Below are 144,179 nucleotides of genomic sequence, written 5' to 3' on the forward strand. Positions count from 1 at the left end.
TGAACAGATGATCACAACTGCAGTGTACTGAGGCCTAACCCACCAGCCCCAAAATTGGAATTGCATTTCATGTCCGGGGCCTTTTTGCACCCACTCCGTTTGCAGCAGTGGGTGTGATCCTCCCTCGGCCTCAGCATAACAGTTTGCTTTCTTTATACACCCCCCCCTACCCCCCCCCCTCTGTACTTCAGCTGACAATCATCAGAATAATGAGGTCATTTCCATCAATGGACACCAGACAGCCAGACCCGACTCCGAGTGTCAGGGTATTATATGACACACGCCGCATCATTAGAGGCACAAATCACTTAATGCACCGCTAATTACATGCAATGGGCCCCAGGAGAGTACACACACACACACACACACTTTATACATAGAACACACACACACACACACACACACACACACATACACTTTATACATAGAACACACACACACACACACACACACACATACACTTTATACATAGAACACTATGGAGGAGAGAGCGGTTGAGGCAGCATCTCATTAGAGCCCCATACAGATGGAGCAAACACACACACACACACACACACACACACACACACACACACACACACACTCTAATCATATGTCGGCCACAGACACGATGATGCATAATGTATTTGGAGCGTGTTGCCCTGCCATACCGGGTGATCCGACACCCTGCTCTAGAAGGGTGTGCGAGAATCTGTGTGTGTGTGTGTATATGTGTGTGTGTGTGTCCATGAAATGCAGACCGAGGAAGCAATCTCTGAAACTCGCACGCCGACAGAGACACCGACGTTTCACCTGCAGCGTAGAAAGGTGCAGGCTGTGTGTGTGTACGGCTTTGACAGCAGGCCTGTGGCCGTCATTATCCACAGTCTCCGGGGCCTTGAATGTCTCGTGCTACTTCACAGGCATCCGTCAGTCATGCAACAATGCATTCTGGGCCTGAAGAGCCTGCAGACCCCCCCCCCCCACACACACACACACACACACACACACACACACACACACACACACACACACAGGTCTGGCTGGAATCTGAACAGGTAGAATGTCATGGGTCAAAAGGAGATCCGCAGATACCAACCGATTAATTTATCATTCATGAGCCATCCAGACAGATTTCTGTCACTGGAGTGAATGAAACAAGGTTTTAAACAAAAGAAGGTCGAAATCAACCAGCAGACTTTGCTCCAAGCGCTTTTTCAAGCGGTACTCCAGCAATCCCATCAGTATTGATCTTATAAGACAGGGCGGCTTGCAAGAAACTGTCTTTGAGGGCGCTCTGTGTCACTTTGTAGTTATTTTGTGTCTCTTTGTGTTATTATTATGCAATTTTGAAGAGGTTTCGTGCCTTTTGGTCATTTTCCATCTCTTTGGGGTTGCTTTAGTTCCCTTTATAGTTGTTTTGTGCCTCTTTGTGGTAGTTTGGGATCTTTTTGTTTGTTTGTCAAAAAGCACCTATAAAATATATGAATAGTTTAATAGTAGTATGTTCGCTTTCAAAATAAGGTTTGCGTTGATCCTCTGGAGCAACGGTCCCTCACTGTTTTCACTGTCCCTGTTCAGCAGCAGTTAAGGAAAGGCTTTTCTTCTTCCTGTCCAAAGCCTCACTACAGATCAGCAGGAGTTGATCTACTGCTCCATCACATTCCACCACACAGTGCACCAGCAGCACCTGCTGCAACTGGGCAAGCAGCCTGCCCCCCCCCCTCACACACACACACACACACACACACACACACACACACACACACACACACACACACACACACACACACACACACACACACACACACACACACAGCTAGCTACATGAAGCTGGGCTGCCAATTCTTGGCACTGGGCGAGATCAGCACCCATCCGTCTCCCTGACAACCGGGCAACTAAAGATGGGGTGGGGGTTGTTGTTGTTGTGGCGATGGGGAGGTAGCGGTTAACACCTTCTAATCACTTAATCATTATGAGTTACCCATACATAATGTGCAAATGAGAACGCAGAGCAAGTGTGTGTGTGTGTGTGTGTCTCTCTCTCTCTCTCTCCCTCTCAATGGTCTAGTGTCCCAGTGCCAGGGCTAAACTGGCTCTATTCAGGACACTGCTGTGGTGATGTCACCCCGCTGTCATGCTGTCAAACACAGCTTTGTTCCATTTTCCACTTTAAGGCGGCGAGGAGGAGGACAGAGAAGAAAAGAGAGAGGAGGAGTTTTCATTCAGGCAAATGCTCTGGTTGCTCCCCTGGGTCCGTCCATCACTTCACGACTCACTGTCACCTGACTGTCTTAGCAGCTGCTGTTGATTCACTTCTTGTTCAGACCTCAGAAAACTGGCTGATGAAAGCCGAAAAGATAACCCTAACCTGGATATGCAGTGATGAAGGATGATGGCACTTTGTTGCACCGATGGATTTGGAGAGGAAAACGTCCCCCTCCCCCCAGTTAATCTGCGGACGCCACAGTGGCAGCAGACCAGCATTCTTTACTCATGACACAACCGTGTCAGCAGGCTGTCTGCCGGTCAGAGACGAGCTCTGCTGCAGCTTCACACCAAGCCATGAGACGTAAAACCAGCAACGGCCTTTAACCTGCAACGTCCCCATAAAGATATCAAAACGTACTGGTCAAACAATTCAATAAGGCCTTTTTTTTGTATACATGCAAGTTGGAAATGGAAACACACTTGGTGATGCAGCTGATGCATGATAAAGACGTGCACATTGAATGGCACCAGATAAACAAGCCTGTGACCATTTAAAATGTTAAATATTCTCATGTAAACGGAACAGTATTCAACGGGTTCAAGCGACTGTGGACGATAAAGTGACAGATACTACAGGCTCTTTCAAAAAGGGATGAATTTACTACATTTGGAACGTGTACATTGTTCTGTTCCAATAACCCGGTTTATCCTTCATACTGTCTTCCTGCTGGTCCTTTCTCTGTTAGCAGGCTGTTGCAGTAAAAGAGTCTCATCCACCTGTCCTGTGTGATTATATGTTAAAGACATGTTTATTTTATTATGACGAAGAACTAAGACTGGCAGGAAGTAGCTGTCTGAGCTGCTGCGTGTGCGTGTGTGTGTGTGTGTGTGCATGCGCGCGCTTGTGTGTGTGCAAACAGCAGCTGTTCCTGCAGCAGCTGCAGGCGTATGAGGAGGTGGTGATGGAGATGTCTCTTTGCAAAGAGCATATTTATAGAAGTTCATTATTAAGGCAGGTGTGCATGTCCAGGTCAGGTCTCACCTGGCTTCCCTGCATTTCTCAATTAAGGTTCACGTCAGGAAAACTTAAAAATTTCACAAAGGGCAAAGCGCATAATGCTTCCTGAGATGTGTTTTAATAGTTGTACTCCATGTAGCTTAGTAACTGATAGAATGTAGTAATTCTGTCAAAAAATGAACATAACACACCATTATTTGAATGCTGGCTTCTATTTGAGGATATGTGACAATAGTACTTCTGAAATTAGGGCTGCAACAACGAATCGATAAAATCGATAAAAATCGATTATCAAAAGTGTTGGCAACGAATTTCATTATCGATTCGTTGTGTCGCGCGATTATTACGCCGGGCAATAAGTCGCGGAGAAGAAAAAAAAAGAGCGGAGCAGAGCAACTGGCCGGCCAGCGTTTCTGAGATTGGAGTGAGACACGAGAAAAGCTGAGGTCGTGATGTTCTCAAAAATAGAAGATCTTTGACAAGTCGAGTCTTGGCCAATCAGCGTCTTCATGTTCCTCAAACTTGTTTTTAATGGAAGCTAGTCAGCTTGCTATCGCGTTAGCTAACGTGTTTGGGTTGTGTATTGTCGTTAAAGTTCCGTTATGTTCCGTTACAGTTCAGTCTTGCTTGTAAAAAACCGTAACGTGATGAAACATGCCGTCACCCCCCGGGTCTGGTTCAGTTCACGCTGTCACTCGTTAACGTTAAACCGGCGGATCTGGCTGCAGGTTTTTTTTTTTTTTAAGTAGAATGAAGCAAATCACGTAGTTGGGCTTAGCCAACAACGTGACGTCGTGGTCATAAGAGACCCAGAATGAAAGAGTTTAAGGAAGAGGACGCTCTATATGGAGCAGTACAGCTTCCCTCTGTCCCAGTATTTCATACATATTGATAAAGCAGGGTATGCTAAATGCAGCCTCTGGAGGGATCAATTACAGTAAAAAGGGCTCACATTTGGCAGATGTAAAGCATAGATTTGTATGTTTTTAGTGTTAGTCCATTTTGTTGTTTTAATTAACAGCTCAGGGATGTTCAAGGAGCAACCTGTTTGTGCACTTTCTGAAGATGTTTTGCACTGTCACTTCTGTTTTTGAATAAAGGGTTGGAAATTAACACTTTTTTGATAAAAACATTTTTTTATCCGATTAATCGAAAAAATAATCAACCGATTAATCGATTATTAAAATAATTGTTAGTTGCAGCCCTATCTGAAATGTTGACTTTCCCAGCAGCACATGGATGTCGATTCAAGGCTGAAGTCCTCTGGAACTTTCTGAGACTTTCTGATACAGACAGACGGGGGAGTGAGAGCATCATCTCTGTTGGCAGAGGTGACAGAAAGCATCATCTCTGTTGGCAGGTGACATAAAGCATCATCTCTGTTGGCAGGTGACATAAAGCATCATCTCTGTTGGCAGAGGTGACATAAAGCATCATCTCTGTTGGCAGAGGTGACATAAAGCATCATCTCTGTTGGCAGAGGTGACATAAAGCATCATCTCTGTTGGCAGAGGTGACATAAAGCAGTATCTCTGTTGGCAGAGGTGACATAAAGCAGTATCTCTGTTGGCAGAGGTGACATAAAGCATCATCTCTGTTGGCAGGTGACATAAAGCATCATCTCTGTTGGCAGGTGACATAAAGCATCATCTCTGTTGGCAGAGGTGACATAAAGCATCATCTCTGTTGGCAGGTGACATAAAGCATCATCTCTGTTGGCAGAGGTGACATAAAGCATCATCTCTGTTGGCAGAGGTGACATAAAGCAGCATCTCTGTTGGCAGAGGTGACATAAAGCAGCATAGTGTGTCGTCTGAATGACTACAGAAGGAGTTTAACAGAGGCATCGCACGAAAACACGTCGTGATCCACAGCCAGCCTCGTGGCGGCGAGGCGTGTGGGAGACGAGTGAAGTAAAAAGGGCACGAGCAAAAGAGAACAAATCAAGTGGAGCACAGGACTGGCAGGATGAGGGACGACTGAATCGCCCCGACTGAATATTAAACAGATATTACAGGGGAATAACGACCCATTTAACTTCCCAACACAAGCTCTAAGCAGTGTAGAAGACATCATTTAAACTACTAAAGCCAAGTGAATACACCATCAAATCATGTATTTCCATATTATTTCAATTTAGTGTAAATTTTTCTTCTGGAGCTTCAAAACTCAGAATGTAATATGGCCCTTAAATGCACTGAAGGGTTTACTTTTGGCGGATCATATGAATGCAATAAAAATGTACTACTTCGTAGTTTCGTTTCATTATCTCTTTTGTACATTTGTGATTGCTCCTTACCGAAGCTAAAGCATTCCTGTGTGATCAGTCGCAGCTCTAACTACAACAAATACTCTCCGAAATACGGTCATCATTCATTTATCATTGATCAAGTGATCTGGAATTAGTGCAGTGGAATCTACATTATGCTGAATTTACACATTCCATTGACTGAGTCACTTGATATCAGGGGTAATTCTTCACTTGGAGAAGGACATGTTTCACTCATAACGGGCTCTTTAGAGCTCAAGTCCTGGTTCTAACCAACTCTCTCAGGTCATGCTACAGAAAGTAAGTGAAGGTCAGATCATGTATTTGAATGCAAATGTATTCTCAAATAAATCGGTGCACTACGATATGGTTTTTGGACTGTGCTTGCAGGAGCACTAAATGAGTCAAAGGAGAGAGACGGGAGGTCTGACTCGGCCTCCTTTGATATCCTGGCCGTACGCTCGGCTTAGCAAAGCGAGAGGGTTTTACAGCTGCGCTCAGCAAGGTGCACACGCACCGTCTACAAAGAAGTACACATATCCCGTTTTACGAATCTGGCTCTAAAACACACATTCACAGCCAGACGGCCCTAAAGAGTTTGAGGGGAGCCGTCTGTGACTTTCCATAATTAGTCTGCGTGTTTACACACCAGAAGAGGATTTCCACCCACTGTGTTCATGACACTACAACTTACAGCTTAGATATTGATGTTACGACTGTACCTAACCCTTATTTTCATAATCAATTTGCTGATAATTTGAGCAGTGGATTCGTATACAAATGCCCATCACAACGACTAAAACGTCCACGCATCGGACCGCTGTTCATGTCCCGTGTGAAACCGAGACGTTACGGACTCATTTAGTGCCGTATCTTCCATACACTGCTTCTGTAGTTAAGTATACCCAGACTGTCCCAGGAGGACACATCAAGTACTAGTGTGTGTGTGTGTGTGTAAACAACTCACTGGTGCATTTCATGCAAATATCCAATCTGCTCGAGTCTCATCTGTCGAAGCAGCTAGAAGCATGTGTCCACCTCCATCTGATGATGTTGTGCTTTACATGCAGCAGATCAACGCTCAGATAAGACAGCTGTGAGCACTGGACCGGTGCATCAGGAACAGTATCCGTTCGATGCTGACATGGTTCATTGCATGTTGGTTTAGCTTACAAGAATGCAGACACATTTTCTTTTACATTTCATTTAGCTGACGCTTTTATCCAAAGTGACTTACATTAATGCTCTATACACCGTAGACACAGCAACAGGGAGCAATTCAGGGTTAAGTGTCTTGCTCAAGGACACATCAACATGGACTAGCAGAGCCGGGGCTCGAACCACCGATCCTCTGATTGAAAGACAGGCATGCTAACCACTGAGCCACAGTCTTATAAAGGGGAACTCTTCTGTAGCTCTGGAGGAGCTTTGAAAATAACCCTGATGATGTCACCTGGGTCATCTCTGTTTAGACCTGTAGGCACAAAGCCAGCTCTCTAAATTGGGGTGTGGCGTTTGAGAGATGCCAGCGACTGCAAGGCACCGATAGTTTGACAAAACCGATTCCATTTGTTGCATTATGGGAAATGTAGGATCCAGTGGTTTTGGACTAAATGTCTGACAATCTTAACCATTCTTTTCCGTCACATGCACTTTATGGAAGGGAAGTCCCAAACAATTGGAATGCAGATTTGATAGCAAAATACATTTTCTTTCACCAGATGTTCAGTTGTAGTCATACTCTTCCCGTCCGTCTGAGCTCCTCTCAAGAGTTATAATATCGGCCGTCCCTTCACTCCGCTGAGATAAACAACCAAAGGCCCTGGTTCAGGAATAGCTGCAGAGTCTGTCTAAGCCCACCAATTACATAACCTAGTGTTACATTCAGAGGAGGAGAGAGGGCTCGACTGAAGAGGGAACAGGAAACACACACAGTCAGCTAATTGGTGAAGATGTAGGGCTGTTTGTTAAACCCATTCTGGGGGATTTACATTGAGCCGCCGTGTGCTGGGACAATCACACTGACTGGATCCCACTAATAATACTAATTGATTTCATCTGTAACTCATTATTTAGTCATTTCAATGTAATGCAGTTAGTTGTTGGGTTTGTAGAAAGGGTTTAAATAAGTAAATTGGAACAATATTGGAACAATATTTTTTCTCTTCCAATGTACTGTTTGTTTGTTTGTGTGCGGTCACTCAGGACCTGGTAGCCTCTGCTGCTCTGCCTCCAGCCTGGATGTTTCTGTGAGGTCATGACTAGGTGGCTTCATTACACACATCACTAGTTTCATTCACTATATCACTGTACAGGGTGCTCAGCTTAATGGAGTGTTCTGCCGGGGGGGAGGAGCGGGACCAAAATCAAAGAGTAGCCAAATAGATCCGTTCTCTGGGTTAAAACAAACACAACAAGTTAGTAAAGTGGCGATGAGGGAGAGCATGACATGCACCAGCTTATCTGATAGCGGTCATGCTTTGTTGACACAGCCTTATCAGACCAGCAGATGAGTTGGAGCGTAGATCAAAGTCTAATGAACTAGCCATCAAAAGCACAAACACACACACGTATGTTCTTTCTTCTAGAACAAGTCGACATGACCGGCCAACCAAACGTCCTTCATTCCTGATATTTATTCTCTGTAACTTGGTTGCTACTGTGACAAACAAATCCCCTCTTGGGGATGAATAAAGTAAACATCTATCCATCTATCTATCACAGACGGACACATGTCTTCCCTGTCCTCAGGTGCAATCCGACCTAGAAAGAGACCTAACTGATGTGTGCATGAGAGGAGGCGGCTCAATCGGCTCAGTTCGTATGTTTGCAAGGCTTCATGTGCCAAACACACACTGTGTTGAGAAGCAATTGTAAAATAAATGAATACTCGGTAATGCTCTCTGTAATCCGGTGTGTGTGTCCAGCATGTCTCTCAGTGAGGGGCCTGTCAGCGGGCAGCAGGGCCCCGGCTCCACAGTGGCTCTAATCCGTCATAAGGGGCCCTAGTTACCGGCGGGCAGCCTATCGCGGTTATGTAAGGAGATTTACAGCCCGCCTGACATCACAGCGCACTGTGACAGAGATGAGGCTTCGTTTGAGCGGGTCATGAATCCCAGCGCTTTCAGTTAGAATCCGTCCAGCTTCTTTTCCCCAGTCCTCGCTGGAACAAGGCTGTGTAGTTTGCTTGAACAATTATTCAATTTTCAAAAATAGTCACAGGTTGTTTTTTCTGTCGCTCAACGAATCACTTAAAATCAACTCATTATTTTAGCTCGAGCTTTGGCATTACTGCCCAAACTCAGGAACTGCACTGTTGGCTCTACGGAAAAGGGGTTTGAAAAGAGAATCATAATGGTTATAGATTAGAATAATGCACAAGAATTGTAACTTCATACAGACTGTAATATTCACAACGCTGGTGCTCGTTGAGGAGTATATCCATTCTGAAGGCCTGCTGTCCCTCGTCCACTGAGGAGGAGGAAGCAGGGGAGGCCACAGTGTGCTCTGGCTCTACAGGTAACAGACCTCGGGCCAAAGAATTCTTGATGAAAGACCATTATGTCCCATGAATGGCTGCCCTTCAATACATCGCCACGGTTACTGTGTGCACTCCAAGTGATGCACGAGCACGACATATATGAAGTGTTGGCCAAGGAAACCGCAGAGCTGAAATCTGTGGAACTGCCCGACGGTCTACGAGAGACGCATCAAATGAGCAGCCCAGTGGGTTCAAGCGCTCAAAAGGGAACATAATGGAATGTCTTCTACGGTTCATCCCTTTGCTCACTAGGATCCTTTACGATGAAGCATTATCATATAAGGATTCCATTGGAAATGTCTTGTCTGGGAATTAAAGATGGGCAAACGCCTCAGCAGGAACCAATCTTGTGCATGTCGGCGTCGGCTCTAACAAAGCTCGATACTAGAGTTGTCTGGGATTTTGGTCCACGGAATATAGTGACACAATTTAAATGTAGATGTATTTTCCGGTGTCGTAGGCCAACCGCTTCAGTTATGGAATAGACATTTCTGAGCTTAGTGCACGGTTTTAGCTGAGAAACAGCAAATAAAAGAAGCTACAAGGAAAAAGCCAGTGACATTTTCATATCAACCCTTGAGTTCCTGGAGGACATGATTTGACATTCAGAGCTAGCGCCGCCGGGAAACAAGAGGCCTGGTTTCCGGGACTGGGTTGACGACCTTTTACAACTGATAGACCTTCAGAATGCATGAGGACGCAAGAACACTGGGAGATGCTCGATGCGAGGCATCCATTATGCTTTTGGGTGTGTTATAGTGTGTGCAGTCTGCAATCAATGCACACATGGTCAACCGACAAAATCTCCATCATGCAGCTTTTGATCTTTTTTTCCATTTGAAAAGTTAAAAAGATGGGTTAAATCAGGGGCTCATTATGCTTCAAATTGACTTTCACCCCTCAGAAGTCTTAATTTGGGAGCTCATCCGACAGTTCTTGAAACTTTCCGAAGCTAACTAACAATCGGGCCCACTTCACGAGTTTGGCCAGGTGTACGGAGGTGAGAACTTGTTCATTTCAACCAAAACCCAACCTTTAGAGATTTCCAATAAGCTCAATAAAGAACACTAAAAACCTCCTCTTGATATAAAATGGACCAAAGAAGAGGCAAGTTGAGTGTCTATGTCCAAGTCCAGCTCCAACCAAGTTGTGGGTCCCTCTCATAAGCAAAACAACCCCCAAACTCCCCTTGGTTCTTTTGTCTAGAGACAGACCATATGGAGCTCGGGGTCAGAGGTCGCTCTGAGGGAGGGGCCGGGAAATGTCTCTCAAGATCAACTGCTCACTTTGCCGTTGGAGACGGAGAGGCGGTGGCAGATGGAAGCGACCAGTCGGCAACGGCATCCTCAGAGGTCGTCAGGTCCCGCTGACTCCCAGAGGCCGACCATCCATCATTATGCTTGAACTTTGTCTAGCAGCATATGACAGCCTCTCCTTCTCTCGGATGAGACCACATGACCCTAAAATCAACATGTAAAGGCAGATGAAGGGCTCTTCAACGTAAACCTACAAAATGCAGTTGAGGCAACAAATGTCTCTTTTTAGTCTTGCGTTCCCACCACACAGTTGGATGAGTTCCTGCCCAGAAACTACACACTACATGGAAACTGCTTCTGTGCTGTGGCTGAGTTTACCGGAGTAAAAGCTACCACAGACATTGAAGAAGCATGCAGCGAATGTTCACTGCTGTAGGATTGCTGCATTTCTAGCCCAGAGCTAATGGGACACAGACTACAAACCCCTGAACACCACTAATTTCTTCTTCCTGAAATTGGTCACAAAATCATTACATGTCCAGTGAGGCCCAAACATCAAGAGCCATTAAAGCTGAGCAACAGTGAGTCTCTTTATAAAGACCGACAGGAGGATGCCTCTGGTCAAACAATGCAGGAGGAGCAGAGTCACTGTTATGACCATGTATCTGTGTGTGTGTGTGTGTGTGTGTGTGTGTGTGTGTGTGTGTGTGTGTGTGTGTGTGTGTGTGTGTGTGTGTGTGTGTGTGTGTGTGTGTCTTTACAGCGATGCGTTCAGTGTAGCCTGGAGGAGCTGTCTGAATGGATTACTCTAACAGGCTTAACAGCAGCCCGGCCGGGCTAACGGAGCACGGGGCAATGAGCTGAGGACAAGACGCAGAGAGATGAAAGGAATCACTACAGGGTGAAGAGAGGAGGAACAAACCGATGAGCCGTGAGAGATAAAGAAGAGTACAAGAGGAAGACGAGAGAATCCCTAGCAAAAGCAGAACATGGCAAAAGTGGATTCATAAGTGACAATATTGTCCTAATGTTGTCGTTGTAAAGCTCGAGACAAACAGGAGATTCCTCCTTTACAATAGTGGACAGAGGTTTGCATTTTGTTTTATGGCGCTATAGCAAATTATTATTAATTATTACCTGCCCATTACCCAGGCATGCTTGTGTTGGCATAAGTCAACGGGGGCGTTGTTTAGCCCCAGTCACCATTAGCATACGTCAGTGGGCAGTGTCTGCGTGCTGCCTTTGTGCTGCCTGGCTCCCAGGCCAGTCTCTGTGTGGACAGATGGTCCAGGCCAGAGGGGAGCTTTAGCTGCTCAAATCCCTTTGTGTCCCGCTAAGGAAAACTCCCACCTCCACCCCGGCCTGCACACCTCTGTGCTCCGGTCGTATTTGAAGCCGCACCGACCGGCTTCGTAGCGCCCAATGGCAGCATGGGAGCTCTCTGTAAACGGAGTACTAATAGCCAGATAAGCCCACTGTAGCTGTAAATTGTCCCAGATGAGGATCAAGCGTCCCAGACTGCTTACACTAAACTGGCTGGCCAGGTCTTCACAGGTGTGGTTTAGCTGTTTATCACATTCATCTCATGGGATCCAGTCAAGTGCAGTCATGTTTAGGAAAGTCCTTCCACCTCATTACAGCAAGTCGTTACATGCCAAGTCTCATGCCCGAAATAAGCACCAGAGTCACTTTTGCATGAAAGCCACAGCTGCAATCCCACTAGATTACATTTGGTTATACTTCTGTATCACTTTCAACATGACTCCGGACAGAATTAAGTGCCGTAGGACTAACGTAGAGGCTGCTGCAGAGTTTAAAATATAGGATAAAATATAGGATATCCAATCTTTCTATGGACGGTTAGTGCATGACGCTGCTATTGGTAGAACATGGACATTAACTGTATAATTAAAAGACCGATCAGTAAACTTTGAAGCTCTTATGAAAGATAGGTTGAAGCTTGGAAACATTATTGGCACCAGGCTAGGATCTAAAGCTGGTTATAAATGTGCTTTAACTAGCCGGTTCTCCCTGAGGTGATATTAACTCATTTACGTCGCAGTTATGGCCGTCGTCCAATGAAAGGATCCCATCTAACAGACCACAGAAGGGCTGCTACAGGGGAGCGGTGGGTGACACTCGGGTGTGAGGTGTGATGAGGTGTTAATGATGGAGATACAGAGGAGGACATGAAAGGAGAACAGAGGGAGCATGCGGTGGAGGAGGAAGACGATGAAGAGGAGGAGGAGAAGGTCTGGTGCTGCCGGACAGTGAAGAACACCTAACGGACCAGATCATGTGAGAACTGAAAGTGAGAATCACCAACGAGCCTCCACACACGCGTGTGTGTTCATGCATATCGGTAACGACACATGCAATCAAGCATGCCGGTTGTCCCCTCCATCAGCATCAGGGCTGGACATTTCCGTGGGAAGATCACATTCAAACACATCACAATAAAGTTATAATTTATACTGAATAGATTTTGCTTTGAACGCATCGTAGAGTTACTCAATGCAACCTCCGTTAGCGCCAGCTGTTAGCTCTGTTATTAAGCCAGCAGGACTTTGTTTCCCACCGGCTGCTAGCAGCTAACGTTAACTAGCTCGCCTGCCGATTGTAACACTGATTTGTTGTTCACAATGTAGCATTAAACAGGGGATAAAAGGGCTTCTTCCCTTGGACGTGTTGATGGTAACTTAACTGCACTATCTAGGATTTTAGTGCGTTAGCACTTAAGTTTGTAGCTTTGCTAGGCGATAATTAGATTTGACATTTTCCCCAGGGCGCCGTTAGCCTGAAGCTCTGCCTCGGTACCTACGTTATTGCAGGAAAACATATGGGGTCTCATGACATCTCTACAGCAGATGAAACATCAACAAGTGAAATGGTCACTTTGGACTGTGGGAAATTGTGACACCCATTTCTCAAGATGTTCTCAAATTTTGCAGCCTATAAAATAAGTCAGAAAAATGTACATATTAATCCATAATAAAAACATGTTAGTTGCTTGATTTTGAATTCCTAAAAACAGTAATATCTCATCTATACTCAGACATCCATTAAAGTGAAACCCGAGGAAAAGAAGAAAAAAAATGAAATATTTAGAAACAGGTTTGTTGTTGGCCTTAAAGTGGAACACACCTCATACTGTGGCAGCATACCTTCGCCAACAACTGGCACGCCAAACGAATCACCCACATTAGCTCCTCTTGCCCTTCCACTCCACAATGCTGCTGACCCTAAATTGCATCTGGTGTTAGAATGCAGGGACTATTTGTGGCTCTGAATGCCAGCCAGGCTGTATTTATACCACGGAGGCCCGATGGCATGGTGAGGGGCGGGTGGGTGCTTGGGATGACCACATGGCTAGTTACTAGAGGAAACAAACCAGCGGATTAGCATTTCAGCCTGGGACCAAAGAGCCTCAGGATCTACAACAGGGCACGAGTTGAAATCAATGAGTTAAATATCCTGTCGAGAGTAAACTCACACCGAGACGGAGAGAGACGGTAACGCACACCACGGAGAAGCCTGAGGCCGGTCTACAGGAAGTCTGGCCCTCTGACTAGAACAATGGAGGGAAACAAGGCCACGGTGCCATACAAAGAGCAGGGAGGAGGGGAACTACAGCCTAAAATAAGTGAAGGCATAGAACGTTGCTTAATGTGGGTCACTGCCATTATGGCTGCTTGAAACTTGGGGTCCTAGAATATGTGGGGGGCTGGGATGCAGCCTTGACAAAAGAACGGAGGTTTACGGAGCGCCAAAGGCAACGTGTTGCTATCAATCATGGCAGCATTAGTGTTGCCGGTATGATAGGGCATCGTGGGGGAGGAGACCAACAGGCCTCATCAGAATTGTAAATGATCTTGGATGATACAGAAATGGGGGTGGGCAGCTTTGGGGATGACTGAAGAGGAGGCTGCTATCATGCTCTACTCAGGCTTGATTCATTCATTACTTCTCTCTTGATGTATTCTCACAGTAAACATTGTAAACATGAGTGCATGTTATCAATCTCTAGTTTCAAGTCTTCTTCAATGCATGATATTCATTTAGCAAATTATGGTCCATTTATACTCAAATAGACCATAAACCAGGGGATGCTTTGGGGCAGAGCTTACTTTGATTGACAGGTTGCTACCAGAGCCGTATAGAGCATCTCTCCTCAACAGCCCAAATATGGTCACATCGTTCACTGGTTGCAAAATACTAAGATGGCAACACCAAAATGCCCAACTCAAGGCTTAAAAACCACAGTCCACAAACGTCCCCTTCTTATATACAGTCTATGGCTTTCACAAGTAAAGAGTTGTAAAGGTCACAGGTAGCAGCGTCGCAATAAAACCATATTAGCAGCTAATCACATCTGGCAAGAACAGCCATCTTAAAGATGTGTCACTTCACCTGATCTCATCAGCTACACAACCATTTGTTTATACGTCGCTGTATGTTATGAGGACAATTGGTCAGTAGACCCCTCGATCACCAGCAGCTCTGGATGTACGCCACAGAAATGCTCAACTATAAGGATTGCTTGCAAGTAAAACACCAAGCTAGTAAATCTAGCAACGCACTAGTTCTTCTTTTCCGGCTGTGATGGAACTAGCTATGGAGGGAGCCACCTCCGTGCCTTCTCATCGCGTTGAGAGCTGCACATGCTTAGGACCGATTGGGAGAAAATGGCGGCGGGTAAAGACAAAGTTTATGATCTGTGCCAGAAAGCATTTCAGTTATCCTGTAAACCGGAGTTCAGGGAGGTGGTGTTAGAGGATGTGGGCAAAACTCCAGATTAATTTACTTAAAGGAAAATGTGGTCTTTGTTGTTGTTTTAGAACTGCTAATGAATCAAATTATTTATTGGGGCAACTACAAAATAGATTGGGGCAAGTAGATTTCTAACTCAGTTGCCTGACAGGGAAAGTGAAATGTAGTTTACGTTGAACCCAGAGTCGCCGGCATCCGCTTCAAAACGTTGGTACTTGCCTACCGTGCTCCGAACAGACCTTGACCAAGGAAAGTAGCACATAGTAGCACTTTAGTAGTACTTAAATGTTACTTCCTGAAAGCACTTTGTGGTTTAACTTTATTGAAGAAATTGTACTTTCTTGATTCTTGTTGTTCTCAGTTTGTCCTCATGGTTGAATCACTTATTGTAAGTCTCTTTGGATAAAAGCGTCAGCTAAAAGAAATGTAATGTAATGACTGGTGTTAGCAGAGCATACAGCGGGGCACATGGCTTATCAGTGTCACACACACACACACACGTACATTTTGGAACACATTGATGACAAGGCAAAAAAGTGCAATCACAGCTCACTTTCGACACACACACACACACACACACACACACACACACACACACACACACACACACACACACACACACACAAACACTTTACTATTGTGAACTTTGGCTTTGATTGCACAGACATAAGCAACTGATCTGACTGTGGTGCAACACCTCAGGCGGCTCTGAGCTGCTAGAACCGCATCCAGAAGAGAAAGCGAATATATATATATATATATATATATATATATATATATATATATATATATATATATAAATAAAGATGATATCTTACAGAGTAAAACAAACGACAGCACAGTTATGAAAGGTAGTTTCACCTCGACGGGCTCAGAGCAGTACAAGGGGAGCTTGAATCCCCTCATAACGTCCAGGAGACACCGGGAGAATGACGGTAATGACGGAGGCACCGAGCACTGTCGACCCGCAGGTACGGACCTCCATGTCACAATGTTGTTCAGCATTGTTGAACTAAAACTATCCCCCACGGCTGTGAAGCTTTTTACTTTTAGTTCAACAATTCTTCGAAACTGTGTGGAACCGAAGGGCTGCTGCTGTGGTTCTATTTGTTTCTGTTCTTTCTTCAAAACCAACCGCACAGAACGGAGAAGTCATACCTGCTAATTGGTCCGGTTCCAGTCCGGTTTCCGTGTCTATCCCACAGATAGCAAAGTAGTGGGCGAAGCGGCAGGGCGCCGCGCCGGACCCTGCGGAGCTGCCACTCATCCCGGCTACGTGTGCGGCGCTAGTCCGCTCCTAGTGCTCCGAGCGACACATCTTCAGGGGGGAGAACAACCCGAGATAAAAAAGCTCGAGTCCCGGTTCTGCGTCGGGTCCCGAGCAGATAGACTAACGCCAGTAGTATTCCGAAGTTCGTGTTGAACGTTGTCGCGGTGCGAGTTCGCTTTCAGCGCGCTCGTGTCGCACACAACCGCCTGCGCTGGACGGGGGAGCGGTGTGTGTGTTGTTGTTGTGTGTGTGTGTGTGTGTGTGTGTGTGTGTGTGTGTGTGTGTGTGTGTGTGTGTGTGTGTGTGTGTGTGTGTGTGTGTGTGTGTGTGTGTCTCAGGCTCGGAGGAGGCGGGATTTTCAAATGTAGTGCGCCGGTCAGTCAGTCAGTCAGTCAGTCAGTTCCCTGGAACACAGGCCGAACGGAACAACGTTTCAATCTGATTTCATCAAAGCAGCCGCGGCCACATATTAATGCGCATTATTACGCAATGTATAAGTCATTTCTGCGTCATGGATCGTGGTCCATGCCTACTACTCATTATATGAATCATTTATGTCATATTGATGTAATGTGCTGTAACTCTGTTACGTTGTTCATTCTGGTCACGTGACATCTGTTGCTTCTGTCCATCCATGAGATGGATCCTCCTCTGTTGCTCTATGAAGGCTTCTTCCTGTTTTCCCTGTGAAAGGGTTTTTACTATCTTTATTTGGGGAGTTTTTCCTGATTATGTTTTATCATTATAACTTCATTGTGTACGGTTATGTATCTTGTTTTTAATGCTATTCGCATGTATTACGGGATTGTTGTTGTTTTCATGATCAACCAAAACTTTACCAAGATGGACATGGATTCCTTTAAAAATATATATATATTCATATAATGACCAACAAAAATCCGTCAGATTTTGTGACGAACAATGGTCAAGTATTGTCAGACCCAACGTCAGGGTTAAGCTCCACTGATGAGGCTCCAGCTGTTCATACGTGTGACACTATCTTAATAAATGGAGCCAAAATTGTACAGCTGCCTAACATGTGACCATTTCGAAAGGATCAGTATATCTAGTGTCCCCAATCAGAGGATAGCATGTGTATTTTTATTACATGGCATTCTCACCTGTGGGATAATAATGAAAGAAATCCACAATACTGTTGTTACTCGTGGAAATTGTATTTCAAGATATCTACAACTTTGAGTGTGCTAGTCAAAACTAAATTTAAGATATCTTTAAATCCTTATAAAGTGGTCGTTTTGTAATTAAATAGGTGTGTGTGTGTATGTGTATATCTATATATATCTATATATCTATATCTATATATATATATATATATATATATATATATATATATAAAAAAAAAATTAAATTCCCTCAATCACAAAGAACTGTGTGAACTGTGTTCTGCAGTATATATTCCAATGCTTCCCTCTAGTGGTGAAACCGAAGAAACACACGAGACTTGAGACAGACTGAGACTTTTATGCATTTTCACATTAACGCTTTAATAAAAAGTGATACAACACTGCCCATAGGAATACTGCAATAAGCGCAGTTTTCGAAGTAAAAAAAAAAAAAAAAAGTAAAATGTGATATATACATATAGATCAAAATACCTTTTAAAGTTTCATGTTTTGACTGAATTCAGATCAAAGAGATTTAACAACTTGAATGTATATACATTGAGGTAGCTGGTTAAAAAGATTGATTCAAACATTTAGAAGCATGACCATTAACACAAATAGATGGTGTAACACATTTAAAGAATGTAACAGGAACAGTTAAAACACAGAACATGTTTTGGCAATTCAAAAGTCCTAAACGACAGCACCAGCTTTCCCTTTGGACATGAAACAAACTTGACTCGGTTCGGCGACACAGGCACCCTTTTCTCACAGATAAGGTCTTGGAGGGGATCTACCAATCTTCTTCTCTCTGCTGGAACCTATGATGCCAAACTGCCGGGAACAGAAAAAAAAAAAAAGATTACACCCGTATCTGAGAAATCCAGATGAAACTGCATAGTGTGGTGTGGTGGCTTTAAAAAGTATTTCATGCATGCATGGGACAAACCATGTTAGAGAAAATGTGAAGCGTCACCTTTTGTTGACTTTGCCACTGTTGGCTTCTCTGACCACTTGTAACCTTCACCCACAGAGTCTCCTATAGTAGGAATACAGGTTAACATGCATTCTAATTAGATTAAAATAACCTGACGACCATGTGAATTTATTAAGGACAATTAAAACACAGTCAAGAGACTTCAAAAAGGTACACACTTCTTTCTTTGTGGGAAACCCGGTTTATGGCCTTTGTCCACCGTTTGGCATCCTTAGTGGCTCTCTTCATCAGCATTGTAGCAGGCTTATGGTGGTTGTGCCTCTTTCTGGGTGCCCTTCCATCACTGGCCCCGTCATGGTGACTATGCTCTGATCTGACGTTATCCTTCCTCAATTTTCTGTCTCCCCTGATTGGAGGAGAGCTAGTCACTTGTTCCTTTGCATTGCCTGTTGCATTTAATTGCATGGTAGATGCTGGGCCTTTTGAGAGAGGATGGTTTAATGTTGAGGAGCTAACAAACTGCCGTTTGTTAAGTGGAAACGAAAGTTCTCTGGGATTATATGGCGGACGAGAGGAGGCCTCTGAAGGATACACACCGCTTGAGGAGACTGAGCTTCGTCTGGCCTGGACAGGAAGTGGTCTACTTGTGGAAGACGAGCTACTGAAGGAAGTGGATGGGCCTTCCTGCACAGGTAAGGAAAGCTGTCTTGACACCCTTGCAGGCTTTCGTGCATTGGTGTGAACGTCATTCTTTATTGCTTGGTTTTTATCATTTGCAGGTACGGGTGGGAAGAAAGGTACTTTTTTATTTCTGTTCGAAGGTGCTTCATTCTTTTCGCAGGACTCTGTCTTTTTGCTGGAATCCGTGGAGGCCTCTGGAGACAGAGTACCATCGCTACCCTGCATGTGGACTATAGGTTCTTCAATAAGTGTCAAGACTCCTTTGCGTCCAGAATGCTTCACAGCACAGCGAGGAATCACACAATTATTAGACAAATGGGAGTTTGCATCCTTCATCATAGGCTGCTTCTCTGGCAAGTCTTCAGATAATACATTCTTTTTTTTAGGCTTTGTTTTAGCATTTTCCAAAAGACTGTCCACAGACGCAGTTTGTCTGCTTTTTGGGGCAAATACATTATCACCAGCACTGTCCTCTGATCCTGATGAACCGATTCCTTTTGTAACGGCCTTCCTTTTGCTGAAATGGCCTTTTTTACGCACTCTCTCAGAATCAGGTATCACTCTTTTTGACGTTGTTTGTCTCTTGGCCTTGTGTGGTACATGTTCAGAGCCACCTCTTGCTTCAATCAGCTGTTCACTGTGCAACAGATCAGAGCAGGCATCCTCTGTCGCTTCTCTGAACTGTGTGTCACGAAGTTTAGACTGGCACTGTGGTGAGTCTGCCAAAGACGGTCTGGTTTCTTGGAGCTTTTCCTCAGCAGGTCCACACTCACCGTCCACACTTTCAGGTCGAACACATGGGTCATCGCCATTGTGCAACCCGGAAGAGAGAAATATTGGCATTTCGTAGTTTTCGGCAGGCTCATCCTCAGAGTCGATGATTATTACACTTTGTTCCGGGGAAATCTTGTGTGTGTTGGTCTTGTGTTGAACATGCTCAGAGGCAGCTTTGTTGTCAACCCACTGCTCACTCTTTTCTGTACACTCTGACGAGTCAGAGGATACATCCTGCACCATGACTTGAAATGGTGGATCATGTTTGGATTGGTGCAATGGTGCTGGTGAGTATACAGATGGTGGTCTGTTCTTTGGAATCTTGTCTTTAAAGGTTTCAGGCGAATGTCTCTTTTGTTGACTGGCTAGGGCATCGCCACGGTCCCCTGAAGAGCGTGACCGCTTCCGCTTTCTTTTTACCCTTTTTTTGCATTTTTGATCACTTTCATCTTCCGTGTCAGAATCCAAGTTTATTACATCATCCTGTAAATGCTTAGAGCAGCCGGGTTTGGCTTCAATCGGCATAATTATAACGTCATTGCCCTCGCTCTCTTCTTCAGACAAATAATCATTGGTCTTAGACGGCACAGGTGCTAAGCTTTTCCTCATCTTCTTGGACACTGTCATATGGTTGGATTCTGATGCAGATGAGTAATCACAACTATCTTCAGTTTCACCGCTGTCTGAAGACCCTCTTCTCTTCATAATTGTCTCTACATCTCCCTCAGAGTCCATTTCATGTTCATCGGGGCTACTGTCCATTGCCACAATTGTAATCTCAGAAAGGAGAAATGACTCTGGTGTGTCAAACACCGGCACTGGGGGGAAAGCAGTAGCTTCAACCGGGGGGAAAACAGTAGCTTGCACAAGATTTGGAGATGGCCAGCGTTTTGGACTTGGGACATTTGTTTCTGGGATATCCTGGTCTTCATCTTCTGGTTCAAATGTAAGGGTGACCATGGTTACAGGTATGACTACATGCTCATCATCCGTCTCATTATCAGTCGTATCGTCATCAGAACTCATAGAACTGGTAGCACAATATTGTTCTGTGACAAGTAGTGACTGCCTAACGTTTGGAGCAGCTACTAGAGTGGGTATAGTCGTCTCCGAAGCCATAGACTCAGTCTGACTTTCTGCTTCACTTATATCTTCATACTGTGGGTCTTCAAGATATGCAGGAGAGCTAAATTTGCAATGCTCTTTGTTTGGTAGTTCTGTGGCCAGCTGCAACGCATCATTGTCTGAAATGTCTTCATGCAGTGGATGTGCTTCCTCGACCTTGCTTTCACATCGCAGGGCATGTTTCTGTAACTGGTTTTCAGGTACCACCATGCTTATAGTTTGTGAACGCGCAAAACCCGCATCTTCCCTCGCATATTGTTGATCCTCAATGCTTTTCTTTTCTTTTGCATTTCTATTTAGGAGTAATGAGAATCCAAATGTTCCATTTCCAGACACCACTGAACTTGACTTAGTTTGAGGATCCTCTGCGACATCAACCATACGTTGAACACTGTCCAACCCTACTGTCCCCACAGGTTTAAGGGCTGCATCTCTTTTCTTCCTCTCTGTCATGTGGTTGAGAGCCCACGAAACACCAGGCACTTTGTCTATGTCATCCAAATTCTTGTTGCTATTTAACGAAGGAGACTTGTATTCTTCTTGTGACGAGCTGCGGTTGAGCACTATAGTGGGTTGTTGCTCCCTCCTGTCATCCCAGGTCATTCCAGGCACTGCAGTAAGAACCACTGGACTCTCCTCTTCATTCTTTGTGCAAGTGGCACCAACTTTCAGCATTATATGTGGATATTCTGTGGATGCAAAGAGATTAACGTTATCCATTTTCCCATTCCAATATTGTTGTAGAATGACTTTAGAAACGTTCTCCGTCTCGGCAATGCTGTCTACACTCTCCAGACTGGCAATGAGCTCCTTCAGTGCAGTTGATGAATAATTAAGAGTGGTCATGCCATTCTCTAAGTACTTATCGCACCATTTACTATGGAAACTTTCATCGTTACCAATACATGCATCTTCACAGTCATCTGAATAAACAAGTTTGCAATCGCTATTTGCAGGCATAGATACATCCAAATGTTTTTTTACCGACAGATCAAAAACTACCAATGCACTCTTCTCGACAGATTTATTTTTAAGAACATGTTTTGAGTTTTCTACAGCAGTGACTAGTATACCTGTTGAATGTTTCTCTGTTGCAGATGTAGCACAATCACACGTCTCGTTAAACTGGTGCATTAACTCAGCATTCGCTTTGTTGCCTTTTGAATTGTCCGCTTCAAGTGCTAAACAGTTATATTGTCCAACTGCAGCGGAGCACTCGTCAATCATGGCATCTTCTCCTTTAAAGGCAGAGGTTGTGGGGAGCTGGGACTGCAGTATGGAGTTCCTGCCCAACTCCTTATTGGAATGTCCATCACAAGTTAAATAGTTGCAAAAATAGGCAAGCTTTTTTGAAATAATGGCATGTATTTCATCATTTGTAGGCGGCTTCGTTTCACCAACTGACAAGACTTGCTGCTGATGGGGGGTGGAAAGAGTTCCTCCTGAATGATGTAGGTGTTGCGTTCTAGTCTGTCCACAGTTGAGAGCAGCTAGTGAACCAGCTTGCTGACCTTTATGGTGTATTTTGTCTGAAACATGAGCAACAGTGTTGAATGCCATGTTGGCATTAGTTTCCTCTGACTCTGAAGACTTGGTGGTAAAAGATTCAGACCGATTTTCAGAAAGCAAGTCAAACAGCAGTGGACAAGTTTTATGCAAAGTCTCAGAAGAATGCTGAACCTTTAGAGGAACAGTCTGTGCTACTTTAAGGCCGTCTCCCTGGAGTGTTGCAGAATTGGTACCAGCGGAAAAGGCACAATTCAAATGTTTTCTTTGCTGCAGTCCAGTATTCTGGTTCAAATTTGACCCTTTCAGAAAACGTCTAAGATTTCCCTTAGAACATTCCCTTTGTTGTCCACCGTTATTAACCAATTGTCTTACAGAGTAACCAACTGATGTCCCAAAATAACTGCGGTGCTGTACAGAGACGTGCGCTGATGAATGAGTGTCAGCTGATGTAAGAAAGTTAATTGTAGTATTAGTTAATATGGAGGGCTGGGATCCAGTGCTTACTGTACTTGCAGGTGACTCCTGTTGTTGGTGAAGTCCCTGTGACCGTTGTTGCAATTGTGCATAGCTTTTCTGCATCCGAGCAGGGCCGTATGCCACTTCAGGGTCCTCGGGACTTTGAGAGGCTACCATGTTTTGTATTTCATTCTCAGGATGAACCATTGGTACATTGATGGCCTGAGGTGATGACCGAGCACCAACGTTACTCCAGTGTTGGAATGCAGAATAGAATCCTCCTTGGCTTGACATCCAGATCAAGTCGCATGTAGAGCAATCTTAAAGTGATGACTTCAGTTTGAATCTCAAATCTAGGAAACAAACACAAGGACAAATAGGGATTGGTTGGAGTCCCATCACTACAATATAGGCCTTTTCCAATGTGAGAACCCAACAACACAGCCAAATGCTACATCGCAATATTTTTTCTTTTGAGGAATAACAAAAGGCTTTAAATGATCTATCTGGCGTGGTTCTTTACCACATTCTTCACAGTTCCCTAACCGTCTTTGCATTCAGAACAAATCAAGCAGTGAGATTTTTTTTTTAACGGCATGATGCAGTTAGTCCAGCATCAAACCTGTCCCGAGGAGAAAACTTAGCTCTCGAGAGCTGGTCGGTGATGTGGGAAACTAATCTGGTGCCGGTCTTGTGTACTCTTTGCGCCATTCTGTCAACCTCCTACAGCCGGTGGGGCCCATGTGAGAGTCCCATCCCATGTAAATGCATCCATCTGTAACTGCTCATCCTTTGCAGGATCACAGGGGCCTGAATCTATCCCAGCTGACTGTACAGGTCTCCAGTCAATAACAGGGCTAACAAAGACAACATTAACGATCACAAAAATGGGCCTTTCGCTGAAAAGACCCTGCCTGGGTCCAGACCTTTGAATCCACCCCTTCCACTGTAAATTGCAATCGAATTGTGAAGCCAGTTTAAGATTCACACCTCTACTTATGAGAGCTCCAGGTTCCCGTGCAGGAAGGTTACTTGGGTATCACTACATTCAAAACAGGCAAGAAGCAAGTGATCAGACAATCAGAAAGACTACAAACTAAATTGATTATCTCACCATTCAATTTTGAGTCAATACAGAATCGTTTCACAATTCCAGCAATATTAAAACAAATGGCAGTTAGGCTGAAAAGGAGTTAGGGTGCAGTTTTTTCATTTGGGAAAGTCAACTAGTCAATACAGTTATGATTAGTTAGTCCTATACAAGTAAAAATCCCTTTACAATTTAACTCTTCAGCATGACAACATAAACTTAACTGGTTACTACCCTTACAGGCTAAATGTCTAGGTTATCACGGTAGGTTCTGGAGTAATGCTGCGTTCACACCGGACGCGGCGCGAATTTGACGCGCCGCATATATCGCTGCATTTTACTCGCTCGACAATAAAAGGGTGTTCACACTGAAGGTGGCGCGAATATTCGCCCCGCGTCAAAGGAGGCGTGGCTTATCTCCGTCGCTCCAGTGCCATAAAAAGAGCTTTAATTTCCGCTATCGACCATGGAATAAATAACCACTAGTTCAGCTTTATACTTCTGGAAGTCCCAAACATGTCGGAACATGAAACGCCCTCGTGTTTGGGTTCATAACAACATCCGTAGCCACACACAGCTCTGTGAATTTCACCGACTCCTCCAGGAACTGCGTCTGCTTATGTCCGTAAAACGGATACAGATTCCTTCATCCACCATGGAAATAACCACTAGTTCTGCTTTATACTTGTGTAAATTCCACATACGTGGGAAAATCAAACTCCATGATGTCTGGGTTCATAATATTATCCGTAGTCCCACAACGATCAACAATCAATGACGGCCGCTGCCAGCGCTGGTTCAGGCGGCGCAGCAGCAGTTTCATTCAGGAACGGCAAGACGGTGGTGATTGGTTGACGCTGATTGGCTGACGCAACTTTGCGTCATGCAATTTCTCCACTGGAGTTGGAATAATTCAACTCGCGCGAATTCGTGCCGCGTCCTTCGCTCTGTTCGCCCCGCGTCAAACGTTCTGTTCGTGCCGCCTCAAACGCATCCATCACGCCGCCCGGTGAAAAAACGCTTTTTCGCGGGGCGGCGCGTCTGTGCATTGACTTTGCATGTAATGTGGTCGCGCGTCAAATTCGCGCCGCGTCCGGTGTGAATGCAGCATAAGGCTCTACTCTCCTGTTACTAACATTATGTCCACAGCAAGGAGAATATTGTCTTGACTTAGGGCTGTGCGGTATACCGGTTTCCGATTTCCATACGGTATGAATTTTTCATATACCGTCATGCCGGTGATTACACGAAACAACTGTTGTTGCGCTACGCGGTGCCGTCAGCGACCAGCGCAGTCAACAAGCCGTGCATATCCGCAAAAACAGCAGGCGGGAACATTTATTTTTTACAGTTTAATACCGGGAGCGCAGTGGAGCTACTTAGCTGTCAGGGTAACTTGGTTCACTTATGATCGCGGCCAAAATTACACGGCCAAATTGAATGCTGGGAAGTTGGGCGGCGAACAGCTGTTTGTGTGGCGTGTCTTCCGGTCTGTCTCTTCCTGTTTTTTTTGTGCGCGAACTCTACCCAGCATGCAATTCGGCGCTGTAATTTTATAACAAGTGTGACTCCACTGCGCTCCCAGTATTAAACTGTAAAAAGTCAATGTTGCTACCTGCTGTGGCTATGGACAGCTCGCTGACAGTACTGCTGGCTAGTTGACTGGTGCTGTTAATGGAATCAATGTGTTTACTTGTTTAAAAAAAAATATATACACCGTGATACTGCCAGAATCTTACAAAATACCGTGATATGAATTTTTGCCCATACCGCACAGCCCTATCTTGACTCCATAGAAAGTCACAGAAATGGTGTCCTTTTTCTCCTGCAGGTTGGAAGCTCAGTCAGCCAACTCCTGCTCGCAATCGGTGTCCTCTTTGCCGTGGGCAGAGACAAAGTCCTCGGATGATGTCCTCAGCTGAGTTCCAAACGGTGTCCCAAGCCAAATCCCTACTCAGTGCTTTGGTCATAAGAGGTCACATTCAACAGTTTATCTTTCAGTGCTTTCTGTCACCAGAATACTTATTACAATAACTGTTTAGTTGTTATCAGATATGACTATGTATTATTCATAATACACAAATCAACTCTTAGGTTATACCATTTTTATAATTATACAAGCTGTGTTCTCAACTCTACGATCTCCAATACCAAGAAACCCCATTGTTATCCACAATATTGTGCAGGCACAACCAAAATAATCTGGTCCATAAACTACCAATTCAATGTTAATATGATCCTGAACATAACTTTCAAATTGCTATGTTATCTGGTTTAGAGAGCCATGATAGATAGCCTGATAGTTCATTCTCATGCGTTTTCAATGTCAACCGTTTTTCCACGTTTTTTTTTTTTTCAGGATGCATGGGATACTGCGTTTAGACCGAACAGTCGCGCGAATGAAACGAGGGCGTTCACACCAAACACGACAAAGGGGGCGTGGCTTATCACCGTCACTTCTCTGTGAAAGGAGCTTTCATTTCGGCTATCGATCATGCAATAAATAACCATCATTTCTGCTTTATACTTGTTGTGAAAGTCTCAAACATGTCAGAACATGAAAAGCCTTCGTGTTTGGGTTCATAACTAGGGTTGGGTACCGAGAACAGGTGCCATATTGGCACCGGTTCCAACACATGCTCGAGGGGGCGGGGCTTCCAGCGCTCACAGCGCGCGCACAAAGGGATCGCTGCAGACACGAGCACGAGCTTTTGAACGTCCGTCCTCTGCTTTCTGTAACAAATCTCTCCCGGTTGATATTAATGATGACGTGTAGTCCAGTAAAGCAGCACACGGTCCCATCAGGCCACCTGACGCTTGTATCTGTTCTTTTTTTTTTTAAATATATATTGTTTATAGTTTAAAGTTAAAAGGTTTGAAGCTGCATTTTGAAGACAAGTGTTTTGTATGTATTTATATTCATAGTACACTTTAAAAGGTTAATATATTGTTCAATTTAAAGAAAAAAAATTGCCTTGGCAATAAAAAAAGTATCGGTTTAGGCACCGGTATCATTTTAAAAGTATCGGTTTAGCACCGGTATTGGAAAAAACCCAAACGATACCCATCCCTATTCATAACACCATCCGTAGCCGCACACAGCACGGTGAATTTCATTGACTCCTCCAGGAACTGCGTCTGCTTATCTCCGTAAAACGGATACAGATTCCTTCATCCACCATGGAAATAATCACCAGTTCTGCTTTATACTTGTGTAAACTCCACATACGCCGGAACATCAAACTCCGTGGTGTCTGGGTTCATAATATTATCCCACAACAGTGTCTGAATGAAGAGCTACTTCAGACGGCGCAGCAGCAGTTTGAGTCAGACAGCAACGGCAAGACGGCGGTGATGACGGGCAGAGCTTCTCAACGCTGATTCTCAACGCTGATTGGCTGACGCAACTATGACTCACGCGTTTTTGTCGCCAGAGTTGGGATATTTCAACTCGCGGGGCGAAGTCGCGCGCCAAGCGCTCCGTTCACGTCGCCCGGCCAAATGTCGCGCCTTCGCGACCTGTTGCGTCCGTGCATTGACTTTGCATGTAATCTGGTCGCGCGACAAAATCATGTCGCGTTCGGTGTGAACACAGCATAACATTGTGCCCCATAGTATATTCATCATTAGAAACGATTGAACTCTGACAATAAATCAAAACTCACACCCTGGTATCGTTAACTTTTTGCATCAATAAGTCCATCTTAATACCACTGTGGGCCTAGGGCAGTTGTTTGCTTACTCCATGGCAGTAGCTACTACGCAGAGTACACTACTACAAGTAGAAATTCTGGATCTCTGCAAAGGTGAGCCAGAACATATAACATCAGGGTAGGAAATTTACATATTTTTTTGGGTGCAATTTTGAAATAACATTTAACAGTCATTCAAAAATAATAAATGTACCTATTTAGGCTTAAAGTATGAGCAATTGTCATCAAATGGCAATAATAAGACTATTAGGCAGTAGTCTACAGATTCAAAGTGTTTTCTTAGATTTTTTGAACAAAAGAACAAACAGAAAACATAAATCAGACAATCATATTAAATTGTATTCTTATTTCTTTGTGGTCATTTATTGTTATTACATTTTTTTAAACAACTATTAACAATTAACTTTTTTCTTTATAATTCAAAATTATATTTATTGATTTTTGTTACCTCAATCACGTTGTACCTACTATGGGTGGGAATCACCAGGGCCCCCACGATTCTATACCATCATTTATTCCCTTTTTTCTGGCTGCAGGTTTTTTATTTTTTTTACTCAAAGTAGAATTAATCAAATAATGGGCTTAGCCAACAACGTGCTTTTGTGGTCATAAGAGGCCAAGATATTGATCAGATGATGTGAATGAAATAGTTTAAGGAAGAGGACGCTCTATGTGTAGCGCAGCTTGATGCAGGCTGAGATGAGGTGGAGCTGTGCCTAAAGGTGCAGGTCAAAACAGACGTGAGAGGAGCAGTACAGCTTCCCTCTGTCCCAGTATTTCATACATATTGATAAAAGTAGGGTATGTAAAAGCAGCCTCTGCTCCAAGGAGATCAATACAGTAAAAAGGGCTCACATGCCTATATATTTGGTAGATGTAAAGCATACATGCATGTATGGTTTTTGTGTTAGTCCATTTTTTTTTTTAATTAACAGCTCAGTGATGTTCAAGGAGCAACCCGTTTGTGCACTTTCTGAAGATGTTTTGCACTGTCACTTCTGTTTTTGAATAAAGGGTTGGAAATTAATGCTTTTGTTTTTTATCTGATTCATCGGAAAAAAAAAAAATCAACCAATTAATTGATTATTAAAATAATCGTTAGTTGCAGCCTAGTTGTCATATCGTAGCTGATGGGTTCCGTGATTGCGGTGAACATAAACTCTAGCTTTAAGGCTACAGCCACAATAATACGAAAATGTTCTGTCCATTTGGACGTTTCAGCATTGTTTTCGAAATTCTCAGTCCACACAGCAACCTTTGAAAACGCAAAAAAAAAATAATCACATGATCATTCACGTACACGGTGCAAACAGAAAGCAAATTGTCTACACACTGCAGTTGGTTTAGTTGTAGATTCAGAAAATACTGCGGAGGAAGAACGACAATGACGAAAAAAGGGACCAGATTGTTTCTCAGAGTCATGTGATCGGGGCGTGACCAATTTAGGAGAGTACACATCCCGACTTAACGAACGCGGGTGTCTTAGTCATCGTTTCCAAACTTCGCCGTTTGCGGCAGTCCACACTGGACGTAACCCCAGAGTTTTCAAACGTATGGTGCTCTAAAACTCTGGCGTAGTGTGGGCGCTCAAGTCTCCCGTCTTAAAACCTCTGAAGCTACACTCTCTTGAGGGGTAAAGATTAGCACTTCTAACATTATAGAATACTAGGGGTATGCAAAGCATTGTAATGGAAATTCTGCCAAAAAACTAGAACCAAACACAAAAGCAAAGCTCAATGGATTTGAGGTCGTTGATTAACATTAAGAGTGTAGTAGTTGGATTATATGTGTGTGGAGCTACTAACCAAAAAATACGAAGCCAATTTCAGAAGGTGAAAGGAGTTTAGGAGGAGAACCACGCTGGTCCGGAGCCGCAGAAGACGGTCCATCCAGGTCGTGGGCGCCATCTCAAAACCTACAGGAGGAATGAGACGAGCCGAGGCGAACGGGACCCTACATGGTGGTGCTGATCACACCCACCGCAGTGAAGGATGACGGGAAACAACACTGGTACCACAGCAAGACCAGCCGAGCCAACCGCTGCGGCGACCTGAAGAGACACCAGGAGCAACACCGGAGGGTGCGAAGGGAGAGGAGATCATCAAGGCCAAGCTGAGCCGACCAGACGCGATCAGGAGCATCAACACCAGGAGCCCAGGAGACCAGCCGTGGAGGAGTAACCCACGTGGGACAGATCCCTGTGTGATCTACTCATCCTTTAAGGCGAATTATGGAGACTACAAGCCCTGGCCATGAAATGCATTGCCCCAATCACCCTACAGGACCTGCTGCGAATATGCACTACACCCTTTGTTGGGGTGCACCCAAGGAGACCCCCAAGAGGAGGACATGGACCCTAGCAATAGGATGTAATAGCCATAGACATTAACTATAGGGAGAGGTTTTATCCACAGGGGTGTAGAAGAAGGGTTAAAATCTCAGAGAACAGCCGAGCCACAGCTGCAATAACACTCAGGCCCACTTACGTAAGCGTAATGTTCCTCTCTGTACACAGTACATGGTTTTGGCGAAAGTTTATCTGGAAAGTCACTATGACCGGGCTGCGGCCTAGCTCCAAGTAAGGAGACAAGGGGGGGTTGCAGGCCTCGATAACATCACGCAGTAGCATCTGGGAGTTGAGTGGAGGAATATGGTCAACAACACTCCAAGTGAGGTTAAGGGGTCACAATAACAACACTTTCCAAGAAACGGAGGGCTAGAGGGAGGGGGGCCACGGGTCACGTTGCAAGAAAACGTTAGTTAGTAGTGATCAGGCACTGGTCACGTTGTAAGAGGAAGGGCAGTTAGTTCTGGCTCGAGTGACAAGGAGGGACTGATGACGCACAGTTTCATGCACTATTACTAGAGTCAGTTGGGGCATTACAGAACGAGGGGGAACCTATACTCTTTGGTCTGTTGCCAGCCGGAACCAACCGTTTGTTCATGAACTTGCTGTTTGTGAATAAATTGACGTGGAACACTTCATCAACCCGTCTCTGTTCGTCTTTGAGTCCAGCAGACTATAGTACCTTACAATATTGTTGAAGATTTTAAACTTGTCTCACAATTCAAGAGAGCCTTTCTGTTGCCGACCTGCTCAACCACTGGTGGTCAGCAACATTAACTTTACGACCACTAGCCTTCAAAACATAAGCAGGATTGTGTGGCTAAGGGTGTCAAGATGTAAATTCATGACTTAAACAATCCTCAAAAAGATAAAAATAAATGTAAACTGATTCGTGACAACAAAAAAGCCGTATGCTGCGTTCACACCAAACGCTACGTTACTTGCACTTGAAAGGGGCGTGGCTTATCTCCGTAAAACCAGGTACCGTTTCCGCCATGGAAATAACCACTAGTTCTGCTTTGTACTAGTGTAAATTCCACATACGCCAGAACATCAAACTCAATCGTGTCTGGGTTCATAATATTATCCGTAGTCCCACAACAGCGTCTGAATGACGGCCGCTATCAGCGCTACTTTAGCAGCAGACCAGCAGCAAGTTGATTCAGCAGCGGCAGGACGGCGGTGATGACGGGCGGAGCTTCTCAACGCTGATTGCCTTGAGTGCATTGACTTTGCACGTAATCTACTCTCACGTGAACGCAGCATTACAGACTGCAGCAACCAAGGCAGCAATTTTCTGCCGCGTCATCTCTTTGTATTCAACAAATTATTTCAATGTGACCAAATAGTATAGGTACAGTTGCTTCTCTTTTATGAAGAATTTGAAAGAGATGAATTATGGCAGTTTAACTTCCTAATGCCGTGTTCACACCGGATGTGGCGCGAATTTGCGGCGCGACCAGTTTACATGTTAAGTCAATCCACAGACGCGCTGCGGCACGAATTTGCGGCGAGATAGACGCGTTGGAGGCGGCGCGAACAGAACGTTTGACCTGGGGCGAACAAAGCGAAGGACGCGGCGCGAATTCGCGTGAGTTGAATTCTCCCAACTCTGGCGGAGGAATCACGTGACGCAAAGTTGCGGCAGCCAATCAGTGTTGAGAATCAGCGTTGAGAAGCTCCGCCCGTCACCACCGCCGTCTCCCCGTTTCTGAATGAAACTGCTGCTGCTCCACCTGAACCAGTGCTGACAGCGGCTTCATTGAGACGCTGTTGTGGGACTACGGGTAATATTATGAACCCAGACACCATGGAGTTTGATGTTCCGACATATGTGGAGTTTACACAAAGTATAAAGCAGAACCAGTGGTTATTTCCATGGTGGATGGCATAGTCGGTATCGTTTTTACGGAGATACGCGAGACGCAGTTCCTGGAGGAGTCGGTGAAATTCACCGAGCTGTGTGCGGCTACGGATGATGTTATGAACCCAAATACGAGGGCGTTTCATGTTCCGACATGTTTGGGACTTCCACAACAAGTATAAAGCAGAACTAGTGGTTATTTATTCCATGGTCGATAGCGGAAATGAAAGCTTCGTCGCTTGTCTCTCACAGAGGCAAGCAACAGAGCTAAGCCACGCCTCTTTGGTCGCGCCGCGAATTCGCGTTTGGTGTGAACACCCTCTTTCTACTCGCGCGAGTAAACTTCCGTGGTGGACGCGGCGTCGCAAATTCGCGTTGCGTCCGGTGTGAACACGGCATAAGGGTCGAACTTGTCATCACACATGTTTGGGCAGGTGTTGAAGTTGTTATCTGCTTATCATGTGCAAAGCCAGGGAACCTTGGAAAGGTTCCACCAGACCCTTAAGTCTCTCCTATGTGGATTTGGTACCGAGCTGGATAGAGACTGGGAAGAGGGGCTTCCATGGTTGATGTTGGCTAAGAGAAAAGAAAGCTTCGTCGCTTGTCTCTCACAGAGGCAAGCAACAGAACTAAGCCACGCCCCCTTCGCGCCGCGATTTTTCGCGTTTGGTGTGAACACCCTCGTTTCACTCACGCAAGTAAACTTCCGTCCGGTGTGAACACGGCATAACACTAGCTCTAAATAGATTATATTAAATCTAGTGACAATCTTGTCATTAGATTTAATCCACAAAATTAGAAGTTTTAATTTCGCTATCATTTTAATTGTGTTTTATGAAGAAAAAAAGAAAAGAGACTATAGGTGACTATTATAGTAAAATAATAGCATTTAGAATGTATTATGGTTTACAGACTTCAGAGCAGTTTTTGGGACAGTTTCCAAAAATAAAAATAAGTCTCCTATAATCAGACAAAGCGATCTATAGCTGCCAATATTGAGCATCAGTAATTAGTAACGGCAGCAAAAAAAAAAAAAAAGAATCAGGCATCTCTAAAAGTTGTATTTGCTCCATTCGTCCTGATCCGAGCCGACTATTAAGTATCATACATACAGAGACATTAGGTTTGTTCGAGAGGAGCCAGTTCTGCGCAGAATGGATCGGCGCGACTTGATCCCGACGTAGGGCTGTGCGGTTTCAAATGTCCATACAGTATGCTCTTCGGCAGGCAGCAACATTTATTTTTCACGGCTGAGGGCGCAGCGGTCTTACTTTAGTCATGGTTAAAACCATTAATGACTAACGCTGGTTAAAACCATTAATAACTAATGCTCCGGGTACGCTCAGACACACTTTCTCGCGTGAAATCCACATAACTGTGTGCGGCTACTGATAATATTATAAACCCAGACACAAGGGCGTTTCACAGTCTGACGTTTTGGGGATTTCCGCAACAAGTATGACGCAGAACTAGTGGTTAGTTTCATGGTGGAAATGAAAACAGTTTGCACATGAGATAAGCCCCACCCCCTCTCTGGCCTGTCCAGCCTGAATGACACGACTATGTAGACTGTAAAAAGCGTTGCGAATAGTCGCCTTTTCGCCAGAGTTGAAATACTTCAGCCCTGGTGAAAAACCTTTGCCTTTAGAAACTACGGTCTAGCCATATATGGCGTTTCGTACGCCGCTACTTACACTCGCTCCCGGAGAATACAGCGACGAACAACGCGGGTTTACGGCGGGACACAGTTAAAGAAAAGCTTCAGAGAAAATGCATTAACAGTACAACACGCTCACGCGCAACACTACTTACCGTCTGACCGCATTTCACGTAACGGAATGCAACGCACTCCTCCGCGCGCCCTCAAACCCGACCCGTAAGGTCGTTCACGTGAAACTAGTAAGGCCCTCAGCTGAATAAACCCCCATGTCTGCTGTCCAGAAACGTTCACGGGTCCCGAGTAGAAAAGCTGGGGGATGAATTTCCTCGCGCTTAGTCCCACTGAACTCGCAGTCTGCGCGCGCAGCAGTGCTCCACTGAGCTAGGTTCCGACAGGAGGAGTGGCAGCAGACCTGACTGTTTATATGCCGCTCTGTAGGCTCTGATTGGTGGGTTGAAAGGGGGAGGAGCGTATCATTGTGTGAAAGAAAAAAGAAAGAAACTTGTGGCACAAAAAATGTTGCAGGAAACAGAAACCATAAATCAGATACTTTTGATTAAAGTGACTTAAGCCGAGTCAGTATATGAAGCAGCTGAAAAATACACTGAAATGGATGCATGAAGTATAATTAATTTGCCATTGTTCACGTTGTATAATAAACAATGTCAGTTTTAGGGGTCTAGATGTGTCAATGCAAATGTTTTCTGCTATGTGTCAGTTCATTGTTCGATAGGCGATGCTGCCTAAACGCGGTTAAGGCTTTGTCTGTGTTATTGCCGCGTGCAATGCAATTGTGTAAACCAAAACACTCATTACATTTGCTATTGGGCTCCAACACTGAAATGATCTGTCTGTAATGATTCATTTTATTATCTATTTATTTCTTTATGGAATGCTTTGTAACGTAACGGAGGTTTAGTTTATTTTAGTTTATTAACTGGATTGTGACGGCCCTCTGGTTTTAGGTTGGGCCTGCTGTGTGTGTGTGTGTGTGTGTGTGTGTGTGTGTGTGTGTGTGCGTGTGTGTGTGTGTGCTTGTGTGTTGCAGGTCCCTGGTAGGCGGAGCTAATCAGCCCAACTGGGAGCACCTGGCCATTCTCCCAGGAGCTGAATGATGTGTTTGACGCAGGGCAAACAGAGTGTTTGACGGCGCAAATTCGTGCAAGTTGAAATTTTTCGACTCCGGCGAAAAAATCGCGTGGCGCAAAGTTGCATCAGCATTGAGAAGCTCCGCCCGTCATCACCGCCGTCTTGCAGTTGCTGAATCAAACTGCTGCTAGTCCGCCTGAAGCAGCGCTGGTAGCGGCCGCCATTCAGGCGCTGTTGTGGGACTACGGATAATATTATGAATCCTCATCCGATATTGGTATGACGCCTTCGATCTGTTGTTTATTTTTCAAAACAAGTTATAGGTTTTATCGAAGAACCAGAATAGTTCGTTTGGTTTCATTCACTTATGAATGATGAGGCAGAGTTTTATTTAAAGTTTATCTTACATACAAAAAATTCAATTCAATCAAACAGTTCCAGTGTCACAAGTAACTAAGAGAAATGGTAAAGTTCAGAGCTGGTGAATAAGCACCTTCTCTCCTCCTGTACAGAATTGCCAGGCACCCCAAAAACATACATTCCTACTCTTTTAAACACCAGAATACATAAGTCATGCTGTCACCAGAGGAGGTTTTACTGCCTTATTTGGCAATATGGCCAATGAACGCTCTTAACAAAGGAGAGAACACATAACACATCACATTCAAAAAGAGTATATAACATAGCAACTTATAGCGTCCGATGCATTTTATGTGGTCTAATCACAAACTATAATTGAAATAAAAACCAAACAGTATACATGTTCAATGGTTATACTGAAAAAAGAAAATGATTATACGTTTATAATAGTTAGACTTTTTTATTCTTCCACAATCACTCAACAACGGACATAAGCAACAGAGATAAGCCACGCCCCCTTTGACGCGTTTGGTGTGAACACATTTTTATTGTCGAGTGAATAAACTGTGAATGCAGCTAACAGCTCCTTCTCGATGGCCATGGACCAGAGGACGGTCAAGCCTCCCGATTTAGGGCTGAAAATGTCCGCTCGATAGTGGCAGTCGATATTAGGATCGTCACCACCAAACATGCCCGTAACCCTCCGTGAGAAAGACGTTGTCAGTAAATCTGGCACCAAGTCTGTTTCTACTCCTCTTTCAGTCATTGAGTGTTAAAAAAAACAATACCAAGCAAAACACAAAAAATGTGTTGACTTAACTCATGTTTCAGCCTGAATTCTTCTTACTCTTACTGAGTTCTGCTAGCAGCTAGGTAGCTTTTTGTTGACAAAAGTCGACCAATCAAAGGGCATGTTAATGCTCACGCTGGCCCACTGACCAATCATACGTCCAGGACCATCTTGCGGGCGCTGGCACGTCAAAGAATACGCCCACATGTCAAACTAAAGATCTGATTGGTTGAAGACTATGACAATCACGACAACCTCCCCTGTACTCTTCTGTACAGCCTCCCTCTTAGCCAACATCAACCATGGAAGCCCCTCTTCCCAGTCTCTATCCAGCTCGGTACCAAATCCACGTAGGAGAGACTTAAGGGTCTGGTGGAACCTTTCCAAGGTTCCCTGGCTTTGCACATGATAAGCAGATAACAACATGATAAGCAGATAACAACTTCAACACCTGCCCAAACATGTGTGATGACAAGTTCGACCCTTATGCCGTGTTCACACCGGACGCAACGCGAATTTGCGACGCCGCGTCCACCGCAGAAGTTTACTCGCGCGAGTAGAAAGAGGGTGTTCACACCAAACGCGAATTCGCGGCGCGACCAAAGAGGCGTGGCTTAGCTCTGTTGCTTGCCTCTGTGAGAGACAAGCGACGAAGCTTTCATTTCCGCTATCGACCATGGAATAAATAACCACTAGTTCTGCTTTATACTTGTTGTGGAAGTCCCAAACATGTCGGAACATGAAACGCCCTCGTATTTGGGTTCATAACATCATCCGTAGCCGCACACAGCTCGGTGAATTTCACCGACTCCTCCAGGAACTGCGTCTCGCGTATCTCCGTAAAACGATACCGACTATGCCATCCACCATGGAAATAACCACCAGTTCTGCTTTATACTTTTTGTGTAAACTCCACATATGTCAGAACATCAAACTCCATGGTGTCTGGGTTCATAATATTACCCGTAGTCCCACAACAGCGTCTCAATGAAGCCGCTGTCAGCACTGGTTCAGGCGGAGCAGCAGCAGTTTCATTCAGAAACGGGGAGACGGCGGTGGTGACGGGCGGAGCTTCTCAACGCTGATTCTCAACGCTGATTGGCTGCCGCAACTTTTTCTCCGCCAGAGTTGGGATAATTCAACTCACGCGAATTCGCGCCGCGTCCTTCGCTTTGTTCGCCCCAGGTCAAACGTTCTGTTCGCGCCGCCTCCAACGCGTCTATCTCGCCGCAAATTCGCGCCGCAACGCGTCTGTGGATTGACTTAACATGTAAACTGGTCGCGCCGCAAATTCGCGCCGCAAATTCGCGTCGCGTCCGGTGTGAACACGGCATTAGTCAATCCGGACCACCTTAGGAATGCCAAATATAGACATTTATTGTGACAATGCCTTAACCACAGCCTTAGTTGTGATTGACCTCAAAGGATAAGCAGCCGGGTACCTGGTGGTTTAACACATCGCTGTGAGCAAATATTTACAACCAGACCACAATGAGGTGATTAAATGGCTCACTCAGAGCTGGGATAGTGGCGCAAGCTTGATCTTCTGATTTGGTTTTCCCGTTAGCTGGCATACATGACATGTTTTAATGTATGTGGCCACATCCCTTTTGACACACGGCCGAAAGAAATGTTTCAAAATGTTAAGGTATGTTTTCTGGACCCCAAGTAGCCATTCGCTGCACTATCTATATCAGAAACAGGCAAAACTCGCTCAAATGTCTCTTTCAAAGAAGAATCCCCACGTTGCTCCTCCACTACCTCGCTGTGTGACACAGGAAGCCCAGACAGAGATGGAGCCTCCAAAACTATCTCAACCGTGTCGTCAGGTGACAAGTCAGGGTCTGATTTGCTCATAGCGCAGGATGAAAAACCTCAGGCAATACTCTGGAGCTCTCGTCAGACGCAGAATCAATTGGACAACATGAGTGTCAGCCAAGCCGTAGCCCAAAACAAAATGTATACCTTCAATAGGCAACGCCGGACACACACCAACAGCTATCTCACCCTTAACCAGCTCACACTCCAACAAGTTATGTCCAGGGTAAGAGGGGTCGGCTACAATCTCTCTTGCCCGCTTCAGAGTCCTTGAAGCGAACAAGTTCTGGAGGGACGGCAGATTGCAGCCAATCACCTCTTAGAAGAACGGATGATGCGCTGCGTTCTTCCTGAAGTCCACAACCATCTCCACTGTCATCAGAGCGTTGAGCTCCAGGTGGTTTTGGCTGCACCAGGTCTTCAGGTGGTCAGTCTCCCACCTGTAGGCGGACTCGTCCCCACCAGAGATGAGTATAGGCACCTGTATCTAGCATTAGCTACACGTTCAAACAGCAAGAAGAAAGTGTCTGGATCCCTTTCATTAAACGGTGGCAGCCAGCGGAAATAAATAACATCAAAGCGATTCCCCGCAGGCCGGGGCACCTGTGATCCCCAGACAACTTGCCATCTTTGACCAGAGACAAACAATATCTCTCCAGCTCTATCATTGCAGTCTCTGATTCTTGGCGGATTCTCTCCATTTTTATCTGTTTTTTAATTTCCAATGCATGTTTACTTATGTCATCTTCCATCTGCAACAGCAAAATCTCCCTGTGTTGCTCAACGACAGTCCATGAGTTTGAAAAGATACAGCAGTAGGAATTGACAAAGACTCTTGTTTACCCCCAGACAAAATTCCTATCTTGATCAATTTTGACTTAATGTTCTCCTTGATGATACGTTTATCTCCTTCAACCACCACTAAATAACGGTCTGCAATCATGAGCAACTGCTCTCTTGTGCATGTATCTAGGGACCCCTGCAATGGAGCGTCCATGAACGCCTCAGCCGCTGACATTTCAGCTATTTACTACAACCGCCCATCGAAACAGACAGACAACACAAAGTGTACACTTATGCACAAGAGGTATAATCCTCGACTCGGCTTGAAGTCTCCCCGCTATCTAAAGAGTAACACAGCTAACTAAGCTCATCCCCAATCTTCATGCAGCTACTGGTGGTGGGTATTTACGCACTGGAGACCGCTGGGTTAGCAGAGCGGCTAGCAAGCTAGCAACTCTCCTGAGACCACGAACATGCTCCTAAGCAAGCTTCCACCACGTTCGCCACAGCACTACACCAAGCCAGCTCAACAAGCCCAAACAGTCTGTGGTGGAAATGAATAGTTTCCTTGTGAGAAATCAACCGTACTTTGAGCAAGTTAGTCTTTGAACAATTTATTACAAGATAAGATATAAAAGAATATAACGAGGTTACAAGTCATCACACATGAGCCCATAGTACAGACAGGAGTTATTAAACATTCAGCTGAATGGTGACAAAGTGTAATAGCAAGCTGAAGATTTAATATACTATCAGAACCCCCCCTCTCCCTGTGCTGTGTCCATCTGTGTAAACAGGCAGGGGTAGAGATGCAAGGGAAAGAGAAAGGTCAATGCGTAGCTCAACAGGAGGTCATGTTTAAATAACACACTCTGGTGTAGACATGATAAGTCATGATTAGACTTGTGTGAGATAATGTAATTAATGGATACACAGGTATTCAGTTGCACATCTGGAAAACATATCGCACCAGAATGCATAGAATTCATTTCCCCCCCGACACAGTCTACCAGGGAAAACTCTGCACCACTTTGATGAAATTACGCACAGAGCAACCTGCAAGAGTCATCCGGACCCGCTGCGGCATAAACATAACAACAAACCTCCATTCTTTCTACAGTCAGACTCATCACACGTTTTAACACTATAGCCTCTCATAGGAATATGCCGGCTGTACAGTGTTTTCAACACAGTGCGGCTTGACTCACACACATGCACACCAGGTAACCAGGTTTTAATAATAAGACGATCATCATTGAGCCAAAAGACCCTGTATACCCCCCCCACACCTTTACTGGGGTCTCCACGGGGTTCCCTTGATGGGATTCTGTCAACAGTTTCTGGCGTTAGGTCAATTAAATGGTTGCATCATGCTGGTTGATAGATAAACCACTAAAGTATGCTTATTTTGCCCTGGACAGCTATTGTGAAGTGTGATGGTAATGTTCCACTGTGCTCTACTCAATAACAAGACCCTTTCTGATACTACTGCTTAGCTTCCATATAAGAAAGTGGCTGAATATGTAAACAGATAACCAGACTCAACCTGACCCACCAGTGCTCTGCTCCTTTATGAGCAGCAGTCTTCTTCCTCCTTCAGACTGCATTGCAGTCCGTATGATGAATGAACCTTCTCTAGAAGAAACACTCCAAAGACAAACTTATTTTCTCAATTTTCTTTATTTCAGCATTGTAGGACTCACTCTGTATTATTAAATTGTTTTCCCCCCACAGAAGTTCAGATAGAACAGATAACGAGGATTTCGAGGAAACTAGTAAGAGACGTGTGTTGATCTAATTTATTGAGCCAAAATAAAAGGATATCTGACGTGTGTGTGTGTGTGTGTGTTGTTGAAGAAAATCATCCTATTTAACATAGTTTGAACACCTTACATTTGGAATCGTAAGAAAACATATTATGGAACTTGTTATGATGAACACATTTGGTTTTATAACAAATAGTTCAGAGAAATTAGGAATTTGGCGATTCGTTGAATGACTGAGGTCAACATGAATCGTGTGTTCTGCCAAAATGTTATCTTGACCCAGCCAAAGTAAAACAAATGAGTGGCCAATTTTTCCTTTAAACTGGGCGCCAAAGGACTCACCAAAACAACATTCCATACTTGGAAAAAGCCTTTGGTTCAAAAAGCCTTTGGTTTTCAACCGACTGGTTTGATTGGTGGAAAGTGATCCAGGAGGGCTGAATTTACACTATAAGAATACACTGAAAGTTCTAAAACACTTCCCGCTGGGTTGCAACTCAAAATCAACGTCTCTTCTCGTCCTTGTGTGTGTTGCATTGCATAGTGTTATATTTTCATTTTCTTCAACACATAGCAGCTCAGTAGCTGAACTGCAAAACTGAGAAGAACAATGCTATACAGGCTCATCATGTTTTGCAGTGTTTCATTTATAATGTAATTCCTGTCTGTCCTCAGAATCAGCAGTACTTTCTCCACACAAGGGTTGTTTTTATCGCCTAAGTTTGGTAAGTTGCTGAGTCTCTATTATTTTCACTTCATGTTAAAAACACAATAAATACAATGTTAAAAAAGTAGATCATAAAGGTCAAATTTGAGTTAAAACTATTTCAGGTAAAAAAACAAAAAAGGAGTTCTGAGGTTCACCAAGGTCACTGTGAACAAAGAGGTTGGAACTGGATACATTAGTGTTTTCTTTTAGAGAAAGACTCCTCACAGCTCTGACCTTCACACTGAAGGGAGGGCATGATAAGGAAATGCAAGCTCTCAGTTATGGGGAGAGGTTTGGAATACAACATATTTGCTACAATGCAGCTGTGTATTGAAATACACATGACAAATGCTGTGTGTTAGTTCTGGGCTTTTAAGGTTAAACATGCATTTATTATTTGGACACACACGCACGACATCTTTCATTTGATCAGATTAACACACAATTATTTCCCCCAAGAGGATGAACTTCCTCTAGTAAAATGACTCATAATGACTATCAGGTCACGTTCAACAGTTTATCTTTCAGTGCTTTCTGTCAACAGAATCATTATTACAATAATTTCATGTTTATTAAATCACTTCGTATTGATTCACAATACATGAATGCATGAATCAACTCTTTTCTAATCATATAAACTCTGTGTTCTTTGGCCTGATCTTTTTAGTCCCGTCATGACTATTACTCAGGGCAGCTCTTCTGATCAACACCAACAAACAATTAAAAACCACTGGTCAGTCATCTTTAACCAAATAATAACAGTAAAATAGAAACAAAGACAAACTGAAACTCAAATGAACAGCTTTCACCTCCTGCACATTACTTCTTCATCTCGAGCCACTTGCTTACACTCACTTCCCTTTTTACAATTCAGCAGTTGTTCTATTTCTGTCTGAACGTTCTCTTCATTCTGACACATTTCTATTGCAGCAAACCACCGGTCGCACCACGACCTTCTCGCCTCCTAACACTCCTCAGCAGGATAGACGACTGACAGTGAAGCCACAAGGAAGGAAGAAGTGACGAACAGGAAGAGTTAATACAATAGAATACAAGTCCAGTTTATCCAAACATCGTTTTATTGCTTTTCATTTTGAACAGCAGTGTTTAGGTTTTAATCACCACCCCCAGGTTCATAACACCATCAGGTCAGAGGAAACCCTTATGATAACTATATAAAAAAAAGACAATGATTTAGAGATTAACGAGGAACTGAGTTACAGAGGCAAAGGTGTTCAAAAGCTCTTAATATCAACTGTAAAGAAGATGGTGAACCGGTTACAAAGAAACACAAAGTGGTGTCTTTGAGGTGTTGAATCATGCGATTTGTGTGACCGGACAGTGCTCAGGCTGATCCAGGAACAGCGTCTGGAACATGTGGTTGTAGAAGGAGGGGTGGTAGAGGCAGGCCCTGGCGCAGTCTGGGCTGAAGTTTAACTCCAGGATCTGAGGCTGCATGACTCGCTCACCTGGGCCAGGGTCAGAGCGCACACACATTAGACGACTACACAGCACAGAACCCAGTGTTGTAAACGGTTAGCATCCTGAACAAAGACATCCCCAGGGGAAACAACTGTAAATCTAAATACACATTAGAATTCATTTAAATATTTGACAAATTGTTTACTCTGTAAGATGTGAGAATATAATGTATTGGTTCCATGTAAGGTTAAGCCCCTTTGCGTCTCTCTGTTAGTTTTAGGTAACCCGACTTGGCAAATGCTAACGATTGGTCAGTGCTTAGTCTCCTTCAACCAACTTCAATGTAAACCCACCTGGGTCAAAAAAAGGCGCTAAGAGCAACTGATGTGGCAGTGCGAGTTAGTTCACACAGGGTGGGCGGGGCCAACGATGGGCCGATCAAACAAACTCAGGACTTTTTGACATGCCGTTTCTGACACGTCCAAAAGAAGCCAGAAGCTAGACGCTACCCGGAGCGGCAAAGTTTGAAGCACAGGACTGCTGACCAAGCGCCGGTATTTGATGAGTTGAGAGTGAGAATGTGTGGCTTAGTATTATCATGCAGGTCCAAACTGGTTTGAATGAACTCAAGAGAATTATATTAGATCGACAGAACACAAACCCAGCACAGACTCTTCTCGCTCCTGCCATCAGGCGGTCGCTACAGGAGACTGACCAACTGTCTCTACCCGCCATCAGGCTGGTGAACAGGTCCCTCAACAACCATCTCCGCACCCCTAAATTTACATTTGATATAGTATTAGCATTTACCTCCTTTCTTAGTATTTTAATTTGACCGTAATTTTAAGTTATTGTAATTCGGTGAGAAAAGAGGACATAGCAAAGTAAGAATTTCATTGTACGGAGTAAAAATATCTTGATCTTAATCTTGATATTAGATGTAAATGCATGATTTTGAAGATAATATGTTGATTCAGCATCAAATGTGGTTTATTCCTAATATTAGAAATCCCTACATTAATCTGACATCAACAACACATCAGACATGCAGAGATTCAATGTCTGCACCACCTTCTCAAGTAAGGACTCCATCGTCCCAGAGAAAGAGTGTGTTAGCTCTATATGCAAAAGAGAAATGGTCTCGCTTCAAGTAGTTAGTGTGTGTGTGTGTGTGTGTGTGTGTGGTCTTTGAGCACACGGAATCATATCATAGAGGCAGTGTGTGCCTGTTTGAATGTCAGCCATTGTACAATCATGATGTGAAAATTTTATTTTTTAAAAGCTTAATATGTTCAGCCGTTTTCATTATTTAAACTGACAAACAAGAACACTATTGTGGTGTTTCCTCTTCCATTGCATATCTAGTTGTTTATGTTCCTCTTCCATGGTGGAGCTGATGCAAATGCTCCAAAATGCAAATGTTGAGTTTCGAAAACCTAAATTTACAACATGAAAAGCAGTGTGTGCTTCGACATTGGGGCTGTGGCGCACTGGTTAGTGACCTAACCAGGCGCTTGGCTAATGAGACGTGAAACGGAGTGAAATTATGTTGCAAACTATTTTCATTATAATAAATAAGGAAATCGAAAGTTGGATCGGTGCGTCCCTAGTTTGGGATCCAGAGGCTCAATCAGCAACGTTTGGAGATGATTTCTTATCACGCTGATGAATCAAGTGAAAAACAGACGCTCACCATTTGGCCCCGTACTCCACTTCAGCATGAGGTCCACGGCATAGATGGCCCGGGACGACGGGTAGGGACACACGCCACACGGAGCCGGTCGACACGAGGCGGCCTGGAAGAACTGCCTGAACGCTTTAAACACCTCCGCCTGAGGGGAAGGAAGAGGAAGGAGGTGTTCAAATGCTGACGTGCATGGAACGGTGACATGTACTGAAATAAGATCAAAGAGTGATTGATGTGAAACACAGATATTATCCATGGAAAGGTGTAAGCCTGGAGAGGTATTCCTGTGTGTCTGTATGAAGTCAACCTCACACCAACTGCAACCAAAACAAACTCAACGGACTTCGTGTTCTTGATATGTTTTGAACCTATGTTTGACTTATTATACCCAGATCTGGACGCTCTATATTTATAAAATCCACATTCAACTTGTGGAACTGTATGAGTAAATTTAAGCAATAAGGTACGAGAGGCAGTACTATGTCGTCAATAATGTACTGTTCAAGGGAGTTGTTAGGGCAAACCCTAGTCTCTCTCAGAGCGTTAACTAGTCTCTCTCTCAGAGCGTTAACTAGTCGCTCTCTCAGAGCGTGAACTTGTCTCTCTCAGAGCGTGAACTTGTCTCTCTCTCTCTCTCTCTCTCTCAGAGCGTTAACTAGTTGCTCTCAGTGTTAACTAGTCTGCTCTCAGCGTTAAACTAGTCTGCTCTCAGAGCGTTAACTAGTCTCTCTCTCTCTCAGAGCGTTAACTAGTCGGCTCTCAGAGCGTTAACTAGTCTCTCTCTCTCTCAGAGCGTTAACTAGTCGGCTCTCAGTTAACTAGTCGGCTCTCAGAGCGCTAACTAGTCGGCTCTCAGAGCGCTAACTAGTCTCAGAGCATTAACTAGTCTCAGAGCATTAACTAGTCTCAGAGCATTAACTAGTCTCTCAGAGCATTAACTAGTCTCTCTCAGAGTGCTAACTAGTCTCTCTCAGAGCGCTAACTAGTCTCTCTCAGAGCGCTAACTAGTCTCTCAAAGCATTAACTAGTCCCTAAGAGTGCTAACTAGTCTCTCAGAGCACTAACTAGTCTCAGAGCGCTAACTAGTCTCAGAGCGCTAACTAGTCTCTCAGATTGCTAACTAGTCTCAGAGCGCTAACTAGTCTCTCTCAGAGCGCTAACTAGTCTCAGAGCGCTAACTAGTCTCTCAGAGCGCTAACTAGTCTCTCTCAGAGCGCTAACTAGTCTCTCTCAGAGTGCTAACTAGTCTCTCTCAGAGCGCTAACTAGTCTCTCAAAGCATTAACTAGTCCCTAAGAGTGCTAACTAGTCTCTCAGAGCGCTAACTAGTCTCAGAGCGCTAACTAGTCTCAGAGCGCTAACTAGTCTCTCAGATTGCTAACTAGTCTCAGAGCGCTAACTAGTCTCTCTCAGAGCGCTAACTAGTCTCAGAGCGCTAACTAGTCTCTCAGAGCGCTAACTAGTCTCTCTCAGAGCGCTAACTAGTGTCTCTCAGAGCGTGAACTTGTCTCTCTCTCTCAGAGCGTTAACTAGTTGCTCTCAGCGTTAACTAGTCTGCTCTCAGAGCGTTAACTAGTCTGCTCTCAGAGCGTTAACTAGTCGGTTCTCAGAGCGTTAACTAGTCGGCTCTCAGCTAACTAGTCTCTCTCAGAGCGCTAACTAGTCTCAGAGCGCTAACTAGTCTCAGAGCGCTAACAAGTCTCTCTCAGAGCATTAACTAGTCTCTCTCAGAGCGCTAACTAGTCTCTCAGAGCATTAACTAGTCTCTCAGAGTGCTAACTAGTGTCTCTCAGAGTGTTAACTAGTCTCTCAGAGTGTTAACTAGTCTCTCTCAGAGCGTTAACTAGTCTCTATCAGAGCGTTAACTAGTCTCTCAGAGTGCTAACTAGTCTCTCTCAGAGCGCTAACTAGTCTCTCTCAGAGCGTTAACTAGTCTCTCTCAGAGCGTTAACTAGTCTCTCTCAGAGCGTTATCTGCGTGGATCAATGGTTCTGCAGGATGTGCCGGATCTTTGAGATGTTCCGTAGGTGAAAAAAGGCGGTCCTTGAGATCTGTTTCACGTGGGAGCCAAAGGACAGGTGTAATGGGAAAATATGTATATGCTGTATTTTAATATACATTCATTGATTGAACATGGTTTTAAAAATGTGTATGTTCAGATAATGACTAACTACAGGACATGGAGAAACTGATAACATAGGGGTTGAAGGTACGCAAGTTCAAACCAGCTGATAAGAACTCTGGTTATCTGGTAAAAGGACGTTCAAAGGTATATATATATAATCATTGAGATATATGCTGATGTAAGGACGCCATTATCTTTCTATACGTGATCTGATGTATATGGAGACAGTGGATTGGTTGAAAAAATACTATAGATGGGTCAAAGTACAAGATACGTGGAACACACAGTTCAATGTATAACTGAGGTGGTATAGTGGGAACCAATGAGAGATGAGATGGGTTCTGAAAGGATGGCCATTTATAGACAGATATAGTTGAGTATCATCGGCATAACAGTGAAAGTTTATGGCGTGTTTTCTGATAATATTGCCTAAAGGAAGCATATATAAAGGTGAATAAAATTGGTCCAAGCACAGAACCCTGTGGAACTCCATGGCGAACAGCAGTGGTAACCGAGGCCTCATTGTTTACAAATACAAACTGAGATCGATCTGATAAATACGATTTAAACCAGCTTAGTGCTGTACCTTTAATACCAATTAACTGGTCTAGTCTCTGTAATAAGATGTCATGGTCAATGGTGTCAAACGCTGCACTAAGGTCTAACAAGACCAGTACAGAGACAAGTCCCCTATCTGATGCAACTAGAAGGTCATTAGTAATTGTCACCAGTGCTGTCTCTGTGCTATGATGTTTTCTAAATCCTGACTGAAACTTCTCAAATAAACTATTGTTATGTAAAAAGTCACACAACTGGTTTGCCACTACCTTCTCCAGTATCTTAGAGAGGAAGGGAAGGTTAGAGATAGGTCTGTAGTTAGCCAACACATCTGGATCCAGAGTGGGCTTCTTAAGAAGAGGTTTAATTACAGCTACTTTAAAAGACTGTGGTACATGACCCGTTAGTAAAGACCCATTGATAATATCTAGTAGAGAGGCACTAACTAAAGGTAAAACTTCCTTAAACAGCTTAGTCGGAACAGGGTCCAGGAGACAGGTAGACGATTTAGAAGTAGAAACCATTGAAGACAGTTGATCGAGGTTGATGGTAAAAAATCCATCCAGACACAGAGCAGGGCCCACAGCCTCCTCCATGGCCTTCCCACCTGAGGATGGACCGGCAGTAGTCGAGGGCAGGAGATTACCGATCCTGTCTCTAATAGCCAGAATCTTACCATTGAAGAAGTTCATGAAGTCATTACTACTGAGGTCTCTAGGAATACACGGATCCACCGAGCTATGACTCTCAGCCAGCCTGGCCACAGTGCTAAAGAGAAACCTAGGGTTGCTCTTGTTTTTCTCTATTAGTGATGAGTAGTAGGCTCCTCTGGCATTACGGAGGGCCTTCTTATATGTTCTCAGACTATCCCGCCAAACCAACCGGGACTCCTCCAGACCGTTGGAACGCCATATGCCCTCAAGCTTCCGGGATGCTTGCTTTAATATACGGGTCTTAGGGTTGTACCATGGAGCGAGCCTCCTTTGCTTAATGATCCTCTTTTAAATCTACCTGTTATTTTAAGTGCCACTAATATCGAACGCTCTAAATGTAAACAGGCTGTACAGTACTTTATGGCTAAATAAACTACACCCCATGACTCACTCTCAACCAATCAGAATGCTTGTTTTGATCTACCTGTATTATAAAAGTGTTTATGGAATAGGTATGGCTCACGAGTACAAACAAGGCTGCTGGTTTGACTGTTTATGATAAAGAGTAACGTGTGATATGAAGTAAAATTATACGTGTACACATTTCATTTCTAGTCACCAATTCACCATCCGCATCACCATCCGATTTCCCTGTGTCTCCAAAAGGTTTGTACGCATGAGTCAGACCTGTTCTACCCACAGATGTGGTCACATTCTACCCAGATGTGGTCCTGTTTTCAAAGGTTAGACTTACTTCCACCCCCTTCCATGGATACAGTGGGTACTGCTTCTCAAACATGGGGATGAAGTCATCGTAGTGCACCTGGAGACAGAGGTAACAGTTATGACATCGTCATGTGGTACTCACTGTATGTTGCTAAAGCAGAGGATATTTATTATTCATCCCTGACCGAACAGGCTAAGCCTCGTTTTATTTGTTTGGATTTTGTGAGACTGTGGTGGGATAAAATCAGACCCTCTAAGGAGGGGGGGGAGGCGGTGCTCCCTTGGAAGAAAACTTTGTCCACAGGGGGCTCAAAGCTAGAGCGGGTTGTCTTCCAATCAGAAGATCGGCGGTTCGGTCCCGGGCTCATCCACACTGGACCCCAAATTGAACCCGCAATTAAATGTAAATGTGGATTCCTCTGGCATCAGTATATGGATGTGTGTGAATGGGTGAATGACATCATGTAGTGTACGGCACTGATTTGGTCGGAAGCCGTGAAAGTTTATTCTAAAGTTAACGGCATCAATCAGGTGCACTTTGAGAGCAAAATTAGGAGGCTAGATTGATGAAGAACTTTGTGCTCTTGTAAACAATTTAACCATAAACACAGTGGTTGTGTATGAATGAATGGCTATGTCATACCCACAAAGCATGGGGCGCAGACTGAGTGGACTGGCGCCACAGTGTCTGTCACTAAGGGGAAGTCCTGAGGCCTCCTCTTTCTCCCTCTCGCTCACAGTGAGAAGACCACAGGGACCAGACCATGTTCTTGTGACCACAGACTGATTTCACTAAATAGTGTGAGGAAGAGCTAAGAAGAAGAACAGTACCTGCTTAAGCTCCACAGCATCTGCGTAGTTCATGACGGTGAAGTGCTTTTGGTAATCATCGAAATGGTCCAAGGAGAAAGGTCTAGATAGAAGGAACAAACGTCAGGCGTCAGAGTTCTCTCTCTATTAAGAGTTGCACAGACACACTGATCTACAGACGGTCCTGATTGAAACACCGGCCATGACATTTGGTCCAGAAGTCCACGGCTCCCAGAGGATCCATCCTCATCACTACTCTTGTAGCACCACCACCAAGTCCAAAACTACCAAATTAATTATTCATCAGGTCGTTTTTTTTCAGTTTCAGACTTTTTGGCCTGGATCTGGCATCCCCTACAGGGGCGTGGTCTCATGAGTGACATCATAACAAAGAAGGTTAAGGACCGGCCTCAACCACGTTGCCTTCAGGAAACGTACCACGAGAATTATGACTTATTACTTTCATACAGCATATTCATGTGATTGGCAGTAAACAACACTGACGCCAGTGGCACAGTTATGTTTAGCAAGCTGTTTCAGACCATACTTGGCATGAATCGCAGTATAAGAGCAATAAACTATGGCGGGTTGTGCCGTTGAAAAACCACACTATGCAAAAAAAAACAGTTTGAAACCGAGTCTTCTGAACTAAGGCACGGAGGCATGAGGCCGACTGAAAGCACAAAACATATAACATTCACATTACTAAATGCTTTGCAATAATAACATGTGAAACTGAGTAAATTAGGTATGTAATATAGCAAGCGTGCAATAAGTAATATTTCTACAATATATTCCGACACCGGCTGCCTTTTCTTCTTAATTTACCGAAATCACAAACGTGGTGAGCTACGTGCATTAACGATGTGACAAAAGAAAAGGCAGTTAATGAAGGTTATTAGTGATATATTTTCTAATGTGCGTGTTAAATTAATAGCACTCTATTAATCCTCAAGTTTCTTCCTTAGCTCAGATAGTACAGGAGACTCTAAAGGGTTAGGGGCCGATCACGCCGCACGCGACCTTTAAACGCGGCGGGCAAAACAGCGCTTGTGGAGCAACCAGACGATACACACTGACATTGATGAGCTGTGCGACTCCGCGCAAGGCGCTTAAAAGTAGCAGTTCGACCCTCAGTGGGAACCGTGTGTTCTATCGTATTGTTTCAAAAGACACATCAACTCCTGTGTAGGATTCACTGCAGGTCCTTTAGTACACAATGAGTTAACAGTCATGTTTAATCCGGATGAATCGTGCTGCACAGGGTAGATTATCGTTATGATAGAGATGAAAGTCCGTATTCTTTAATAAAAAACATTAGCGATGTGAAACAGCACACAGTTACGAGTTAATCTATGCGATCACAGTTTCCACAGCTGACCGTCTTTCTCTTACAGGTGCATAGACAGGCATCAACTTGACATCAGATTAATAAATATATATTGTTGGATGACCTGCAAATTATGTGAATCTCTCATCAACGCAGGAGCCTGGATGGTCACTGACGGCCTCGAAGAGAGGAAGCTAATACCATTATTGGGCGTAGGAAGAGGCACCATATCTTACAGTCGGTTTGCAAGTCAGCAAAAGAGCTTTACATAGAAAAAGGCGAAGTACGGACGTCTGCAGAGAGGCCCACCTAGGAAAGAGGAACTACCTTAGGGGGAAGAGGGGCAGACGACAGCCAGATAGATCCTGCTGTATGTTCAGTATAGGAGCTGACAGGAAGTTAAATATGCCTACGTGACTAGGAGCTGACAGGAAGTTAAATATGCCTACGTGACTAGGAGCTGACAGGAAGTTAAATATGCCTACGTGACTAGGAGCTGACAGGAAGTTAAATATGCCTACGTGACTAGGAGCTGACAGGAAGTTAAATATGCCTACGTGACTAGGAGCTGACAGGAAGTTAAATATGCCTACGTGACTAGAGATGCAGAGGATCCAGACCAGTCTCAATTGCGAAATCAAAATCAGCAGATGAGTTTGGGAGATTCTGCTAGGTCCAAGGTCAATTTTTACGTATGTGTTTATTTTAATATGACATAGTAATGCTCAGGTTTTGGGATAAAAGTGTTCATTAAAGATCTTTGATCCACCTTGCATGAGAGTATAACATGCTTAAATTACGCTCTTAACATATAATCATTGCTTGGCAAAAGTATTATGACTCTGATTTGTGAATTTCATGTCTTTATTAAGTTCAACTAGACAATAAGGAAGTCTGGGGTTCATTCATTTTATGTGGAATTATGTGGTTTTGAATAAATGTATCAAACTGAGAACTATGGCAAGTGTCCTGGAGTGTCAAAAAGGAGAAGTTGAGAAAGGAGGAAGGAGGAGTTGGGGCATGGAGAAAGTGGATTTGCCCGCAGCATCTTGCAAAGGAGGGTTAAGAGGTTAGATATAGGACAGAAGAGATGCGTTTTGGACGTGTTAGGTGAAGGTCGTAGCAATACTTAGGTGTAGTTGAGTTCATTACTTTCTCCGCACTTACAGTAGAGCCTCTATTCTCCTAAATTCTCAGTTTTCCTTCTAAGTACTGTTGAGGATTGGGTTACGTAAAGCACGAGTTCTTCTCTTTGCTTTGCTTTTCTAAGTACTTTTCATTCTATTGCTCCCCATTACTGCAATTCAAGTATGGTCTAAAACAGCTTGCTAATAAACTTAACTGTGCCACTGGCGTCCATTTTGTTTACTGCCAATCATGTGAAAGTAATGAGTCATAATTCTCGGGATTCCCACGTTTCCTGAAGGCAACGTGGTTGAGGCCGGTCCTCAGCCTTCTCTGTTAAGCTGTCACTCATGAAACCACCCCCTGTATAGGCCACGCCCATGTAGTTGAGACCACGCCCCCCACACCAAAAGTCTGAAACTGAAAAAACTATTTGAACCCAAAGAAGTAAGATTAGTTCGATACAGTGAAACTGTGAATGTTGCATAACTGATTTAATGAGACAATGTAGTTGAACTTTTCAAAGTTCAAGACCAAAACTTGAATTTTCAGGTTCAAATCTTTTTTCCCAAATGAACAAAACTATTGACCTGGATTTGGCTCCATCCCTGTTCTAGTATGCATGCTTGTGTGTGCACATGTAGGCGTACCTATTAGCAAAGCGCAGCCAGAAGACGTCGTAGACATAGAGGCGCAGAGGCTGCACAGAGCGCACCATCAGCATGTAGCGGATGTCAAACTTCACCATTCCCACCTCCTCTCTGTCGAACAGCACTGGATCTTCAAGGTACTTACACACCACCTTGAGAACACAGACAGAGTTACAGGGGACCACATAGTCAAACATCCGTCAGTAATCATTTATTTAACCACACAGGATTGGCTACATTTACATGAGCACAATGCAACTTTTGCAATCTGAGCACACGGGTGGGTGTCTACAGACCCCTGTAGTACCGAGGCAGGCTTGCTGCAGCCCATCATAGGTTTCATCCCACGACACTGTTATATTGTTCTGTCCCACTCTGACCTAAATGTTCTCCTCCGATCGGCTCTATTATCTCCAGGGTGAGTTTAACCCAGTTTCCTGTTTGACAGACTGTGTTCATGCCAGAAGGTTCTTGGATCACAGCTCTGGCAACAAGGCCAGCTGAACGTCCTGTCCTCGAATACTATGAGTAAATGACACACGTATAGTATAAGAGCATATGGAAATTACTAATTCTAACATGAGGAGAATATGTAAAACAATACGTCTAATATGAAAATATATGGAAAACACTATTTAACTATCATTTTTGAGGTAGAGCCTCCACCAATAAAGCATTAACATTGGGTTGTATTATCCCTCGCTGTACAGTTCACATATTATTGGAAGTTTTTTCGGACAGGAGAGCGAGACATGATAGAATTTCTCACTGATTATTTAGCGGGCGCTGCAAGCTGCACTGCCCTCAGACCAGAGAACAGGGCTCTGGTTGGTGGAAGCATGAACAGTGAATTACTTTGGTCACTAAATCCTTTCCCTCCAGAATTTAGTGAACATTTCTTAATCATTGCTTCAAACTCATCAAATGTTTTGTGTCTTTAACTTCTGTTTGCTTTCAGATAAATGTCCACAACAAGGTGTAAAGCTAAGTACTGGGTGCCGACGGTACAAGTGAATCATGGTTTCAATGTAATGGTGAACGCTACAAACTCTAGATGCGTTCAAAATGCTTTTATAATCAGATTAATATGTACATGGTGTTGGATAACCTGCAATTCATGTGAATTCATTCTCAACGCAGGAGCCTGGATGGTCACTGTATGCTTCGCAGGAGGAAGTGAATACCGTTCTTGGGAAGAGGAAGAGGCCCCATATCCCAGTCCAGTCAGCAAAAGGGCTTTACATAGAAAAAAGTGAAGGAAGAGCAGCTGGAGAGGCTCACCTCAGAAAGCAGAACTACCTCAGGAGAAGGGGCAGAGGACAGATGAAGCCGACTGGCAGTCCTGGTGGAAGCTGGCAGGAAGTTAAATAATCCTACGCGGTAGATATTGAAGAGAATTTAATGATTTATATAGTATTGACTAAATAATCTGTTTATAAGATAAAGCTTGCTTCATCCTGAAGAGTGCGTGTCTCAGGGCTGAGAAACCGCACAACTCTAACTTCCCACTCTGTGGTTTCGGTTCCACAGACCAGACATAGCATTGGCACTAGCATAGCTCTTTAGCCCCTCTGTTGTGGCACCCTGAAGACGTTTTTATTTTATTCTTTTTTTTGCTCAGTGGAAAACCTTTCAAAAGGGAATTCCTCTTATCTTGGAGTTTTAGGTGATATTGGGTCACTGAAAATACAAATAAATGTTTAAATATTTCTTTAACTAAAATGTGCATCACATCCTGCCACGTCGCTGTCGAGCCTCTTTCCCTGCAGGCGGCTCATTGTGATTTCGCCCCGCCCCGACACCCGAGGTGAGTTGAGGTGATTCCATCACGGCTACACTCACTGATAAATATACAGGACACACTTACATAACAGACGCATATTTGGTGTAACTATTATAGAGAGAGAGCACTGAGCCTGGATGACCTCTGGCTCCCACGCCAGGCACCGCTGTGTGCTTCCTGGCTGGAAGAGGGGTTTATAAGTTTTCTTGCAGGACTAACACTTACACTGCAGATACAACGCACCAGCCTGGCTGTTTAACAATGGTCTTAGGAGAGCTGGCTTCATGGCGTTTGTGTGTTGGGGGCAACTGTTGCCGTCTACTGTGTGGGTCAGAATCGTCAATCACAATGGTGGCTTGTCTCATGATGTATTCTCTTCCTAAAGAATGAAGGACCCACAGCCCTAGACAAACACCTCCTCCGGTGATAAAATCCCCATGGCTAACTTCTCTGGCTATGAGGCGCTCCAGACGTAATGAGGGGATCTGAGAAGAATACAAGAGATTCTCATTCCTCCCTTCCTAAAATGAGTAAAGAAGACCCCTGTTCTTCCCTGTGACCTGGTAGGGAGCCAAGTGGAGCGCAGATGGTGCTTCTTTTCCCTCGGCAGGCGGCAGCTGAGGACAACATGACATCGTTCGGGACGAGTCGAAGAACTTTGTCTCAGCTCATGGACAGACCCTGTCTGTTAGTCAGTTCACTAAACAGACCCTCAGACAGGGCTCATTCCTAGCGCTATAAACCTATCTTGGCACCTTACCAAGAGCCACCGTCCATTAAAGGAAAGCTGCCATTAACTGACGCGACTGATAGCTGCATTCAACCAAGAGGGCCTCCGGGTTGTGAGTGAAAGCAGGAAGACGTCAGGACGGACGGCCAGGTGAGTTTCCTCGACAACAGCTTCAACAGATCTGGACCCATTGATTCGATAGCCCTGTGGGAGGGGCTTATCCACCGGGTCTAACACAGTGTGTGTGTCTGTGCGTGTGTACCTTTGGTGTACTCTCTCTTTGTCTGATTATGTAGTCCAGGTTGTTGGTGATGTGTGTGTCCAGGCCACGTGCCAAGTTCCAGGGCTTACAGATCCAGTGGTTATCCTCTCCCCTGAAACACATCTCGTTTAGTGCTGATCACAGCGTCATCATCAGCAACACGCTCTTGGTTTTGTGAAGATATAGAAAAATACAACATTCCAACCTTTGTTGCCTCTGTTGATAGCGCTTGACGAACTGCGGCAGCTCTGACTGGAGGTTGAAGGTCTCTGGTAACCAATCGGGATGGGAGCCGCCTTCCACTCTGCGGGCCACGGCAGCCATGCAGTCCTTCACCGTGACGATGCTCTCACTGGGAAACTGGTTAAGCATCACATGGGGCCGGTCCTTGCTCAGTTTCCTGCCAGAGAAGAAGAAGTCGTGACGATTGTATGAAAAAACTAAAAACTAGCGTCTCTTTTACAAGGGTGGGGTTGTTTGCCGTCAAAAATTTGAGTTTGGTTTTAAGCAATGACTTTAAGCGTAATGGAGTAAAATACTTGATCCACTCCCAAAGGCCAAAGCAGCAGAACTTTAGACCAGTGGTTTAACTGGTGTGGCTGCTGACCACCATCACCATGAATGACAAGCCACGACCCAAATGGATTTAATGAAAAGATGGTGCAGTTTGAACCTGAGATAGTACAGAATATCACATTATGCACAGGGGAAACATTTAAGGAGCAGCTTTTATCTACAAACTCAAAATAAATTAAACAAAAAGTGCAATGAAAAAAGATTCAAGTGTACATGCGGCGTGAATGGCGGAAAATATTATGAACCCAGACACGAGGGCGCTTGATGTTCAGACGTTTGTGGGACTTCCACGACATGTAGCAAAAATAATGGTTAATTACTTCCATGGTGGATTGCGGAAATGAACAGATTTCATTAGGGGTTTGGGAAAAAAATCGATTCAGCATAGTATCGCGATAGTTTGCCTGGCGATATTGTATCGATACACGGAAGTATCGATCTTTTTTTTATGTAAGCAATTATGGGAGGCATCGGAGAAAGAAATGAGAAATGCGCCCTCCGCGTGTAAATCAAACGTCTGGACTTCCTGTCACTGTAGCGGCGCTGCTGCACAGCCGCTGCACGGCGCACAGGACAACAGGCGCGACACGGCGCTGGTCAAAGACGTTAACTCAGCATGAATCAAACTGGCTGCTGGTACTCTCGTAGCGCTGGAAGCGGCCGGTGTTACGGATTAACAGGCGGCCGTGTTAACTGGTGACTTCCGTCCGAAAGTCGCCAGTTAACACGCCCGCCTGTTAATCCGTAACACCGTCATCCCGACGCAGTTCCTGGAGAAGTAATAATATGAACCCAGACACGACGGCGTTTGATGCTCCGACCTCTTTGGGATTTCCACAACAAGTATAATGCAGAAATAGTAGTTATTTTCATGGTGGAGGCAGAAATGAAGACTCTTTGCCTCGGAGATAAACCACAGAGATAAGCCCCGCCCCCTCCCTGGCGCGTCCAGCTCGAATGATGCGACTATGCAGACTGTAACACAAGCAGTTCAGTTTGTCAGGTGCAACATTTATGAAAGTGTTGGTCAGTTTGTCTGCTTGACAGTCACATTTTGCTGCAATAAAAATTATTGAATTGAGATGAACAGAATGAAAACGTTATCTTCTTAGATACAATATGTTGACAATGTTTTCCTTTGGGAACAATTTGCAGTGAAAAAAAGGGAATAAAATCGCAATACTGAATATATCGCAGATAGTATCAGTCGTGATAGTATCGTGATAGTATCGAATCGGGGGACCTCTGGTGATTCCCACCCCTAGTTTTCATGGCGATAAACCACTCCCCCTCTCCGACGCGAAAGTAGCCAATGATCACAAAAAGTCCGGCGAGTAAAGCGACGCAAAGATTTGCTTTGCTTTTGTGTGAACGCAGCATTAAGGAGCGTGAATAGACGGCACTTTTTTTCGTGCAGTGCTCATTGTTTACAGTCCGATTAACAACTTAAATAAGCCACTAGAGTTGGAGTTAATCACAAACTAGATACAAACAAAAAACTCTGCATCATTTCCTGCAACTCATCATGTGAGCTACACCAGACACTGGCTTACTTGCTGCCCCACCTTAGGCGACTTTGCCTTACTATTTTTTTAACAAACAATTTAATCAAATTAGTTGTTGCCGCCATACAATCATCCTGTATGACCTGTATTTTCTTATTATGCTTTCGTTCAGGACGTTTGTCCATCCGACTTTCCAAATATGGTGTGTTCTTTTGGTGTGTTCCCCTCAGTTTACAGAAGAACTTGGCAGAACACATGAATACTCGATCCAAGTTTCATGACGCAATCATTCTCCTTTCTACGAATTACCAACTTTCTAATTTCTAGGAGCTATCTCTTATAAAAACCAAATGTGTTCATCGTTCAACAGAAGAAAGTAACTTTAAACAATAATGATGTCAGAATTTTTTAAACATTTCTGAGAAGAAAAGCATCTAAATTGTTATGTTTCAGTTTAAAAAGGTTAACAATATGGATTGTAAGTTAACACACATTTTCATTTCAGATACTTCAGCATGTTTTGAACTGTGAGGGTTCTTTCCACAGGATGCGTGTCGAGGAAGGAAGGCATCTGCAAGAATGTGATCCGTAGTCTTGAGTTGACATCGGCTACAGCGAGGGCCAAACGCTTCTACTGAGGCGAGAGGGAGGAAGAGCGTGCTCTGTCGAATATGGACAGCTCTGCTTTACTACATGCGAGTAGGTTTCTGGAAGATGTGTGATGATTGGTTCACTAAGCTCAGAGACAAAGACGAGAGGCAGACATGTCCTCCTCCTCCACGCATGGATCACATTACAAACAACTAAGGCAGTCAGACGATGGAGCGGCGGAAGAACACAATCAAATACATTGGTCATTGAATTACAGCCTCCCAAAATGTAATTACAAAGCAGCGCAACAGTTCAGCGACACACGCACACACACACAGTTTAATAAGCAGCCATCTGTAGGTACCGGTCTATAGGCCGTCTGTCTGGGTTATATTCTTATCTCACACTCTGTGTCTCTCTCCGCCTTCCTCTCTCTTCTCTGCCATGTCATCATTCCCCCCTGTTTCTTACACCCCTCCCCGTTTTCATCTTGTCCTCCCTCCGTTGTGCCAGGAGGCTCTGGACTGCCTGCACAATCTCAAAACCGTCTGTTAGAGACAGCACACACACACACATCAGCGCTGGCAGTGGAGCGACTTACCCCCCCTCGACACACACACACACACACACACACACACACACACACACACACACACACACAGTTTAGCGCCTCGCCACTCTGCTGATGATCAGACCGATCCACTCACATCTGCAAGTGTGCTGGGAACTGGGCAGAGAGCATTTCCCAGCAAAGAGCCGTAGGGAACATTGGATGAGCTGCTGAAAGGTCGACCTGACCCTGCTCAATGAATGCATTATTGTTAACTTGAGCTTTGTTTTCCGAAGTTCCCTGAGTACTTGCAGAGATCATGAAGTTCACGCCGTTGGCTCATGTTCACGAGCTTCACGTGACATCCGTGGAGGCTTGTTGCCTTGCAGCTGGAAATAGAGGCTTTCAGAGCATCAGGAGCTTTTTGTGGCACCCGCTTCCTGTTCTTCTCTAATTTCTTACTACCTATCCACTGGTATCTGACTACTGATGAGACACCACAAGATCTCACCTCTGTATTCAGTAAAAAGAGATAAATATCTCAATATCCAAATAAAGGTTTGGCCAGAGGATGCAGCATTTACCTCCTCGACTGCGTAAATAGCAGATTAATCTTTCAAGTTTATAAACTCTTTTGCAAGTTTATCAGCATTAATACTCGAGTAAAACCACAAGACAAATGTTATGTAATGCTGGATATATTTCAGCAAGTAAAAGTAATATAAGAAAAGCATAACATAAGAGTGATCTGTGTATGTGTAGTTTGGGGTGTGTGTCTTCTGTTTATATGTGAAGAAAAGCGTCATATAAGAAAGCAGATTATGTAATGTGGTAAAATGAACACATCTGAATTTATAACAAATAGTTCCTAGAAATTAGGAAATTGGCAATTCGTATAATGACCGTCATGAAACTTGAGTATTCACATTTCATGAACATGAATCTCGTTTGGTGAGGACTGTGGAAGACTTCAGGCGGTCATTGACTGCAAAGGGTTTTCTTTCAAGTATTACAAATTATTATTATATTCACTATCATGTTAGTTTGTTCAATTACTTCTGAACCTTTGAAAAAGTGGAGGAATTCCTAAACAGTTAATGCCATATGTGAGTTATATCCATTGAAATAAAGTTAAAGTCTACACTTCAACCACATAGTGACTGCTTTATTTAAAATACATTGCAGTCGTGTAAATAGGAACAATTTGAAAAATTGTGTCACAGTCCAAATACTTCTGGCCTTGACTGTATCTTCACTGCTTTTTGTGGCAGAAGTTGACCGGATAAAGGAAGACCTTCAAAGATAAATGTGTCTTGTATATTTAATAGGCTTCTGCGCAGAAGGACCAAAATCAACAAGTGACAATCAAGCTGCCGAGTGCATCCTCACCAGGGTTTTATGCACTTAAGGACACAGAATCACTACTTACATTCATGACAGGATTAGATATGTCTAATCATACAAACAAAGAGGCTTTACTTTTCAAAATAAAAAAGGCACATTCTTGGCTTGGACAGACGGGGAAAGGTCAATGTGCAGACTAGGTTATATTCCACTCATACATCAGTGTGGTATACAGACAAAACAGTTCAAACGCAAAATCAGAAGTTATAAGTCCCTCGGCAGAAAGGGAGTCAGTGGCTGACCTGTAGTCTTTGATGTGATTATAGCTCCAAACGATATCAGCCTCCTCCTCCTCCTCCGTTAGCTGGAACCGAGGGTGAGTCAGGTTGTTTGTTACTTGTGACAAGTCGGAGTAAACCCTGAATAGAAAAGCACAGAACGATGGAGAGAAGTGGGAAACACTAAAGAAGCACACAGCAACACGCTCATATTAAATCTGGTCCCTTTCCGTTACTTTTGGACGACCTCAATACCAAAACCCCAAGAGAAGAGAAAAGAAATGTCAATAAGACAATGTGTTTCAGGCTGCGGTCGTATTTTTAAGCAGCAGTGATTTTTGGGGATGCGAGTGAGTAGCGAGATAAAAAGCAGGAGTTGGTTTTTACTTTTAATTAGACGTCTCCTTCATCACTGTCTGCCTGACAGACCAGTTTGTGAGAAACGGTGGTCAGCAGTACTGGACCCCTTCCTGTGCACCACTGACCAGTAAATAAATAACTGTTTTTGGCATGAGGCTCATATGCAGAGTGAGGCCAAAACATCTTCATTTAGATGTGCAAATACCACATGTGGCAACGCAGCGAGCGCAGGTGAACCATTAACCGACTGTGATCCACAAAGTGGTCTTTCATTTCTGCACTGAGGACCAACATAATCTGACACGGGGAGACCCTTACTTGAGGATTTTGTCCTGGGGCACAGTGTAGGGTTGGATGTCCACAGGAAGCTGCTCCTTGTTCTCCAAAGCAATGGCCTGGAGAAGCAGACACAGGGGACAGTGATGACCTCACAGCATGGAGAGTGACGAGTGAGATGGGGGATGGTTATGCGGCGCTGCAGACTACTCCATATGATCGTCCTCCTACTAGAAAGAGTACAATGGAACTACACAAAGTCTTGGGAATCTGTCGGCCACAACTTCACGAAGCCAAGGAAAATGTTTGTGTGTGTTTTGAATATAGGTTAGGGGAAGGAGACGGGTAATATAATATGTACATAGGTACTGTGAAGGAAAAAGGACATCTAGACTTGTTAAGCACTACTCTGAGTGGTACACTATTGTATCTGACTCAAGAGCATCATTGAACCATTCTACTGTCCAACTGCAGCTGGACCGACAAACATCACGTCTGGTTTGGCTGCACTTTGTACGAACTGTTCCCTTTGGCCTTCACACGATTAACCTTCATGCCTTTGATGGGAATTATGAATTAACAATGCCTGTATTCACTTAAAACAATGCCTGTATTGACTTACATGTTTACTATTTTCACTAGACAATGCCTATATTCACTTACATGTTACTATATTTGATTAATACAATGCATATATTCAATGATGCTCTACGTCAGGGGTGTCAAACTCATTTTCACCCCGGGCCACATCAGCATCATGGTCGTCCTCAAAGGGCCGGTTGTAACTGTAACACCATATACATTTAACTCCTCCCGAACATAATGTTAACTGTCTTTGTATTAGATTATTGTTTATTCAAGTGTAAAAATATTGTACATGCATTTATATAAATATATATGGAAGCAAATTTCTCTGTTACTATGACAGAAGTCCATTTAATTTAGGGTTAAGAAACCCACATTGCTAAAGATCAAACTTAAAAACAGAAGAAAATAACAAAGACAAAGATCAAACGCACAGTATTATATTAACTTTCTTCAAAGCTTTTTTGTCACAGTTGAGAAGGACATAACTGGTCCAACAAATAATTGTGAACAAATAAAGACATGCATGTGGTCTGGGGCAGTGGTTCAACTGGTCCAGGGCAGTGGTTCAACTGGTCCGGGGCAGTGGTTCAACTGGTCCGGGGCAGTGGTTCAACTGGTCCAGGGCAGTGGTTTAACTGGTCCGGGGCAGTGGTTCAACTGGTCCGGGGCAGTGGTTCAACTGGTCCGGGGCAGTGGTTTAACTGGTCCGGGGCAGTGGTTTAACTGGTCCGGGGCAGTGGTTTAACTGGTCCGGGGCAGTGGTTTAACTGGTCCGGGGCAGTGGTTTAACTGGTCCAGGGCAGTGGTTTAACTGGTCCGGGGCAGTGGGTTAACTGGTCTGGGGCAGTGGTTCAACTGGTCTGGGGCAGTGGTTCTGAACTGGTCTGGGGCAGTGGTTCTGAACTGGTCTGGGGCAGTGGTTCTGAACTGGTCTGGGGCAGTGATTCTGAACTGGTCTGGGGCAGTGATTCTGAACTGGTCTGGCTGCAGGACCCACCTTGACCACTTAATGACAAGCTGAGATCCAATGCGAGGAACATTTTCAACTTCTCAAATTGATTTAATGATATGGTGCAGTTTAAACTTGAGAAAGTACACAATATCAGTATGCCAACACAAAAAAATGTTTGAAATATTCCCTTTTACACTCAATTAAAAACCAAAAAGTGCACACAACACACATAATATTTGTATAACTTCAGTCTTTTTTAACAGACTCAGTGTTTTCATGCATAAACATGGAATAAAAAAGTCGATAATGAAGCTTAACTATCACAAATAGTCCAACGTGTAAACTCATGCAAGTAAAGCGTGTTGTGAACGCAGCATTGAGGAGTGTGAATAGATGGTGCTCCTTCAAAATAAAAGCACATACAAAATCCCCTTCAAAATAAAAGCCCATGCAAAGGTCCGCGATTCACTGAAAAGGGGTCCGTGAAGCCGTCGCGGGCCACATAAAATGACGCGGCGGGCCGGATTCGGCCCGCGGGCCTTGAGTTTGACATATGTGCTCTACGTTCTCTACGTTCTTATCTTCTTGAGCCCAAATAGGCCCCCTGTCCCGAGGCTGGTCAAGACCCTTTTAGCGCATGATCTGACTGCATGGTATCATGTGCATCTACATCTTCTACTGATGCTTCTGATGTAAAGGCCTATAAGACCTAAGAGACCCTGGAGAGGAGCCACACGTCTCCGGTCTCAGGGCAGCTGCATCTTTGTCTGTATACTGTTTGACTTCGGTCATTCTGCGCAGTATATTAAACCACAAAGACAAAGTATTCTGTGTAAGACTCCCTTTTATTCCAATTAAACTTCCACCACAGGTACGAAGAGAGCAAAGTTTAACCGGAGTCAAATTCCATGTAAGTGTACACACACATTGCCAATAAAGCTGATTCTGAGTAATCAAATCCCCACGGTCCTTGTGTAGAAACAAAGTAACAGGGAAAGAGGAGCCAGAGTTACCAAGCCAAGGGCACAGTTAGGGTATAAACTAAGGCAGGGTTCATACACTGACTGACCAATGGGGTTCCAGGACTTTAAACCAAATGTCCATGACCAAACATTTAGTGAAATCTGGGTTTAAACAGTGAAAAGTGAGTAAATGTAGTATTTAAACTAACAATGAGAATACAAAGCATACAGTAAACCTTAAATGACACAAATGAATGAGACAATAGTTTGATTAAAAGAATGAACATTTATATAGATGCCTGTATGTATGCCTGCTTATATGTTGAGTCTTTCTTTTAAAAGCATATTAATTATTTCAAACTCAGCGTAAATGAACGTCATAAACACATGAATATAACACATTTAAATGACTTTTACTAAACCTTTGGGATTTTTTTTTTTTTTTCAAGGACTTTTTTCAGGCCTGGAAATAACCATTTTAAAACTCCATGACTGTTCCAGGTTTTCTACAACTGTAAGAACCCTGTAAGGTTTACATTAGTCAGATAGCAGATAGTCACCAGGTTTTAATAATAAAACACGAAGAATACGAACAATCCACAACAATATTCATTCAAAAATAAAGTCGCTCTTTTCCCACCAAAATATGCATTTATTCATGGAGGGGTAGAAAATTACTTGAGGGTTGTCCCTTTTTTATTTTTTATTTATTAAGTTATTCCTTTAATTATTAGTACCATCTAATTATATTATTATTACGTATAACATATTTTTTATATAAAATAAATAAATGTATATTAAGATGTTATTATTAGAACGATGATGACTATTATTTCAGCTTTTCTGTGGTCTGTTATGTACCATGTCGACCTCTTTTCTTGGACATTTCTCTGGTTGAGTCCCAGAACCTCATCATTGAAGACCAGCTCTGGTCTATAATATATATAACAATATAAAAACAGCGGTGCTCGGGTTCCTTTCTGCATCAAACAGCATCACAACCATCTGAACCGAGACTGGAGGAACTAAATATGTTTGTGTTTCTGGAATCTCAGTGATGGTTCTCCTCACCTCGTAGTACGAGTCCGGGGGCTCGGTCGTGACACTGCTGACCCCTTCTAGATCGGCAGGTATCCATGGTAACAGACGGCATCGCCTCACAAGGGGGTCCGCCTCTCCATACGTATAGTCCCGGGTCACTTCATCTGTGGAAATAATCACTTTTTAGCTGAGTGGGAATGTCTCCGTACTCTGGTTCCTACTGAAGACGTACATCTTCAAACACGGATTTCATTCTCTCAAAAAAAGCTTTGGCATTTCCTACAGTTGCTCGCAGCATGTAGGGAACATGTGGTAGTAGTGGTACCATAAAAGTGACCACCTTTTATCTATGTATGCATGCATGCATGTATGTATGTATAACCTTTATTCCTGCTGCTGTCAGGCTGCACAACAAGCTGAGCTCACAGTAGACCACAAACACCTGGAATCCTTTAATCCAGCGTCGGAAATACACGAGGGCAAAGGGCAAAACTGCCCCTAAGAAATATAATTTTGCCCCTGATATCACTAGGAGAGGGGCAAAAAACGCCCTCACAATTTCCTCTAATAATTATGATAATTTAATGAACCTAGAAATGTAATGAAATTAGAAATGCGGCATCCGTATTTAAATGAACCGTCTGGACTTCCTGTCACTCATAGCGCCGCTGCTCTCACAGCTGTTGCGCAACACACAGGACAACATGCTAACACGCCGCTGCTCAAAGACGTTAGAAAAGCATCAAACTGGCTACGGGTCCTCTAGCAGCGCTGGAAGCGGCCGTCATCAGACACACTTCCTCGCGTGACATCCACAGAGCTGTGGGTACGGATAATATAACAAACCCAGACACGAGGGCGTTTGTCCGATGTTTTTAGGATTTCCACAACAAGCATAAAGCAGAAAGAGTGGATATTTCCATGGTGGAAGGCGTAAATGAAACCCTCTCCGGCGCATCCAGCTCAATGACAACATTGATGACATGTTGGTCAGTTTTTCTGCTTGACAATCACATGTTGCTGCAATAAAAAGTGAGATGAAACTTGATCTTCTTAGATACAATATGTTGACGAAGTTTTCCTTTGGGGACAATTTGTGGTGAAAAAAAGGGAATAAATCTCAATACTCAATATATCGCAGTATAAAATAGAATTGTGGGACCTCTGGTGATTGCCACCCCTAGTAGGTACAACGTGATTAAGGTAACAAAAAAATTAATAAATACAATTTGGAATTATAAAAAAAATAAAAAAAGTTATAATTGTTAATAGTTGTTTAAAAAAAATTTAATAACAATGAATTACCACAAATAAATAAGAATAACATTGAAAATGATTGTCTGATTTATGTTTTCTGTTTGTTCAAAAAATCAAAGAAAACACTTTGAATCTGTAGACTACTGCCTAATAGTCTGATTGTTGTCATTTTATGACAATTGCTCATGTACTTTGAGCCTAAATAGGTATATGTATTATTTTGAACAAATGTTAAATGTTATTTCACAAGTTTCAAAAAGTGCCCCCAATTGTTATTGAAATGCCCCTGGATTTCAGTCGGTGTAAAAATATGTACATTTCCTACTCTGCTTTAATCACTTTAAGTACATTCATCTGGTGCAATAGATAAGACATTTAAGTACTTTATATACTTTTTTCATTCCGTCTGTATATTTAATATTGCTACTGTATTCTGTTCTTATTACTGTTTTACTGTTCATTTATATTACTTGATTTTTGTATTACCTTGTGTGCACTGTTGCTGTAATCCTGCAATTTCCCAAAGTGACCACCTGTGGTTATATGGTACCAGTTACCACGGCAACAGAAGGGTTCTCGGCCTTGGGGGAACTAGCAGAGTGTTTTGTTACTTTGTAACAGAGAGGATGAATCTGATAAGACGCTGCCTCGGCTGCGAGGGTGTGAACAGGAGAGGAAGCACGAGATAAGACACAAAGGAACAGAGGGCTTCTCACCAGGCTCTTTAGGAACGTGTTATTGTGTCTTTGGATTCAAACATTTACACTCTGTGTTGTTGTTGATGACTATAAAGCACCAACACAAATCTATCAGCGCAAAAGGACAAAAGAGGGGCGCATATCACGATTAGAGAGGAGTCAATGATCCCTATTGGAATCATTGACTCATCCGGTACCGACTGGTTTTGTTTTAGCAGCTGGTCTTCAAGGTGTCAGACTATTGTTTTCACCACAGTCCCAAAAAACATTTCAAGTGCTCTGAAGTCAGCATAAACCATCACAAATGTTACATCATATCCTTTTGCTTTGTTACTTTAAAAGATAATGTATATATATATATTTTAAGTGATTGTTTCCATAAAAATACACAAATCAACATCAGTATTCCAGATCAACACCACTACTAACACATTTGTGTTTAGCCTATTGTTGGTCATTCCTGCTTTTTATACATATTTATATAATAGTTATGGAAACAACTATTCTGTCTCGGCTATTCTTTACTTTTATCTGTCCAGCTTTGTTGTTGCTACTAGCTGCTCTTGTACTTCTGTGGAAGCACATCAAGATAGAAAAAGGCCTTGTATTTGCACACGACTAGGCATGTGTGTGTGTGTGTGTGTGTGTGTGTGTGTGTGTGTGTGTGTGTGTGTGTCCTCTCACCTCCCTCCTGCAGGTCCTGCAGGGGCCAGAGCACAGAGTAGGCCAGCCCGCCCTGCACATGGAAGAAGGGCGCCATGCTGCAGCTGGGCCGGTCGGAGTGCTGCAGCCGGGAGCCAAACTCATCCATGATGTACCACACCGGTACTTTATCCTCGGGAGACTGTCACGGTCAAACAGGACGAGAAGAGTGAGGGGGACAGGGAGACCAATGTGTTTTCTACGTCTGCAGATGTGGTTTTAATTTTTTTTGGCTTCCTCATAACTAATCCAATCTGTGTTCACTGACTAATGAATGAAAGAAAGTGGTGATCACGGATCTAGCCGGGTCCCGTAGATCCGTGATCACCCAGAACAGTTCTTAAAAGTGAGTCAGAGCCTGAGCCCTCAGTCTAAGCACACACTTCCGAGGGACCCTCGTTCTAAAGCAGAAGCCTCTCTAACAGAATGCACCGCACGCGACAAGAGGAAACCGGATGTGGTTCCATAGCGGTGAGAGAGACATACTGTTGAGATGCTCAGACAATAAAGAGCAGGCAGGAACTATTGGCGCTTCATCTGTCACAGTAAGCCAGCACTATCAAATATATGTACTGTTGTAAGCACACATCTATGAGACCAACGTATCAGAACAGAACATGTAAAAAGCCTGAGGGGGAAAAGTCTCAGAGGCCCCATGAGGAAAATTAAGCGTGGAAATAAGTTAAAGGGTCATCAAGAAGCAGATAAAGTTAAAGGGTCATCAAGAAGCAGTTAAAGTTAAAGGGTCATCAAGAAGCAGTTAACAAAAGGAGCAATGGCCCCGGGCGAGAGACTGATAGAAGACTGTTCAGAGCATGAGGCTCGCTCGGGTTAATCTTTGCTCAAAGAATAAAATCAGTGATTATTTTTTGAACATTTTTGGGACACCGACAGCAGCATAAATTAAAAGGTGTAAAATGTAAAATGAGTTATCTAATTGTTTGGTGACGTTTTGGTTGTAGATATGTGGGTTAAAGAGCCGCTCCAAGTAAAACAAAATCTATTAAATCTAAAGCGGCAGAAAGGAGAAAACAAGCTGCTGGACACTCAAACCAAAAAATAGGAGTTGTTTTCTTGTTTCTGCCATTTTGGATTTAGTCCATAAAAGAAGCTAACTACGCGTAGCACGGTAAACACAGACAGCTACACTATAGCTCGACGCCACATGTGAACATTAAAAGACAGCAGTGTTGTTTTGACTTACACAGTGGTCACACAGTGGTCACACAGTGGTCTAATCTATCTGGGGGAGTAAATGTCATGCAGGGTCGCCCCGTGGCCCAGGAGAGGCGTGGGAGCGAGACCGAGAGGCTGGATCATGTTTTCTGACGTACCCCCTCTGAGAGTTTATACGTCTGGTTGTGCTTCCACATGCGCTCCATCACCAGCTCCACCGTGTTCGGGTCAGGGGCCTCGCCGTGGAAGTCCACCCCCACCAGGGCGGCCATCCTGTGCAGCAGGCCGGGGATCTGCTCCAGCTGCTGGCGGGCGCGGTCCACGCGGTACGTCCAGGCGTGATCCACCAGGTACACGCTGCGGGCCGCACCGGGAAGAGGGACAGAAGCTCAGGCCGACAGCTCAGGGTAAAAACTCCATTTAGGTGCATTTCATATTCAAACAGATATAGATTCAGACTTTAAAGTTCGGTGCACGTTCTGTGTACAACCAGTTGACTCCGGACCAACTGGGTTTGTAATCTGTGTGTTGCAAATAAACGTTGTGAACAAAGACACTCCCATCTCTCCTGTGTGCGTTTACTGAAGTCCTGAAGGAGCTCATGTGGCGTCTCACTAGTAGTCAGATAGCAGATAGCTGTCATGTTTAGAGGTAATGAGTTTTTAGTAAGTTAATTACCAGCCTAGCGACTCATCAGCCACAACAGTAAGAACAGTAGAAGAGGATTCGGTCTGCGCCGCCTTGGTAAAGGTTAACATGAGTAGTAAAGTGTGAAGTCTTGTGTTGTTGTAATAGAAGTGTACTTACTGAACATGTTTGTTCCACACGGGGTATGGTTGATGCCTTTATTTCAGAGACTAATAATACACGCGTAATATTAGTGTTCTGTGTGAAAGTACTCGCGAAAAAAACATAATTAAGAGTGATTAATCACACAAAAGAAAAGTGCCTGTTGTGTGCCGGTTATTGATTATGGAGCTCCAAAGTGTGCATTTTTACATCAACATCGAAAAACAAAGTAATGACATGAAGGAAAGTAATTTCATCCTTCTGATTTTTTTAACTACGGGTCTCATTTTCAAATTCTTCTTTTAAAAGTCAGCTTTTATTTGGTATTGGCTTTTTTGCCCAATATTAACTGTTTTTCTTCTTCATATGTGACATCATGACCGTCACCGACCTCTCACCTCTCAGGCTTTGTGTAGGTCTGTGTCCACGGCTGTCGTTCTTTTTCCTAAGAGACTTTTTGCACCAGTTAGCTACAACTGCAGCACATGTGAAATGTTTTACACATTGGTGCCTCATCTCATGATTAAGATTGGCATGCAATGATTTCCCCTTAAAATCCAATCATTTTAAGCCTCTGGTACGATATCCTGATAATATAACTCCTTATATTCTGCAGATATTTTCCATTACTCTTCATGCCTATTAAAGTTCAGGTCAGCGAGGTCAGTATAACACAGCTATGCAGCAGGAGTTGGTTGTGTCTATGAAAGGTCCAGTTCTCAAGGAAAGTCAGTCACACGCCTGCGCACTTCAACACTCACACCTGTTTATCAGTATGTTGACATTAGTGAAGCAGACGGGTCGTTGCACGGTCCAGTCTTGTGAGAAAAGATCAGAACATGGGATTCTCCTCCTCTTGACAGGATAGAGCCAATCAGATGTTAGGACGAGGCGAGACGAACCTGTGACGATAACCTGTGTATGAAAGGCCCCACTTCCGTTTGGGGGGCAGTGGTTCTTGACCCAACCTGCGTGTTGCTGTACCACTCACTGCTTTTGCAACTGCAGCGCTGACTACTTTGCTTGTGATCATTTAGTAAATAAATATAGAGAACGAGAGAAGTTGTTGAACTGAGTTCGTCTGGAGGCTACACCAGGCATCCAATAATTAGCACGCATTAACAATCCTCCATTTCCTGAGAGGAGGGAGGGCGACACAAATACATGATGCAATACAAAGTGATATTGTGAAATAAAACAAATATAGGGAAATGCCATTTTGAAATACAAACAGCCTTTTGAAAAAGGGAATTTTAAATAAAATGTCTATAATTAAATAAAACATATTTTTTTTCAATTAAGTATTTGATATAATTAGCTTTATAACAGCCTTTCCTAAATATGCAGGGTAGGACATATTACAGCCTCCACTGAAACTGGCCCATCTCCCTTTGAATATCACTTTAATACCGATTTATTGTGGATGTTTTACTTTTATTGTTTATTAGTGTATGTGCTTGTTGTGTGCTTTGTGCAATGTCATCGTAAAGTGTATTGGGACATTCTTCATTTTAAATACAATTGATTGCTTAGTTGAAATATGAAATACTATTTCACAATACCTATGTGCTGTTGTTATATACTCAATTTATTCATGATTATTTATTTCATATTTTATTTTATTGATTCAATAAAATACTGGAAAATTCTTCTGTCACAGGGGTTTTCTGGCCGATGGCGCCCTCACCTGGTCGGCTCGGAGGCTTGCAGCCCTGTCTCCCGGGTCACAACCACTTTGCAGCGGATCCCTGCTCCAGGACTCTCCTTCTCTTCCCTCTCCGTATTCCCTCCACCTTCTTCCTCGTCTTCTTGTTGGAAATGCATGATTCCGAAAACTTCCCCAGCATCGTAAATCTAGGACATGCAACAACAACAAGAGACCATTTTATTTCATTATGTCAACACCAGACTCCATGAGAGAATGTGTACATTTTAAAGTAAGATTTCTTCTCATCTTCGCCACAAAGGCGTTTAACATATTATTAGTTCCACTCTTCAACCAGCATACAATAATACAGCAAGCAGCACTTGTTTCCCATTTCAAAGTGTCTTCCTGCAACCTACATAACATGACGAGTGTGAACCAACTAAAAACATAGGGTTCATACACATTCTGACCAATGGATTTCATGACTTTAAACCAAATGTCCATGAGCAAACATTAGGTGAAATCTGAGTTTAAACAGTAAAAAGTGAGTAAATGTAGTAATTAAACTAACAATGAGAATACAAAGCATACAGTAAACCTTAAATGACACAAATGAATGAGACAATAGTTTGATTAAAAGAATAAACATTTATATAGATGCCTGTATGTATGCCTTTCTTTTAAAAGCATATTAATTATTTCAAACTCAGCATAAATGAACGTCATGAACACATGAATATAACACATTTACATGACTTCTACTACACTTTGGGGATTTTATTTTTTCCAAGGATTTTTCCAGGCCTGGAAATAACAATTTTAAAACTCCATGACTGTTCCAAGTTTTCCATGAGCGTAAGGACCCGGATGTAACGCAGAGTTGAACATATAGCGTTACATAAAGGAGTTAGCTCGTCTTATCCCGTGAGTGCGTTAGCAAACAATGACGGAAAAGTGTAACTATCACGTTTTTCAAAGCGAGTTTGGCACAATTCCTTCCCTTGAGATGAAAGCGGATGTAAGCTAGTGGATATATATATGTGTGTGTGTGTGTGTGTGTGTGTGTGTGTGTGTGTGTGTGTGTGTGTGTGTGTGTGTATACATCTACTAGCTTACATCACATGCTAGATGTTCCCGGGTGACAACATGTGGAGTGGAGTTGTTCTGGTTTATTAAACTAAGCGTGACTTGTTGGCGCACAGACCTCGTTGGTGACTTTGTGGTGGAGGCTCCTCCAGTGGACCGGCGGGATGCTGGAGGCCTGCAGGGCCGCGGCGTGAAGGGCCACGAACACCTCGAACTCCTCGTCCTGGTCTCCATTCATAATCACAGAGTTTGTTGACATTACTCCAGTCGAATATCACGCACGTGGAGGTGTACTGCGCAAACCCGGAAATGGAGGTTGACAGCGACGGCGGTAGTGCATTGTGGGAGATTTCTAAATGACGCGTGTACTCCCTCCCCAAATCTTTCCATGTTCAAATCAGAAAACCCAGCTCTTCAGGGCTGCTTTTAATGTGCGATTCTGTGCTCCATGTTTTTATTGTATAGCTTTTAAGATGATTTTAAAAGGGTTGTAAAGTGTATTATGAAAAGCACTACATAAATCAAATGTATTATTATTATTTCTTCGTCAATGTTGTGCAGTCTAAGTACACAAGAAAACTATGTACAAATACTGTTGTGTGGAGAGACACATTTTTATTCAAATAAATAGAGCATCACATCCAGATGGAGCATTCAAATATGAAACATAAAAGGAAATGGACAAATGGAGTTATGGAATCTTCATGAATGCACACACAGAGCTTATGGCGAGCCTCCGAAACTCACATGTTCTGGAAACAGGCGGAGCGTGTAAGCGTGTAATAAATACATGAGAGAACCGACGGCTCTGACAGATGAATCATGTCAGCAAGCAGCTCACGGCAGAGGGAGGTGGAGGAATGATGTTTTTTTTTTATCATAATTTAATTTGCTTTCACCACAATATCCCCTCCTGGGTGCTTTTCCATGAATCAAAGTCAAAGTCATCTTTATTGTCAATCCCCCATGTGCCAAACATACAGAGGAGTTGAACAACACGTGGCGCGGCTTCTCAAGTCACGTTCACACGTGTGGTTCTGCTCATACATTCAATTCATTGCTGCCTTTTAGTTCTGGTCCAAGACCAGTAAACATGACATCGTATGGACTGCAGGTCTTGTATTCAACAGGTTGAACCCACGTGGATAAATCCTTGTGACTGACAGCAGGCAATGCTGCACTTCACTGAACCGGATGAGAGTATTTATGTGTACGGGTGTCACAAAGAGCTCACCAAGAAACCATGGATTCATGAGCATTATTAGTGCAGACTGCAACGTGACCTCATAGGTCGTGAACGTTGTCAAAGGGGTAGGAGGACAAGCGGCATCTTGTACCTTGATAGCGCTGTGTGTTCGCTACATCACCTGATACACCTTCATGTTCACCACATATTACCAGGTGATGTTGGGGGTTCCACATCCAGTCTTCAACCTCCTGAACAGGGCCGACTTCATACATTCAAACAGGTTTGATTAAACTCTGGATGATTACGTCTGGAGAAGCCATTATGCATGCTTATCTCCTTCTGTTGTCTGTAAACAGTTGTGTACATGTAGAGACCACTAGGTGGCAGCATGTCCTCGTCTGTGAGCTGACACTGGCTAGGTGTTTGATGATGAACAGCATAATCTGGATTACTTCCTGTTCATTTCGTTCTGTCTGTAACATCAGCCCAGAGACGGGTGATCGTCTGGACCTCCACTCACTGACGGGAGAGATGCAGCAGTGAGAACGTCGAGCTGCTTTCAACTGCATATCCATAAAGTTGGAAGAAACAGAATATTAAAAAAGACGGGTCAACATCAATGCAGACCTTGTTGCTTGTAGGGATCAAGCTCCTAAAATGTCTCAAGATGCCCACGTCTGTCAAAGTGACTTTACTAATCCCGTGACTAGTTACTTGACTTTAACATGTAGAATTGTTGAAGGAGAGAGAAAATGGTTTGGGCTAAATATTGATGAAGTCACCCCTGTCTCCAGTGTCTAGTCCAGTGGTTCTCAACCTATTTTCAGTGATGTACTCACTAACCAGTGCAAAGCAGTTTTGGTTGAAAAAAAGATGTAATACACAATATTTGTTAAATAACTATTTTTAAAAAGGACTTTTTTTTTTTTAAATGGATGCTAATTTAAAATATATTAAAAAAAATATCTTGAATACCCCCTGGAGTGCCTTCACGTACCCTCAGGGGATTTGACAACCGCTGTCCTAGTCATGTGCTTTGTGTGATCCACCACCTCCCTGAGCGTCTCACTCCACATGATTAAAGGGATGGGTCATTCCCAAACTGTACGTTTTTCCTCCCACCTGTCGTTCTATTTATCAATCGACATTTCTTTGGTGTGAGTTGCAGAGTGTTGGAGACATCGGTCTGCCTTCTCTTCAGTATAATAGAACTAGATGGCACTGAATACATTTTAAAAACTAACCTCGGTTACTAGCGATAATCCACCTAGTTGTGAGCCGTTTCATGCACACAAGCCATGTAGTCCCATTATATTAGAGAGAAGTTGGATAACTCACACCAAAACTATCTCAATTGATAAATAGCACTACAGGTAAGAGGAACATAAATATGTCTTTTTCATTTTGGGGTCAACTGTTCCTTTAACAGTGAATGTAAACCCTTACTTTCTTTGGGGTGCTTGAATCTACAATATCTTTACACGCAATGTTGTTACTTTACTGTGGTTTTCAAACCTCAACCAGCAGACATTAGCATCATTTCCCAGCATTCACAACTGAGCATCACTGAGGGTGGACATCCTCTGAATATGGCTTCAACTTTACATCTTGAGGAAACATTCTTTGGCATTGCTCCACATTTGTATTCCCTGCAGGAAGAGAGCAGAAACACTTGATCATGAACATGAGCGCTAGCCTTGCGCCTTCAGACAGCGGGTGCGCTGCTCTGTACCTTTTTGCACATGCTGATCTGCATGACGGCATAGTTGATGAGTGCTTCTCGCAGGTCTTTGTCTTTCTGCTCCTTGAAGCGCTGCATGTCCACCCACGCCCTTTCAACGTGCTCTCTGCAGGAGAACCCATCAAATAAAGCGCACACACACACACACACACACACACACACACACACACACACACACTTTGAATCATTGACAGGACATGCAAGTTTAGATGTTTGTGATTAGAAATGGTAAATAGATTTGTATCGTGCTTTTCTAGTCTTCTGACCACCAAGTCAGTGTGTAGTTTGGAGAAACAGACACTTCAGCACCAATAATGTTGTTGTTTTTGTCATGAGAGCTTTCACACAGAACACGACTATAGCGTGCCGGAAAAAGGCGTCAACCAATCACGCCGCTAGGAACGGACAGATTTAAAACATGGAGGGTCTGTGCTCAGAAACCAAGCCGGCAAACTTTATTACTCCTTTAAAACCTTGACAAGGTAAGGGCAGACCAGATCCACTGCTTTGTTTTTTACCATTCACAATAAAAGACGCTGTGGAAGCTGTTGACAGAAGGACCTCAGGTCCACTCAGAGCTTTTCGCTAAAAGGAAACTCAATATAAGAGCTTCCAGTAGCTTCGGCGAGACAGGACTGCTCGGCACTGCTCTGGGTCAACAGGATCCTAGTAGTCGGTCCTCTGCCTGAGCTAAATTGTCGCAAAGTGTATTTGCAATTTTGTGTTATTTAATGGTCACGCCCCAGTGTGTAAAGGCCTCAATGTTTACCAAAAACCAAAGCCGAGCAATAACACAAACAAACTCACCAACTGAGGCAACTGTAGTCCAGCAACTTGTGCTCTTTTTTTTGTCAATGGAGTCCGGTTATTTTGAAGAGTGATATATAACGAGCAAGGTAAAGCGGTGAGAATATTCTAAATATGACGGACACTTAAACCGATATAGATTCTTTTAGGTTTCTAAAATACGTCCAGAGCAGAACGTTGCTTTGCTCTCGTGCTGGTTCTCCTGTCTTTTTCTCCAAACTCCATCTACTGTAGTAACACACTGACTGTAGGTGCATCATACCACCCCACCTGTAAACATCAGATCCGCCCCTTTAAGCAGTGTCCATGACTCACTCGCACTCAACCGTCTTCTCCTTGACGGCCTCTTCCCCCTCTGCGATCAGCTCCTCCAGCAGCTTCAGCCTGGCCTCCCTCTGCTCAGGGGCCTCTTGGCCAAACAGCTTGTTGGTCATGCCTTTGAAGGAGAACGTCCGCACAATCTAAGGAAGACGTGAACACAGGAAACCACATTGGTCTGGAGGTCGTCTTACCTCGGTTTGACATGACAAACCAGCCATTCCTGCTGAAGAGTAAAGGAGTACTTGGATATCATGAGGCGGTGTACCCCGGTAGCTAGCTCCTCGTGCTGCTGCTTTTTGGAGATGAGGTCCTGGGACGCCATCTCCAGCTCAAACTGGGTCAGCTCGTGTTTCCTGCACACGGCCCTGCCAAAGCAAAGCGTATACATGATGTCGTGCTGCTTGTGCTCACAACATGCCTTTGACATAATAGAGGAACACAGAGGGCCAACACCCAGGGAACACTGATGTGAAAAGCATTGCACAATTCAGAATGTTCAAAATGTTTTACAAAATGTAAAAATGAACCGTAATATTCGCAAATTCTGATCCTGACCTTACTGAACTTTACCACAGTTGGAAGCTACAGTGCAAGCTTTCAGCTGCAGGTTGAATGAGGATGAGAGTGTGTGGCAAAACATCCAATGAGCGCACTGAGTGAGAGAGATTCAGTTGAGACAGTAAGGTTGGCACAGATTGGCTTAGCTCTCATTATTATCAGCAGAGGACTGTACAAGGCATTTAGGTAAAAGCTGGTCCTTTGATATCAGGCCACAATAAACTACTTTATTGTCTGTACTCAGCCAGAGATGTTTTGTGAGGACAGGACCCTCCAGGCTGTAACGCCTGATAATATAAATCCTTATATTCTGCAGATATTGTCCATTACTCTTCATGTCTATTAAAGTCAGTCACACGCCTGCGCACTTCAACACCCACACCTGTTTATCAGTATGTTGACATTAGGGAAGCAGACTGGTCGTTGCACGTTTCAGTCTTGTGAGAAAAGATGAGAACACAGGATTCTCCTCCTCTTGACAGGATAGAGCGAAGCAGTTGTTCTTTGCCCAACCTGCGTGTTAGCTGTATCACTCACTGCTTTTGCAACTGCAGCGCCTATTACTTTGCTTGTGATCATTTAGTAAATAAATTTAGAGAACGAGAGAAGTTATTGAACTGAGTTCTTCCGGAGGCTACACCAGACATCCAATAATTGACACACGCCATCACACCACTGTACAAAAACATGAGGATCACCACACCCAGCGTGGTCTAGTGGGAGAGCATAGACCAGTACTGAATGACCAGTGAACTTCCATGAAACTGGAGGCCGGCGTTTGTATGTGCGCTGGCTTTTTTTTGCTCGTCGATTTCGGTTCTTTGGGGCAAATTATTTCAAATGTCCTCGTCTCTGTCTTTCCTCCAGATGCTCAAAGGGATCTCAGCAACTATGTGGTAACACAAACATCTGAACTTTCCTTTCTTAAGGAGTTTGGTTTGAGGCCCTGAAAAAAAGTACAAATCAAGTACTGTCAGGCTTTACGATCTTGTGTGAAGATAAAAATTAAAAGCGGGTCTTACCTCAGGGCTTCGGCATAGAAAAGATATTCTTTCAGTTGGTCTGCGTAATGTTCTTCCTCCTCCAAGATGTCATCTATTGAGGCTGCATATCTACACGCCAGTTTAAAAAAACACTTCTGTATTAACGAGCAGCAGTCACCATCCTGCAGCACGTGTTCAATGTGTTAGACTACACAGAACTTTGACAACAGACACAGATGGGATGACGCATCAGATACTCACGCATCCATGTGATGACCGGCACTTTGCAGTCCGTCTCCCATCTCCTTCTCCATGGCGCTCCACTCGCTGCAGGGAACACAGAGGAGGAGAGTCCGTCACAACACTGAGACAATATCCTCTTTTTGTTTCGTTGCTTCAAATGAATGATATGCAGTGGCGATACATTCGTCCTGATATTGCAAGATCACATGTAAGTGCTCCTGAATAACACCAAATCTCTTTCTTTCTCATCAAGTGGCACACTTTGTGTCCCGTGTTGATTCGACTTCTTGCTGGCTCGACGATGATTGACTTCTCTAATTTCTTACTACCTATACACTTAAGAATCTATCGGCTATCTGACTACTGATGAGACACCACAGGATCTCACCGACAGAATCTCAGTAAACGATCACCAACAGAACACAGGAGAGATTGGATCGTCTTCACTTCACGTAGGTCTATTTGTAACACACAGATTACAAGTTACGAGTTGGTCCGGAGCAACAACTGCTTGAACAATGAACATTCACAATACTTTATATAGTGCCCAGAGACCTCTGTGTCTAACTCCTGGTTCCAGTCTTATTATAAAATCCTCCTCATAAAAGGACACCTGGGTTTCTTAATTTTATCAGTACTTCATCTCTCAACACTCGCTCCTTCTGTTCCTACGTCAGCCCTCTCCTCGCGGAGCACGTACATTCAAACTTCTCTCGTTGGATTCTGGGTCCAGATGGTCCAAATTAATTAAAGTTTACGTTTATAGGTGAGATATAAAACTTGTTACAAAAAAAATGTAACCCTCATACGAATATATATTGTGGATACATAGATTGTTGTATAAGTTTAACACACATAAAACATTTTCCTTCCACACCTGTCAAAGTGGATTTTTGTTTTGTGGTCTACAGGTAGAGGGTGCTGTCGGCTGTGTAGAGGTGGCGATCTTAACTTACTGTTAAAGCAACATATTTCAGGTATTCTCTCCTTTAGTCTGGTAAAATAACATAATGACCAAAACCTTGTTTGTATGAAATAGTTCTGACTGAAACTGAAGACAGTGTGCTGTGCTCCTTTTGTTCTATATTGTTCACCTAAGCTCTTCTTTGACGACGTCTATCGACCTACATGTGCAAATTAAGATTGGGACGTTGGAAAGTATAAACATCTAACAGCAATTCAACTCCTTTGTTGGTCCTGTTTTGAACATATGCTCGTTGTCAAACCTGAAGACTCTTCCATAGTTCCCGTGGACTTTGTAAACACCGTAGAGACGATCTGCCACCCTCTAGAAGAGACACAGAAAATACATCAGAGAAAGTGTTCAAGCTATTCAAAAGCAGAGTGAATATTTCTTGATGGAACTCAGATTTCCAGCCTGAGAAGTGTTTGCTTTTATACAAAAATAAAGAAACCCACTAATAGACATCTCCATGGAGTTGGTTACTGTGTAAATAAGCAAAAGAGAGAGAGATATGCGGTGTGGAGACTTACTGCTCGAGCTCGGAGCAGCTGAGATGTGTGGGACTGCAGCTCGTCGCTGTAGTGTTTCATCTCCATGAAGCGTCTGAGAAAGAAGATGTGCAGAGGACACAGATTACGATTCCCTTCCTTTGTTCGTTCTACCTAGCTATTTAAAATGTATATCATTTATTCGTCCTTTACGTTTACTTTTCCACCGATATATGTTTATTATCGTTTTGATAATCGATCATTTAAAAAGTCTCTCTCTCGCTCTCTCTCTCTCTCGCTCTCTCTATAATACTTGTTAGCTGCTGCCCTAAATACATTCACACTGGGTGGAGAACTGTAAAAATGAATCTGTTCTCACGGACAAGAAAAAGATAACTCTTCCAGAAAACAGTCTCGTTAAAATCCTATTCGTACATCTTATTTATAAGTCTGCTTTGGTAACACACAGCTCCACCTCTCAAAGACAAGGGATGAACTATTTGGACATGAAACCTTTGACAACATGTTCAATCCAGTTGATCCTTCAGAAAAATCAGACTTACTTATCTGGATTTCTCACCCTGAAGGTCGCACTGAGAGCTCTCAGCCTGGAATCTGCCTGAAATAGAGGAAATGAAAGAGGAACAGGAAATGGTCAAGCTGTCACCACAGAACATCTTTGTATGTGGAGAGAGAGAGAGAGAGAGAGAGAGATATATTCCACAGACTACCTTTGCCTGAAATCCTGTCTCATACACCACTTCCTTCCAGCCGTGTTCCTGTCACACACAGTGGTGGAAAGGTTATTCAAGGAGCCACTGATCAGTGTTGATTATCACTTGACTGTAGTGCTGTCAAAACTGGCCAAAAACGACATTCGGATATTCATTCTTTAAATGTTCATGCCACCGTGTCCTACTGGCCTCGACACAGCACTTTTAACTTGTCAGACATCGGTGAAGGTTTAGTTCTGTCCCACTGTCAAATCTCTCTCACAGACCTTTTTTTATTGTGAAATGAGCAGACGCCATCTCATTTCACAATAAAACACTACATAGGGTGGCAGCTGGCTGCAGGGAGATCCTTCTGGCTCACAGCTGATGGTTTGTTGACGTGACGTAGCATAACACTTGCTGTAGGACACGGTGTCACTCTGTCCCTCATGCTGCTGAATCACTCCTCCTTCAGATGGACCTACATTCCATTTTAAACTAGTGACGTTGTGTGACTCTCTTCTTGCGGTGCATTAAGAGCGCGTGAGTGCTGCTTCTTTTTCACAATCGAATATTGATTTTCATATATGTACATTTGTTTGTTTTACTATTCAAATATGTATTCATCTTTTGAATATCTGTTGACAGCCCTGTTTGCATGAGCCAGAGCTGTGCATGTACCTCAGTGAGGAAGTGGTGCAGGATCTTGTCGTTGGAGAGGACCGGGTGTGAGGCCACGCGGAGCAGGAAGTTCTCCAGCCCGACCCGGCGACGCTCCACAAAGTCTGGGTCCATGTTGTCTGCCGACAGCTTGTGCCACACAAACTCTGCCTGCAGGCGAGAGAACAGAGACTGACTGCAATTCAACTCATCACTTGACATTGGTGCTTTTTCTTTACTTCAGCTCGGTCGATCGTTTCTTAAATGCCATTTCTAAACAGTTTAAATGCGCACAGTTAAACTATTCTCCCTGTGTTCCACATTACAAGTCATTGAAGTGAATACAGCGTGTGTTAATCTTCAAAATCTAATCTTCTGCTCTTTGATCTCTTAACACAGACGTGGTATGTCTGAAAAATACAAACTGCTACTGTTTCCCCTTTCCTCAAGTTGTGTAAATACAACTTGAGGAACAACATTTAAAACCAACTAGTCTATCAAAGATGTTTTAATTTCCAACCCCATTTGGCAGCTGCTTCCTATCCCATTTAATAACTCTATGCCAGCTTGGTTTAAAAAACAAGAAATCCAGCTCCATCATGGTTGATTTTGGGGACCTGGATTTGCCAGAAGCCATTGTGTATTTCTCATCCAGCTTATTCTTGTCCTGCTACATTATATTAGACATTTCTTGAAGGACATACAGCAAGGCTGCGATCCTCAGAGTGTCATCACACAGAGGTTTGGAGAGCAGAGGCACACTGAACTCACCCTCTTCTCAGGCAGAGGCGGCACCACGATGTATGGATAGGTAACTAGCAGGTAGTTCCGCAGCAGCTCAAATTCACTGTACCTCCTCCACAGGGAGTCCGGGGCCGGGTTGCGGCCTTCGGCAACTGCATCCATTGGCCTTTAAAGATTGCGTCACAGGAAGTTAAAGTTGTGTTAGCAAAGTGACAACATTCATGTGAGCTATAACAAGATGGAGTGAAGATATCTCATCTCAAGCCACAGCTCTTCCAGTCAAAGGACTGACCACGGGGTGGTATTCTCACCGCGTTTCCACGAGGTACACAGTGAACGTCTCCTGCATGTTCACGGTGTTTTTGCCGTTCCTTTTCTCAGCTTCAGCAACGCAGATCTCCATTCTGCGCAGGAGCGTGGAGCCGTCCTCCAGCATCTGAGCATCACAGCACACAGCATCGTGACACACTAGTCTTGTATTGCATTTCATTACTTTTAGGTAACGCTTTTATCCAAAGAGACTTACAATAAGTGCATTCAACCATGAGGACAAACTCAGAACAACAAGAATCAAGAAAGTACAATTTCGTCAATAAAGTCAAACTACAAAGTGCTTTCAGTAACATTGAAGTGCAACTAGGTGCTAGTACGTGTAGTTGAAAAAGATGTGTTTTTTGTTTGTTCCACTTTCCTGTTTGGTATTGTTAGCTAACAGCTGTCCATGTACACTATGTGTTATATAAAGTAACAGCAGACTGGCTGAGTGATACGTGACGGCAGACAGGTTCACGTGACCTGGATTTAATTGTGCCAAAGTATTCTTACATCCAGTTAGCTTGTATGTAGCATTTGAGCTAGCTCTGCCCCGAGCTTTGAACTGAAGCTGTGACGTTAACACGACGTCTATTTCCGCTAATGTGGCAACAAGTGTGAGACTAAAAGGCCGAGGGTAGGCCGCCGTGTTACCGCGTTGTTCAGGCTGCTGCTCCCGTCTGCAGCTGTGTGCTCCGACTCGTCGTCTGTGGCCAGAGACTCATCCCTCCCATCCTCCGCCATCCTCTTCTTTTCGGCTGATCAAGGTGGTGAGCCAGGACGCATGCGCAAAGCCTACCGTCAGCCAAACAGATGTGAGGGTTGAACTATTTTCATAAAAAAAAACATTTAGGCTAAAATGCATTGCATACGTACATAATCTGGGTAAAAGCACGAGACGACACTCCTTTGATAACAGGATCAAGTGTCAGAGTGTATAATTGATTTAGAGTTTTTGCGTGAAACTAAATGTGTGGGAAAGTGTGCTTTACTTTAATTTGGGAAGAGTGTAATAGTTCATTAAAGCTGTAAAGATGGGGAGTACACATACAGTACACTTGTCAAAGTAAATTTGACTCAAATTGAAAAAAAAGTACTCAAAAAAATATAACATTTGGTCCCTGTCTAAATTTAGTTATTAATTCAGAGTATTTTATCTCTATTCAGTGTATATATATATAACTCTACATGATGATAATTTACTAGAATTCTATATAGAATTTGATTAAATTCCAGAATTCTATATAGAATTTGATTCATTTCTACAGAGAATTCTATATAGAATTTGATTAAATTCCAGAATTATATTTAGAGTTGGATTCAATTCTAAATAGAATGATATATAGAAGTGGAGAAACCGTCAGCTCATTCCATAGTGAGAGGTTTCATGGCGAAGGAAAGGGACTTTAAGGAACCCTAGTGGGCCTAGTGGTCACGCTGTTTTATTCTGGCAGATCCGGATGCTAGTTTGTCTGGATCTGGTAGGTAGGGGTTAGTAGTGTGAATGGCCACCTTCATGCAGGCCTGTAAGGTGGCTGGTGTTGAGTAGCGGGATGGGAATACCATCGCCCTCCTCAGCCCAGCAGTAGGCTTATTGGGTTATTCCAAAATTATGAAAAAAGTTGAAAATGACATAAATAGTCAACGATGGCACAGTGGTTAGCACGGTCACCATCACTGTATGAATGTGTGTGTGCGCCTTTCTTCTGAAGACTACATGTGCCGCATCACTGCACATGAATGTACCATCTTACTGCTAGCTAGGAGCAGCTTGGTGGTGCACTCACCTCACATGACAAGGTTGGTGGAGTTCTCCTGCCAGCTGAGCTTCTCTGTCTGCGTGTGTGTGTGTGTGTGTGTGTGTGTGTGTGTGTGTGTGTGTGTGTGTGTGTGTGTGTTCTCCCTGTGCCGGAGTGGGTTTCCTCCGGTTTCTTCCCACAGCTCAACAAAATGAAAATACACTGTTGATAAACTGATCTACTGTGCATTTAAAACCATTATTTTACATGAGACACATAATGCTCATTTTCAGGTTCATACTTCAATGGAAAATTAACGTTTCTGATAGATGGAGTGGGAGAAAAACAGGATGGTTGTTTCTCACACTTTAGGGGTTTGTATACACAAGAGACACATATGTTGAAAAGCAAGGAAAAAGTGCATTTTGCATCGCACGTCCCTGTAAAGAAGCTAAGAGTCCTGGATTTCAGACAGTGGCAGACAAAAGGTTGTGTCTAGATGGTAACCTTCAACTTACTAAACTCTCCCGAATTGGTTGAGGTTAGTGACTGACATGGGATGGTTAAGTTGAGGTAAAGACGTTGAATGTTCAGGTCAGCCATTGACCTGGAATGGTTCAGGTTAGAACAGGTCTGGAATGGTTTCCCACATGTATGGTGTACGATCGAGACACAATTTGAGATGAAATGTGAAAATGATCATTCCTGACCATTTGTACTGCCATTTGTGCATCACCTCATATAATCTTGAAGATATATGTTTAACCACGACTTTGTTTGATGCGTTTTATTGAAAACATGTACACATTATGTGCTAAAATAAACCATAAATGCATTTAGCTGGAGCTAACAGGCTATCAAATTTTTTTCATCAGTAAAATAAACTGAATGTACGGCAGCCTTTCATATTAGATTCCATGCTATAAGTAGACTCCAATTGTCAGAACGATACGAACATGGAGGCTCTCATGTGACTCGATCTATGGGAAAGAAAACCTCCTGGGACTAACTTGTGGGTCCCGACCAGTCTTTGGGAATGAATCCACCATATCCACATACTGGCATATTGTTGTGTCACCACTTAGTGCAGGTGCAGGAGGACACTCCATTCAACAAAATAATTGTTTTCAAATATGGTTTAATCTTAAGAGAATATCACAGTGCAAAAACACAACTTCACATTCAAGTGATGTCAAACTGATTTACAACTTGAAGAATTACATTAACACTGGCTGCACTCTGTTGATCAGCACAGTCAGCATCAGTGTTTCATTTGGCTTAGTAGTTGGGACAAAACATTTTCCAGCAGCCACCTGACACCATTGTGGAGGTCTAGTTGACGAATTTACCCAGAAGGCCTTTCCCATTACCCAGTTTTGTACATGCTGGAGTCCCTTTCCTCGTTAGTCCCGCCCACAGGAGATGCGAGCAGAGGAGGCGAGTAAGAGACGCGATGAGGTAACAGGCCTCACTTATAACTGCTCTCAAGCCTCCGCGCTCCTCGACATGCATTTTAGGAATTGGAACGCTCTTCAAGATGGAGCGCTGAAATCCATCGGATCGCAAGCCAGAGGAGAGAGGAGACGAGGAGACAAGGAGGTACAAAATGGGGAAATGAGAGGAGTCCTTGAAAGTTAGTGACCTGTGAGTAAAGTGACTTATATACGTGTATATATATATATATATATATATATATATATATATATATATATGTTTTTGGTAGATTTGACTTAATATTTACAATTCAGTCTTTGACATCATCTCAGTTTCAAGGACACTTCAGTTAATTACAAGTTATTGTAGCTTTGGCCATCATTTCTATCGGCAGCAGAGCCGAGCTCTAGCTCTAGCTGTAGCCTCGTCTGCTTTTGTCAAAAACTAAATATAAGATTAGATTTGACTGTTTCTGGCAACACTTAATAGGATTGAGGCCGGCGGACCGCCAAGACTTACATCTTGTGGCCGCATGGCGCCTGCAGATACCACACAAACGTGATCATCAACAATAACTGTGTTGGAATGAGGAATGAATGCTACTTGTTACAGTTAGAGTGTAAAACTAGACAGTTTTCTGCGCTGTACATTAAAACAGATCATAAAACACATCCGTGATCCTGAGTGAGTTCCAGAGCACTCGGTCAAATATAATACAGTTGGTGCTGCTGGGAGTGTTCAGAGTCAGAGATAAATGTGCTTCTCCCTGAAACATGTACGCACCATGGCTCATTGGTTCAAATGTTTAGCACCCAATGTGTAAAACTCAACCCTATCAATGTCAAAGTGCGGGCCCGGAATCAAGTTACTGCTGCGCGTGGCCATGAGGGTCATCCTGCGAGCCGACGAAGAAGCAGACCTGCTGCGGAGACGAGGGGGCGATGTGAGGATGGTGGTGGGAGGAGGAGGAGGAGGAGGAGGTAGATTTGGGGATTTCCCAGTAGCTGCCGTGGAGGTCTAAGGAGGAGAGAGCAGGCAGGTTGTCTCTTTGCATGGATTTGTCACACTCTGTCGGTGGAGACGGCGCGCTCAAGCACTTCCTCAGGCCCGGCTCCCTGCAGGGGCAATAACACAGAATTAGTTGATATGAAGCAATATGGTGGTCAACTGGAAGGGGCAGGACTTAGCCCCTTGTAGGAAACAACGTGTGACAAGAAAGAGAGATTAAAGATGTGACTCCAGGTAATCTTTGTTTGTTCTGACCCAAACGTTACGTTATTCTGTGTCATCCTGTTTTGGTTCAGTTTGACCTCAGTAAGACTCTGTGAGTTCTCAAGTGAGGGCCAAGAAGTAGCCAGTAAAGATGACTGAATATAACACTTTGGGTCTGAGTACTTTTATCTTTAGTTCACCGGAAAATAATAAATAAATCTCCCAAAGTCACTGGCTAAATAAATACAAGTGCGTGGAGGAAAAATTCAGCCAATAAAGCTCATTGATCTGTGGCGGGTGATGGGAGCGCCATGCGTTATGGCCCATGAAGATGTTAAAACATTTGTGTCGCTCGATGTTCACAACTATGATTCATTCATGCGTTTGCAATAGCTCATGGCTAGCTGTTAGCTAACGCTAGCTTCACTTTTATTGTGGTATCCAAGCTGTAATCATTATTTATACTATACATTTACTTATTTTTGTATCATTGCATTATTTTCATATACATTTGGTTCCATGCAGTGTTATGCAATTGTATGGATAACTGTATTACTGAAACCCAAACACTGAATAATGCTCCGTCACCTGATGGAGTTGGCTGGCGCTCTTCTCCAGGCCTGTTGGTACATGTCACCTGCCACCCCAAACAGCCAGCGCATGTCGGCCGGCACCTCTGGGATCCACTCCACAAACCTGGGGCACAGCACGCATGGTATAATAAACAAACAATAAGATGATGTTTTCAACTCATGTTTTAGAAGATGAGTGGAACATGAGCTTGAAGTGCTTAAAGGGACAGTTCACCTTGTCCTCTTACCAATCAATCTAGGTAGTTTTGGTGTGAGTTGCAGAGTGTTAGAGAGATGTCTGCCTTCTCTCCAATACAATGGAAGTCAATGGTTTGCTTGTGGTTCTCGAAGCACCAAAGAATACATTTGAAAAACTCAACATCAGTGTCTCATTTTAGAAATCATGACCCGGTTACTCAAGATAACCAACATACGACAGTCTGTCGTTTTAATCGGGAATCCCACGGGATCTTTAGATTTCACTCTTCATTACGTGACTGGGACAGGAAAATCATAACAAGTCTTTGATAGAGCCGATTCTGTGCAGTTCAAATTGGAGTTGGATGGGACAATCCACTTCCTTTACCAAAGACACTTTGTTGTGAGCAGTTTCCATATATGGACTATTTTCTTTCTACTGAAATGCACCCGTCAGCCATATTACAGGAAGCGCAGCGACTCGCGGCTCGTGACGGAAAACGTTTGGCGCTTCGAGCACCAGGCCGAGTGCCATCTCGTTCCAGACAGAAGGCAGACATCTCTGAAACCCTGCAACTCACCCTGAAACCATTTAGTTCGGTAAGTAGCACCTAACTGTCCCCTAAGTATGATTTAGTGGTTAGATCCGCGCTCACCTCTGGGCCGCTGAGTAGGCCGACTGGACGGGAAGCGTGTATGGCATGAGCATGTAGGAGGCCACTCTCACTGGCAGCATCTTGGACACCTTGGCGTACAGGCCTGACTTGTCTTGGCAGGCCTCGCAGAACACTGGCAGATACACAGGAGCATGTTAACACGGTGACACGTTACAGAGGCGGCGCCGAGTGTATCGTCGCTGCTGTGCTCCTACAGAGTCCGGCGGGACAGCGCACCTTTCCTGATGGGCGTGGGCAGGACCATCTGCTCGTCCAGCCACCAGTGCTGTTTCCGCAGCAGGCGCAGCCTCCGCAGCACCCACTCCTGGGTGGTTTCTGTGTGCTTGCAGCAGCAAGGGGGCTCTGGCAGGGCGGGGCCCGAGGACGGGGGATCCAACATCAGCAGGTCTGGCAAACACCAAACGTGACATCAGTTTACACAGTCCGAAGGTTAAGCTGGAGGCTGATCGGGTCACTATGGGAACACGGCAGGAGGATACTCACTGTTTTCTTCCAGGAAGCGCAGGGCATCCTTATAGCCGCTCTGACACATCTCAGCTAGGACCTGTGGAGAGGAGAACAGTCCATCTCATACACGGCTCCTTTCCACACATTCATTCTTTGTTGTACGGTGCTGTAGATATGGTGACCTGTAGATGCTGCACATGAAACCCAAAGCGTGCCTGTTTCACAATAAAGCTGCTTTTTGTGATTTTTACTGCTCAATCTATCTTTCTGAGAAAGATAGATTTTTAAGGAATGGAAATTTGAAAGAAATACTTTTGATATCTTTGGATAATACTTAGTTGGATGAGAAGATCAACACCGTGTAAATGTCTAAGAGTGGTATCAAACGTTTCCAAAGAATTGGCAACTATAGTCTGGCATCTTCAATGAAAGGGAGCTCCGGCATCAGCAGAGCTGCTCACAGCCAATCCGCTGGCTGCATTCATAGGACCAGAGGACCAAGGGGTCAAAACACACAGAGAGAGTTCTCTGTTCTATTTGACAATCTGTTTACTTTTGCACAATCAATACGCCGGCCGCCAAGTGTGTGTGTGTGTTGCAGTGACACAGAGTCACTGCCTCAAACGTCTGTGTGTAGACTTATTTTCCATGTGGCGTGCTACAAAGAAGAAATTCCTCCCTCTAGGAATGTGGTAAGAACACAGTTCCCCCATTGCACAGATTTGTGCGCCCAATTATGCAATCGTGGAATCCAGACGCCGCGCGAGGGGAGAGGTGAGCAGCCGGGGGGGAACACATGTCGTGGAGAGGAGGCCCACAAACGCTGGTGCGGCCGCAGTCCTCCGTTCCAGCTCTCATGTGTGTCTTAACCACACTTCATCCACTTGGCACAGCTTCACCAGTGTCCTATGTGGTCTCGGCTTTTACGTTTGTTTGTACAATTTAGTTTTCTGTTGTGATGACCATAAAGTTCAGTGATTAAGTTTATTGCAAGATTCATAACTCCAATTTTAATTTGACAGAGGCAAGTGTGGAAACTAGCAGCACCTGTGGAGTAATGGAGAAACGAGTCATAATAATGAGAAAACTGATAAATAAAACAATAGCTATAGAAACGATAGCTATATGTTTGCTAATATTAGCCACTGTAGCTAATGGTCAAGGTCATGCTTCTATACATTACATTTCTATTTGTAAGAGGAAGAATTGTATGAACGGATTCATGACATCGGCATTGCTACAACTACAGAAGACATGCAGCATACCTCACAGCCCCATGTGTCTCTATTTCAGAACTAGTGGAAGCCCACAAAAAAAAACTTGTGAGTCATAATTGCTTTCCTTTTCCTTTTAGTGCACACTGCAGCTGCCCTCTCTTACGTTGCACTTGGACCAACTCTCCTGTGAAGCTTGCTGAGGGAGCTGTAGGGGAAGCCCCCCACATAGGAACACTAAGACCCTAAGAACTCTCATCCAAGCATCATCGTCTGCCCGGGGCTTTTCCTCTGCTGCTGTGGCTGGAGTCTGATAAGAGACCGATGAATATTGCCAGCCAGAGGCCTCACTGGTGGGTGGCAGGCCTGGGTGTGACCATCCTGACATTTAATATCCAATTCTAAAGTGTGACTACAAAGAAAGAATCAAAGTGGAAGAAAGTCATGGATATTGTGGTTTTCAAAGGTTTATGAAATGTAATCTCATAGTTGAAACAGATGTTGTGTAAACTTTAAGATTAAATGCATTTAGAACACCGCAGACAGATGGTGTTGATGATTTTTTCATAGTTTGTTTGTGCTACTTCACAGGGCTGTGCACACACACACACACACACACACATCGTAGAGACGCCGCGCATGTTTGTGCATTTTGTCGCCTCTTTGAACAGAAACTGGTTTGAGGTTTTATGACGACCGACCGCACACACACACACGCACACGCACACACACACACACACACACACAGACAGACAGACAGACAGACAGACAGACAGACAGACAGACACACACACACACATGCATGTATGCAGTCGAAGCTGACACATGTTCTGGGACGGCGCCCTGGGTCCAATTGAACCCTCGATATATATATATATAAGAAAACAACATGAAATCACACCAAGAGTGGAGCCAGAATCTGCAGATGAATTTCCCAGTATTGACACATGATCAGCTGCTTTCGAGTGAAATGGCCATAAATTCATCCAAAAAAGCGCGCCCATACCTTGGGCTCCGGTGGAAACAGCGCCCTGCTGAGGCGGTACATGTTGCCCAGGTTCATCTGGATGCTGGTGTTGGTGAAGCGCAGCTCGTGGAAGCTGGTGGAGTTGTCGCGGGGACAGATGTCGCACTCGCCCGAGAAGGGCGAGATGGTGATGGTGTTCTTCAGCTCTGACTGCGGCAGGTTGTTGCTGATCCCGCCGTCCACGTAGCGCTACGGACACAGAGGAGAGAAAGAATGGATTTACCTACTTTCCTCCAGTCGAACAGTCGACACCAACAGGTCTCACTAAAAAACATGGAGTGTTGTTCTCGGCTGCCGAACCGTCCATAACCGTGACAATGAGGGTAATCCTCCCCTTCCCTCGTGCTGCTCTGACATAATGTCCTTCTTCTTGTTTCAAAACAAGAACCTCACATCTCCCTCCCCCTATCATATGTGTGTGTTAGTGAGTGACATCATTTTGTTTTATAGAGACTCATTAATTTAGTTCATGAAATTCTCTGGTTCCATTTTAGACTCAACCCCTGGAACGGTAGGAAAATGAAAGAATGCTTCTTTTTTTTAATCATTTAAAGCGCTTAAAATGTCGTGGAGAAGGGATTGACCTTATTCCAGAAGAGCCAGTTGTAAAATCTCAGCTTGGTGGGGATGCTGCCAGCCGTCTGTGTGAGGAGCAGCCTGACAGGATGTAGGTCAGGAGGGCAGGGACATGTGCATCAGACTATAGAAATGCTTTCACCTCCATTAGTGAACTTCTAACTGTCCTATTGGTTTGACTACATTAATATTGGGCCTATCTTACTCTCTCTGGCTATAATACTTAAAGCCTGACTAAATAACCCGGAGGACATTAGCTTCAGACGCATTTATCCTTTTGGTACATCTGTCTCACGTTGAGTAAAAAGACACACACGATGTTAGCATTTAGCTCAAAGCACTGCTAGCATGGCCTCCAGGAAGTTAGGAATAATTATATAAGAATAGCTTCTTGTTTACCCATCTAGACAATACAGAGGCATTCGTGTTAAATCAGGGCTGTTTCACAACTATTTCATAATTTCTGTCATATTCATGTAATGTGCTGTAACTGTGTTACATTATTAATTCTGGTCACATGACATCTATTGCTTCTGTCCATCCTGATAGAGGATCCTCTTCTGTTGCTCTCCTGAAGGGTTTTTTTCAGTTTTTTGGGGGAGTTTTTCCTGATCCGATGTGAGGTCCTGGGACAGGGATGTTATGTGTACAGATTGTAAAGCCCGAGACAAATTTGTAATTTCTGATTTTGGGCAATACAAAATAAACTGAATTGAATAACCAGTTAAAAACTCCTCGCTGTAACTTTAGCTGTTCTCCAACATCATGCCTTCAGTTAATGCACATTCATGCATGGAGTTGGTGAGTCACACTGAACTCTGAGCAGCAGAAAGTACACCATGTACAGAACACCTGCCGACAGAATACTGCATGTGCATACACACGTGTGGCATGTTCACGGTTTGAGTGACACATCAACTCTTTTCAGTGGTCACATTCCAACCGACAGTCCAAACACTTTACATACTTCTACTGGCACCAGTTAACTACGTGTATTCATTGTTTCATTTTGAAGACAGAATTGTATGATTCATCATTTTTAGTGCATCTGATTGACTATCTTTATATGACCTCATTGCGACGCACTTGACCTTCGTATTTTATGACTACTAAATAGCGTCACCTGAACCCGTCTGACAGCCTTGGTCATGGTTGTGCGTATACATGACATGCCAGTAGGTCTGTTCGCATGAGGCACACGCACATCGAAGCTCTCCGTCTGTCGAGTGCATCACTGTCAAAGTCCAACAGCAGCTGATAAGTCAAAGCAGCTGGAGAGCAGCGATGGTATCAGAAACTAGCGCTTGCAGCCAAAACAATTATCACAGTTGTCTTTCAAAACATGCATATAACTCATCCTGATTATTTGGAGTGATAAACAAAATCATCTCACGGCAGCTTCGCACTTTGACCCTTTATTCTGAATCACAGCTGCACCCATATGCAATCCAAATGATTTTTAAATCTACGATCTACTTCATCTGCAACATTTTCACATTCAGATTCATGAGGATTTCCTTCCTAAAATATCTGGCTCATGCCTTTTTCAACTTCCTTCTCCTTTGTTGTTGTTGTTATTTTCAGTCATAGGGGCGCATTGATACCAGTGACTGCTTTTGGTTCCATGTAATGAAGCAAACTTGACATTGAGGACAAGAATAAAATAAAGTGAAATATGATTTTGGACAAATAATTGTGTGACGAGTGTGATGAGTAGCAATTTACACCTACCACTCCTCTGAAGGATGGAGGGATCAGCCCGCAGTAGACCGGAATGAAGCAGCTGCAGATCAGCGCCTGTGGACAGAGAGCAAGGGTTAAACCAGAGGAAATCCATACCCCCTCCACCCCCCCCTCCCTCTCCACAATATCACAGCTCTCCTCACCTGGATGAGTTCCTCCTTGGAGTTAAACTCCGACACCAGCACGTTCTCCCCGTCCGACACTCTGGTGAGCGAAACGCACAGCCGCCCCGAGGCCTGGACGTGTGCGTCGGAGGGCAGGTCCCGTTCCAGGCCGGTCCTGATCACCTTGACCAGGTTGAAGGTGGGGTGAAGGGGCCCCAGGTTCCTCTTCCTGGCCTCCTTCGCCACCTCGAGCACATCTTCACAACATTTGGCTGGAAAAAAAGAGAAGAAAAAAACAAAAGGCTCAGCAGATGGGTCATTTGAACCGACACCCCGACTCTAACTAACACGCGCCTGGTCCGATATCCGCTGAAGCCACCTGGGGTCAGCGGCCAACAGTGACCCGGGGTGAGCCCTCTTCCGAGGCCGGAGTCAGTGTGGCTTCTCGCCGGTCGATACACATGCCTGCTGTTATCAGCCTTTGTGATTGCTTATTCATGGAGAGAAAGCGAAAGGGCCTCTCTGACTCACACGGCAGGAACAAGGCTCTCTCAGGGTTCGTGTCGTTCACACAGCACACAGAGAATGTAGCATATATATATATATATATATATATATATATATATATATATATATATATATATATATATATATATATGTATTTCTATAGATTACATGTCATAACATTTAGAGGAAGTATGTCTTGTGGGTCAGCTTTGAAAGATGTTAAAACGATTTGCATTGAAATAAGTGTAGGTCAATATATAAAACTCCAACAATATAAGATTACAAATTTCTGCAGCAATCACTAAAAGCTCTAATAATAGTAATAACAATATTATGAATACTACTTATTACAAAATAATAATAACAACAACAACAATAATAGCAATAATAGCAATAACAATATAATACTACTAGTAATAATAATAATGATATTAATACAAATGTAACACTACAACTACTACTGCTAATAATAATAATACTCATAATACTCATAATATGTCCATATTCACAGCGGCTTGTCTTACTCATGCACGCCTGGCTGGCGAGCACCGAGGCGGTCAGCGCCCCGGCGGAGGCCCCGTACAGCCGGGTGGCTCCTCTCAGGAGGTAGGGCGCTTTCTCCAGCAGGCAGCTGGCAACTCCGATGTGGTAAATTCCCAGAAAGCCGCATCCGGCGAAAGACAGGTTCCAGCTGCCGTTCATGTCAACCATGGCAGGGCATGCCCCGTCTGGGGAGACCGGAGAGCGGAGAGAGCACCGACTGCGCAGCGGCTGGAGACACTTCCGCTCGGCGGAGAGGAGCGGACTGGATAACCGCACGGGCCAACAACTGGCTCTTTTAGAGGGGAAGTGCAGGGAGGACACTCTTCTCATGGTGCCTTCAGGTGCTGTCAGAACTATCTGAACGCCAACATGACGTAACATAACTCGAACTGCTGACACGCACCTACAGACAGATTACATAGAAGGATTAACGCATTGTGCTTGTTTCTTCTGTTATCTAATGTTGATGTTATCAGGTTACAAATGTGTGGTTTAGTGTCGCGAGCTGGTTTAATGCACACTACACTAATTCAGCATGAACGTCTCTGAATGTGCGCATATGGTTTATTATTATTGTGTTATCGCTAATATTTACGAGGTTACATTAAAGGCAACATGTTTTTCTGAGCGCATGATTGGATTGATGCACGTCTAGAGCCAATCGACGGCAAGTGGGCTGGGCAGGACGCAGTGACGTCACAGCCCCCCCCCCCCCTCCTAAAAACGAACAGCCAGAAAAGAATCACACACCAACAACCTCTTCCCCTACTTCTGTTTTCTTTGCCTCAGACAATAACAGAGTTCACTTCAAATTCGAAGAAGTCAAGTGTCTTCATGGGTCCGGGACATCACAATAATATTTAGTGCATGATGATGTAACCTAACAACGACAACAACTGACTGTCATCAAATAAATAAAGTTCAAGTGAATAATTTCTCAACGATATTTATTGTTTTCAAATCTAGCTGGATGAATTATAAATACAAACGATGATCATAAATAAATGTTCTTTCCTCATTTCTAAGTGAATTAAGGGCTGGAATTAAAAATAAAAACACAAAACTTTTGAATAATGTGCATTTTTATAGAATGTACTTATTATAGACAAATGAATATAACTGAATTGTCGTTGGCCTGCACCTTTAAATTCAGTTCATTCAGGTGGGAAGTGATGTCACCCAAAATATATCCATTTTCTACTCATCTTCTGTGTTTAGATTAGAGCACAGCCTTCCACAAGAAAGAGCAAGTTATACCAAGTCATTTGGGTTTGGTGAATTTGCTAAGTTTGTATACTTGTCTTCACTGCTTAGAAACCCGTTTACTTGTTGATTATATATATGAAGTATTCTATGTATGTATTGTTGAGTTTCTATTACAAAAACTACACACAATGAACCCTGTAAAACACTCACATCACTGTGTAAATGCCTTTAAGACCCAATGCTAAGGGCCATATAATATCAGACCTACATGATGTATGTAACATATGTGTGTTCATTGCGTAATATTAGGATTACAGCTGTCATGTGGTCATATATTTCTTTCTCCTGCAGCGTGTAAATCTCTGCCTCTGCAGTCACGCGCGCGCATCCTCGCGACGAGAGTGGTCCTGATGCTGCGACTCGTGCTCGCGCGCATTACATCACTTCTCTCCAGAGCGATTGGCCGCGCGTCCACTCGTCCGCCCGCCGCGCAGCATCCGCAGCAGCGGCGTTTCAAAACATCCGCCTCGTCGCCGTCATCGACTGACCGCCTCGCGCTCGTCTGCTGGTGTGCGCGTCTTCTCGCCCCTACACTGGCGGCCCGTGTCCGAGGATGGCCGAGAGCGAGGCAGACACGCCGAGCACGCCGATCGAGTTTGAGAGCAAATATTTCGAGTACGATGGTGTGCGGCTGCCGCCCTTCTGCAGAGGGAAGATGGAGGAGATCGCCAACTTCTCCCTCAGAAGTAGCGACATATGGATCGTCACCTACCCGAAGTCAGGTAAGCAAGCCTCTGCGTCACGGAGCTCTCCCACATCTCAGGGCGCTCTGTGCTGCATGCTGCTCTTGTGATTATCAAAGTTTGATATGAATGTAAATAATAGCACAATTAACAATCAGTCATCGGGCTCATTAAAGTTGCACATCAGGCCCGTGTATTATGCTGAACAGCACCGGGAGGGTCTTAGTTCTCTAATACATCTGTGTGTATTGCCTTCCTGCTGCAGAACTAGTGCATCAGCTCGCGCTGTATACGCTGGCCTTCAGCCATAACCACACGCGCCACATGACGCGGATGGAAGTTGGTGTTTACATCCAGTGTGTCGTGGCGCAGCGCTGCTGCAGGCCGGGTCCGCCGTGCGCTGGGTGGGTCCCGGGTCATGTGACGGCTGCGGGCAGCTGGAGCACACGGCCAGTGCATGCCGAAAGTCAGAGGGAGCTTCGATTGTTTTATTATGGATTATGTTCTGGTTGAGCATCATAGGAACACCTGTACTGCAGCCTAGCCTGCAGAGAAGACAGTCATCAATGCAACAGGGAAATCAATCAAGAGGAAACCATAATTGATGGTATATAAACATAAAAAACACAATTTAACAATTTTGTAATCTATACAATGCCCTCAACATTATGTCATTCTCCTCCAACTTTTTTCCCTTTACAAAACACATTTATCCAGGATGCTTCCCGAACGGATCACCCCAAGTCTAGTGCAATTCATCTGTTGAGCTAATTGCTAACTTGCTAGCTGGCTCGTGTTGGTCAGCAACAATAGAGCTCCCATTCTCCCCATTTTTTGTCTGCTCTCTCTTTGTTACACTTTTTTTTTTTACACTCTTTGTTGTTCAATAAAAAGTTAACGAAGAGGGAAAATTGTGCAGCGATTCTATTTGAATACGTTTTTTTTTCACAAATTTGCAATTGTAATTTTTGGTGGGACCAGGCCTTTGGTTTAAATATAATTAAAGTTATGTTGTAACAATACCAAATTGTTGATATCTGAAAACCAGACCAAGAACAACGAGAAAAAGCAGCATATTCAATTCAGTTCAGTTTATTTTGTATAGCCCAAAATCACAAATTACAAATTTGCCTCAGTGGGCTTTACAATATGTACACATCCGACTTCCTCTGTCCCGGGACCTCATAACTGAGTGAAAGCATCCTGTGTAGACTTTATCACAACAATGAATAATGCTTTGTTGGTTTAATTGCATGAATGCATGCTATGTGGATGTCGGTGAGTGCACCTCAGCGTGTTGCTGCATCATACTGCTGTACACATTCTGTTACATGATACTGAGGAGGCATTAGAGCCAAACTCTCCCGTGTGTAACGGGCCATCCTGCTTCCTGTTTAGGCTTTGCCCTGCAAGCACAGATTTGTGCTGCATCCTCCCAACAGTCATGACTAGTTTACAATAAAGGTACAATTCTCTCTAAATAATAATCAAATAAAACCTGTAACAGTCTCGCTGTTGCACGAATTACACTTTTGCAAAGACACACATTCATTTCTTTGCCCACCCTAATCCCACATATTATGTAAATGTGATTAACTTCAATCTATTGCCTCCACGTGGCTCTCAACATGGTGACGGCTGAGCCGGCGGCTAGTAGCAAACGACGCTAACAGCGCAAACAACGTCAGCGGCCCTAACAGTGTTTACCTAAGGGGAAACCGCAGGGAGGGCGCCACGCTTCCACGGTGACCTGCAACCGCTCTATTAGCGTGTGAAGCCAGCGTGGCTATGTCAACAAAGCAAAGAGAAGCTGGGACAACGACACACACAGAAGGATTCTCTGCTCAGGTAGACGTTACTACACAGCTAGCTAATAGTTGTTTACTGCTATATTAATACTCTGAATATCGTATAAAGAACCTTTAAAGGTGTAGCGCGTCATATTTGGCAGCATCTAGATCAGGTTGCGGATTGCAACCAACTGAACCGTGTCCTGTATGCTACATGTGGGAGAATGTTATCTGATGTGAAATCGCAAAAAGGCCCCTCTCCAGAGCCAGCGTTTGGTTTGTCCATTCTGGGCTACCGTAGAAACACGACGGTCAGCCCGTGGAGAGGACCAGCTCCGTATGTAGATATGAACGGCTCCTTTTGGGGTAACGGAAACACAACAAGTCTTGTTTTCAGGTGATTACACACTGAAGGAAACATACTTATTGATATTAAATTATGTTTCTGCCTCTAGATCCTGCTAAATGTTACACAGTGTCCCTTTAACAAATACAAAAATCGGGCAGCTTGATCTTTGTATACTACAAGTCAGAGAATCTTAATATTTGCTGCATCAATTTGGACCATTCCTTAATTAATCTGTTTCTTACAATATCCACAATGTTATGAATGTGCCCCTAAATGGCCCCTTTAAACAATAGGGGCCATTGCTGAGAGCAAGCTGTACCTTTACATATGTCCCTACCTATATTTTGAGAGGTAAGAATATTTTGGATATCGTACAAATATCATGCTTGCTGCCAGACGCAGAGGAGACGGGAGCTGTTATTTTAACTTTGACTGTCACCGTCTCTGCATCGCCCTCGTTTAGAGACGGCGGTGCTCTCCAGACTTCACAACGGTGAGATTCAATGTCTCATCAGAACAGAAGTGTTTTTCTCTTTTGATCTTCCACCTCTGATGAAGAGCAGCACACAGCAGCTTGGCCTCTCACAGAGATTCATCACATCAGTTGAATCCACACAATCAGTAGCTCCCGTTAGGTTAGGAGGGCTTTAACTGCTGAGTAATGTTTCAAACACCAGCTTCTTCCTCCGACCTCTGACTGATACGTACATGAGTCGCCATTTTATAATCCCCACAATGCATATACAAACACATGTGCCTTACACAGCAGGTGTTTTAAGGAAATACACGGTACATCAAACATATGCACGATAGGATATCACAGCTACATGTATAAAAACACTTGGGAAATGCATATTTACGCCCTCTTTTACAGGGTTCTCATTTCAGGGCTCTCAAGTGTCACGCATTGAGCGTGACTGTCACGCATTTCGGTCTTAAGTCCCGCCCTCCCGCCACACATCGTATTTCTCACGCTGAAAAAAAACTCTAGGCTATTTAATGTGCCGCAGCGCACAAACATGACCTGGTCGCGCTGCCCTCACCATGGAGGAATCAAGACACTTAACCCCAAATTGCTCCCGTAGCTGTGCCAAGGAGCCAACTGGAGTCTGTGTGTTTGTAGCTAGCCTGAGCTTTCATCAGCTAGCTAGCGATAGCTCATTTCATCTGACAGCGTTGTCTGAGAAATGAGAAGCTGCCTCTGTCTATAAACAAGGACACTGGGTCTCAACACTACCAAGAATTCCAGTGAATCTGTTTTGCCCGTATCAAAGGCATACAACTGGACCCTTTCATGAATGCAAAATACATCGTGACGGGTACAAATGAGAAATAAAAGTTTTCTTTTAGAGCGAGAGAAGCTTTTTCAGAAAACTGACCATTCTTGCATGTTAATTTGGTTTCATGGCCAGCATGTGGCCAGCCTGAGGCCGTGCATACACACACGCACACACGCACACACACACACACACACACACACACACACACACACACACACACACACACACACACACACACACACAGACACACACACACCATATTTCTCTAAGAACTCTTACCCCTTTTCTACAGAACATTGGCATGCTTTCAGGTTGATAGCGTATTCAAAAAAATAGCTGGTAATGTTAAATACGAAGCTGTGCACTCTGCTCAGCGTCTTTTAGGTTTTACATGGGTGTTCTGATAACAGCCTCCAGCTTTCATTTTGTTGCCTTTTTGTTTTCCCAAAACGTGCGTGCTGGATGCAAGGGATGAAAAACGCTGTTATGATGAGAAACACTGCTTTAACCCAGCCATTGATTGGTATTTAGTTGATGTCTCATGGTTGTGCGGGGCTGGACCCAAGAGCAAGAATAACGGAGCAGGAGCAGTTCAATATTATCTTTATTTGAACAGAACCAGAGGTGGAAATGGTGAGGGATCGGGAATAGGCGTCTTATGCGGGCTGAACAGGAGCGGGCGGTCGAGTGTGTCGGCAAAGCTGAGACCAGGAGGTTCCAAGGGGAGCAGTGAGACGGAGGCTGGGGAAAGCACAGGTTAACAGAGTCGAAAACAAGCAATTGCTAACGATTCATATGAAACCTTATGAAAAAGTCCAGCAACAGGTGTTGTTTTGTTTTGGTTTCAAAATAAACTTCAGTCTACAGATGACGCTTATTCTAATAATAAGTTAGGTTTAGGCAACAAAACCAACAAAACCACTAAGATAGCCACGGTACTCAAGTAATGCAGTTATGTGACAAATAAATCAACTTCTTTCACATGAGGCACAAACAGCCGTCTGTTGGACCCCTCCCTCCCCCTCACCAGCGTTGTGTGAAGTTTTGCGCTCTCTATACATCCTGGTTTATGAATACGTGGAAAATTGATTCTTGTGTAATCCCAAGAATTTTGTTAAAACCCTTTTAGTTTACATTGCAACAGTTAGTTTGGATTGTATTCGGTCAAATCTGTATTAAAGCTGCAGTTGTTAACTTTTATCAAAATGACCCTTTATCCCGACAGTCGTACATACGACAGATACTCTGTGGAGACATCTGGTTCCTCTACCTCCTCTCAGAGCTACTGATGGTGTTTGTAAGATTCCACCGTGTCCGAAAAACCACAACCAATCAGAGCCGAGAAGTCTCTAACGCAGCTGTCAATCACTGCTGGTGAATTCTGATCCAACTGTACAACAAGACAAAGACAGATCCTACTGCTGCATTGCCTTTTCTTTAAATGTTTTGAGAAACATATTCTAGTTCCTGTTAGGTTGGTTTTAGTTAAATAGCACATTGTTTTCTTACTCGCAAAAATGAATCTTGCAAATGCCATTATGAACACGAAAAGAAGGCAGATCACGGATGGTCTGTGTCATGTACTAATGTCAAGAATTAGTGACAGTTTTAGAAAATATAATACAAATATATGTTTACCAACGGCAGCTTTGAGCTCACCCATGTCCAACCACTTCCCCTATTCTCTCCCTCTCCCCTCTCCTCTTAGGAACCAGTCTGCTCCAGGAGATCGTGTATCTGGTGAGTCAGGGGGCAGACCCAGACGAGATCGGCCTTATGAACATCGATGAGCAGCTGCCTGTCTTAGAGTACCCCCAACCTGGCCTGGACATCATACAGGTACTGCAGCTGGATCCAAGGGAGCGTTCACTCAGAGGTTTCGCTCCTCTTAGGACTGCAGAGGAGTTTCTGGGTCTGTGGGGCTTCAGGCAAAATTGTTGCGTGAATGCCTTTTGCTGAGTGTGGCAGCATCATGACAACCCCTCGTTTAGAAGTGAAACAGGAGCGGGCGCTGGTCTCAATTTGAAACCGGGCGCAATCAAAACAAGGCCTGTCTCGCTCGCAATCACAAGGACTGTGTTTTCTGAATAGCTTCTGTTATTCTGTAAGTTGTCTACGCATCTCAGATCTTAAACTCTTAAGTTCTGAAATACCATCTTAAGATCTTGATATTTGTAAAAAGCCAACTAATCCTGTCTCTACGCTTTAAGGTCAAATGACTCATAGTGCATGGGGGCAGGGACAGTTGTATAACGTCATATGTGGCTCTGGATACAAAGTAATAGCAGAGAGCCTGATGGTGTGAGCTTGAAAAGATGTAATGTAGGCAACATGTAGGATCCTGTTATTGTTTGAGGTGAACATGTGTGTTGAAACAGGTGGATGAAAAGCACATTTTAAAGTCTCATACCTTTTAGCAAAAAGCCTTCAACAAGGTGACCAATATTCCTACATTGGTTTAAGCTCCATTTATGTTATTGCCAGACCAAATGCACCTTTAATACTCATGGAATGCAAAGTGAAAACATGATCGTTTTAAAGATGCGCCTTTATTTTGAAATTCCACAGTGCACCTCCTTCCCACAGAGCCCAGTAGTACAACGGTCAAATCATATTTTAGTTGTGTTTTGTGCGTCAATATAAGTGTAACGGATGTGTATGTGATATTGTTGAATCAGAAACACAAAATCCACCTATGAGCATGTTCCTCCAGCGAAAAGGTTTACCACATTTTACAAGCGCCGGAGCTCCAGATTTTGTGTACAGTGTGTGACTTTTTTTCAGCAGATGAGATAAGACACACCTGCAGGACTGATAAGAGACAGATTACAGATTAAAGGGAAAAACCCCTTTGTGTGCCCACAGGAGCTGACGTCCCCTCGTCTGATCAAAAGCCATCTTCCCTATCGATTCCTGCCCACCGCCATGAACCACGGAGAGGCCAAGGTCAGCGGCAGCACCGCACACGCACACGCACACGCACACGCACAATAACATGCTAATTAAGACGCTGTCAGATTTATTAGCTATATTTTGAGGTTGGTGTCAGGTATTAAAACAAATCTTTCTTTGACTCGTATTACATTTAATAGCATCAGATTAGTTCAGGCAGAAAGCTGAAGTAGCGCTAATGCATTGGGATCAATAAACAATAAACAATAAGTAGAACAATTAAATGAGATATTGAAATTAGAAAGCTGTATTTAATGCAAAACCTCAGTGTTCCTAAAGGTTTCATATGTATTTTTACATTTGATATAATATTTAATTAGTATATTACATTTTGTATGTATTCTTTATTAGTTTTTGTATACAGTCCATTTCTTAATTATATATATATATTTATTCATTTAAGATCAATAAAGCAGGTTGTACGACGAACAAAACAAAGCAAAAATCCTTTTTCAATTATCAAAAAGTTCAATAAACACTTAAATAAAAATAAAACCTGATCACCACACTTCCGCCTGGCTGTACTTGCGGTGGTTCTCCTCCAGGTGATCTACATGGCTCGTAACCCAAAGGACCTGGTGGTGTCCTACTACCAGTTCCACCGCTCTCTCAGGACCATGAGCTACCGGGGAACCTTCCAGGAGTTCTGTCGGCGCTTCATGAATGACAAGCGTAAGTGGACTGGGACCCCCGTGACCCTGTGACCCCATGACCCCGTCAAGTCAGTGAACCCTTGTACTGTTCTGTCTCCAGACTACTGTCAGTTCATCCAGCTGCTCTGTGTGTCTCTCTCTCTCTCTTGCTCTCAAAGTGGGATATGGTTCCTGGTTTGAACATGTTCAGGAATTTTGGGAACATCGTATGGACTCTAATGTTCTCTTCTTGAAATATGAAGACATGTACAAGGTAAGGTCTTCATTGCCTCTTTGTGTGCTTGCTCTTCCTCTGACATCATGTAACAGCAGGTCAGCAGAATGGCCTGAGAGGATCAGAGTCCTCTGACTCTTTGTGTCTTTTCAAGGACAGTAGACTTCTCCAGTGGAGCTGCTGCTGTATGAGTATGTGACTGTGGGAAGTAGTTACCTTTGAACATGTATTTATAAAGGAGAGGATTCAGTAGAAGCCCTTCAATACAATAGGTGATGAGAAGTCAGTTGAACTAATTCTCCAAACTTGAGACCCTCAGACAAGAGTTTCAAAGCGGAAGGGCCTTGATTATAAAATCCGGTCAGATTTGAGTAGTATTCAATATTTGAAACGATTAAATATTAAATAGAAACCTCTGTCATTCCCCACCGCTAAGACATTGGGTCGGTTTCCCCCATATCTCGCTCTTTCACTCTTTGTCAAAATATGCAATGTCTTTTAAGAAAACACACCCATCCATCCATTATCAGCCGCTTATCCGGGGTCGGGTCGCGGTGGCAGCAGGTTCAGCAGGCCGACCCAGGCTTCCCTCTCACCCGCAACACTTTCCAGCTCATTCTGGGGGATCCCGAGGCGGTCTAAGGCCAGCCGGGAGATATAATCCCTCCAGCGTGTCCTCGGTCTTTCCCGGGGTCTCCTACCAGTTGGGCGTGCCTGGAAAACCTCTAATGGGAGGCGTCCAGGAGGCATCCTGACTAGATGCCCGAACCACCTAAGCTGACTCCTTTCGACACGAAGGAGCAGCGACTCGACTCCAAGCTCCCCCCTGATGTCCGAGCTCCTTACCCTATCTCTAAGGGTGAGCCCGGCCACCCTGAAGAGGAAGCTCATTTTGGCCGCTTGTATCCGAGATCTCGTTCTTTCGGTCACGACCCAGAGTTCGTGACCATAGGTGAGGGTTGGAACATAGACCGACCAGTAAATGGAGAGCTTTGCCTTCCGGCTCAGCTCCCTCTTCACCAAGTCTTCAAGTCTTCCGGCGCTGCCCCCTCTCCGGGGGACATGTTGGCCGGGTTTAGGAGTTCCTCAAAGTGCTCTTTCCACCGCCCGACGATGTCCCCAGTCTGGGTCAGCAGTTCCCCCCCCCCGCTGAGAACAGCCTGGGGTAGCCCCTGCTTTCCCTTCCTGAGCCGTCGGATGGTTTGCCAGAACTTCCTTGAGGCCAACCAAAAGTCCTTCTCCATGGCCTCCCCGAAATCCTCCCATGCCCGAGTTTTAGCATCCGTGACCATCGCAGCTGCAGCCCTTCTGGCCTGCCGGTACCCGTCAGCTGCTTCAGGAGACCCCTGGACCAGCCAGGCCCGAAAGGCCTCCTTCTTCAGTTTGACGGCTTCCCTCACCCCCGGTGTCCACCACCGGGTTCTCGGGTTGCCGCCGCGACAGGCACCGATGACCTTCCGGCCACAGCTCCGAGCAGCCGCGTCCACAATAGAGGCTTTGAACATGGTCCACTCGGGTTCCATGTCCCCAGCCTCCCTCGGGATTTGTGAGAAGTTCTTCCGGAGGTGGGAGTTGAAGACCTCCCGGACAGGATCCTCCGCCAGACGTTCCCAGTTCACCCTCACTACACGTTTGGGCTTGCCAGGTCTTTCTCGCCGACTCCCCCGCCATCTGATCCAACTCACCACCAGGTGGTGATTAGTTGACAGCTCTGCTCCTCTCTTAACCCGAGTGTCCAAGACATACGGCCGCAGATCAGATGATACAACTACAAAGGCGATCATTGATCTCCGGCCTAAGGTGTTCTGGTACCAGGTACACTTATGAGCCACCTTATGCTCGAACATGGTGTTCGTTCTGGACAAACTGTGGCTAGCACAGAAGTCCAACAACAAAACACCATTCGGGTTCAGATCGGGCAAGCCGTTCCTCCCAATCACGCCCCGCCAGGTTTCTCTGTCATTGCCCACGTGAGCGTTGAAGTCTCCCAGGAGAACTATGGAGTCGGCAGGCGGCGCCCTTTCCAGGACCCCTCCCACCGACTCCAAGAAGGCCGGATACTCCGAACTGCTGTTCGGTGCATAAGCACAAACAACAGTCAGAGCTTTACTCCCTGCAACCCGTAGGCGCAGGGAGGCGACCCTCTCGTTCTCCGGGGAAAACTCCAACATAGCGGCGCTCAGCCGGGGGCTCGTGAGTATCCCCTCTCCCGCCCGGCGCCTCTCACCCTGGGCAACTCCAGAAAAGGACAAAGTCCAACCCTTCTCCAGGAGCTTGGTTGCAGAGCCCATGCTGTGCGTGGAGGTGAGCCCAACTAAATCTAGCTGGTACCGCTCCACCTCCTGCACCAGCTCCGGCTCTTTCCCCGCTAGCGAGGTGACGTTCCACGTCCCTAGAGCTAGTCTATGCTGCCGGCGATCGGCTCGCCCAGGTCTCCTGCCTGGCCCGCCGCCCGGTCTGCATAGCACCCGACCCCGATAATTCTCCCCGCGGGTGGTGGGTCCCCGGGGTGACTGCTGCTCCATGTTGTTTCTTCGGGCTGAGCCCGACCGGGCCCCAAAGAAAACACACAAATCTGCCAACTCTGCATTTATCTTACCGAGAGCACACGTTGGAGTTAAACGTCAAGATCATTTGAGATCTGGACCCCCCTACAGGGTTTTTTTATACTGTGTATATACACACATCTGTCCCCATAATTTTCCACAGCCGTAACCTGCTTTATCTCTCAGTTCATCACTCTTTTGGCACAACGTGGCAGACTTGTGTATCCTGAAAACAGAGACAGAACATAATGTACCAAATCAATATTTGCCTGCCGGTCCTTTTCACATTATCTGGAGTAGTCACCAGGGGCGTTTTAGGATTCAAAGAAAGGGTAGTGGTATGTTTGAGCGCGGCACATTTTTTTGGGGCCCATTTGGGGTCGCGGATATACATTGTTTCAGAGTGTGATTTTTGCTCTGTAGTTTTGCTTGCATTCAGTATATGATAACACAAGAGACAGAATTTCAGGGTCATCGTGAAATTTGACAACACAAATATGACATTTTCCTGCTTGTAAAGGAAAGACGGATAAAGCTTTCATATCCGCGTCACTCCCAAATCCTGACTCTTAAAGGGACCGCACACAATGGATGGAGAATGAACCTGACTGTCAACATTTGAGTTGTTTACTTGTTTTATTATGAGCAAAAGGAAATAAGATTTTGATTAACATTTATATCCGTGTAGTTTTTACATACCAGTGATATTCTATGCTCATTTGGACACTATCACTGAGATAAAGATGAACTAGAAATAAAGATGAACTTGTTGAACTATGAATAACCAAAATAAAAAAACACATTTCAAGTACATCTTAATTATTATGATGGGTTCCTTGAAACCTTCATGCCAATAAAACCCCATAGAATGGATTGTAGTCTCCCGTCACAGTTAAGGTCATTAAACTCTTCCTGCCTTTGAACACTGTGCATGTTTACATAGGCTAGGGCTGTAAACGAATAGACTCGTGTAACTGTTCCTATACGACGCATTGCCCACACAGAGCTGTACATTTAGTCCTCACAGCTATCGCATGTCTCCAGTCAGTGTGTCTCACCTCTGTTCCACATAGATTGCGTAAGCCTAGGGAACTGTGTGTTCTCCACAGCCGTGGGTGGATGCTGTTTGGGGAAACAGCATCACGGCCTGGTTGTTATTCAAGAATGCATGAGGGAGGCAGTTTTCTCTATATTAGCGTGCGAATATTGCTTTCATTGACTTGCTCATATTTCTTTTTCTCAATAACCTCCCCCCTGCTGCTCCGGTCATTCCAGGATCCCGGGGCGCTGGTGGAACAGTTAGCCCGGTTCCTGGGTGTTTCCTGCGACAAGGCCCAGCTGGAGGGCCTGGTGGAGAGCTGCAACCAGCTCATCGAGCAGTGCAGCAACTCAGAGGCGCTGTCCGTCTGCAGGGGTGAGTGAGAGGAGACACTTCACTTCCTTTCTCTGAGCTCCAACTCGAGAGGCCTGAAAGGGCTTTTGTTGCAGCCGACGAGATGATCCACCAAATGTGTCTTCACACTATTTTTATTACACTTTCACTGCATCTGACGTTCTTCTTCTTAGTTCTGTTAAGCTTGTTGTTCAGTGTAGTGTTTTTCATCACAACACCATCTTCTAAGGACATTTCAAAGTCAATCAGGTTCTTCATTCTTTTCAAGATCCCAAAGTATTGTTTGCCAAACACCAAATAAATCGGCCTGAGTTATAGAGAAACAAGTTAAAGGATCTCTAGTTTCTTTCAGCTGGATTAAAGTGGTACTCCAGCAATATAGATTTTTCTCTTTCACAACATTGGGAGACTAAATAATGATAAATGTTATTTGCTTTCATACAAGAAATGCAAAAACAAATTAAGATAGACATTGAATGAACAATAAAAAAAATAAGCATTATTGAAAGTAATTCGAGAATGATAGAATTTTAATTCTGAAAGTTCTGAAAACGTTTATTTTGGGTAACCAGGCATTTGTTCCCAGAGGGTCCAATACCGCCGCTTGTCACGCCACTCGCCGTCTGATACCGACACACAAGGCACACAAGGCACACACGGAGCTGACAAGAAACTACGATGTAAACATTATTAGACTCATACATATATACAGAGCATGCAGACTGAAGAAACCCCACATACTGTCAGGACAACGTATCCTCACACTGCGGTTCCTATAGTATCCTACGAAAGGTTACTCCTCATATTTAGTACGTTTTACTATGAAAGTAGTTCATTTCCCCAGTCTGACCCTGATTGTGAGTGTGTGGAGGAAATGGATGTCAAATGATATGTTTCGAATCCAGCCGACTACAATGAATCCATTTGGCAGAACAGAAAAGACACAAATACAGCAAACAATAAACAGTACAAGATAAACTAAAGTTATAGTCCGCTTCAAATTTTCATGAATGCATAAGTGCAACAAATGCAATTCCTGGAAGACTGGATGAAATCTCCACTGGGGTTACGCCTCACAGATAGATGTTTCTTATTTGTCCTCAGGAAGTCAGTACAATATGCAGAGTGCAAAACAAGTGTTACAAAAAAGAGTTTCAGGCCTTAAGGAGCAGAAATACGTTTATAGATTTATTTAAAAAATATCTGCAAAATAGTCTGCAGATAATGAAACCAGCATATCCTGACTCTCCGCCTCTATGAGTCCTCCACTAATAAATACATGGAAGCAACATCTTAGTTTTTGAATGCGATACTTTTAGGTACTACATACACTACTTAGAAGAAGCATAACTGCTTCGTTTCCTTAGCTCATAAGAGGTTTATCATGTAAAAGTCACACTGTGAATAGTTTTGCAGGGGACACCGCCATGAGAAAGGTAACGGTACACCTGCCATTAAAGGCGGTGCTGCACCTCATTGAATTAGTACCGGTTCTTCAGGACAGAATTTTCATCAGAGTCGTAGGCTACTTCCTATCTGTCGCGTGGATGTGCGACACCAACGTATCTCGTACTATCTTACGAAAAACGTTCTCCTCGTCCAGCAACACGTGTGAAGGTTTTGTTCAAGTGTATTTCATGTTTTATTTTGTAAACATGTAGTGGTACTTTCCAAGGCCTGTAAACAGACTTTAATGGAGTTCCGCTGTGTTGTTTTGCCCAATTAGGGCAAGAAGACATTTTGATGTGAAGGTTTTTAATGATACTCAGAATACAACACAATAGAACAATAGACTCACACACCATTTATGTCAATTACATTAGAGTTTTACTTTCCAGGCATGCGTCTGTGGAAAGACAGAGCTCTCTTTCTCCCAGTTTAACAACAGCCTCTAGACCAGAGGTGGGCAAACTACGGCCCGCCGAGTATTATAATTATTATAACATAAAAAAAAAAAAAGTTATAGTAAAGACCGCTGTAGCGCTTCTCCGTTCCCAAGACCAGCGTTGATGTTTCTTCATGCTTATTTATTGCACAGCGCTCTTTTAGGCTTTTCGTGTGTGTGTTCTGCTGCAGCAGAAAGACCGCTGTAATGCCTTCTGCTGCGCACACGGCTCTGCTGCAGAAGAACACACACACGAAAAGGCTAAAAGAGCACTGTGCAATAAATAAGCATGAAGAAACATCAACGCTGGTCTGTTGTGGTCATCGTGCTTTGGGAAAATCAAGTCGGGAACAGAGAGGCGTTACAGCAGAGTCTTTAATGAGTGGACTGCTAAGTATTTTTTCACCGAAGTACGATCAGAGGCAGTATGTCTTATTTGCCAAGAAACCATTGCAGTATTCAAAGAATACAATATTAGCCGCCACTTTTCCGCCAAGCATGCTAACTATGCTAGCCAACGGTCAACGACAGAACGGGCGGCTACTGCTAAGAGGTTGGCAGCCAATTTAAAGAGTCAGCAAAATATTTTTCTCCCCCAAACTGCTATACAAGAATCAAGCACCAAGGCAAGTTTTTTGCTAGCATTCAAATGAGCAAAAGTCAGCAAGCCTTTCTCTGAAGGAGAGTCAGGCTCCCCACCTTCCCTTTGGCTCCAATAATCTGTTTTACCAGATACTCATACTCTCATGTGGTCTGCATTTGGGTCCGCAACATTGTCCTCCCGTGACAGGTTCACACAAACACTCTCCATCCATCTGATACTGGCCCGGCCCGTCTGTCAAATTCTTTTATTCAATGTGGCCCCTGAGCCAAAAAGTTTGCCCACCCCTGCTCTAGACTTTAAACTGTGTCCCTCTATGTCAGCTTTGATCATGTCATTCAGGCTGTTTCCAAATTCATAAACTTTAAATGTAGGTTTACAAAATGTTTACGTTTACTTATGCAACAGAAGTACGTGGTGCTTAAGTTTGACTGCGATTCTCCCAGGACATGGACAGCAGTCTCCTGGGTAAAAGTCCTGTGTTTGTTTGACCCGCCCAGCCTCACATCCTCACAGCCACCACTCTCAATGCCCGAGCTGATGACATCTGTCATGGAAATTAATTAACCTCATCAATCTCCTTTAGAGAAAACAATTGCAATGTGAAACACTTAAATGTCTTTAAAGCATTTATTAGACAGAAACTTGGAATAATTCAATTGAATGGACAGAGCTCGTCACCACAGATGGTTCGGAGGTCTGACCCAGAGACCGAAATCCACCAGTTATTGCTTCACACGATTAGACTGGGTCTTTCAGAGTTCAGCTACACATTTAAGGATAAAGCACTTTATTTCCACCACAACATCATCAGGGTTATTTTGTCAGACTTGACAAAGCTCCTCCAGAGCCCCTGAGGACAACTGTTCTAACAGACCTCTTCGGGACAAGAGAGAAGTTAGCTAGAGTGCACTTTTAATCGTCTGTCTGCCTGTCCCCATGTGTGATGGGTCACCAGCACAATATGCAGCGTTACAAATACATTCACCAGCACACTACTTTTACTGAGTTCAATCTTTGTTTTAAAAAAGAAGCAATAGATTACAAATCGTCGTCATGCCCTGTAGGAAGGCAGATGGAAACAGTATAATACAAACATTTCAAAGATAATGGAGTCATAGTGTTTTCTGAAGCAGTTATTGTGTGTAAAAACTAAGGATGTGTTAGTTATTTTCACAGTAAACAGAAAGATATAGTTAGGGTTAGGGTTATTTACACGTGGTGTGTTGTGAAATTGTAGCGATTGGCCCGACAGAGATTAGTGTCATCATTTCCCCAGTCTGACCCTGATTGTGAGTGTGCAGAGAAATGTGTTTCAAATCCAGCCGACTACTCTGGACTCACATACAATGAATCCATTTGGCAGAACGGAAAAGACACAAATGCAGAAAACAATAAACAGCGCGAGGAAAGCACAAGTTACAGTCTGCTTCAAATCCAATGCAATAAGTGCAACGAATGCAATTCCTATTCAGAGGACGAGGAGAGGAGAGAAAGCATCCGTGTAGTTCCCCCCCTCCATTAGGATGACCTCATGAGCAGCAGGGAACAAATAAATCACAAATAATCCACATGTTCTTTTGTTTGGGAATCTGCTGTAAAGCTCCTCTCGTGGCATCTACCCGTGCAGTCTGGGTTGAATGTGTCTTCTTTTTGGGACACTTTTCTCTGAGACACCGGTCTCTTCCTCAAAACAGTGGAGGGGAAATTAACTTCCTTTGTTGTGATCACAGCAAAGAACAACAGCAACTTGTCCTTCAAAAACAGTTTGTCTGTTCAATCCACAGAACACACTTAGAGCTCTAAGAAATAGTCCCTGAACACACAATTATGAATTTCAGCCATTTTGCCACTATAAACGATCGTATCCTACTTTCTCTTTCCCAGAAACGGTTCCTCCATAAATGTGAGTGGGTCACCGTCGTACTCGTGGAGAGCGTCTTGCATGAACTGTTCCGTCTGTAGACACGACGCCTCACCTGTCAGCAGCTTCATGTCTGACATGTTAAGTCTCTTTGAATGAATCAACTCGTAATCATTACAGAGCATAACCAAGAGTCTTCTAATCATGAACAGGCATCAATCTGGTCTACAAGCAAACAAACCAATACCTACGGAGGATCAATATGAATTGACCTAAATTGAGTTGTTTTTTCCAAGGGACTTCCTCTGGAAATCACTAACTGCTTCTAAACATTGTCTCAACTAAACCCACGGCCACGGGGCTCCGTGAGATGGAGAATGGGAGTGAGGTCGTCGACCTGCAGTGCAGTGTGGGTCAGAAAGGCTCAACCCCACCTCCACCCTTAAGGACTCACGGGCTTTGAGGCTCCCGTGAAGTCCGTGAGGGTTTGGTTCTGTCCCGCTGTCACACCGTGGAGTGCTTGAGTCTCTGGCAGACATGTTGACCCTTTATGAACCCTTTCCCTAAGTCAGCATTAGATGCTGACTTTGCTCAAGGGAATTACTCACAGTTCATAGCAAGGTGACGTTAAACACGCAGTTCCCAATGGAAGCACTGATACCTTTTCACTACAACATTACGGATTAAAGATGGAACATAAAAACACATGAAATCAGAGGAATGCAAGCAGAAATTATGTAATATTTATTTTACATTCATCAAACATTTCGTTTTGACAAAAACAAGTAAATATTTAAAATGACTCTTGTCTCGTGAGGAAGATGTTCAAATCAGTGAATAAAAAGTATAAAATAGATACACAATTGTACACAACATTGTGCTGTCCCATTCATATTCACACCATCAAGCCCTCACCGCCTTTCACACTAACCACTGAGAGGTGACGTCACAAGTCCCTGAGGGTTCAGGGTTTAGGGTTTAGGGTTTGGGATTGGGCCATACATACTGTGCAGAGATTATAATGACATAAGGATTAGACGGACAGGGACTGGAGAGTCTGGAAACCAGTTTCACAATATTATTTCCCCTTTTGATCCCAGCTGGAATGTTATTTATGTGTCAGACGATTTCAAGTCAGGACTTTAACCCCCAGCCTGAGCTGAGCAGGTGGCTTTCAGAAGCAGTTCTATATGAGTCTATTTACACATCACATCATCGTCAATATAGGCTCCAACACACTTTAACCCCTTATTGATCGTGTTATATAACACCTTCAATCAGTGGTTCTCAAACTGTTTCTGTCACGCCGCACTTTGGAGGAAGAAAAAGGTTCATGCCGCAATAAACTGTAACAAAATGGTCCATGCTGGATTTTTATTGGAATAACAACATTTTGTGACTCCTCCATCTGTGCTTTTATAAATAATAGAATAAAGAAAACCAGATTTCTCCATCAGACAAAAACAAATACAAAGTTGCAATCCATTTGTTAGAACAAAAAAAAGCAATTTTTTTTACAAAACAAAGTGAGTGATATATGTGAGCCATCACGTTTTATCAGTATTAGCTGTAATGAGCTGATTTCCTCTACAATTTTTTTTTCCAGGCTTGATACGGCCACTCTCAATTCATGCTCAATGTTGAGCTAAGATCTAGAGAGGCAACAGCAGAAAGAATAGGAGATCATCTTTATTTGATTAATGGTGCTTTAATGACAACAAGGTCTAGTTACAGGAGAGCCTCGGACTCTCTTTCCGTGGACTTGTTTCAGTCAAACCAATGCGGATGGGGATGCGGTTCCATTTCACAAAGTTTTCCAATCCACACTCCATTCCCAGCGGGAGCGGTAATGCACCATCACCATCATGTGGTTTGCCAGGGGTTCATCATCATTTGGCTGTCTTTGTGTTACTGTAAAGACGGGATTATATAAATGTGGGTAAATGGTCGATCTCCTCACTCTCTCTCTTCAAAACTAGCATCCACTTTGTCTTCGTCTTCCTCCTCTCGGCTCTCAAGGCGCATAACGCCTCCAGCAGACTGTAGAGCTGAAGGAAACCGAGCATGCAGTTGGTGCGTTTGCTGACTGGAGGTCAGGAAGTATGAATCTGCCTTCAGAGGCCCAGGGCGTGTGCCACGGGCTGATAAGTGAGCGGACTTTGACAACACCACTGTCATAAAAAAGGAAATTAGGAAATAAAACCACGTAAGTGGAATTAAAAGTGTTATTGTGAAATAAACAACAATTGAGAATAAAATGGAAATGGTGGTGATCCAATACAATCCGAAAAAGCTACCAATATAATGATTATTTTTTTTAATAATGTCTTTTTTAAAAATATGTTTTTAATATTCAACATTTTAGGCCTCCATAAATATCAAAATAGGTCATGTGATCTTCAAGAACGTGCACATGGATGTGAGGGTTTGAGATGATTATAGCGCCACTGTGTGGCTACATGTTGCATCAACACCACTGATAGCTTTCAGCTGTAGATCGTATAAGGAATCATTTCAACCAGCAGTCTGCTTTGATTCAACCCTCTTTGAGTCGTTTATGTTCATCCCATGGTTATTCATTCACTTTGGTTCATGTCACCATTCCTATTATGATTTGGATGTTTTACTTATGTTTTCTGTTGTTTTTTCTTTTCAGTTCCCCCATCTGATTATTTTTCTTTTAGTGCATGGAAGTCTGGTGTCTGCTGTGCTAATAGGCTTAACACACAGCGGACAGCAGTCAGTCTGGTCTGTCTCACTCATCAGCAGGTGAGTCAGAGCCATCAGAGTTTACCTGGTTTTCACCTTCCATCATTCTGCTTGTAAATGAAGAATAAACCCGTTGTTGAAAAGACCTTTAATTATTATTAGTCTTAGTATTAGGATATATATTTTTATTCAGCCATCAAACACAATACAATACGTGTAGCCTGTTAGTAAACAATATGACTGAAAAGGCACAGGCAGAAGAACAGTGCTTTTATATATCCTACGTTCTTATCAATTTAAGCTACCCTCAAGCAAATAAAATAATGCATAATGTAACTATAGGAGAAGCTTGTGAGGAAACGTGTGGTATAGTGAATCTCATGAAAATCTGAATACAAGAGAGGAAACGATTAGAAGGACAACTCCATTTAACTCGGGCCCTTGGGGCAGATGCCCTGTGAGTATTCCAGCTTTGTCTAAGATGAAGAAATGAGCGCGCACGTCTTAGCTGTTGGACCAGTTTCACATACGTGTTATTTGACATGTGTCCTCTCTGCAGGTCGCGCGGGTCTGTGGAAGGACGTCTTCACGGTGTCCATGAACGAGAAGTTTGACGCCATTTACAGACAGAAGATGGGCAAGTCCGACCTGACCTTTGACTTCTGCCTGTGAGGAGCCCCCCACTGATCCACTCCAGTAGAAACAAAAACACAAGCTCCTACACGTCTCCATCCGGTCGATATCAGTCTGAAGTTTAATGGTTACATTCTGATAGCGGGATTACACAGCGAGACTTTTTCCCCACAATGCAACTTCAAGTCAACGCGTCACAAAAGTGATCAGAATGATTCCAGATTCATTCGGGATTTGTTGAAATGTCTCAATCAGTAGTTCAACCAAGCCTCCCTCAACCCCGACCTCCCTCTGCTGCGTGTGTATATGTGTATATACTAACCAGGGTTCGACCGATATCGGTTTTTAAAGGCCAATACCAATACTAAGCTGAAATATTGGTCAACGTTTATATTCCATATCTCCTACAATATTCTGTTTGTAACAGGGATTCAAGCTACGTGCAGATATTTTGACTGTAAACACTTAAAGTCACAAGTGATGGCCAAGGTGTACCCCAGAGTACCATCTGGGGGCCCGCGGAGGTTAGTGCGGAAAGGTTGGAAAAGGTTTTTGGTTAATTTAGAAAGCTAATTATTTTTATATTAAATATGTTCAAGAATTCACATGAATAAAAACCCATAGTGATTTAAAACTACTACGAGAAAGTTTCGTTTAGTGTTGATTTTGGCGGTCCCTGTGGACAAAAGCTGTAGTTTTTGAAAGTGTCGATTTTAAAGCAGCTGGGTCTGACAGTTCTGGTTCTGGTTCTCCGTGCCTCCCTTCCCTCCAGCAACACGGCTGGGTCTCCAGCAGCGTGGAGTCGGTCTCGGCTCCCGGTGGGACCAGGAGGAGCAATGATCTGCTCTGCTTTGCTCCGGGCCCAGTCCACCGTACCGACACCATAGATTCAACACAGAAGTATAAACCGGCCTTAATTCTGTAAGAAAGACACATCACTCTTGACATTGTTATTCACAGTGTTGATCAGCCACAAATATCTGCACGCAGCCTCAGTGACTCTCTCTGACGTTTCTGGTTGTCAGGTGGCTAAACCCTCTGAAACATTTACACCAAAATGACACATTACCCTCTGCATAGAGGGTAGTGTGTTTTCAAGCTAATGAAAACATTTCACTAGAGGCTGGTAGCTCTATGTGTCTGACCACACACACACACACACACACACGCACACACACACACACACACACACACACACACACACACACACACACACACACACACACACACACACACACACACACACACACGGTTGGTGAGGAAACTGGAATGCATTACTGCCTGTAAGTGAGGAATTAAGGCAGGCGAGGCACAGCGGCTGCACAGGACTTATCTCCAGTCTACCGTTATGGTGATTACATAACTGAACAAACTGCCCAAAGAGAATTACAGGTTCTACAGACAACAGCAGTATCTGCCCTCTAACTGATGTCAAACCCATATATCGGTCCAACCCTGCAACTGAGTGCATTAGCTCTTTTCTTGATGCAGCAGTGGCTCCGAGCCAGGTAGACACATGGAAGGTACAGTAAATGTAAAAGAGGCGAAGCCAAACCCGAAGAGAGGAACCCTATCATGCCTAAAGCTCAGTGTCACAGCTGGGATGTTGTTGTGTTACATGATCATTGTCTTTCTGCTCAAATTGCTGCAGGGTTTTCAGCCTCCATCACTGATCTTTACTTCTCTATGAGCTTTATGTGTGTTTGAGAGAAAAAGAGACAGAGAGAAAGAGAGCTCTGTTCATAAGTGCTTAGTTATACTACAAGAATGCATCAGGGTTTACAGACTGATTTAGATATTAGATTTAACCATTCGTCAAGGATCTTTAAAACCACTATGTATTCGGATGAAGAAATGTGTACCTTTAGCGCCCCTCAGTGGTGGTATCTAAAACCACACAGCGGTAGTATCTAAAACAACACAATGGTAGTATCTAAAACAACACAGTGGTAGTGTCTAAAACAACACAGTGGTAGTATCTAAAACTACACAGTGGTAGTATCTAAAACAACACAAAGGTAGTATCTAAAACAACACAATGGTAGTATCTAAAACCACACAGTGGTAGTGTCTAAAACTACACAGTGGTAGTATCTAAAACCACACAGTGGTAGTGTCTAAAACTACACAATGGTACTGTCTAAAACAACACAATGGTAGTATCTAAAACAACACAAAGGTAGTATCTAAAACTACACAGTGGTAGTATCTAAAACTACACAATGGTAGTATCTAAAACTACACAGTGGTAGTATCTAAAACTACACAGTGGTAGTATCTAAAACAACACAATGGTAGTATCTAAAACAACACAATGGTAGTATCTAAAACAACACAAAGGTAGTATCTAAAACTACACAGTGGTAGTATCTAAAACAACACAATGGTAGTATCTAAAATCACACAATGGTAGTATCTAAAACCACACAATGGTAGTATCTAAAACAACACAATGGTAGTATCTAAAACCACACAATGGTAGTATCTAAAACAACACAAAGGTAGTATCTAAAACCACACAATGGTAGTATCTAAAACAACACAATGGTAGTATCTAAAACAACACAAAGGTAGTATCTAAAACCACACAGTGGTTGTGTCTAAAACAACACAGTGGTAGTGTCTAAAACTACACAGTGGTAGTATATACCTACCACATCATCACATAAACGTGAATGAATAGTAAAGAAAAGCAATAGAAATAGACATTTAAAAGCCTTTGTGAACATTTCTCTTATAACTTCAGGCAAAAGAAACAAGATTATTTTCAATAAAAAAGGACATAGACTCTGTATTTAACATGGAGGACTCGGAAAACAAAAACTATTTAGTCCTGTGTTTCAACACAGAGCTCCATCAAGATAGCTAAAGTGCAGTAATGCATTTGAGTGCTTTGTTTTGATAGTACAATTTAAAAAAAGGTGTACTAAAAGGTCAAGTCCACACCAGACAAAGCTGTTAGGGAGCACCTGGGCAGACATCTGGTGTTGGGCCCCTATTAACCTCCCTAACCCCATGTTTTGTGGCTCAGTATACACTAAAATGAATTAAACTACGACATTAGACTATAAAGCAGGACTCACCTCACTTTATTTCAAATTGCAAACAAACCCCTCACACTTTTAGAATGAAGTTTGAGGTTGGTTTCCTCACTTTTCACTCTAGACTTTTTCCTTTCTTTTCACAACAAAATAGCTGGACGTTTTTAACATTCAGTGTGACCCAACTTTGTGATGAAAAGATGTGAGCCAGCTACCATCACTCATCACGGACCTTTAAATCTCATATCAAAGAGTCGTACACATCAAGGATCAGCACATTTTTCTTCCTGTCACTTTGCATGTTAATACGCATCTTAGAGAGATGGATGTATTCACACCAGTTAAACAGCTCAAACCTCAGTCCATCTCTAATGATTCTTGCATGCATACTTTGCTTTCTGTGGGTCGCTTGTTAATCCACACACATATGACCACTGATGGATGAACGGTGTCTCTCTCTCTCTCAGTTTTCTCAGAGTGATCAGGTTGTGGCTGCAGGAGAAGAGAGGGAGTATTAACCTGGAACCAGCATTAACTATGTTTCGTATTCTATTGCTCGCTGTGGCAGAAGCATCCAGAGTCAGACTATTAACCTGAGGCGTCACTTACAAACCAGTCCAGCACCTCTCACCCTGTCGCCACAATAGTTTTCAGCCCAGCTCTACCAGACACTTGTGAATGTCTCATTGTGTGGACGTAAACGACAACCTCGGCACACACGCGTCACGCCCGCCTGTTTTACGGCTGCCCATTCTTTTCCTTTTTCATTGTTCTCTCTGTTGCTCTGTTTACAGCCGTTGGCAAGGCTTCAGCTGGACATCTCCACTTTTATGGTTCTTTTTTTTATTTTTTATACATGCCTGTCTCTGTTTCCTGGGCGTCCTCGCATTGTATTTGACATGCTTTGCTTGCCAGTTTATTAATAAAGTTGTGTCATCAGGCAATTCCCGACTGGGTTCTCTTTCTTTCGATCTGTTGCAAAAATAAAATGTGTTTGGTTCTCTCAAAGTGCTGCTATTAGGAGAAATGAAGACAAAGGAATTGTTATTGGTAACGTCATGACTTACAGTTCAAAAAGGGTGCACTCAGAGCCTTAAAGTAGGGCAGGTAACATCCATCATGTTTCAGACAAAAATAAAAACAAATGCTTTGTGTTTTATCCACATGGCCAGGTTTAGCTGCGACAGCATTGGTCTGGTATACACAGTGGCCTGTGGAGGCTAATGTTAGCTAATGTTAGCAAACCTTCAGTACCTACAACTTGTTGTGTAAATAACACTAGTCTATCAAAGTAACTGATAGATATAGCTAGAAAAAGTAAAAAGTAATGTAATTAATTACAGTGCGTTCCAGCATTGTTTTTTTTTCTTGCAATGTTTAAAAGAAAAATATATTTTGTGTATTTGCATCCATGGTGACAGACAGCTGGACTTGACAATAGTGAGGCAACAAATAGTGAGGCAACAAAACCAAACTGAATGGTTGAATACAGTGTGGTGTGCTCAGGACTGTTAATTGCTAACACACACACACACACACACACACACACACACACACACAGACACACAGAGAGAGAGAGAGAGAGAAAGAGAGAGAGAGAGAGAGATCATGTTCATGTGTTAACTAGCAACCACAGTCACTACCCAGTGTCATTTATCACCCTCCTGTCCTGCTGCTGCATCTCTCCTCACACACACCAGTTTCACCCAGTATGGTCAAGCTGCTGCCTCTGTACCCTGGACTGGGACGACTGGTCGTGGGCCCGCGGCCCCACACGGCTCCGGTCACCACCCTTTCCTTCTCTATAGGACAGAAAGAAGGGGGATCCAGGACGTCTTGGATCCACACGGACAGACGTGAGTGTTTTTTCCAAACTCCAGTTTCCTCTGCTCTATTTGCCTATTTTCGACTTTTTAATCATAATCTTTATGGTTAATAAACTTAAATAAGTTATATTTATTTTTTGTTTTATAAGTTGGGTCTGCAGAATGATTTTTGTAAGGTATGTAAATGCAGATTGCTGAATAGTCTGTTGTCACTTTATTCAGTGTGTAAATTAATGAGATTGAAATACAATTTATTAATTTATTCACTTTATACTCCAAAGGAGTATAAAACAACAAAAAAACAACAAAAAAAAAACAAACAAAAAAAACAAAAAACAAAAAGACAACAAAAGTCACCTTAAAGTGACTTTTGTTGTCACCTTGACTTTATCGGATCTTTTAATGTTAAATGGTATATATACACTGCCTTACACTGCCTTAATAGATTCAACAAGGTGTTGGACACATTCCTCAGAGATTTTGGGCCATATTGACATGATAGCATCACGGATTTGCTGCAGATTTGTTGGCTGCACATCAATGATGTGAGTTTCCCGTTCCACCACATCCCAAAGATGCTCTATTGGATTAAGATCTGGTGACTGTAGAGTCCGTTGGAGTACAGTGAACTCATTGTCATGTTCATGAGATTATTTGAGCTTTGGGCATTGTCCTGCTGGCAGTAGGCATCAGAAGATAGTACACTGTGGTCATAGAGGGATGGACTTGGTCAGCAACAATACTCAGGTAGGCCGTGGCGTTTAAACCATTACCGTTACACCACCAGCCTGAACCGCTGATACGAGGCAGAACGGATCCATCCTTTCATGTTGTTGACGTCAAATTCTGCCCCTACCATCTGAATGTCGCAGCAGACTCATCAGACCAGGCAACGTTTTTCCAATCTTCTACTGTCCAATTTTGGTGAGCCTGTACGATGGTAGCCTCAGTTTCCTGTTGTTAGCTGACAGGAGCTGCACCCGGTGTGGTCTGCTGCTGGAGCCCGTCTGCTTCAAGTTCCACGTGTGGTGCGATCAGAGATGGTACTCTGCATACCTCGGTTGTAACAAGTGGTTATTTGAGCTACTGTTGCCTTTCTATCATCTCAAACCCCTCTGCCCGTTCTCCTCTGACCTCATCATCAACAAGGCATTTTCGTCCACACTGCCGCTCACTGGACATGTTCTCTTTTTCCGACCATTCTCTGTAAACCAGATGGTTGTGCGTGAAATTCCCAGTAGATCAACAGTTTTTGAAATACTCAGATCAGCCCGTCTGGCACCAACAACCATGTCACGTTCAAAGTCCCTTAAATCTCCGTTCTTTTTCTGATGCTCGGTTTGAACTTCAGAAAGTCGTCTTTACCACGTCTAGATGCCAAATGCATTGAATTGCTGTAATGTGATTGGTTGATTAGCTATTTGTGTCAACAAGCAATTGAACAGGTGTGCTTAATAAAGTGGCAAGTGATTGTACATATACTGTATATATGTGTGTATTTCCCCTTCCTGTGAAACTTTCTATCTTTATTACCAGGCCAGCAGCTGACCCTGGAGCAGGTGGAGCCTCTGATCCACGGCAGACTGGCGACCATCAAGTCAGCTCTCATGGCACGGGACCCTGGTGGTACCGGACTGGTGAGCAGAGAGGAGTTCAGGACAGTCCTGAAGAGCCTGCTGCCCGTCAGCCAGAACCAGCTCGACACCGTCCTCAACCAGGTTCAATTACATTCATTTTGTATAGCCCAAAATCACAAATTATAAATTTGCCTCAGAGGGCTTTACAACCTGTACAGATACGATATCCTCTGTCCCAAGAACAACTGAGACATGAACTTTCCTCCCAGTCCACATGGAGGTCAGAGGTCAGAGACTCCCAAAAGCGTTCAGAAAGGTATCTACTTCATCAGTAAGATGCATTCATCGCCTCCTGTGAGGTAAACAGTGGCAGTGGTGCTTGTGTAAAGCAGGGACTTCAGCAGGCTTTATAGTTGCTGAGTCGGTGACAGTAACGTTGCAAGATAAGAGATTGTTGGTTCAGTCTCTGGTTCAAACGCTGACCAGCACGACTGCCCTCCATAAGCGATGACACACATTCAATGTCAGGGTACCAAGGGGAAACTTCTGATTCTGAACAGTGAAGCCAATGTGAACGCAGCTTACACCTGCATTCTTTCTAATAGCCAGCAGGGGGCGACTCCTCTTTTCCCCAAAAGAAGTCCTACAAGACTATAAGAAATCCTATAGTTAAAGTAAAGTCTGTCGTATAAGTATAAAAGAAAATGACTCTACTTCTCTCTTGATTATTTCCCTCAGTAAACATTGTAAACATGAGTTTATGTCTCAATCTCTAGTTTCAAGTCTTCTTCATTACAGCATGATGTTCATTTAGTAAATTATGGTCATTTAGAGTCAATAGACCATACAGCATAGTATGATTTGTATTTTCTTCCAAATGTTTGTGTTGCTATGAGAGGCATCATCCAGGAGGTGGCGGTAGAAGATTACAAAAAAATCTCTTCCAAGCAGCTGACATTGACAAATGATGCTCGGCGGCCGTGGAGACTGGTCAGAGGGAGAAGTGGACCTGGCAGCTGGTAAAGCAGACGTTATTTGTTTGCACCTCTGTTGCGTTGGCTGGCACCGGTTTTCCCCTTGATCCGGCACGCTGACTAATTCCTTTCTGCGTTTACGTCCGTACATTCCTCAGCAGATGTTAACCCAAAAAAAAAAAGGAATACATTTGAAGACAAAAGCTCCTCTGGGCGATCAAAGCTGGGGGATGGAGGACGTCATGAGGTCTAATGAGAGTTGAGGCCTCCTCTCTGGCACTGATCAATCGAGCGTGCGCGTGCGTGTGTGGTGTGTTCGGGGTCCACGCACGGCCGGCGTAATTCCCCCCTCTCCCTTCGTCTTCATCTGTGTGCGATGCCTCTTGTCACTCTGCTACGCCACTGTAATCGTCCCCACTGTTCCTCTTTGTTCCGTCTCAGCGCTCACGCACGACAGTTTGACTGCCTGTCTTTCCCACACAGATTTCCTCCCATAATATCAGCACTTTGTGTGTGTCCCCCCCAAAAAAATACACAACCCCACTCCCCTCCATCCGTCTCCCACCCTCCCACTCACCGTCCTATTCATTAAAGGCACCGTGTGGGTGAGTGTGCTTTCTGGAAAGTTGTCGAAAGTTTACTTTAAAAGGACTATCACCGGAGTAGCAGCTGCTGTTATGGTGACATTTTGATGTTGTTTTGATGTTGTTTTGTGCTCGGGGGGAGAAGACCCCCCCCAACCCCCCCATCCCCCCACACACACTCTTCTTCTGTTCTTTATTTATCTATCTGGTCTCATCCATCATGATTTGCGTAGAATATTGATCACTTATTAAATGTGCGATAGCTGGGCCTGTAAAAGAAAAACGTTGCTTGAGTAATTGGAGTTTAATCATCGCAGCTGACGAATGCGATGTTAAAGAAGAAGATGGCGGTGCGACAGAAAGGAAAGCCGAGAACAAGACAGAGAAAATCCAGCTCATCATGGGAGCTCAAGCTCCTGTCTCCTCCCTCGCTCAATGTCTTCTTTTTGTGTGTGATTAGAACTGACGATGAATCCTCTTAAACGTTGCAGCATCCCGCCTCCCTCAACACACGCTGCAATGTAAAGCCTATAACTTGGACCCCATATGGCCGTGTCCACTGAGCTTTCAAGATGGTGAAACACAATGTGGAAGTAGACTGTAGACACTATTCAGTTATCTTGTGATGTGTTTGGTTTAATGATTAGAACCAATCCTTTTCTCTCACCTGTGAAATTCTCAATGCAATTCTGCAGCTTGAACCAAGGTCAAAATATATGAAATGTGATTTCATTCAATATTAAATAAACTAATACATAAATAAAATACATATGAAATAAATCCTGAAATACATGAATGAGGAAATTTCCCATTTCCAGTGGCAATATGGGGTCCTCCCATTTTCCAGTTTGAATAATGAACACTGGGGGTCTGGAGTGTATTTTGCACTCCAGTACAACACAGAAACACGCAGGCAGGCAGGCAGGCAGGCAGGCAGGCAGGCATGCCCATGCCGCTGCAGAGCATGAGCTATCATCTACTCCTTGAGCCTCAGATGGTTATCTTATTCTATTTCACTCAGACACCTCAACGTATCTCTGTGGCCCCCTGTCCTCCATGGTCTTAGCCACTGACCTCCGTCTGACCTTCAGTCTCACGCTGAACTGCAGGTGCAACAGCCCCTCCACAGGTATATAGAGCAGGGGGGGGGGGGGCGTTGCATTGATAGGTGATAGTAGTGATAATTGGATGGCGTGGCGTCTATAATAAGACTCAAAGCCAGGAGCTCCGCCGGGGACGGCTGCACTGGATTACACCACGGAAGGATGTAGGGCAGGGCAACAGGGACTGTACTTTGATTATGAGCCACCAAAATAGGTATACGACGTGCGTGTGCCAAGTGTTTGTCTGCACAATTGAATGCACGTATGTGTGTGTGTGTGTGTGTGTTTTGCAGAAACTAGTTTGCTGATTTTGGGTGTTTGGGTGTGTGCCAACTCCTTACCAGTTTTCTGTTGTCTGTGCATGTGTGTGTGTGTGTGTGTGTGTGTGTGTGTGTGTGTGTGTGTGTGTGTGTGTGTGTGTAAAAGCTCATGAGTGTGTGTTCAGTAAAGCAGCACAAGGTCAGAAAAAAGCTGCATTTCCCTGGTGTGCCCCGTTCCAGAGAACGGCACCTCGCGTATTCCCCACACAACCTCGTCCTGAAAATTACTGCTCAACCCACCTGACGCCATCCTCCCCCCGTCTCCACGGATACGCCATTATATGTTCTGGCGTTGGAATGTTTGAAAGGTTTGGGGTGGGCTTGAATGCAGGAGTGATGTTCGCCCCCTCGCCAGGCGCCATCATCTTCATCCTCTTGTGTTTCATCACCATCACATCCATGCCGTTTTGTGTACACTGTCTATCAGAGTCAGATTTGTTTATTGCCGAGTACACGCACAAGGAATGTGGCACCACTCGTTGACGTGTCTTTGTTTTTTGTGGCCGCTGCAGGTGTGCGAGCGCGGCGGCGAGGCGGTGGACTACATGCGGTTCCTGAGGAGGTTCGGCCGAGCCCCCGCGGCCCGCAGAGCCGGCAGCAGCGAGAGGTACTGCTGCTCTTCTCCAGCGCTGCCGCAGACGCTTCCCCTCAAACAAAGAAAACGCCGAGCTGCGTCTGCATGTTCAGGCGTTTGGTGGCAGCAGCTGGACCCGAGTTAACTGAATTGTCTGTCTGTTCCTCTCAGGACTGGTCCACAGAACACTTCCATGTCCCTGTCTGAGATGCAGAGGCTTCTCAAAGATAAGGTGTGTACCCTCTGTTTCTCTCCAACCACCGACATGTTTGATGTACTAGTTCAGAAGTTGGGTCACTTCTGTTCACTGGATGCAAAAAAACGAGAATGCGACGGACAAAATGTCGAACTGAAGGCTTCAAAACTGCAGACGTCCACAAACCAATGAGTCATCCACTTCAAATATATATATATATATATTATTGTATAAGAAGTGGACTTAGTCGTTGTGATGTCACCCATTGGTTTGGGAACTTTTTGTAACCAGGAGTCGCTCCTCCTGATCGCCAGCAGAAAGAATGCAGGTTTAACACTTTCTCATTGTCTTCATCTTTTGTAACTGGATGTGGACGTTATGTCTGCGATCTTCCACCTTATAAAAAAAATGAAAATCCTCTAGTGTGCTTCACATACTAGCCCTGTGAGTTGTCCTTATTATCCATCATTTCATCACGACACATGGATGAACTTGGCTGCGATCAGTGGACATGAACACTTTCCAGTGACACACTCGTGCATCAATTCCTGAAAAGCGACAGAGTGTTGGCAAATGTGAGGTTGAATTCTCGCTTTATCGTCCATTAATGCGGCAAAGTCACTGTAAACAAGTCTATACGCTGACATCACTCACACATCATCCTCTGTGTGTGTGTGTGTGTGTGTGTGTGTGTGTGTGTGTGTGTGTGTGTGTGTGTGTGTGTGTGTGATGGGCCGGCTCTGGCAGAATTCAGGCTCTACGTAGGAAGCATGACAGAATGGACTCTGGATTTGTGCTGCTTGTGTTTCACATATTAAAAACCAGGCTGCGGATGTTGTTGTGAAATGCCGAAAATGTCCCAAATTTCCATCTGAGGATAAATGAAGGGCCGGGGGCTCCTAATCCTTACGGCAGACATACGTATGGGATGTGTTTAACTGAATGTTTCTGTATTCAGTAAAACATCTCTCACAGCCCACGTCCTTCAGTCCACACAATGCACGTTTCCTTGTAGACATCCATATCCTCCTCTTTCTACATCATGACATTATTTCTGTGCACATGCTTCTTTGCTACTTGTCACCAGCCAAATAGAGCCAGACGATTAAGCGATTTTTATCAATACATTCAAATTCATGGTTTCGGACAATGTGAAAATAAAATACCATAAAATATCATAATTTCAGCAACCTCGAGCAAAACACCGTCCACCCTAAAGTTTGGCATGGTGACATTAAAATATGTTTAATCTTATCTGCAGACGTTTTTCTTCAGGCATACAGTACTTTATTCTCAAGAGGCATCTTTTATTTCATTTAAAAAAAGTGAATAACTCTTTTTACAGGTTTAGGCCGACCTAAACCTGTAAATCAGACGTCATATGACAAAGTCTGGGTTCTTATCTTTAGGCAGCTTTATAGGAGCAGGGCTATGAAGGAAGACAGGACTGTGTCACGGTAACCCACACTGGGACAAATCAACCTTGTCAGGGTATTCCATTTAATAAACAAAACCACATTCATATGCTGTGTTTGGTCTCTTAGGCTAGTTTATGTGTATAGTGTTTTCACAGAGGCAATTCAAAATGCTTTAAATAAGACATAAAAAGTCCCATGCCATTGTTCCGACCGCCAATTATCCACAAACACCAATAATTTTAAACATGTCCCATTGATCCGAAAGTTTATGTGTCAGTCCGTTACCCTCAACATCGTTCTGAAGGCACATTGCTCCAAAAATACAAAGTCTGAGCAACAAACAGAATCACCTTCATTTTTTATATTCTTACCCGAACAAATCTCACCTCTCATGCCTAAACCTAACCAACCCAACCAACGAGTGCCAGCCAATCAGAGGCCGAGCAGGTCATGCTTTGTCGGGAAGGTCCAATGTCATTCTGTATAATAATTAGCCACGTCGGTCCATGTCGGTTATTGACAATTCTTTTCCGTATTGCTTGGGTTTCAGAATAATGTGTTATTGGAACAGTGGGCAGTCCCCACATACAAACGTGAAAGAAACAACAAAATAATATGAAAAGACAGATGAAATAGGATTTGAAAAGAATATAAAATAGAAGCTGGAAATATGATCAAATGGAATAAAACATGAAATGAGTGCAGCTGCAGTGCAGCACAAAGGATCGTCCCAACTTCAATGTAATAAAAGGCAACAAAGAGGATTTAAGCGGTGATTTAATGGAGACTGAGTTTCGTTCCACATATGCAGGGTGGTGTGGGAATGTCACACTTTAGCATCATTCAATTGTACAGATTAGATTCTGTGGATGAACTATGAACTTGATTTTGATGTTTTTCTTTTTCTTTCAACTTCTTTTCTTTGAACCTTTCAGCCTGACCAGTGCACACTAGCTGGGTGAGTGTGTCCACAGGCCAGGTAGCTGTGTCTGATGATGGGAGAGGTAGACGGACATCAGGCCGTAGACAGAGTGTAGACAGGACAAAGCTTTGAGCCTCTCAGCATCTAAACTATGGGATTAAGGATCACCATGCAGCACGTCTCAAGGCAGTGTTGTTTGTGTCTAACCACATCACAGACCAGGTCAAGACCACCTTAACAATGATACGTATGTTTTTGACGTTTGTAAGGAATGTTCTGCAATAATTAGGCAGCAACTGTGGAGAGATGGCAGGACATGAGGGACAGAGATGCATGTTTATCCTCTTGGAAAAAAACTCAACTAATTTCCAATGCATTTTGTTTGTTCTGGAATGTAGGGGAGAAACAAATGATGGACAAGTATCATCAATCAATCAATCAATTAATCAATCAATCAACTAATATGCCTGACTTCCCAAGCTGTCTAGATGGTTGGTTGTACCAATTTAAAGACATGAGAAAGGGTTTATAAACAACACAATTAAAGGTACAGTTTGTAGGATTTAGTGGGCTCTATTGGCAGAAATGTAATATAATATTCATAACTACATTTTCATTTGTGTGTGATCACCTGAAACTAAGAATGCATTTTTCGTTAGTTTAGAATGAGCTCTTCCCATCTTCATAGTCCTTCATAGTCCTTCATAGTCCTTCATAGTCCTTCATAGCCCTTCATAGTCCTCTCCACAGAGGCGCCATGTTGCACCTCCGTGTTTCTACAGAAGCCCAGAGCGGACAAACCAACCGCTGGCTCCAGAGAGACGGTCACGCTTTATGTCACCTTAAGGCCACCGTAGTTCTGACATGCTTTATGTCACCTGAAGGCCACCGTAGTTCTGACACGCTTTATGTCACCTGAAGGCCACCGTAGTTCTGACACGCTTCATGTCACCTGAAGGCCACCGTAGTTCTGACATGCTTTATTTATGTCACCTGAAGGCCACCGTAGTTCTGACATGCTTTATGTCACCTGAAGGCCACCGTAGTTCTGACACGCTTTATGTCACCTGAAGGCCACGGTAGTTCTGACACACTTGGTAGGAACCAAAGTGGTGCAAGGGGACCACTGTTATTATGATTCCCATGTTTTGTTCTCATGTTCCCTTCAACGATTACTGGTTATTCTTTCATCAGTATATTTAGCACAGACAATTCTCCAATGGACCTTCATGGTGGCACCAGTTCTGGTTCCTAGGAGACTTGTAAGAATCCTCTACCTCCACCGCTTCCAAACAAACAAACGCCAGTCATTTCTTAATCCATCTCCACAAACGTTCCACGTCTGACTTACATTACTAAGACGACGGCTTCTGTTGTCACGGCAACAGGATGGAGATGTCCCAGGTAGCAAAACAGGCCCCGTTTTAGAGAAAGTGATGAAAAAATCCAATATTCGGAGGCCTGTTTACTGAACAAACAACAAAGCCACGGGGAATCCCTCTCCGCAGTCTACACAGCTTTGGTGACTTTGATCTCTGTCAAAATTGTTTGTCAATTACCGTAATAAGTGTGAGTGTGTAGGAATATGTGCTTGAGCGTGTGTGTGCGGTCACTGTCTGATGACTCGTCTCGGAGGACCAGCTGGGCCTGATAATGAGTGATGCACACACACATATGATAAAGTACCAGTCACAGCTGTTTACCCCGTGCGCTCGCCTCACTTATCAATATTCAATTAAGATCAGCGCCACACACACACACACACACACACACACACACACACACACACACACACACACACACACACACACACACACACACACACACACTGAAGTAGCCATCCAAGGGTGGAATGAAGGATGTTTCTCAACTGTTTATTAACTCCATCTGTGTCTTGATCTCCTCCTCTGGGCATCTGGGCTTTGTTCATCTCTTCTGTTATCTTTCAAAATTACCTCAGTCAAGATACAATACAATGCATATGCATTGATCATCAACAACTTAAAAGAACAACCTGATCAATTGGGATTCCTGAATTGAACTAAAGGCTACATGACCCGTGATCCTTTTTGTTGCAATCTTTGGATAAATAATCTTGGCGTTATTGTACGTTTCTGCAAACCGTGATTATGCTGCATGTCATTGTTTCTGATCGCATGTCTACATACGTGTGTTTCTGAACCAAAGATATGTTTTAACATTTCTAGATAGGTGTTATCTTTTGCCATTTCGAAACGTTCTCTATTACGTCGAGATTCAGGCAACAAAACTACTTGGTTAGGTTTAGTAAAAGATCATAGTTTGGGTTAAAATGAGTTTGTCCCTTTTGGTTTCAAAACAGGACACAAACACTGGTCTCCTGGGTGAAAGTCCCATCCATCCTCCCTGTCTTCCTCCCTACATGGACTCTGATTGCAGATGTTTTTGTGATGCGTCAAAACAAACATGGCTGTGTTGACTTTACATAGTTGAATGAAAAAACTAACGCATGCTCATTGTCATTTCAGAATTGAGCTTTAAACATACACGAAAAAGGGAAATGAAGTCAGGTGAAATATGTCCCTGAAAACATCCCCTCTACGGATTTAGAGGGCATTATTGGCAGAAATGGAAAATAATATTCATAACTATTTCATTCAGTTTTCTTTGCCTTAATGAGCTCTTCATCAGAATCAGAATCAGAATCAGAAACCGTTTATTGCCAGGAATGTTTGCACAGACGAGGAATTTAGTTGGGCGGAAGGTGCAGACATTAGATATTAGACATTAGACGAGACAAACAACAATCAACGACAGCAACAGTGCAAAAAGTCTAAATAAGATAAGGATAAAGTGCTCAGACAACAGATAACATTAATGTAAGTGTATGTTAAAGTGACGTGTGTGTTTAAGTCAAAGTTAAGTGTATGTATTAAGTGTATTAAAGTTAAGTGTATGTGGCATGTTAAAGTGACGTGTGCGTTTAAGTTAAAGTTAAGGTTAAGTGTTTGTATTAAGTGTATTAAAGTTAAGTGTATGTGGCATGTTAAAGTGACGTGTGCGTTTAAGTTAAAGTTAAGTGTATGTGGCATGAGTGTTTAAATATGAATTGTGCAGTGGAGTGACCGGTAGGAGGAGAGAAAGGAATAAAAATAAAAATAAAAATAAATGGTCCGAAAGAAAGAATGGTCCGTGAATAGTCCTGTGATAGCCATATCTACACAGCGAGCTGATCCTCTTCACAGAGTCATGTTTACAGCAGCCCAGAAGGGACAAACCAACCGCCAGCTCCAGAGAGAGACTTTCACGTGTTATGTTGCCTGAAGGCCACCGTAGTTACTGAAACGCTTTGAAAGGGAGGGTCTTCAGTTGGTTTCAATCTGCAACCTCAACACTAGATGGCACTACATCGTACTGCTCCTTTAAGATGCTGACCATGAACAGCAACATCCCCTGTTTGAGTTCAGCCAGGCACCTTAGCTGTATATCTCTCTCTCGCCCACATTTCATCTTTCTACATTAACGTTGTTAATGAAGTAAAAATGCCCCAAAATTAAAACAGAATCATCCCACATTATGCGATCACGATGCATCTGGATGAACCTTATTCGGATAGAATTAAAGCTTCTATAGCAATACTTTGCAGACTTATTTCTTAATAATTCAGTCAAGCAGCGGCTGTTCAAATATACAAAAATAATAAATAACAAAGGCAAGACCAACATTCAATCACATTTCTGTCTGTTCTGTGATGGATGAGTGTGGCATTTTAATCCCACTCTGGGAAGTTGTGACTAATCTTTGTCTGCCTGTCAGTTTGAATCTGCCACTTTGTATAAACATAAGCTCTCTCCCTAGTTGTCGATCTTATACCTTCCTGTTTTACATGTTAAAAACTGGACTCATAAATATAAATTAATATTTTCAACAAATAGTCCTGACTGTCACAAGCAGTTCCTGAATACACCAACACAGCAGCAGCTTCTCATATGCCCAGGAGTACATCTTCATCAAATGTGGGCCTGTGCTCTATCTGCATCTATTTCAAGAGCCCGGTGTTCCTGGAAGCCCTCTTAGAGCCTCCGTGTTGTTTAGGTTGTGTGGAGCGTTTGTAATACTAATGTTTGGATAGTGAGCGACAGCAGCAGAACGGGTCCCAGAGCCCCTCATCATCCCTCTGAGCCTCGCTTTAATGCCGCCTGTCTCTGGCACTCTGGAGCCCGACCAGAGAGAAATTAGCCTTCTAATTGACGGACAAAAAGAAAGTTCATCTCCTCGCTCTCTTATGATCGCCGTCTGATCCTTCTCTTCTCCTCTCTGTCACTCCTCCTCCTCGTCCTGTTTGTGATCCGACTGCCTCCCTTCATTTCCCTCCAACTCTCCGTCTACCTCCCTCTTTCATCCCTCCTCTTCAGAGGGGCCGTCCCGTCCCTCTGCTCGTCTCCTTCCCATAATTCATAGTGACGGGAAAGGTTAGATCGAGCGCAGGCGGCGGCTCCGGCTGACAGAGAGGAGAGAGTTGAGTGTCTTTTTAAAGCCGCGTCGTTACACGCTGTTTACAAGCCGGCACAGTTTGACTGAAAGTACAGAAAGGTGCGACACTAAATGATGTCAGAGTTGTACGACACGTATTTCCAAAGTGCTTAAATCTGAAAGACGGCGGCGCTGACGTGTGATGATTAGGGCTCCATATTATTATAACCCAAACATCCTGTCATGTACCACCCTCCAGGTTTCTTCTTCCATGAGAGTTTTATTTGGCATCCAAGGAGGTTTCATCTTTTTTGTGTCTTTACAGGAAAAAGAAAAGTGTTGTCTGAATGAAAAAGTTGACCCCATTTACCTTCCGTAGCCACTGCCAAGCCATGCAGCATCTGCTAATACAACCATGCAGGTGAGGTGGGAGGGGGTCATTAATCATTACTCTAATTACTACGCCTTAGTGAGAAGGTTTCATGCTCAGCAAGTTAACAAAGACGATTTCCCGTGTTTGAACGGGGTCGGCTGGATTTAGCAAACCAGTTTAGAGATCTGAACATGTCACATTTAGCTTAATTAAATTCACGTCCGAGAATTCATCATTGTCTAATCCCATAACTAGATCCTGGCTAGTCAAGGCCTCTTTCATTAAAGCAAGCAGATATGTTTTTCTTTCTTCTTTCGAGGCTTCTTTCCATTCGGTCTAAATAAAACAGGAACGTGTTCTGGACTTTTTCAATATCAACACAGCAGTCGTTTGTTTGCGTCACATGACCTGACATCACTAAACTAGTAGGGTTTTACCTTGTTGTTCTGGAAGCTGATTGATCAACTTGAATTAAAATGTGACTGACAACAGCCTGCATATTAACATGCAAATACAAACACATTCTGACCACTAATCATTACATTAGCGGGACCACCTGATCCCAGAGCTGTAGGATAGATGAGGGTAGATCTAATTTGTGTAGTTTGTCAGACCGCTGTCAGACCCACTTCTCTTCAGCACTGTCAGTCCTATATATTATGAAACAGCCTTTTGGTTTCCCCTGCTGTACATTCACCTTTCAGAGTTTCCTGTCAGTGATGCACTCAGTGTTCATCAACGCAAACCCAGGAGTGTCATGGATAATTTAATGATCCTAAGGGTTGATGTGACATTGTGACAATTTGACAGTCAGAGGTGCTTTCAAGGTTGGATGCTTAGTTGTTGCAACGAGGAACATTCATATGAAACTGACCCGAAATCTAATAATTGAGATTGAGACTTTTACCTATCAAACCCTGAAATAATACTCCCACTTTTCAATCTATAGAATGAAACTGAATGCACCGGCTGGAGCTGGGGTCGGCCGGCGTGTGGTCGTTGCCAGACAGCGCGGCTTGTTTTGTGTTCTGTTTTTGACATCGGTGCTGACAATAGGCTCGTTCGAGACGAGCCAGTTCTGAGCAGAATCTATAGCCGGCAGTTAGATTTGTGTCCGACTTGATCCCGACTTGCTCTGACGTCATGCACACGTGGTCATTGATAATCTCACGAGAGCAAGGCGGCGGCCGCTGACTTTAGAGCCAGGCGCCGCAGTAGCTCTCCACCGACTGCGTGACCCAGTGCTTGATGGGAAACGCCTGGACATCAGAGAGCTGATTGGCTCTTGAATCTGACAGCAAACACCACGTGATATTTCATGTGTAGTTGTCATACTTAAAGCTCGATTGTTGACTATTAGTCTCATGTTTAATCTAAAGACACATCTTGTGTGGTTGATAATACAACATATTATTCATACAACACATCAAAACCACTAGTAATGTATTTCACAGGCAGACAAAAAAAGAACAAAGGATACACACACATTTCTACATGAATATATATTTATAAACACATATGAATGAATCCTGATCTTTCCTCTATGGAATGCCTGGCCTTCAAATGTTAATCTCCATACTCCATGACAGTGCTTCTCATATACCGTCCTCCAAAACCAAACCCATCTTTTCTACCTGAGATAAGTGATCTCCTTACCTCACTCTGCACTATGTCAACTAATATTTTCATTATTGGTGATTTAAATATCCATGTCGACAACCCCTCCTGTCAGTGTGTGCTTGAGGGTCTTGGCCTGCAGCAGCATGTTGAGGTTCCTACTCACACCAAGGAGCCACTCTGGATCTGGTTATCACTGACTCTGCTCCCATCAGTGACCTACAGGTTTATGATCTCGGTGTGTCCGACCACAAGGTGGTCTCAAGGGCTTTGACTTTTATGCTGCCTACTATTGGTCCTAAGCGTCAAATGTCTTTCCGGAACTGGAAAAGCATTGACCCAGCCACTATGACCATGGATCTCCAGCTCATAACCCGCCCAGCCTCTGCATCAATGGATGAATCTATAATACATCCTTGAGCAGTGTTTTTGAGGAGGTTCTATCTGACTACAGGTCTATCTCCAACCAAACCTGTTAGAGAAGGTAGTTGCTTCTCAACTTCAGGACCACCTCAAACACAACAACTTGTTTGAAAAATTCCAGTCAGGATTTTGTTCAGCCCACAGCACTGAAACAACTTTGCTAAGGAGGGCGAATGACATGGTGATGTCAGCCGATGCAGGATCACCCTCAGTCCTCATCCTCCTGGACCTGACTGCTGCATTTGATGCAGTGGACCACACCATCCTCCTAGAGCGCCTCCACACCACCACTGGACTATCAGACTCTGACTTTCTGGCAGAGCTGAATATGTTTCACAAGGTGCAAGTTTAGACTGCTCCCAGTCTCCTGTGGTGTTCCGCATGGGTCAGTCCTCGGCCCCATCCTCGGCCCCATCCTATTCATTAGTTACATGCTCCCCCTCAGCCGTGTCGTCAGCAGACATAGGATGTCCTTCCACTGTTATGCTGACGGCACACAGCTTTACATCAAAACGTGCCCAAGTCCCTCTGCAGCCATGTCATGAGATAAAGTTAAATACTAGCAAAACCGAAGCCCTCCTTGTTGACACACCAGGTTCAGTTATCCTCCATAACTCATCTCACCTTTGACGGTGAGGTCATACCCCTCTCCTCCACAGGTTTGACCCTGACCTGACCTTTAATGGCCATATCAAATACCTGTGCAAAACCTCCTTTTATCATCTCAAAAACATCTCCAAACTCCGCCCCACTTTAACCCTGTCAGATGCAGAGAAGCTCGTCCACGCCTGTATCACCTCAAGACTGGACTACTGTAATTCACTCTGCACTGGGATCACTGGCAAGAACGTTCAGAAAAACAGCGCTGCTGATGCGGACTCCTGATGTGAGTCCAGAAATATGAGAACATAACACCCATTCTACACTCACCACACTGGCTCCCTGTCTCATTCCAGACTACAAAGTCCTACTACTCACCCATAAATGCATAAATGGACATGCACCTCCCTACAAGAACTCATTACACCCCAAACCTCCACCCGCACCCTTAGATCTACAAACCATTCGCTCCTCCGGGTCCCCAACCCCAAGGGCAACTCAGACACTGAACTCTTCTAAGACTGGTCTAAAAATAGAAATAAAACCCAAACTGGCTGGATACCTAGAGGTGAGTGAGGAAATGTGTTCTTTCGTTCTTCGTGAACTGACCCTTTAAACGTGGAACCAAATAAACAGTGAAATCAGACGGCTATCAGACCTGACTTTGGGTCACGACTGTTCAATACTAATCAGCTGAGAGGGTAACAGGCAGACATGGAGGATGGGGCTTGCTGGATTAGCATATAACAGGCCGGTAAACAAAAACAACAGAGCTTTCATTAATTAAGGACCATGGGGCTGGGTGGGCAGACGGACGGGCGAGGGCTGCTGAGACACTCCGAGAGCGGCACAGCGCCAGGCCTCCAACCACGCCAACCAGAACACAGCTGCCTAATGGAGCGCTGGCACTGAGAAGGACGGGAGGAGAGGGGAGAGGGGGAGGGGGTGGAAGAGGAACAGAAAGTGGGTGTGGGGGGGAATTGGAGATAAAAAAATAGATTATCAAGGAATTTGCGGGAGAGAATAGGCAGAGGGAGGCACGGGCTGAGAGACAAAGGGGGAAGAAAGGGAAACAAAGTTTGGGAGGGAATTGCGAAGAGGAGGAAACAAAGGCAGATAAAAGGAGGGGGTGTGTGTGTGCAGAGGGAGAGATGAGATGGAGATAGAGATGGAGATTGGATGATATCCCTCTGTCTCTGTTCATTAATACCGTATGATCTCCTCGCTCCCTCCTTTGTGATTTTAACACATTTCTAATTAGCACAGAATCCTCTAAGTTGGAGAAGGAGGGTGGGGGGTGGGGGGATCATATTTATATCTGTCTTTAATAAATTCACTTTCATTTGATCTTTTTTTAAAACGCACGGGCTGCGGTGGAGCGCCTCTTCTCCCCCTGCCCCCCCTGACTCCGGCAGAATGAAAGGTGGTGTGAATGCGGGGACTAATTGTTATGCTTGTAAGGAAGCTTGAACGGGAGCTGAAGTTGTTAAGATTACACAAAGTGGAGATTTTCAAAGTTTTACTGCTGTGCAAAAAGATTTCATAAAAAAAAAAAAAAACACCTTCACCAAGATTCAAAGGAGAACTAAAGAAGTGGCCTCTAGGAATTACGGAAACACGGCCCAGTCTGGTGGATTGTAGGATAAAGTAAACCGTTGCAGAGGTCAGCATCTTGTGTGTTTCTGCTCGACTTTACTCCATCTGCTCTATTTCAGGTCTTGGTAGAGACAATGTCAGAGTAACATGCCCATGAGGGAGGCTCCCTCCACGCCTTTTTTTTTTAACTGAGAGACTTGTCTAATCTGGCAGCACGTCTAATCAGAGTGCAATTAGACGGAGACTTCTCTGGGCGACGGAAGACTCTGATTACCCAAGAGTCACCGGGGGTATATTTAGTATCGCTGCTCTTGTTCCTCCGCGGTTAGCGCGGCGGCCCCTGGAGCTATACGTAGCGAGCTGGTGCGTGGCGGGGACATGTGGAAGCCGGGGACTTGGCTGGGGCCACCAATCCGGAGAGCGATTGCAACACGCAATGCCAACCTGATACAAACCATCATCAACCAGCTTCCCAGAGACGGAGGGTGGTCCAAATTACACAAATATAGTCTCAGGATATGCTCCTCTGCTCTCATCTGGGACTGCTCATTGGGTTAGAAAGAGTTTTATATTGTAGTTTTGCTACATGGATACTCCCAGGAGTTATGCACATGTTGGATGGCTCTTCAGCTCACGACTAGCATCCAATGCCACATTGTAGAAAAGCAACATTTAAAACATGTCATAAATGTCTATAGGAGATTGGAGAGAGGGGTTTCCAGAGTCAAAGGATTCTGTCCGACATCTAACCTGAACCAAAAGGATTGTGCCACAGTTCTTCCTGAAAGGGATATTTTGTGTGTTTAGAAATGGGGCTTGTATGAGGTACATTGTCAGTGTGTTACCTACAGCTGATGGAGTTTGGGGAAAACAATGTTCTGTTGTGGACGGGAGCAGCAGCAAAGCATACCAATATCTATATCAATAAAAGTGTACACTGTGTTCAGAATATTCTCACCTCTTTATCTTGCCAGACTCTTTTGACAAACACATTCATTTGACCTCACAGGACCCGGTCTACAGCTGCCTCGGTCGGTTAGTTTGTGTTATTGTGTGACGTTGGTCTTTTAAAAGGTTCATTTGGATTCACCAACGCCACGCAATAACACTAACTAACTAACCAATGGAGGCAGCGGCAGACAAGCAACTTCCATGTTCCCTGAGGTAAAATGACTGTTAATACAAACTGTTTTTGTCGAAGGACTCTGATTTTGTTGAAGAGCCAATATTGTCATTTTTTTCTGGTCAGCCCAGAAAGTTTGGTATTCTCATCCAGAACAGAAGTCAAGAGGAGGAGGTGTAGATGGTGGTTGGACGTACAAAGCACCAGAAATCAGTGTTTGTTGTTCCTGGGACCGGTTCACCAAATCTGCAAAATGTTAGCAGTGATTGAGATCATTTCTTCTTGCTCATTTTGACAGGTTTCACGAAACACAACGCCATGTTCTTCCCCAGGGATAAGTTCATTATGAACACGTCCATATTATGATAGAAATGTCATCTTTGATTGATATGAACATATTCTACTCTTACAGGCTGTAAGTACGGCAAACTAGAAAAAACTCCAAGGCACTCTGAGTATAAAAGGCTTTAATATTAAATGGCAACACCGAGGTTGGAAGTAAGGCCTCCCCACCCTAAGAAGGTTTCATCTATACTGGTTTGCATGGAATTTGTTGTGTCACATGATCTAACTCAATAGTTTTCCAGCACTTTTTGTTCCTTGGCCTTGTTTTTTAAGAGTCATTCATTACTCTCATTAGTACAGCAATTAATGAGCTGTCAAGTTGTCACGTGAATTTAATCATGACATACTTTTGTAATCTATTTTCACCAGAGCAGATCAAAAATGGTAGAAACAACTCTTTACTGCCCACGAATCATGATGGATTTAATTTAAACTTTGCAAGGTAAGATTTGTAAATAAAAACAACAATTTGCAACTTTAGCTGGTAATGAGTAGATGTCATCCTTCAGATCCCCTGTAAGTACATCTCCCAATGTTCAGCCATGAAGCACATCTATTTCAAGCTACTGTTCTCAACCATAAACCTCCCCGTCTGTGCTTTACTGACCCACAATCCTCTTCCTCCTCCTCCTCCTCCTCTCTCTATTTCATCTGTCTCCTACCTTCTTTGCATCTCTTCCTTGCTCTCTCCCACTTCATCAGTTGTCAGCACTTCGGGGAAAAGACCCAGGCCCGCAGAGATCAAGGCGAGCATGTCGATAACCTTGTTCACAGAGATGAAATCTGGCGACCCGAGCCTCACGAGTTCACTGGAGCCCGCTGAGGTGTAAGTGTTGCCGTTGCTGTCAATCACATTGTGTGTGAACGCCCCGCAGATCGGAGGCAACCTGAGGACCGTGATCAGAGTGTTCAGCCTGTTTGACTGCAACCGAGAAGGACACATCCAGCGACGCGAGTTCCGCCGCATCCTGGACAGCTACTGCGTCCAGCTGACAGACAGGGAGTTTCAGAGGTGGGGGTGCACGCCGAACACAGTCTGACACCACAGATCACACGTCCAATGTGTGCAGCCGCGTGCAAAGGCCCACACACACTGCACAGGCCCATACACACTGCAAAGGCCCACACACACTGCACAGGCCCATACACGCTGCACAGGCCCACATACACTGCAAAGGCCCACATACACTGCAAAGGCCCATACACACTGCAAAGGCTCATACACACTGCAAAGGCCCATACACACTGCACAGGCCCACATACACTGCAAAGGCCCACATACACTGCAAAGGCCCATACACACTGCAAAGGCTCATACACACTGCAAAGGCTCATACACACTGCAAAGGCCCACATACACTGCAAAGGCCCATACACACTGCAAAGGCTCATACACACTGCAAAGGCCCACACACACTGCAAAGGCCCATACACACTGCAAAGGCTCATACACACTGCAAAGGCCCATACACACTGCAAAGGCCCATACACACTGCAAAGGCCCATACACACTGCACAGGCCAATACACACTGCAAAGGCCCATACACACTACTGCACAGGCTCATATACACTGCAAAGGCCCACACACACTGCACAGGCTCATACACACTGCACAGGCTCATACACACTGCACAGGCTCATACACACTGCACAGGCCCATACACACTGCACAGGCCCATACACACTGCACAGGCCCATACACACTGCACAGGCCCATACACACTGCACAGGCCCATACACACTGCACAGGCCCATACACACTGCACAGGCCCATACACACTGCACAGGCCCATACACACTGCACAGGCCCATATTCCCCTGTGGTGGAGAGTCGTTTGTCGGCTAGGACGACATCACTAGCACTAACTTTGTGGTCAGCCTTTGTCTCAGGATGAGAGGGAGCTAATTGACTTTTAAAACTTCGGGCCCTGCAGTCAAATCCACTCCAGAAACGCTACTCAACTTTTTTTGACGCGGCTCTAGAGGATTGTGTATGACAGGTTCATTTTCAATGGCTTTAATTGGTTTTAGCGCTCAGGACTCTCTCTCTCTATCACACACACACACACACACACACACACACACACACACACACACACACACACACACTCCGTCTGTGTGTTAGATAGATAAAGCCAAGCGTAAAGCGTGACCTCTTTTGTCGTCTTGTTTTAGATGTTCTTGACATTAAAGGTCACCTGAGGAACTGTACCGTTTATTTAAACGTTAACGTCCAGCTTCTGCTTGCTTTTTTTTCCCAGGCTCTGGAATCACTACAGTCCCAATAACACGTCCACCATTTCCTACCAACTGTTCCTGGACAAGCTAGGTTTCTGTGACAGCCATGACTTCAAGATTGCTTCAGTCTGCACTAAGCTAGGTATGGGTACAGATTCACAATTAAAATTTTGAGAATATGATTGAGAGGAAGCAGGCAAACCAGGTTGCTAACAAGACTTTAATGAGTCTGTAGCCATGCTAGCTGCTCTGTGAGGCTGTACTTACATCTGCAGAGCAGTTACCAGGAAAACATGTTGGCATTGTACATTCTAGAAACCACAGACATGTTGAATCTAGATTAAAAAAAAAATAATGTGTGGACTTTTTGCATTCGAGCAGAGCAAGTGCAGTCGTATATGGAGCAGCTGTTATAAAAGGGACATGATATTTAAAGAGAAAGAATGTCCACTAAGGACGGACAGGTCAACCAGGGATTTCACCCTGGAAACCGCTGTTCATGTCACAAGTGAAACCAAAAGTAAGCGTTGACTTTACTTTAGCTTTGTTAGCTTGAAAGTCTGCTCAGTGTGGTTGTTATCTATTTGTTATACATTGTAGTTACGTTGTTACGGTACATTTGTTACGTTATAATTATAAAACAAAGTATGATGTTTTTCTAAACTTAGATAACTACTTTCGTTAAACCTAAACCCAACCAATTGTTTGACAAACGTCAACATTAAAAATACCTGGTGGAAACATACAGCCAACATATTTTCTGACAAATCGGTCGACGCAGTGCTGCCTGTTAGCTAAATGCTAATACTAATGTAACATTTGTACAGGGGAAGCTTTTTCTGAATAATTTATCCAACAGTTTGTTAAGATATTTTACAAATAATACAAAATCTCAACCTCGTGGTGCTCGGGGAAAAGTCAGGGGATCACCAAAATCCTTCGACCTCATCCTCTGTTCACCATCTGTACCACATTTAACAGCAATTAAGACACTGTTTTTCTTTTTTTTGTTGTCTGGAACAAGCGCTGGGAAACCACTGACTGGCTAAAAAAGTCACAATTAAAAACAATTGCAAAGTCAGATCCAAAATCCAATTTTTTCATTAAATCTAGTCTAACTACCTTGGCCGTATTTGTAACTAGACTCAAGAGTTATTCTACTGATTGTGTTTTACAGAAGTGTCCAGCCGAGGGACAACTCCAGTCCCACAGAGGAAACACAGACCAGCATCTCTTTCCCCATCAGCACTGCCACACAGGAAGCTTCAGACGCTCTTCCACGACGAGGTACAGTCTGAAGACTCTGTGTGTTTTACATCCCCCTGTTCAGTGTCACCATCTGGCCCTCCTTCCCTGCATTATCCTCTTTAAAGACGGAGGGCTAAATTGGCTCTAAGTGGCGCGTCAGCATGCAAACGGCAGAGGGAACACTTCTAATTAAAATGTTTGCCCAGAAAAATCAGTTCCCGAGTTAGTGTGTTAATCACGGCTAATTTGCGGGAAAGGCGGCAGAGTCGGGGACGGCTCTTCTCTTGCATCCTCGAAAGCCGCACCGGGATGTTCTCCATGGCAACCAGAGATAACTCACTTCCTGTCTTTATTGAGGAGAAAAAACCTGTCTCTAAAATATGAATGTTCGTACACCAGTCTGTTCTTCTGTACCGTCAGATGTGCTTGAACTCCACTCCGGTGTGGCGAGCGCTGCAGGCCTTTGACACCAGCCGCTCTGGCCTAGTAAAGCAGGACAACCTCAGAGCCGTTCTCAGCAGCTTTATATTTCCCATGAACCCTCACTCCTTCCAGAAGCTGACCAGCTGGTAGGGAAATACATATTTTATTTATCTTTATTTCTTCGTCCTTCTATCCACCAACCAACTCTGCCTCAACCCCCTGCCCTTTACTCTTTAAATCTCGAAATCTAGCGATCGTCCATTCTGTGTAATACATTTTTCATGCACGTGTATGGATTTTTGTGTGTGTTTGCAGTTACGGTGTGAAAGCAACGGGGCCGGTGAGGTGGAAACACTTCCTGGGCCACTTCGTGAGAGAGGGCGACACACACCTTCACACCGACAGGTCGGTTTCAAGCGACGTCTCTGCTCCTTTTCACACGTGGAACATGTGGTGAGGTCATCACATGTTTCACATGTCTCCTTTCCACTGTGTGGAGTCTGCTTATTACAGACCATATTGTCTGGTTGTTCAGCCATCTGCGGCTCCATGATTGTATTTTTTTCTACTTACTTTCTGTTGAAAGCAAAATTGCACAAAGTAATGCTGCCTCTCTTTCTGTCAACGCTCTTGAGGTTACAATCATCTTGTCTGGATCAACTTTCGGAACAACAAAACCGACAGAGTTCATGTGAGCTCCACATTGCCAGTCCATTGAGTCGCAGGTTCCAGGTTTGAGTACAAACTTGGAGGGTATTATTCCACTTATACCATGGTCATAGAATCTAGGGTTGGGCAATTGAATGAATATATCGACTATTGGCCATCGCTGGTTTTTGTTTTAAATAATTAACCTGCAAAGTTTAATTCAAAGCGAGCATAAAGAGGAACTGGCAGTTGAATCTTATGCACATTGTTGTTGCACTGATTTACAAAAGATTCTTTCACTAAACGGGGCAGTGACTGAATTACAATCAAGCCGTCTGCAGAGGCTGCAAACGGGAATGTGTGTCATGTGACTTGTTGCCGGTAGACAAAGGTGTAAATGTTCAGGACAGTTGGAGAGATGAGTGTTGCTGTTGTCAGAGTACAGAAAGCGTAGCTTAGCATGATTTCCACAATATGACGCTCAGAGTGAGAAGCCCAAATCAAACGGACTGGATCAAGAGAAAGTGAAAGGAAAAAGGTTTTATTTCTTTGTAGGGTTATTTCCATACTGTTTTCAGACTCTTATAATAATGAACGGAGCCTGTCAGACAACAAGCACTTATAGAGGACGTACAATGACGATTAGGAGTTGCCCTAAGAAATGACACTCATCACTGGACCACGAAAACATGGAAAGACAGAGTCCAGGATCAAATATAAAGATGTTTCCCTTCAATATTAACCCTCACCCGAGTAGACTAATGCAGAATTGCACCACCCATTGACCATTTGAAGAGAACTCCATTGCCTTTGGAGACTCCTGATCCTCTGTGAAGAAGTTATGGATGCATAATGTATATCATATACATCCAAGTCTCTGACTGTACTATTTTAACTATCCTGACTGTACTGTTTGTTTTATGTCATGTTCTGTATGTATTATGTTTTTGTCCTTTCTGTGGACCCCAGGACATTAATGGGGCTAGCCAAATGGGGTCCAGTCAATAAACTAATAAACAGTAAATGAGCATCAGCCCTAAAGATTTTGCACAGCACATCATCTTATTTAATCTATGCTACCTTACTTTGTCGTCTGGATTTAGATTTCCGACGTCAAAGCTCTTTAACACAGCTGTTCGGAAGAAAAGCTGCATTTAAAAAAATGTGCCTGAAGAACAATGCAATCGGTTGCATTTCTTCAGCCAGAACCCTCATCTATTATTACTATTATTATTATTATTATTATTATTATTATCATTATTATTAGTAGTAGTAGTAGTTCCTGCTCCCACTCAAGCATCAGGATTTCTGGAGGACCTTTATTGAGGTCTTGAGCTGGCAGATTTTCAGATTATGTCACACAGGAAATGAACTTGAGGTGAAGCAGGTGCTGGTCAATGAAATTATAAAATGAATGACCACATATGTACATTTTGTTATATCGTCTTCTTTCCTTTCCTTTCCACCTGTTCCCTCCATCAGGGCCTCGGAACATGCAGAAGAAGAAGACAAGCTGGATCTCCAGGACCTTTACCCTCGACTGAAAGATATTTCCCGCCTGCTGGGCGAGGTAGGAGTGGTGAGGGAAGTAAATAGACAAACAGTGTATCCAGTGTGTCTCCTTCACACTGAACTGCATATCCTTCCTCTATTTGCACCGCCTTTAAAAAACCTGCAGTAACAGACAAGACGGGAGCTTTTGAATGTGATCAGACAGGACACAGGGGACTAATCTCAGCAGATTGCTAAGAGACAAAGGCACATGCTCAGGTGTGTGCTTTAAATATAAATGCCAGACAGCTTTACAGATGAGCCAATCATCATCCGCAGCTTTTTGATGGCCATAAACATGATTAGATGATTGCATATGGCCACCGGTTAGCCACTCAGTCACTAGCCATATGTTCGTCTGACAGCCGTCCCCTTCAACACGCCTACGCATCCAGTTCTGCCTCTTTAATTCCAAATCAGTCTTCTTCAGCTGGATGAAACTTTGGAGTCTGACTAAAACTTTGGGGAGAGGGGGGTTGAATTTTCCCATTAATTCACCGTTATGTTTGATGTTGCTGCCGCCACTCACAAAAACAACAGTCGGCTTCCAAGTTTGAGGAAGCATGTGTATGTATGTGTGTGTGTGTGTGTGTGTGTGTGTGTGTGTGTGTGTGTGTGTGTGTGTGTGTGTGTGTGTGTGTGTGTGAAGCCTCTCCCAGATATGAATCACACATATCTGTCTGCCAAAATCTCCTCCTTTTAATGGCACGGGAGAAAAAAAATACAAATCCATCCATCAACTGTTTTAATAATCTATTCGGTGGGTGGGAGATCAAACAAGAGTGTCCTCACACCGCCAGCCAATAATGAGCTTTTTCACTCAGGCAGGTTCGAAGCCAACTATGGTTTTTAGACTACCTCTGGGGAGGCGTTCAAGAGCTCGGAAGAATTACTATGATTCACATTGTTTGTGTGTGAGTCCCAACGTAACATGCACATCAGACGGAGGCGCTGTTGTGCCATGCCATCATTAGCACCATACTATTATAAAGCTTAGCTCTGATTGGTCAGTCATGGCATCTACGGTGTGTTATTTCTAAGCAGACCTCTGCTATGGACGCAGTTCTAATATCTGTTCACAGCAACGTTTCTTTTAGCTGAAGCAAAAAAAAATCGAGAATCTACTTTTTAAAATCTCTTTAGTAAGTACAATATTATAAACGAGGTATTGTACAGTAAATGTGTCATTATTGAAAAAGTATTGTTGAAAAAAAGTAGTATGCTATTTTATTTCTTCAGTAACTTTCCATATGTACACCAATGGAGGCCATGGATGACAATCTACCTATGAAGCAAGGACTCTCCGTCTGTGTGTGTGTGTGTG

The 144,179-nt window shown here is 43.9% G+C and overlaps 5 protein-coding genes and 1 long non-coding RNA gene across 10 annotated transcripts in view; 1 reads left to right on the forward strand and 5 right to left on the reverse strand.

Annotated features, from left to right (window-relative positions):
* Positions 1–16,311, reverse strand: part of LOC306752558 (DENN domain-containing protein 5B-like) — a gene marked incomplete at its 5' end in the record, with an annotated part of 66,727 nt that extends 50,416 nt beyond the window's left edge. For all 5 annotated transcript variants that reach the window (XM_079236338.1, XM_079236337.1, XM_079236335.1 and 2 more), the window contains one exon: positions 16,203–16,311. In XM_079236338.1, coding sequence (XP_079092464.1) covers positions 16,203–16,311 — 109 coding nt within the window. The remainder of the gene's footprint in view (positions 1–16,202) is intronic.
* A 1,507-nt stretch (positions 16,312–17,818) lies between these two features.
* LOC306752402 lies at positions 17,819–21,642 on the reverse strand. Its single transcript, XR_013771219.1, has 3 exons — positions 18,594–21,642; positions 18,415–18,477; positions 17,819–18,272 (listed from the first exon to the last, which is right to left on the reverse strand). It is a non-coding gene; the product is annotated as an uncharacterized lncRNA (long non-coding RNA).
* A 20,325-nt stretch (positions 21,643–41,967) lies between these two features.
* Positions 41,968–71,407, reverse strand: ttll12 (tubulin tyrosine ligase-like family, member 12; the record flags this gene model as incomplete). The annotated part of the gene is made up of 14 exons (XM_079235810.1): positions 41,968–42,378; positions 44,025–44,163; positions 48,108–48,176; positions 48,911–48,992; positions 51,995–52,146; positions 54,770–54,881; positions 54,975–55,169; positions 59,638–59,754; positions 60,292–60,368; positions 63,823–63,956; positions 66,432–66,591; positions 67,784–67,982; positions 70,102–70,268; positions 71,267–71,407. The coding sequence occupies 14 exons, from the start codon at positions 71,405–71,407 to the stop codon at positions 42,227–42,229; spliced, it is 1,896 nt and encodes a 631-aa protein (XP_079091936.1). The 3' UTR covers positions 41,968–42,226.
* Positions 71,408–73,882: 2,475 nt separating this feature from the next.
* On the reverse strand, positions 73,883–81,615 carry LOC306752632 (sorting nexin-4-like; the record flags this gene model as incomplete). Its single annotated transcript, XM_079236414.1, has 14 exons — positions 73,883–73,986; positions 74,070–74,184; positions 75,201–75,346; positions 75,472–75,571; positions 76,787–76,876; positions 77,009–77,074; positions 78,217–78,278; positions 78,485–78,557; positions 79,006–79,061; positions 79,174–79,221; positions 79,837–79,986; positions 80,587–80,725; positions 80,871–80,995; positions 81,526–81,615. 14 exons carry the CDS (start codon positions 81,613–81,615, stop codon positions 73,939–73,941), a joined length of 1,308 nt encoding a protein of 435 aa, XP_079092540.1. The 3' UTR covers positions 73,883–73,938.
* A 2,731-nt stretch (positions 81,616–84,346) lies between these two features.
* pnpla3 (patatin-like phospholipase domain containing 3) lies at positions 84,347–93,032 on the reverse strand (the record flags this gene model as incomplete). Its single annotated transcript, XM_079236186.1, has 9 exons — positions 84,347–85,159; positions 85,845–85,952; positions 86,683–86,815; positions 86,920–87,090; positions 87,187–87,247; positions 89,371–89,580; positions 91,699–91,764; positions 91,854–92,086; positions 92,846–93,032. 9 exons carry the CDS (start codon positions 93,030–93,032, stop codon positions 84,910–84,912), a joined length of 1,419 nt encoding a protein of 472 aa, XP_079092312.1. The 3' UTR covers positions 84,347–84,909.
* A 1,651-nt stretch (positions 93,033–94,683) lies between these two features.
* sult4a1 (sulfotransferase family 4A, member 1) lies at positions 94,684–113,721 on the forward strand (the record flags this gene model as incomplete). Its single annotated transcript, XM_079235828.1, has 7 exons — positions 94,684–94,852; positions 99,941–100,071; positions 101,098–101,178; positions 101,730–101,856; positions 101,996–102,090; positions 105,873–106,011; positions 113,609–113,721. The coding sequence occupies 7 exons, from the start codon at positions 94,684–94,686 to the stop codon at positions 113,719–113,721; spliced, it is 855 nt and encodes a 284-aa protein (XP_079091954.1).
* Positions 113,722–144,179: the final 30,458 nt, after the last annotated feature.

Source organism: Taurulus bubalis (assembly GCF_910589615.1).
Source record: "Taurulus bubalis genome assembly, chromosome: 20".
Taxonomy (NCBI): domain Eukaryota; kingdom Metazoa; phylum Chordata; class Actinopteri; order Perciformes; family Cottidae; genus Taurulus; species Taurulus bubalis.